Below are 144,179 nucleotides of genomic sequence, written 5' to 3'. Positions count from 1 at the left end.
TTTTCTCTACATTCAGAGTCCTTCATGGAAACAGCTTCCAGAAAGAATCCCATGTGTTAGTATCATCAGATATTATATTGCTGGTGGAGGAAAATAGATATTCTTTACAACAACTCTGGAGAGACTTTAGGTTTTCTTTTACGTACAGTCAGTCTCTCAAAATCATGGCGAAGGAAAGAAGCACATTTTTCCCCAAAATTTGTACAGAGCAATTTTCTTCAGAGAGATGTGCTTCATAACATTGACAACAGTAGGAAATAGGATTCAGCAAGTAATCTAAAGAAATGTGAAGTAGAAGCTCTCTTCTTGCTCACAGCCTGTGATTAACTGCCTAGATCAACCCATGGGGCTTTCTTTTAAATTGAATTTATTCAAAAGTCCACTATATAAACAGCACAGAAAGAATGAAGACTCAAACTGTATTAGTTACATCAAAATTACTGTTTGGCATTTGCAAATGGAATCCGTGGCTGTCAGAACCAGAACAAGATTTGGCTTCATTTGAGTACTACAGTTGGGCAGTGTCTGGATTAAAATGGAGTGAATCGGAACCAAATATTTGCCAAGAATTTCCCTTTTCAGTCATGGTCATAAAAAAGGAAGTTCCTGTCTGCCTGCTCTCCAGTGCACTCTGTCATCCTGTTATCTGTTTTGGGATGAAGCTGCTCTGCCAGTTGTGCTCTACAATGGCAGCAGCTGATTCAAACACTATAGTAGACAGTAAAACTACATGTCATGTATTCCACTGTTACACCTAAGAAACTAAAATGTTCTGGTTCCTTTGCCTATGTGCTACTTCATTTATATCTGAATATAAGATTACATGATACCAAGGATCATCCCTCAAAAGACCCAGTTTATGAGAGTACTCAGGCCAGCAGTTTTTATCCTGAAAATATCAGAATTTATTGAAGGGTGACATCTGGACACCTATCATAGAAAAAAGTCAGCAAGGGAATAAAGTTTGGACACAAGACTGCAAAGGTCATTATTTTGGAGCACAACTGGGGCTTGTTTAAAATATTCAAACTGAAGAATCAAGTCCCTCTCTGGATTTTTATCCAGCTTGTTCCTAATACTGGAAGAAAGTCTGTCTAGCATTATTTTAAAAACTGGTTTTTTCCCCTTTATTCAATGTAAAGTGTAATGACTTCATGGTCCTGGTGGAAGCATCATGCATCTGCTGTTGTTCTGATTTCAGAGCAATCTGTCTTCTGTCTCACAGAGGCTAAAGGTCCCAGATACAATTTCTTGGAATTTCTAAAACTAGAAAAGGAAAAATTCTGATCTGCAGTTGAAGCTGTACTGGGAAAAATGACTAATAAATCATACTAACTTGTAAAGTGGGTGGAGTAGAACATCTGTCTCAGCCCTATTCCAGTCAAAGCCTCGAATGCAAGTTTGTGTTGCTCAAGCCCCTGGAAAACCAGGTGGCTACTATTTAGATTTACTAGCCAGTTATAACCACCCTTGGCAAAGGTTTTGTCAAGTAGAAAAAGATAAGTTCCTGGTAGTTCTGCATAAGCTATCTTTTCACTAAATGATCACATTAGCCTTATCTGACTAAACCAATTTTCTTTTGCTCTGATGAAAAAGGAAGTATGAATGACACATTAATAATCTCTGCAATTACAGGAATAACACCTCAGCTCCTTTTCAAATAGAGAAATAAGCAATACATCTTTGGAAACAGAGAAGAAAAAAAAAAATCTACAAACTTCCAGAGAAACCCACATAGTCATTGACAGTCATGAGCCAGAAACTTTCTGATAAACGTTCTTTATAATGTTCTTATAATTTGGGACATATGACAGAGCAAATGAATGACTGCACTGGAGAAAGAGGACAATCAGCAAGGATGTGAAATTACACTTGGCACAGTTTACTTTCCCTCAGAGCTTTCTAGAGAATCGGTCTTTCATTTTAGTATGAGCCCAAACCCAGGGTTTTTTCAACAATCTTTAGCTTTTGTGGCTGGTTGCTAGAAATGTGGGTAAAAAGGGACTTTGAAACACAGTACACTGTTACGTTTCCAAAACCTACTTCAGGCTCTGAATTGTTCACTTTCCTGGGGCAGGGGAGAGGAAGAGAGAAAAATAATTAAGGTGAATATTTTGTTCCTTGCATTTATTCTCTGCAGTAAAATATTCTAGATCAAAGAGGTCCTTTGTTAGCAATCTCCAAGTCAAGGCTCAACTAAAGACAAATCCAAATGGCCTCCTTTTGATCTTTTTCCTTTTCATTCTTGAAACTACTCCCTTGATGCTCTGCATACCTTCCATCATATGAGTTTGGATGGTAATAGACTTTTCCTACTTTCAGACAGGAGCTGATCAACCTCTCTTGGTGCCAAAATCAGTAGCAATATATTTGAAGGGAGGGTCTGCATGTTGAGTAACCTTCACCACTCTTGCCTTTGTAAAACCAACACTCTGGAGAAACAACGAACAGCAGTCTTTAACTCTATGACATGAATTACTGAAGCTAGACCAGTAGGCTGACAAAGCATTTGTTTTCAACATTTTTGTGGAATATCTGTAGCCTTTCTTTATCTGCATCTGTAGTTCTGTGAGTTGGCTACTTGAAGGGAGTTAAATAGCATCAGTGATCAGGGTCTTTCTCTGCTCTGAACTTTATTTAAGGTATGTATAATTAGTTGTGGAATGTTTGTTGTTTTCATATTAAAAACAAAACCAAACCAAAATCAGTGTTATGTGAGCAATTTAACTGCAGAAGTCTTTCATGTTTACTGCAGTTGTAATTAGAGTTTCAGCAGACATTTTCAAATATCCATCTGCAATCAAGGAAAATGTAAAACCAGATAGAAGGCAGTGGGGGAACTAACTATACAAGCAGGGGGGTTGGTTCCCATGCAGGACATCTGAAAAAAGCTACCACAGCACTGTGGCAGCTTGATGTTACTGACAAAGCCTCAGAGTGTAGCCCTGCAAAAGATGTGGTGAATACTTTTTTCCCTTTTTTTTTTTTTTTCTTGGTGTGCCATTTGACAGTACGTATTCAAAAGTATTTAAAACTGGTCTGTCTCATTTGAGGGCAATACTGGAGGTGGCTTTCTAAAAGTAACCGAGGTGTCACAACTCTGAAATCAGAATATCAGGACCTGCTCCTTTGCAACAAAGTTTTCATGATCTCTTCCAGGAATGAGATCACATCTACTGTGGAAAGATGGCTGGATACATTGTCCTTGATATGAATGGTTGGGCAAATTACAGGACATGAGGGAATGAGGCCTCAGAATATAAATATGTGTACAAACACACACATACACATAGACATAAACATATTTGTTTTAAACACTTCTATGCAAAATTGCCTTTACCAGATATATTTGTGTGCCCTGAAAAACAAGCAGAACCACTGCTTTCAGATATCACTGGCAATATGTGTCAAAATACAACTGGCAAACAGGCCACAACTAGCTGAAGAGCTGCTTTTAATTAACCTCAGTACAAGACAGTAATGGAAGTGCATTTCTCTTTTCCTGTTTCATGAAGATGCACTGATTCAGCAATAATTGAACCCTAAACACTTCGTAAACTTCTGGGAGGAACTGCAGAAAACGCCAACAAAGTCATCTGTGAGTCATTAAGAGAAGAGAGGCCTCTGTTGAGGCTGATCTTCCCAGTCCCAGATCACAAAGGGAAAGCAGTGATAGTGTCTGGCCATCTTGAGAATTGTACTTGGCATAAGCAGTCCATGTTGTGAATTTTCTGAAGGTAGTTGTTACAAGACAATAGGGTAGTCTGATGTGGTCTAAGGTTTCTTAATCAAAGACACTCTGTTCTAACAGCTTTTACCCTTTACAGTAGAACTGTTTTTAAAGTGCTTATGTTAGAAAAACAGGACTGCATTTATGTTTCTGCTCTATGACTGCCAGAGCCCTCAAGTGCTTTATTATAGTATATTGCCAGCTTTGTTGTAGCTAAGGTGGACAAGTCCTTATGTTTGCAAGTTTTTTTCATGTAAAACTTGCTGGTCTTGCCTAGAATTGCGCATGCCTGCTCATGATGCAGGATCGATTTTGTGGTCCAGACCTCGGGCTCAATGAGCAAGAGGTTCTTAAGGTACAATTTTCTGAATACAATACCATTTCTTAGATGAAATCTGCTGCTGTGTATACATGTGGACAGCTATATAACTCCCTATGGAGAGTCACAAAGCCTGGCTTCACTTCTACCCCAGGTACTCTCAGGTGATCACTGAAAACCTGCTGCTTCCATGGGAAACAAGACTAAGAAAGTTTTGGGGTTTTTTTAATTAAAAAAAAAAAAAAAAAGAAGAAGAAACAAAAAGAGATTAATCTTTGCAGAGAGGTATGCCTAGCTGTCAGGCACCAGATGAATTAGAGTGAGCACTGGCAGGCAGAATATCCCAGCATGTATCTGCCCATGAGCCGGGGGTTATATGAACTTAATTGCTCAAGGGAACATACTTTGGTTGCTGATTCCGTGTCACACCCAAGCAATGTAAATCTGAACCTTGCTCCTGGCTGAAATCTGAGAAATGTCTTCAGGCATTTCACTAAAATCCAGCGCTGCTAAAGGGGTGTGTGTGTATGGAAGAAATGTAATCAGAGTTTACTGGCTAACCAGAAGCTGGTTGTGAAAAGAAAGTGCAACATGTGCATGCTGGATGGGAAGTGATGAAAGAATATCAAGCAGCAGCTTTGAGAAAGAGGAAGACACTGTGCAGAGAGATAGAAGAGAATAAATAGAATAAGTCAGGGAGCAGTTAAAGGGTAAAGTGGGGCTGGGAGTTCAGGGCAGCAGAAGGAGGCAGGAAGCAGGTGAGGGAGGTAGGGGGATGTCAGACATGTCTGGGACCAGAGATCGCTTTTCTCTTCTGTCCCAGATGTGTTCTGGGTTACAGAGCCTGTTCACGGGTCAACAGGACCCTCATCCTGTCTCCAGTTTAGTCAGAGATTAGGGTTAGGGAAGAAGCGAAGAAAAAAAGATCATACAGATTTAATCTTTAGAAAAGGAAGTAATTTAAATATAAGCCATGGACAACCTGAAGTATGCTGGTGACCTGGCTGGCATATCATGAGAGGGGGAAGGCCTTGGAGGTGCATGGATCAGATAGACCAAACAGAGAATAAAACTAACTGAAAAAGGTGCAGGATTTCATTTCAGTGATATCCTAGGCATGACCTGCTTGAATGGCAGCTCCATAACTCAGGAAAACCTCAGGACTGTTATGACTTCTAGCATCTTCCACAACAGAGGATTCTAAAAAGAACAAGCTCCTGTTATGTGCTAACTGGCTTCTGCAGAGTTAATTGCTCAGAAAGGAAGGAGGAAGCAAGAGAGGGAGAGGGGGAGATGGAGGAAAGGAAAGAACTGAAAAAAATAGGTAAATCACAGGTAACTTGTGGGGAGGGAAGGAAAGATGAAGAAGAAGACCCTATATTTATATTTTCCCTACCATGTCTTTTTTTCATGGGAAATGAAAATTTTCTGGAAATGTTTGTATAGATCTTGTAGATTTTCTATCAGATGAGCAGCTATCTGACAGTGCTGGCAGCTGAAATGTGATTGCTCTCAGTCAGAAAGTCCGGCCAGGCTGCCATATATCCAAAAGTCTCAGGTGTGTCCCTAAGGAACTGAATGGTGCAATATACCTTCATGGATCTAGGAAACTCTGGCCCTACTTTGTATCTGCTTCACAGATGAACAAGTATGCTCATTGTCAGTCACCTGAAATCATTAAATTTATTGTGCATAGACTAATGGTGTAAAATGTGTGTAGTAAGTAGATCAAACACATCCTGGGTGCACCACACAACACAGACACTTGTACTTCAGTAGAGGAAATCCTGGAGAGAAGTGTGGCAGCCCTGCATAACAGTTCTCTTCCAAGCCTTTTAATTTGCTATAACTACTATCTACTATACATGTTTGTGATTTATTCTGAAACCTTGTTAGAAACTACAAAATGTAGACATTTCCATTTATCTTACCCCCTTGACACAGTAAAAGGAACACTGGAAGGTGCAGAAGTAATTCAGACTCCTAATAGCAAACATGTGGCTTAGAAACAGAAATATTAGATTAGCACCCTGACCCCTGAAGAAATAGGGAATTAAGCATGACGGAAGGCGCTTAGACCCTGGGAGAAACATGTAATTTTCTTCCAGTGAGAACAGGAATTTCTCCTCCAGCTAAGTGAGCACTCTGGGGTGGGAAGAGTACTCGCTCCTCCATGCCGTGGACATCCATACTTTCTTTTTAAGGAGGCGTAAGGTGGAAGCTTTCTTAAGAAGGTTCATGAAGTTTTCTGGATCAGACACCTCTGTCCCTTGCAAGTTTCTTAAGACACTTAGCATGCTATCCTAGGCACTTCCCTCCAGGACTTAACATTACTTAGTAGGTAAAAGATGGCAGTAGGACTTCCTCACTATCTTGCTGTTCACAGCCTTCAATGGATTTAGAAAATCCCCTTCCATCACACTTGGGGGATCCTTTTCCCCTTCCTCCCCAGGGCTCATCTGGGGCCATCAGGCAAACACCCTCTCATCTTGCTGTCACCATGGCACTGATGCTAGCCATCGGTGGAGGCAACCCACAGCACAGGGAGGGGACAGGAGAGCCGGATGCAGCTCCCCACGCAGCTCCGCACAGTGGACCCCATCTGGTGTGAGGCTCTGTTCATGCTGGGAGACCCTCCCTGGCAACCTCTGAAAACTCTGGCTGTCCCCGGCAATCTTCTGGAGACATCACATGCTGCGCTGTGGATTGACACAGTTTTATTGCAAGAAGCCATCTTCAAAACTTACACAGTAGGCTTGGCTGCGAGCAGCCCTGCATCTGCAAGCAGCTGGTGCAGTGGTACGCTGATAGCTCTGTATGAGGGCTTCTCCCTCCTCTTGCCAATATGGGCACACATGTCATTTGCTGCACATGGTTTCTAGACGAGATCAAGATCAAAAAATTTCATGAAAGAAATGGGAAAAAATGACACTATGAGACACTAAAGGATCTACACTGTCAATACAGCTAGTTGCTGACATTAGTTGCAGCATCAATGACAAACACCACCCTCTCTGAAGCAAAAAGTGCAGTGGTGCCACAAAGTGTGAAATGACCTTTGCAAATGCTGAGCAAGTCACTTGCTGTAACATGCGAAGCATCAGGGCATATTGAGGAGGAACCTATAAAATCCTCCAGCTTTTCAGTTTTATGCTTTCAGTCATAAGTTTCTTTTATTTTGTGCAACTGAAATTGTCTGGAGAGCTGTAAAGATATTCAGGAATCTGGGAGGAGAGATTATTTTTCAATGTAGTCAACATGGTGTTTCCAGAGTTCCTCTGTATGTTCACCATCTACCAGTCTGAGACTATCCAGAGCACTAAAACCCTTTACACATAAGAGGTTTTAAGGTGCTATCAAGCTATGAAATTCCATTCTGAAATTTCCCGTTTGTTATCTTGCAATATTGATGTTACCTTGCTATTTGTAGTATATAAATCATAGAAGCTTAGTCCTGGATTTCAAAGTTAAACCTGTAAACTGGCCTGTGGTTTCCTACTAAACAGACATTTGGAAAGTAAAACTTATGTGGAAAGGCTGAGAGAGCTGGGTTTGTTTAGTCTGGAAATGAGGAACTGAAAAGGCAGACGATAACAGGTATGCCAAGACAGCTGCATAGAAGACAGTGACTGACTGGATTTCTGGATCATGGGGAATAGGACATGCAGAAACTGGTTTATTTTTCAGCAAGACAGATTTAGATCAGACATTAACTGAGCACTGGTATAGTTAGAGAAACTGCAGAATCCCTTTAATCATCTAATACATGTTCTTTCAAATGCACAGATGTCTGTATGGCATAGGTACGCTTGAAGCTGCCCCTGAACATGGGAATGGGCTGAACATCTGATCTTGAGGCACCTTCCAGCCACCTGCTTCTATGATGTTGCCCTAAGAGAACATTACTGGGACAATCCCTGAAACCTGCCAGTGTTACAAGAACGATGTTTCTAAAGGTGTCACTTTACCTGATATTAAGCAGATATTGAGCATTGAAGGGGTGAAGGTTTTGGAGACCCAAAAGTCAAGACAATCACCAGAGGGAGTGACAGCAACACAGAAGCCCAGCTACCCATGGTATGTGGTGTTGGTGAAGATCACTATAGGTGTGCCCAAGCAGTAGGGTGCTGTTGCCCTGCAGTTCTGTGGAGTCCACACGGCCCATGGCTTCTCTTGCCATCCCCACACACTGTGGGACCTGGGCATAGCCAGTAAAATGAGGAAAAGCAAGCTCTTCAGGAGGAGAAAGACCACTCTCTCCCTGCCTTGACCATCCAAGAAGTCTGACCAAAGTTCCCACCAGTATCTCTGATGCCAGAGGAAACAAAACCCTTCCCTATTCCTTCTCTGTCACGTAGCTGTCCCATCCCTCTCATGTGCCACCCTCTGCTCCCCATACAGACTCCACTTTGATCATTTCACCATTTCTTCACTTTCTGAGATCCTGTGGGGTATCTGTGGAACAGCCCCAGACATTTTCTCTTCATGAAGTCTCTAGATCTTATCTTGGTAGAAGCCCTCAGGATTGCCCTGCTGTGGATAGTGCTGTGGCTGTGTTGTCACAATAATACATTACAGAGTGCTATAGGTGACACACACTGTATGAAGACAAAATGACTCAAAGTTTCAAACAATTTTGTGGTGCAGAAGTTTGGTAGAAGTTTCTTGAAACTCCTATTTTCCTGTGCTGATGGTGGCTCTGCATTTCCCAATCTTGTACAGAAGTGGAAATTCCAAAATGCTCATGGAAAAGTTTTACTTGTGGTCAATGACCAAGCCATAGGCACAAAGTACTGGAAACATTATGAGAACATTTTACCCGTCAGCTTGGCAAAGAGTAGCAATATTTATTTATTTATTGCTTAGACTGGCTCAAGCATTTAAGTGGTAAGCACCAGGACTTCCCAGACTTTTATTTATAGCATTTCTTTTTTTTTTCATAAACAAGAGAGTGTGTATCTGTGATTGCCAGCATATCCTTCTTCACTCTGTACTGGTTCAGCATTCTCTTAAAAAATTACTAAAAAACCCGCCTTCCTAATTTCTGAACTAGCTTTGCTTTCTACTCTGCTGTAAATTAAAAGCTTTAAGAAATTGTTTGTGGAAGAGGCCCTGTCTTTCTTTGGGGGATTTTTTCACCAATGAAAATTGTTCATGTAGTATGTGGATTATGATTTTTTTTTTTAAAGTTTTCATTGTTCTTGTGTTCAGTGAACTTGAGTCTGGACCTCAGCACTTCTTGTTACAAGCTACCTTTGGCTAACTTGAAACTTCTGTAGGTGTAGGTGTAGGACACAGTGCTTCAGACTTAGGGAGGAGTAAAAGATTTTATAGTTTTATCTTGCTAAAGACTGTTAGGATTACTGATACATCCCAAAAAAAGGAATAAAAATAAATTGTATAACATATTCCCCCCTGTTGGATTTGTGCTCAAGACATCTTGTAGTGGAACTTTGCACTCACTGCAGTGTCAGAGGAAGAGTGAAAGGATGGCATAAATGCATAACAAACTTTGAGCTACTATTTCTTTTTAAAAATTATGTCTGTGAACCCTGAGTCTCCACTGCACTTTCCTTGGTCTTGGGTGGTATCAGCCATTTTACAGTCATGTCCTTAACAAGGGGAATAATGTTTTTTTCTTTAAAAGTTAACAAGAAGAAATTTAAATTTTATCAGTAGCACACCACAATGAAACGTGCAGTTTCTACAAGGCATCTATGGACATGTTTGCTTTTTGGGTGGTCTTTCCAAATTCAGCTTCACATATATTATGAATAGACATCAGGCCTGGACATTTAACTATCTATTGGACTCACAGACAATGTAGGTGCTAATTTGATGCTCACATGCAAGATTGTGAGACTTTAAACATTTAAATGTGGATCCAGCTTTGGATTTCCTCTCACTCTTAGCATCTATAAATTCACTGGCTGTCAGGGTCACCATTAGCCGGGGTCCTTATTTCTCCGTGTGGGAAGAGGAACGACACAACACCAATATGATGATCAGATTGTCCACCTTTATTTCCCAATCCTGGTTACATTTATATTCTACTAAGTTCTGTACACGCACTCATCTGTCTTCTAATAGGCTACAGGTTATCTGCACGCGCTGTTCATGCGCCTCTACAAGCATTTGCATTGGTTAATTGCAATTAGTACGTAAAGCCCAAAACTTGCCAAAAACTCCCTTATCTCATACCCTGTTTTGCTCAGACTTGTGTGCTTTTGCTGACCACAGGTGTTTCTCACTTATCTGCTATCTTGTGTGTTTTTGCCGGCCTTATTTTGCTGGCCTTGTCTTCGTCCTTGCATTCTTCTGTCTGCACTAACTTCCCTCCAGCGTGGCCCAGACTCCTACAACTGGCAATCGTATGTTTAGAAATAGGGTTGGGGTCCCAGCAACAATACAATACATTTATTATCAAGGCCTTTCAGATAGTCCAGATGCTTTGTTCCATCCAGCTTTTTTCATTGCCTCCCGCATTTACGTTATTACTAACTGTGCTCCCATGACATTAAACAGCTCGGTCACTCAGGTCAATGTTCACTTCCCTGCCACTATGTGCAACAGGGAGGAAAGCAGGATTTGCTGATATTGAAACAGGTTTGACAGTAGTTCTCAACACTGTGAGGAATAAGAATAGTAGGATGGACCATTGAAAGAGAGTGGAGTGACCCCTGTAATATGCTACAGTTTCCCTTCACCTTTAGCTCAACTGAGCACACCTGAACCCTTCAGGAGTACTTTGACATCTTAACCTGTCATACCATGATGACCACTCCTCATAAAAACCTGGTAGACAACACACTGTCAGGTATTCAGGTGTCTCAGAGGTTGGATCTGATAAGAACTTCTTTATGCAGTGGTGTTAATGAGCCTTTTCTCTTTCAGACCCATCTTACTGTGGCTTAACACAAGCTATCCATACTTTGCCACAGTTCCCCATGGCTCTCTCCCCTGTGCTTCAATTCTGCCCTCTCCTAATCTGGGGTAGAAGATGACATGTCCAAAACAAGCTCATCAGGGTGCTGTAAACAGTCTCACTGCACTACTAGCTCAATCAGCTAGTCTACATCTTCAGATGCAACTTAGAAGGTTTCCTTCTCTCCCTGGAGTTATTATTTTTTCTGCTTCTTCTGGAACTTCTTATTGACAAGTTTCATAACTGCCATGGTGGTGACATTGTCTTGTCTACATCTTTGCTTTAAAGTGTCCCTGATTCTTTGTTTAATGGGAAGCTATTAAAATATTGTCTTGGTCCATTCTTAATTTGATCTCAATTGGCTGAATTTTTTTTTTTAATGCATATACTCCTATTTCTCGTGATTGTTTTTCTTTGTTACTTGCCTTACCATTGCTACATTATTTTTACCTTTTTATGTATATTTTTCTCAAATATTAGAGTGATATCTTTCCATGCTTGGAAGTAATCGAGAATTTTGCCGTTTTCTATAGAGTAACAAGGTTTCATATTTACCTTGAAACTTCATAAAATTTGACTGATTTTGCAAGAAGTAGAGCCTATTCTCTATGGCCTTTATTATATCCTTATATTGTAAAGTCATCAAATAACTTTTTTTCTGATTTTTTCTTTCTTTTGAGCTCCTTGTATAGATATGTCTTAAGTATTTTTCCTACATCTTTAATTGTCTTTCCTAGTCCTGGGTCACAGGTCCTTTTTAAAATTTACTTTGACACCTGTCTGCTTCATTCAGTCTCTGTATTGCTAAAACACAGAGGTTGCCTGGAGGGGTGCTCAATGAGGTTGTGGTATCTCCATCCTTGGAGTTATTAAAAACCTGACTGGACACAGCCCTGAACAGCCTCCATAGGTCCCTGTCAACCTCAACCACTCTGTGATTCTGTGAAAATATGTACAACAATTTCCTTTACCTCCTGACAAGACTTTCTATTCCTTCCCTCTCCTAGAATTCATTTGGGTGCTCACTGGATCTCCTCTGGTGGTTGTTCTCTAAATTTCATTTGGCCTTTGATATTCTATTTATTTCCATATTCTAGCTGTGTAAGAAATGTTATGTACAAATTTAGAAAACATTGTTTCATTACTTTACTACTTTCTGTAAAAACGTTTGTTGTCCTATGAAATCTGAGCAGTCAGCCATTATATAGGGCTTTGCATAAGTTCGGATTGTTTTTTTCCCCCAATAAAGAAAGCATGATTTAATAAAACAGAAATTTCTTTAACACAATCTGGTCAATTTACAATGAATACCAGGTCCCATTTGTTTGGAAAAGAAGTAGATGGAGACTATTTCCTCACTCAAATTTTCCAAGTCTTCCATCTTTCTCTTTTAGCACCTTCTCAGGGCCACACTTGTTTCTTTTACTGTTTCCAGACTTTAATTTCTATCTGCTTCTGACAAAGCAGCCAGTTTCAACCAAAAAATGCCCAGTTCTGTACTCTCATCAGTTTGTGGAGACAGCTCCACCCATGTTACTCAACCTCTGCTGAGACATTGCCCACATCTGGAGCTCTGGCTTTGAGGGTGCCAGTCATCTTTTTTTTTGGGTAGGAGCTCAATAACTTCTTCCATTTAGCCAGAATGAAGAACAAATCACATGTTCACAGTTTATAAACATATTTGCTGGCAGGTCTCCAGATCTTTGTGATTAGTGTATGAAAGATGTAGGCTGTCAGGTATAAAGCTGACATTTAATTTAGCTCCAAGAGAGATGTTCATAGCTCTTTATTTTCCAATTGAAAAGTTAAACATTTCAATTCATGCACAGCTGATGAATGAATACCACCTCTGACCCCTAAAAGCAACCCCCCCTGCCCCAGCCAGCCATAAAAAAAATACGCAAGACAGCTAGGGCCTGATTTTTGTTCAGATTTCATTGTGTGAATTAAAAAATTGTATACATATTTTACAGATGAAAGAGAAAAAATGTCATAATTAAACATTCTAGTTTGGCAGTCAAAGTTCTTAAAACCATGCTGAGTATCAACAGTTACAAGTTCTTTTGGACTGATATTGCAGCCTCCATCTCTGTGGAAACAGCTGTCATTGTAGGCATTGCATTGAATCAGGAAAAGAATAAATGAACTCTGAAGAAAGATTGATTCTTTTTCCAGAAAATTGCAGAGTTTTCCTTTTCTCCCAAACTGAATTAAACCAGCAAAAACGCAATTAGCTCAAAAGAGATCCCATTTTTTGGAAGTAAGTCTTATATTTCACATAATACTGGACTGACATCTCACCGCAGGGTCTGCAATGCCAGAAAAGAGGTCTGTTGACTTTTCCAAGCAGAAAGAAAATGCACTTCCAAATGACACTTATACCTCCTTTCCACCACATATAACATATCTTCTCATGTCTACTAAGAACGTTAATCTATTATATTAATGGGAAACATTTATGCAGGTCTTGCACCCCAAAGATCTTTACTTTTACAATTAGCCTGAACTATTTACCAGGGTGAACATGTGATACATTATTCTTCTTTCCCACATAAGTCGCTACATATGTAAAACATCACCGGAGGTTCCTTCCTCTCTTCGAGCTGACTTGCCCTGCCTCTCCACGTTAGCTTGGCTATTCCAGCATTTCTAAAGCACTCCATATGTTGATGAATAAACCGTCATTTCCCACTTGTAATGAGATTACTCAGTCCTTGGGAGCAGATTTATTAGCTACAGTTATTTCATGTCTAATCACAACCTTACTTTCTATAAAGAAAATGAACAGGCATGGATTGCATGTGAGAGTTTGGGGTCCTAAATATTTGGGTTACATTTAAGTAGACTTTGTTATTTGGAAGGAAAACAAAAGGAAACAATAAAAGGCAGAAGGGAAAGACTTTTTACAAACCTAGGCTAATAAATATGAAGAGTCTGTCAATAGACTTTCTCCACATGCTTTAGAGTTTTTACAAACGCTGAATACACCTTCACCATATATTTGTCCAGCAATGATGTCATCTGCTATGAATAAATGATGGGTGGGAACATGAAAATGCAATGGCGGGAATATGTTACAACAGTGGAATACACAGACCTTGTAGTAACTGTGTGGTGAGAGAGACTTTGTATGAGGCAGAAACCATATTTCTACCAGATAGCAGGGGCAGCTGTCCTGGAGGAGAAGGGATATGACAGGGCACAGCTGTAACTCTTACTCTCCCAAGTATCACTCTGATCCCAGAACCATGAAAGAGAGAGTTTTGGGAAAACTAAAATTCAGGTCATCTTCCTCTTTTCCTATCCATCCTCCAGGGTGAAATTCAGAGGGAAGATCAGTCAGAAACTTCAGCTACAAGGGCAGCTCCAAATATTACATAAGGAGGGTTTTTTGAGCATTTGGAAAACTTCCCACCTACAGGAGATTTGGACCTGTAATTACCATGCACTGACTCACCTCCATCTAAGCCACAGCTGCCTCTCCTACTGCCTTCTTCCCTTACCCTGTTTCATTATCCCATTCCTTTCAATGTCCCCTTTATCCTTATCTTTCCTTCTACTTAGTGTTTTCCTCCAAAGTATCACCCCTCCTCCTGACACCACCACCAGCCTGAGGTCTGCTGCCACTCCAGGGGTCTCATCTGTGGTGTCAAACCCATTATTCAGGATTCTATCTTGCCTGTTTAGAATAGATGCTTTTTGCAGCAAGATGCAGCTGTGGTTCTTCCAGGGCTGTCTTTTAGGTTGATGCTAATGTATAGTCATTCTCCATTGCTGACACATAAATAAACAAGGCACCAATAAACAAGAAATCAATCTTTTTTTCAGTTCCAGAGTCGCCTTAGGTGTCTTATTGCATGGCTAGTCGAGTTAGGTGTGATGAAATAATAGAAAAGAAAATTTTCCAAGCGTATCTCTTAATGTATAAGTTCATTTTCCACTGTTTCCTTTCTCTTAATAAATTTGTTGTTTCAGGTTTTGGGAATTAATTTAGTTCAGAATCTCTTACTGTTTGGGAAGAAGTAGTGTATTTGAATATAGCCAAATGAACTGTAGATAATTTTTAACGATGGAAACTTTGGTTTGGTGATTACTTCACTCCTACAGAACAGGTTAGTGATCTTCTCAGTTTTCAAGGGAGGGATATATTAACCAAAAGATCCAGGCAATGCTCTTGGGATTTATAGGGCTCACTGGTTGAGACCTCTCTTACATAGTGCATTTGTTGCCAAATTACACGAGAAAAGCAGTATAGTGCTACACTGCTAAAACAGCATACGATTACAGTGCCTGGTATATTTGATACTATAATTTTGATTCAATATACTAGTATAGTTGAGTTTAGAACTAGGCATTGAAATGGAGAAAATGGACAGTTCTGGGCATTCCACCAGACCCCAACATATAACACATTTTGTTTTTCCAAATAAAGGCCAGACCCCCAACTCAACATAGGTCGAGAATGATTGGAAGAGAGGTGCTTGTATACATCTTAGGAATCAAAGAAGTCTCAAGCCTGCTCTATTGTGGGTGCCTGGAACACTGACCTATGCTACGTTCAAACCTGCGGGTTTTTTTGAGGAGTATGGACTTTCAGAGGCCTCTGGCATTATACAGCCTCTACCCAGACCTGGGAAAAGATGCAGAACAAGGTATAAGTATTCCACTTATGGACTATGAGATGCTTATAAATTGAGTGCTTAATGTAGCTTTGGCAATGCAGTACCTGAAAGTACCATGTATTGTATACTTTTTTGTGGGCACTTTACTTCACAAAAATTGCTAAACATACAGTAGAAGACAGGATGCACTAAAATTATATCTAGTTATGGAAAAATTTTCATTAATCTGCAGTTGTCAACAACCAGGACACTAAATATTAACTACTCCAAGGCATTTGGTGGATTTGATGACTAACAAAATTCGCCAAGGTCAACCAAAAACACTACTGCCATGTAGCAAGGGGAACTGGAGGTGATGTACGTTCATTCAGGGTTCCTTTCTTCTCTTTTCCGCTCTGCTAAGACTTTCCTCACCAAAACCTCTGGCATCTTTCTCTCAATGGACTCTGCTCCATCACATCATGCTTGCTATTCCTGCTTTCTTAATCCCTCCGAACCAGACTCTTCCCTTCTTTTATTGTTCCCCTTGCTTGCTTATATTCTCCCTCCTATTAATCTGCTGACCCAGTTACTGTCCTTCAGAAGTACTCCCTTGTTTCCTTTGTCCTGTTCTGTCAGTGTCTCTCTTTTATTCTTATCCTTAGTTATATACTTTCATATCTTTAGCAATATGAAATTATCATGTCATTGTTTAGTGATATTATTGTATTGCTTATTTGTTTTGTGGTAAAACTGTACCACAACTGTACTTGGTGCCTCGATCACAGGTCTTGAAACATTAATATAGGCCCTGTGCAAGTATCCCAAGATGATTCCTACTTTAAGGAATGTAAAAGTATAAGAAAAAAGACAATACAAGAAAGTAAGACAAAGAGGGAAGGAAGGAAGGAAGGAAAGAAGGAAGGAAGGAAGGAAGGAAGGAAGGAAGGAAGGAAGGAAGGAAGGAAGGAAGGAAGGAAGGAAGGAAGGAAGGAAGGAAGGAAGGAAGGAAGGAAGGAAGGAAGGAAGGAAGGAAGGAGGAAGGAAGGAAGGAAGGAAGGAAGGAAGGAAGGAAGGAAGGAAGGAAGGAAGGAAGGAAGGAAGGAAGGAAGGAAGGAAGGAAGGAAGGAAGGAAGGAAGGAAGGAAGGAAGGAAGGAAGGAAGGAAGGAAAAGAAGGAATGTGAGCACAAAAATTGTAGTGCCACATTGCTTTATTCACTATCACTATCTCTTCACGTTAAAGGTCTGCTAGCATCTTAAATAATGGAATCTGAGTTCCATATTTTTCCCACATATCTTCTTGTTTTTAGAGTTTCACAACTTCTGAAAATCCCAAATTACAGCAATCAAATTTAACACGTTACACTCTTCCAAAAGCCAAACTGTCACCAGATTGTCCCTACATAGCATTTGTGGCCCAATTCTTCTGCTTCCAGCATCTTAAACCTAAAGGTAATGTAATACATATAATTACTTTTAGTTACATACTCCAACCATTGCCTGGGAAATAAACATAGTATCTCTCAAATCTCATATATTCTTACTTAAAATAATTTTTGCTGTAGAAATATGTCCACTTTCAGAGTGCGAATTGTTCCTAACACCTAAAAACTAATGAGAAAATGTCTGAAAACTATTCTGCAGCTGTGGATGAGAAATTATGTTTTCATACATGTGGACATGGCAGATGGGAATTCCAGAGATTTCTGAAAACAAAATTCAAGGTTTGCATGACAGATGGTTTGTGCATTAATGCAAAGAACTTGGGCTAAACTGAGAGGCACGTATGCTTTTTTGATTAAACTGGAATATCAGCAGCTGTAGGATACATCCATGGTTTTGCTTTGGGAAAAGAGGGTTATCTTCTTTTAATTAGCAGTGACAGCATGTAGACAACACTAAAGAGATTTGCTCTGTGCCAAAAATCTTCACAGGGCATGCTGGGTCTGCACTTTGAGAAAGTTGAATGGAAATGGAAAGTTTACTAAGGGAACAAGACTATAGATTCATGAGATGGTGGCTACAGCTGCAAAACCAGCATGAGAAGTTCCTACCCCTCATGTACTGCCTTTGGTCATTAACTCCTCTCCTGTGCTATCTCCTCAGTTGTAGACTTACAACTGGTCATAGTGTTAGGCTGTCAAATAGCTCACTGAAACTACCACAAATAGCTTTTCAGAAAAGAGAAAACGTGTTTATTCTTCACTCTGATTACATCAGTGGTCTTGAGGGTGCAGAGAAGTAAATTCAGGGGACATTCACACTGGTTTTCCTGTCATGGCCAATGCCCTATCTGACTATAGATATAAAAAGTCCACCAAGCAACATACAGAAGTTGCTTAGGTACCTCAGAATGTACTTTGTGCAGAGGCATCCTTGGCTGAAGTGACTTCTCAAAATTTAGCTCATGCCAAAATTCAACTATCACTTAGAAGAAGGTCTTCCAGTGTCTCTGGGAAACCCAGCCTGGTAAGTATGCTCTGAACAAACTTGAGAGATATTGTTGAGTCCAACAAGAAGTTAGAAGTTTGGCTTTTTTTTTTTTTTTCCCTTTTTTTTTTTTTTTTCCCAAAAATGAAGTGGGAGACTTAGATTTATGCTCTTCAGTTTGATAGAATTCAAGATTACCTACGCTGATTTCCAGGACAACCAGAAAGACTGAGCTGGAGCTACTCTTGATTTTCAGCAAACCATTTTTAGTGGGTTGGGAAAGCTATGAGGGGTCTGAGATATCAGTGAGTGCAAGTACCACTGTGAAAATCACTTACCTTCTTGAGGAGATGGAGTCCCTCTTCTGCATCTCTGTGTTAAAAGTGTACAGTCAGATCCTGAATGCTAAATAGAAACCAGCATCTGCTCCACACCTAGGTCAGTGTACTCACTGCCTCCCCCAAAGAACTGGTAGGGGCCACATTACTACTTCTGTAGGTCGTCATGCTAGGCTGAGTTGGGGAATCTGGGGAATCCAGGAATGTCCCAGTATCAATCTACTATTATTTAAGTTGCATACTATAAGCCACAGTAACAGCATAATTAGAATTCTATATGTCTAATAATTTCTTCTATCTGAACTAAGCAACTTAAATATTTCAGTTTCATAAGAGGTATTCTTTGGCAAACTTATTTTTGGGAATTCCAATGTCAGCTATTTTTTACAAAAATTTTATTTCTGTATATAGATTTGAAAGACATGAGAAGGCTTTTAGCTTGGCATTTTTTCCTCTACCTTACTGCTTTCAAAGATAGTTTGAAGTACATTTAAAAATGTAATTATTTAAATGTCAATAGTGTAAGCAGTGTTCCTGGATACCTGTGGCTATGTAGTCACACAGCTACACAAGGGGAAAAAAGAGAAACCATGGTAACAAGGTTACTCAGAAATAACACAGATTGGAATAATTAGTTTAGTATGGAAGAATATTGCAGAAATTATGCAATTTATAGATAGGCTAGTATACTTTTTGCCAGCAGGCAGCTTTGCCCAAATCTGTGCAGGTATGTGTGGTTACTATCTTTTTGACTAGCAAAACTCTTTGACAAGAGGCACTAAAAAAGAAAATAAAATTCTAGTATTTTATTAATTACAGTAAGAATAATGTCCTCATATTTGCTTCACTTAATCCTCATAGAAAAGTTCATTTATGTATACTTGGAAATAAATTTCAAAATTACTCTTCTGATAGGCAGTACAACTGGACTATACATTTTTTCAGACATTGGCATTTTGAAGCAATATTTAAAGCCTAAACTAGTGATTTTAGAGAACTGGTTTTGGTAGCATATGTTAAGAAAAGAGGTTAGTAAATGCAAGACTGAATACTGTTGAGCAAACTAATACCCCACTCCTTTAATCCATTTAGCAAGAATGGCACTTCTAGCTGACAGGAGAGGAAATGGTACTTAGTGGTATAATAAATTGTAAATTAATTAAAAATACAAGAAGTAAATTAATAAAGATTGTGTGATTGTCTGCCTGTTTATGAATCTTTTCCTCATTTTCTCTCCTCTGTTTTTCCCACTTCCTGTACGCTCCCCAGCACCATTGTTTGGAAACACTTTTTAATGGGATTTTAAAGACAGAATAAAGATCTCTGTCACTGAAATTCAGCATTCTTCATGTGACAAAAGTATTTCAAGCATACCTCTAGTAATTTTTTTCATACTGGTATGTGTGAAAGAGGGCAGTAGATATGATTCCTCTTATGCTCCTGGAGAAATGAGGCAATTTCCAGAGGGGATTATTTATGCTTTATTATTTATAGATGTTTTTGGTTAATTTGATACTCCTTCTCATGTAACTACATAGCATCCACAAGTGAAGTTAGCTGGTAACAGTAAGAGCTTAGTACCTTCAAAATTCTTGTCTTTGAGTATGTAACAACTATCCACATTTAATACAATTTCTGAGTATAAGGCTGTGAGGTTTAGCATTATGCAACAGAGTGCTTCTGGTGCCTTTAGAGGACACACTTCTCCACTAACAGACCTCCTTTCTTCACACCTTTGGAGAGTGGCACTCTGCCACATGGCAACCACTTCATCTTCCTCCTCATCTTCTTCCTCTTCCTCCTCTTCATGTCACAGTAACAGGTTCCTGGATTGGCTCAAGGATCAACAATCTGTTTCTGTGTCAGTGATTTGCTCCCTTCGGCCACCAATGTCCTTTCTTACTTAGACCAAGGGTTTTAATCTAATGAGTCCAAATTCAGGCTTGAGAAGAATAATCTTTGCTAGTTTGAGACCAAGTAAATAAGAATTTCTCAGATATCAGTTTGTACATTTATACCAATTTTTTTTTCCTTATTCTCTTTTGATCTGTTAGCCTTACATTTTTTTTTCAATGTTTTTCCATCAAAAGTCTCCTTCCTTTCAAAACCTTGCAGTTCAGCAACTGTATTTAAGCAAACAGTAGATGAGACGGAGTTCCTAAAGACAGCAGCAGACACCTCCCTCTTTGTCATCAGTATAAAAGACCTTTGCAAACCCATCTGTCTGATGATAGTGCAACATCTGAACCACAGTAATATTTAGCTTTGTTAAGAGTTAAAATGCTGTATAAGTAGCGAGAACAGGATATTTTTCCTTTGGCTTTGGATAATACTGAGTTTACAAAGAATTTATGCCTATGATGCTGTCTTTACTGGAGTTTCTGCCTTCATGTCTATTGACTGGGTTGAGATCTGACTACTAACATGCAGGAATCAGCTGAAAATTTCATTTGAAACAACCTTTTTGTCTACAGATATCATGTTACTCCTTAGAGAGTGTTTTCTCATATGTTCTTCAAATTACAGCTGTGCAGACAATCCTCTGACATCCAAGTGATTCAAAACAATGAATATTGTACTCATTCTATTGAGGCACAAAATGTCTTTATACTTCATCAGGAAATATTTTAAACCAATAAACAGACAGGCAGAACATTCAGAATTAAGGCTGCCAATTTGCCCTCAGTTCACATATTTTTAAAATAAAATACTATGTTGCTTTTCTGAAAAGAAAAAGAAAAGCTTGTGCAATTAGATATGTAGCCTGAGATAGCTGCAAAGGAAACTGAAGTTGACTCTTCTGGAGAGTGGTTGTCACTGCTCCTGGCATTCCCCTGCTCCTACAGAATCAAAAATGCCCTTAACCTTACTCTGAAAGAAGCACTTCTGCTGTGACAGAAGTTTTTTTAATAACCTTTTTTTTTTCCCCTCCACAGGAGTGTGACTTCAGTCTCCTTTTGAGCATCAAACTCAGTCTCTCAGGTTTGGATAGTAGTGCTATTATCTTGACTCCTTTCTTGGTAAGGAAGAAATTGAACCTTGGCTCATTATACTCACTTGGAACATAGCACAAAACCAAGAACTGTTTCACTACATTAACTACTATTAATGCTCCTCCTTACCTGAAATAAGGAAAAAAATGTTGGCCTTAAAGAGGCAATATTCATTTGAAGTCTACTCAACTTCAAGAAATCAAAATAAGTTTTACTACCCTTCCATCACTGATAGATTTACAATTTTTAATTTCTTGTTTCTCGTCTCCTATGCTTGAAAAATGAAATGATCCCATTTCCCATAGCAACACAAAACAATGGAAAGCTGTCTATGTATAGATTGGAAAAGGTGAAATAATAAAATTTTGTGTTTAGTGACAGAGAACTCTGAATCATTAATCAGTATCAAAAGTGTTTGGCATAAATGATGAAATAGCTTTATTCCTATGGCACCAGGCCTAAAAATGACAGAATGGGGCAGACCCCTACACCCATGGAGAGGCCAAGGTCCCCTGCTGATATCCACATATGCAAAACAACTCCCACTTGAAAAGAGGACAATGGAACATCTCCATACTTCTGGCTTCAATTTAAATTCAGGGTGGTTTTTTTTGTTGTACAATTTCCTGACTGCAGTTATATTTATATTTGTACTCTCTCATGCATAAATTGCATTATTCTGCTAAATATTTAAGCAACTGTCATAATACTAGTTGTATTTTACTTCTCTCTGTAGTAGAGAGGAGTAAAACTGCCTTTCATTTGCTTTCTATTAATAGTTTCCAGTATTCTAGATTTACTTTTAGCTTGTCAGATGTCTGTTCTCTAGTTAGTTTTAAGGGAGCATACAGAATGCTAATATAATTTTAGTTAGTAAACACAAACACAGTTTAGTAAACTCAAACACTTTCCTTTTGTGTCTATTTACAAATTATGTTCATGCAGGTTCAGTAGGATTAACAGCAAAACATTTCCAAAGGAATCAGAATCACAGAATCACAGAATCATTCAGGTTAGAAAAGACCCTTGGGATCATCGAGTCCAACCATCAGCCCTACTCTACAAAGTTCTCCCCTACACCATATCCCCCAACATCTCATTTAAACGACCCTTAAACACATCCAGGGATGGTGACTCCACCACCTCCCTGGGCAGCCTATTGCACTGTCTGACCACTCTTTCTGTGAAAATTTTTTTCCTAATGTCCAGTCTGAACCTCCCCTGTTGCAGTTTAAAGCCATTCCCTCTTGTTCTATCGCTAATTACCTGTGAGAAGAGACCAGCACCAACCTCTCTACAATGTCCTTTCAGGTAGTTGTAGAGAGTGATGAGGTCTCCCCTCAGCCTTCTCTACCTCAAACTAAACAGTCCCAGCTCCTTCAATCGCTCCTCATAGGATTTGTTCTCCAGGCCCTTCACCAGCTTCATTGCCCTCCTCTGCACTCGTTTCAGCACCTCGATATCTCTCTCGTATTGAGGTGCCCAAAACTGGACACAATACTCCAGGTGTGGCCTCACCAGTGATGAGTACAGGGGGACTATCACCTCCCTACTTCTGCTGGTCACACTATTTCTAATACAAGCCAGGATGCCGTTGGCTTTCTTGGCCACCTGGGCACACTGCCGGCTCATGTTCAGCTGCTTGTCAATTAGAACCCCCAGATCCTTCTCTTCCAGACAGCTCTCCAGCCACACCTCCCCAAGCCTGTAGCCATGCATGGGGTTGTTGTGGCCCAAGTGCAGGACCTGGCACTTGGCCTTGTTGAAGCTCATCCCGTTGACGTTGGCCTATCGATCCAATCTATCCAAGTCTCTCTGTAGAGCCTCCCTATCCTCATGCAGATCGACACTCCCGCTTAACTTGGTGTCATCTGAGAACTTACTGATGATACACTCTATGTCCTTATCAAGATAATCAATAAAGATGTTGAACAGAAATGGTCCCAACACCGAGCCCTGAGGAACACCACTTGTGACCGGCCACCAGCTGGATTTAGCTCTATTGACCACCACTCTCTGGGACCATCCATCCAGCCAGTGCTTGACCCAGCAGACCGTTCGCTCATCCAGGCCATGAGCAGCCAGTTTTTCTATGAGAATTCTATGGGGAACTGTGTTGAATGCTTTTTGAAAATCCAGGTAGAAAATATCCACAGCTTTTCCCTCATCCAGGAAGTTTATAAAGACAGGATATTTGCAGTGTTAAAGGTGTTAAGCCAGGCATCTTACTGTCTGTAAGATTTATCAGCAGAATTTATGCAGGAATATAATATATTTCATGAAATCATGAATGATTTGCAGCCTTCCATTTGGCGCTCCACATTCTTCAGATTTTAATTTTTTGGATGGACTATGGAAGCAGGCTATCATTCTGAAATAGCTGTAAAAAAGCAGTTGACACCTAATAAAAATGAATACAAAAACTTCCAAGTTGCCTGTTCCTAATTGCTCAGAAAGTGTGAATTAGGCTCTAATCTTTTGGCTACTTAGATTGCACTTTACTGCCCATGTGAAGGGACCCCAGAGAGTACAGGATGGTGGCTCTAACCCCTGGCTTTGCCTGTGCCACAAGTGGTTACCTGCCATCACACCTGTGGGTGCAGCACCTTCACTTCATCCACCTTCTGCAGACACAGCCCCTGGTTTGGGCAATCCCAGGCAGCCTCACATGCCCCGCAGGTGAAGTCAGCCCCTAACTGTGCTGCCCAGGGGTGCCCCAGCACAGGGCATCGGCACTGCTCCCGGGAGCAGCCCCCAGCTGATCCTTCTTCCTTTACTTTTTCATAACCAGGAAATCCAGTTTTTTGGGAGACCCCTGGCTTTTACAAATTTCATCATTTTACCAAGACTTTCAAATAAACTGGTGGAAAAAATTGTAACTGGTCTAATGTTGTCAAAAATAAAATGCCTCTAGTAGTAAGATACACCTTGACAATTCATATTTGTACCAGCAGTATACAGCTGGAGTGTTTATAAGTTAAAGACCTGGATGTAAATTAAATACTTCACTCAGCATCTTTTTTTAAACCAACACTTATGTGGCCACAGTAGTCTGAAGAATGGTTCAAGAGCTCTTAAGTAAAATAAAGAGAAACCTTCCATTCAGTGGTCTACCCAGCTGCTAGGAAATCATTAGTAAATAAAATTATTCGCTGCTAACAATTTCAGTTCCGTATTACATCCACACTTCTTGGATGTATCTACAAGGTGTATCAAGAAATATGAATGCACATGTCAAGACCACTATGTTACCTAATATTTACAGTTAGTGGGTTGACTAATATTTATGACCATCTTATAAGGTATAATTTTAACCCAGAATAATACAAGCAATAAATTATCTGTAGGATCCTAGAGATTGCTTGTCTCCATGAATCATATGCAAAATCTCAAACAGGTGTAAGAATATTCAGAAAATGTAAAGTTCTCCCTAAGAAAAGAGTCAGCACCTGTCTATGGAAATCTTAATATGAAAACCTGAGTTGGAAATTTAACATACCTGGAAGTAAAGAGTATTTAAACTGGGATGAATTCTGAGTTATCACTACATTTTGGTGTGTATGAGGGCAAAGTATTTTCAGGTATTTAAACAAGTTGTAAATTACATTTCTTTTTTTTTTTTTTTTTCTGTATTTATTTTTACTGAACTTGTTTACATATGTAAATTGTTTCAAATTAATATCTTAACGTTGCCTCCAATAATTTCTCAGCCCTTTGCTCAAAAGAAGTTACAACAGATGTCAGTATATTTTAAAATCACTGACAGCGAAAAATTCAAAGGCAGAAATGGTCCATTTTTGAAAGACGAGTTATTTGACAAGAATAAGTTACTCAAATTTAGTGATTTTTATTGTTTTCTAGTTGCTGCTTTTGCCAACATCCTTGTACTTGCATGAGTGCTGGTAAGTGCAATCTAATGCCACCTTTTAAAAAGATCACATGGATGGAACATAAAATCAGTCTTTAAAATATCACTTAAATACATCTCATTTTAATATTAAGATTTATAACATATTTCATAGACATGAAATCACAGATAAGCTTTGTTTTCTTGTTACTAGATAAACAACTGATAAGAAACACTAGTCAAAGAAGCAAAAGCATTACAACCTCAAACTTTCTATTGTTTCAACTTTTCAGATGTCAGAAATATGTTTTCTGGCATATAAAATTATTCTACTTGATATTTAAGAGTACTCCAAGTACAGTAAAAAGCTGTAAGTGATGCTATTAGCAAAGAGGAAGGCTGCCAAGAAGCCTATGCATTCTGTCTGGCTAATGCAGTGAATGTTAATTCACTAGCAGGGGCTGGTACTCTGCCTACTCTGATACTCTGCATGTGTGTGGTAATAAAACTCAACAGTAACTAAGACATAGCAGTATATTACATGCTATTTCCCAAATATCCCTACATGAGGAATGTCAGCCCAGTCCCATGCCAAGGAAAGATAAAGTGTTACATACTGGAGCTGGGAAAAGCTAAATGGTTTCTTACCATTCGTGGAGAAATATGCAGCATGGACAAAGTCCATATTAGTGAAATTAGTGGTCCTTCTAAATGTCTTCTGCAGAAGGAAAATACAAATCTTTATTGGACGGTATGTAAGCCAACACTTTTCTTTTTCAGTACGTGAAATATCTGCTTACTTTTTCCATAAAGTTTTATTCAGGCATGATTTTACAGTAGCTTAAATTTTATAATACAATTCCCCAAATACATACTTGTGTCCAGATATGTGATCTCTTTCAGAAGTGCTGAATTCTCACATCTCCCACTGAGCAATCACAACTGAGTTGATGCACAAAATTGACGTATTTATTTATGGTCATATCCAACATCCACTGAAATTAATGAAAAAAATTCCCTTGTATGCAGTAAGATGAAGGAATTTGCTAAATACTTTAAATTTAGGCACACACTCAAACAACTCAGTTTATCAAAAGAACCTTTGCAATGTCTAAACAGAATTTGGTAAAAAAGTTTGCGTTTGGAGGAAAGTGTTTATTTCTGATCATTGGCACTTACTTCGGAAAATGTGTTTCTGAGTGTTTTCTACTACAATGGTTGTTGACAAAGAAAAGTGGCAAAACCCTATATATTACAATATTTCTTATTCAGAATATCACACACAATATTCCTTACAAACTATTTGGGAGAAACAATTTCTTATTTTTCAGTGTTCTGTCATAAGGCAAAGGAGGTGTATCTGGAGAAAAATGAAAATAGCCTTGAGTAAATGCACTATAATAATACTATTCGAACTATTTTCATATCTCAGCCAATTAATACAAGCAGTTTTCTCATGGCCTTTCGTATAATCTGTTTATACTGTGTCTGTCTGAACAATATGTGACTGAGAATGGTATTTATTTTACTTTTACATCATACTGGGAACTGTTCATTGCCCTTTTTTAAATAGGCATTTAGAACTTCCTGCTTCTTGTGAAAAAAAGATGTTTTCTTTTAAATTATGTGCAAAGCTGAATGAATTTGGTGGAAAAAACCTCACTTATTGAATAACTTGCTCCAAAGAGCAGCATTATTTTTTAAATAAAGCAAATAAAAATTTGTTAAATAAAGGAAATAAATATTTGAATAACAAACCTTATGAAAAAAACCCACACAGTGCATATCTGGTAAACAGATTTGCCTACCAATTTATGAATGCCCATGAGCTTTGCGCTTCCCTCTGGGCCTATCCTAGATAAGCTACACAATCTGTCTGATACGCTTGTGACAGCCTTTACTCTTCTGCCCTTATCATAGTCTGTATAATCCTACAACTACACCAGAGCAGCCCAGCCGAAAAATCCAGGTAGATCCCTGCCTGGCAGTGGTCAGCAATTACTCTCAGCGGCCTCTGTGCAATATACAAGCTTGAAAGGAGTCTAGATCTTAATGATATTATTCCAGTGTTCAATTCACTGAACCTCTCATTTAGCAAATTTTAAAAAGCCCACTTTTTAAATTAAGAAACTTTGAACATAGAATTTGCCTTGTAACAATACACGTTCGTCTTTCTAGAAGAGACTGAAGAAATTTCTCAGCATGAGAGAAAGTAGAAAGAAGTATAATCCTGTGGGAGTGTTCAAGAGTACATATTTCTTCAGTCTTGTTGGTGAATAATGGGAAAAAATGTCAGAAAAATATATGTGCTAGGGGAGAAAAACTTTAAGTGATTCAGTCTGGCAAGCAATAGGCATAGCTTGAATTTTATCTTCATCTAGCACTCTCCTTCCCCCTTTTTCTGTCTTTTTTTTTTTTTTTTTTGTTTTTAATTTTCCCCTTTATTTAATACTTTTATTTATTAACATTTAATCTTATATGAGTGACATTTTTTTTCACAAGAGATGCTCATTCCTAGATACCACTTATTATTTATAGCACTATGTGCTAGAGAATAAAATTTTCAGATATTCAAGGGATACACATTTTTGCATGCTGGAATGTCTTACATTTGGTAGCATTTAATACAAAATATAATGAATATAGCTACTTTACCTTTTCCATAACCACCCTCCAAGAATGGCTTTCACAAGAAAATATCTGGATTACAAACAGTCTCTTCAGTGCCAGAGTGCTGTCTCTATACAACTCTACAGTCCTGTTGAACTGCAGTTTTAAAGTTGCCTGGCTATTCTTTCATGTCTACAAATCACATAATTCTGCATCCCAGTGTTAATATGTTCCCTCAGTAACTGATTCATGTGAAATGGGTTGCTATAAAATTTACATCCACATTTTTATTGTACCAGTGAAGAAGAAAACCCAGGCTCAATGGCATTGCAAATTTACTCTCTAATTTCTTACTTCAGACACATATGAAAAGATAGGAATCTTTTTTTTGGACCAAATTAAACAAACTGCAAGATTTCTCTGAAATAATATGTACTTCCCATGAAACATTTACAAATGATCTCTGCAAGGGTAAAAAGAAGTAAATCAGTCCAATTTAAATGACTGCTGTAAAGCTGGTTAGAGTAGATTGAACATAGCCTTATATTAAATTTTAATCTGCAACATTTACAGGAGACAAACTGAAGAAATCCAAGTCTGCAATCCCTCAAGGAAAACAGTAATTTTTATGCAAGAGGGTTTTTTGCATAGTCTCAGAAATGTCTGCTACTCCAGACATTTGAAGTAAATGTCCAGTTACATACATTTTCTGTTAAATGCAGAACAGTGTTCAGAAATAACATCCAGATTGTACAGATATTTTTGTTGCTGGTCTCTTACTCTGCCTTCAAGACAATGGAGTTTGGCTCCAATCTGATCAGAGCTGCTTTTGCTGGGTTCTGCTTCTGTTGACTGATGTGCCCACACAATCAGTACACAGAAACAGACAAAACCAACCAAAATAAAATGTTACTACCCCTAGTTTTAGGATAGTTTTCAGAGCTTTGGCACTGATATTCACTGTCAACCCTGAAGAGGGTATTTAGACATTAGCCTTTTAATGGCTGAACTCACATTTTTTGATTCAGTCAATCCTGAAGTCTACAGAAAAGTCAGGAATTCAAGATCGTTATTTTTTACACTGTTTTAACCAGAAGATGATGTATCAACTCTGCCTTCTAACTTTAGAATATGTTGTCACCTTTGTTTTTAAAGCTGTCCTTTTTGATTCGTGAAATATTTTGTTGGATTCTGAAGTATAATTATCTACTGGATGTAGATCTTGTTTCATTACTGTAAGTCAGGTAGTTAAAGACTGTGAGGGAAGGCCAGGCATTCAAATAATACACCTCACAATTCTTTAAAATGTGATTATAATGCCACCAAGATGTAGCAATTGTTGGCAAGCTCAAGAATACTTTTCACAGAAAGTCAGTGTCATCATTATTCCATAAAAGGAGAAACCAAGCTACAAGATGTGATGAAGTAATCTGAGATAATTTGTAATTTTCACATGGTAGGTAGGTGCCTTTGTATTGGATATGAAGGTGGAGGTTTGCTCTTTTTCGTATATTTAAAGACATATAAGAGAATGTAACACAGAGACAAAGATTCACTGAAAAAAAAAAAAGGGCTTTTCATCCAAATCAGATTTTTGTTTCAATTTGTTAAGGCTAAAAATAAGAGGATGTTTAATCACTTTCAAGGAAAAGGTAACTAGTCCAAGAGTCAGTTGTTTTGAACATTTTTATTGTCAACAAATACCTCCACAGAAATAAAAAACCAAGACTTTCTAGTGTAGCAGACAAGGCACAGAGAATGCTTGCTCCACTCTTCTAGGCTCTGGTGAAACTCATATAAAATGTTAGGTGCCCAATTTAAGATTAAATTAAGAGAATCTGTGTGAGAATAAATGAATCATCAGAGGATTGGGAAAAAAGTGCAACAGAGGAAATGGTTAGAGAATCAGCAGTTGTTTAGAGAAGTCTCAGGAAGGAAATAATGACACTCTTCAAGTATGCAAAAGGATGCTATGAAGAAGACTGTGATGAGTTGTCCCACAGAAGTAGAACAAAGAGTAATTGGCTTAATTTGCAGCAGAGACTACGTTTGATATTGGGAAAGCCTTATTAACCATCAGTAGAGCTGAGTAACAGGATCTAGTGCTGGGGAGTGGAGCCCTCCTGGATCTGCCTGGGGACAGGGCACAGAAACAGCCACAGGGGGAGAATCAGCAACTCTGAGAGGTGTTTTACTTGATGCTGCCTCACAGCAGGAAGATGGACTAAATAATCGCCTTTGTTCTCTCTCCTACATCGCTATTATTAGTGTGATTTTTCATGCTGCACTTTGTTACAGACTTGCAGTAGAATACCACTACTGAGAAAATGTGTGCTGGAGCTTCTGAATTCAGAGATGTAACATGCAGTTTATATACTATAAAGTGCTGCTGGGTTATCAGCTCAAAAGCATATCAGCATCAAAAGATAGTGTTTGTCACACTTGTGTCTGCATGTTTTACAGACCCACAACCCAGGACACTTGTGTCAAATTATTTGTGTTAGCTTACCTTAGATAGAATATCCTTTTTTTCTGGAAATTAATGAACATTGAAGGAAACCACTCCATTATGCTTGGCAACCCTGTAAATGCTATGTCATATTTACTATGTAATATATAGCTGGTTAATGACTAATGTACCTTTAAATAAAAGAGATGTGTGACTCCAGTTTACAGTCACTTTTATTGAAAAATCTTATTGAGCTAAATAAGAATAAAATAAATGTGCTTTTATGGAAACGACTCAAAACCCAAGAGAACCAAATAATGAATGAGATTCTTTCAACAGAATTTTTACATGGAACAGGATGTAGAACAGAGATCTATAGTAAGAATATAATTTTCCTTTAATTTTCCGTTTGATTGTGTTGGCTGTTTTAAAAATGCTATACAAACCCAATCTTTTCCTCTTAAATACTTTTGCACTTTTTCATACATACAATTCAATCATATTTCCTATCTGATGATTTTGGGTCTTTTTCTCTTTGAAGAGCTGGATGATTATAAAGACAAACAAAAGCATATTCTGATAAAGTAATTTAATTCTTCAACACCTAAATAAAAATACATGTGAACATAAAGCCATTGCTCATGGTGATAGAGAATATCCTTGAGTCCAGTTACAGTCTATATTGAGTACACTGTTCTGCAAAAGCAAAGAGACTGGAAGAGTTAAGAAACCGATGCAGTTTTCTGTGCCTTATGTAATCATGAATTGATGGGTCTTGGACTACCTCTTGGACTTCAGAAAAGCTAACACAGAAACCCAAAATTCAGTAAACAGTAAATCTAAACCAAAATCAAGCTTTAACACTTAAGATAAACCTGGGAAGTCTAAGCGAAGGGCACACTGTAGGTCAGGTATTGGTAAAGCTGTTGCATATGTCACATCAGTCAGTTCTGTTCACCAGCTCTATACAAACAAAATGACCCTAGGAAAAAAAAGAGGGTAAAGTACTCTGGATGTCTAGAAATGACATTTAATTAAGCCCCATTTTCTACTAATTTGCTATATAATTGCCAACTGCCCTGACTCAAGAGTTTATAGTCATAGGAATCCTAGGTCCATCACAATATTTTTTACAGTCTCACTTAGCACCCAGCACAAGGTTTATCCCTCCTCAGTATCAAATGGCTATTCCTTCTTTAGAATACAAAATGGCAAATCCCTAAATGCACATCACTTTTTAACTGGACAAGATGAAAAGACACACTTAAACATTTGTTTTGGTAAAAAATGGGAATATGTAAAAGGCAAAATTCACAGTTTTTTCAGAACAGGCCAAGCAATTCTCAGAGTTGTAAGGAAACTAACTCAAGCTACAATAAGTGTTGTACAAACTTTCTTTATAAAGCAGTAATTTGACTCTGTTTTTCCTTGATGAAAGATATCTGACATTATTTTTAAAGCTTCAGACCTGAAATACAAGAATGTGAATTTTCATCTTCTACAGCCACCAATCTTTTATTATAAACAGGAGGTCATATTAGGGTTTCATTTTTTAAAAATAAAATATCCAGAGGTATAATCTTAGAAGCCATAAAAAAATAATACTCTCAAACAGGCTGAACCTTCTTTCAAGATTCAAAGAATACTTTTAAATACTACAAAAAACATTTTGCTGTCTCCAGCATATTTGGCAGTTATATTTCATACATTTTATAGTTTTTTAATGCCACTAATTTTGTTCTCCTTTAATCTGAAACATACTGTAATAAATTATCAATTCACTGTTTGAAAAAGAAACTATGAAGAAGCTGCTTGCTTTAGAAAATATCACCAAACTGTCTTAATGAACACAAGATCTGAGAGGTTGTGGGAAACTTGCAGGAAAAGAGGGGGAATTTCAGTAGATGGTGGGAACTCAATAACTCTGTGTTAAATTCATATAAAATGGTGGACCAGTAATGTTTGTGGAGAGGAGTCAGAACACACTGAGAAATGAGGATATGTAAAGTCATGGCAAGGGATTAGAGATCTTCCCCCAGAATAATACATTTTATTGTTATTACAGTTGAATACCTGAGCTCATCAGACTGGTCAGGCCATTGAGCCTCTCAGCCATCTCCTGCATGTCCTGGTAATGCTTATGATGAGGAGTGTAAGAGGTCCCAGTGACTTCAGGTGACCTCATGTTTAGCACTTCAAGGCCATGGAACAAAATAAAAATGTATTAAAATGATCTTGACCCTAAGTAACCCTTACTTGCCCCTTCAAACCTGCTGTAATCCATAATCCAGAAGTTTATTCTGTTGGGAGTTGGGGGAATGCAACGTCTTTGGGACCTGGAAGGAGAAGTGAGGTTGCAAAATGGACTCTTTGTAAACCATATAGGTTTCTGTACTGGATGTGCACTTGACAAATAGATTATGATTATTAGATAGGCAATTCAGACTAAATAGCAGGTGTCCTTTAGACTAAAATATAATCTAAATTATAATCATAGTTGGATAGATGAAAAAAAAAAACCAATAAAGCCACAAAAGTAAGTCTTTTGTGAGGCCTGAAAGATTCTACAAAGTCTTTTAAATAAAATTTTCTTGGATGTATTCTTAAATCCTGTCTTTCTCCCTTCTATAATTTGGAAAATAATTGTTTATTTTTGTGACTTAATTCCATTGCTTCTTTTGCTAAATGTTTCTCATTTTAAATTGACACAAAAATGACATTGAAGGCTGTAAATGGGTTACATACAGTGTGAACTCCTCCTCAGAGAGCTGAATTTTCTAATTGTGACTGAAAGATAAGTAATTCCTCTTGTGGAGCTGATTCAAAGAATTTGGAGGAGATACAGGGTGCAGGATTGCAGTAGAAGACCTTTAACAACATGACAAATGACTGTTCCAACCTGTCCAAGTCTCCAGATCCAATTTGCAGTGGTTTTGGTTTTATAAAGAACAGTCTCTGAATAGTTTTTTGCTTGCAAGCATATGTGTGGCTCCTTCAGAGGCAAGCTTTCCATCTTGTTATAAAAAGTTGATACATTCATTTTAAAACATTCTTCTTAATTTTTACATGTGAGTCAAAATAACAAAATTTAGTTGGTAGATTCAAAATAGTTCAACATACTGAGATTTTCAAAAGTGATTAGTTGGTGTGGGTGTTTTGGCTGTTTTCTGTGTCTATCCTCCAGTGCATTATGCAATACCTGATTTTCAAAAACTGCTCTTTGAAAGTCCCTTTGAAAATCAGATCTATTAGAGATATTTTGGAAAACTGTTAGTCATTTTTCCAAACCTTGAAGAAGATCTCTAAGGGCTTGGGTTCCTGGTATATTTTCATAGATGAAAATGAGTCAAGAAACTCAGTTGCTAAATTTTGAAATGGATGCTGCAATTTCAATAAGATGGTATGATTTATGTCTCCTATAAATTCATCTATTATACATGCAGATCTAAAAAAAAATACCAACCAAAACCCCAAAAGTACGACAAATAAATGCAAACCAAGAATATTCATAATCAAAGCATAGTTTAACTTTTATTCAGTTGAAACACAATGAACATGTGTTATCCTCTAAATTAAAATATAGCTGGTCTTTTTGGAACAAAAGGTTCCTTCAGGAACATGGTATGGAACAAAGAAGTAACTGAAAAACATGTAAAGAAGGAAATAAAACAATGGATATAGAAAAAGGATAACCTTAATTTTTTCTGATTACCAATAGAGTAAACATTCCACTGTAATGCAATAGCTGAAGTAATTGCCATCACATTAAAAGTTTTTACATGTAGAATTGAGCTCTGTTTTCTTTAGAAAACCTCACTATGTTTTATCCAAGTTGACTATGGAAAATCACTGTTGAGGAACATCAGTGCAATTACTTGGTCAGAGAAATCCTTTGAAGAGCTTATTTAGAAGAATAAATGTAAAATATGCTTTAAATAGTAGTCAAAAGAAGGCCCATATCTGGTTAATGGCAAGTTAAAGTGAATGACTCTTCAAATGAAATGAAATGGATATTTTGAAGACTGTTCCCTGAAAAACACTGTAACCTGGAAGTATTTAATAACTGATGACCTTAATTCCAAGTTCTCTTGGAAGTGGAAGAAATATGATTCTTTACTCATAGAAAAAGATTTTTTAAATATTCAAGACCTTTTTAGAAATTCTGAGCCATGATAGTATGAAAATTAATTTAAAAGCTCCCTACCGCTCTTTTTTACAAACTTCCATTTCACCCTTCTTGAAGAGGCTTGTATTCTACTTTTCTATGTCTTCAGGTAAAATCTGAGTACAGTGTATAGTGTTCTCATGATCACTTCTTCATCCTGAATGCTAGATATCATCTGTGCTATTTGAACTCTGCTCCCACATCATTATTTTTCTTTATTATGTTTTTAAATTGACTTAAATGCAGTGAGTACCAAAGGTTCAAGAGTTATGAAAAGCACATCCTTTTCATTTGAACCCCACAGGGCACACACTGTTTAGACAGGGTTGGTTCTCATGTAACTCATCATCATCCACCTTCTCAACAGTTCCTCTCTGTAGTGAGGTGACACAATCCAAACAAAACTGGTAAGTTTTGTGATGTCATTGCTTATATCTTCAAAGTCACCATTTTGTATGTTTAGTTGAAGTTAGAAATTATTTATTTCCTCAGCAGGTTGCCAACATACAAAAATGAGCATTTTAATACAGACACATACACAAACCCTACTGTAAAGATCCTTTTTTTCTATTCCACTCCTTTTTTTTTTTTTTTTTTTTTTTTCCAGGAACTTCCTCAGTAATACAGTCACTAGATCCCCCTGAAAACTTTACTCTCTGTGATGACTAAATTGGAAATCAAGGATGACCTGGCTATTCACATGTTTTTCATAATCTGGGAATAGCCTGTTCAGAGCTGCACAGGATGTGTCTCATTTTGAATGCTGGTTCATAACCCCTGACTAACAGAGCACATGCAAGGAGTATAGTTCCAACATTTACATGAATTACTGTCATCCTTTTCTAGGGCATTGTGTAATCCAGCTGGGATGATGAGGCTTGTCCAGAGCATGATCTAAGGGCCATCAAAATGAGAATTAAGGTTTGTTTTTTTCATCTGAACCTTGAAAATGGTTGGACTGCAACTCAAGATACTGCAAAATATAAAGAAAAGCCAAAATCTGATGAAACAACTGCTGACTTGAATTTTCATGTCCTCTTACCTAAACTAATCCTCTCTCCTCTCCAGTCACCGCTTCAATTTTTTTGGCCCACTCTCCCAGAGTGACACTCTTTCTTGGGAAGGTCTCTTCTATAGGGAATTGTAGCCTCCTGGTACCTTTGATGAGGGGCATCTGCCGGTACACTCTTTCCTTCATGTAAGAGATACTCTGGAGGGCAGGAGACTGCTGACACTCACACAGAATCCAGTCAGGAACAAAACATAATGCTGCCTATCATTGAAGCACAGCAAATGGAGCTCCTGAGGTATATACAGAGGTATATCAGTGTGTATGATAGCAAATTTTTTTGCATATGTTTTCTTCATGTTAATTAAAGATGAAGAGGTAAAGTCAAAATTTGATTCTGGGGTCTTTGGTCTGTGATCACTTTTACTTTTCTCTCACTCTTTGTTTCTAGGATGGCTAGGAGCTGGGAGGACTCATACAGTCTAGTTTTATCCATTTCTGCATTTTTGAAGGAAAGAGGTAACAGTGATCTCAAAACATATGTCTACACGACAAAAGTGTCAGGAATAGTTAGGACAGGCTTCCTCCTCAAGGGTCGAAGTTGAGTTCAGAACATTTGAAATCATAGTGAGTAGTAAGGCTACATTGATATGTGGTTAGCTGCTGCAGCTGCTGGATACACCTGGACAAAATGATTTGATTCAGGAGAGCATAGTAATGCCAGTGGAAAGTCAACATTGAATACAGGAACAGATTAGACTTTCCAGAGAAAAGAGACCAAAGTAAAGGACATGATTAGACATTGGATGCTTCAGCTGAGGACAATTTGAATTTGTTTCCTAGAGTGACCTGTAGATCCCACAGACTCCCTTCATAAGAGAGCAGGATGTTGACTGTGAGGGGTACAGAGTACATGCTCTTACAGAGCGGGAAAGGGAGAGAAGGGAAGACAGAGAGTGACAGAAGAGACTATTCCTCCAAAGAGAGGGCTTTCTCTTTTGAAGTTTGGTTGCATTTTGTTCAAACAGTTATATAAGAAGTGCTTTCATAGCCACAGGAATATAATGTTACTGGTAGTACACATCCAGAATCTGATACATTGGTTCTTCTGATCTGTAGAAATGTCAAAAAGTTCAGGACTATCATTTCTGAGGTCACAGAGCACTGAAAGAAACTTTGATACTCAGAATATCCAGAAATTACATTTCTGTCTCTTTAGCTACCTTGTCAGGCTGTGCCTGGGTCAATATTTACCTGGATCAATGTTTACTAAGCTCGGGTCAATATTTACTCACATTTTTAGTAGAGGAACTCCATTGCTATGGTAAAGAACAGTTTACTACAGGTGATTGGAAGAAATTATTATGCATAGTGTAGAAAGGAGAGGAGAGACAGGGAGTAGTATGTTAGAGAATGTGGAGGATGCCATGCTAGGGAGCTAGTAAAGCCCAAGCATGAGATATAAAGATAGAGGAGGTGGAGAGAGTCCCTGAGAGGCAGCCAAACGGGGGATCTTGTTTCATCCCTTCCTGGTGGGGATTGGCACTTACCTAGGTGGTTCATGAGGACTTTGAGGTAGATTTGCCTGCCCCTCTTCCTTACCACAAAAACCACAACAACGCTAACCAGTCTTTGATCATCAAAACTAGGATCTATTAGAAGGCAACCCAAGAAAAATGCCTTTTTCTGTAGTGGAAACTTAGAATGAGGAAGAAAGTGAATCTCTGGGCCACCATGTTCCTGCAGGACAGATCCTATCCTCCTGCTTTGCTTTTATTCCAGTAACATTCTGAATTGCAATAAATGCTACCTTTTTTTTCCCAGGCTCCCTGATAAAAAGCCTTTCTTTCTACCCCCAGGGGCAGATTACATCAGCTCTCCATTCTTCTGTGGAGTCTGAAACCTGTGCTGGCAGTGCTGGGCGCCTGCTGGATGTGTGTCTCTCCCAGCCCAGCCACGCACTCCAGGAGCTCTCCCCCCAGGGAATGTTTTCTCCTTACAGGGCAGCTGCTCATCTCCGTCCCCGCAGAGGCTTCCAGTGCACCCAGGCAGAGCAGTCAACAGCAGGCAGGCTTCCTGTCTTCTCTCCCACCACTGCCCTTTCAAAGGTCCACAAAATAACCTGTGAGCAAATGAAGCAGATGCTATCCATCAAAATTTAATAAAAACACTGTTATATAAATAACATTAATGTGCAGTTGCCTATAACTTTCTGGGAATCAATATTTGGAGCAGCATGTAGCCCTATAAATTTGTTAAATTGGAGTAATAAAATCATATAGAAACCAAGATTGTTCTAATCATGATTTTTTCATATTGACTAAGCTGTAGTCCAAGTAGGTCAGACTGGGAAGGAGAGCTTATCGATACTAGGCTCTGTGTATGGTCATGGGCCTTAAAATTACATAATAACTTAATATTGTTAAGCTTTCTTTTTTCTTTTAGAGTTGTTTATCTTCTGAGTGACATAGCAGGGGGGCAAAGATTAGGGTTAAAGAAATACTTCTATCAGAAGGGATCCCACATTCCCATAAAAGCACAAAAATGACTCAATTAATAGGGTACTGCATGAATATTCAATGTCGTAAGTCCTCTCCCATTCAGTTGCTCAGTCCTCCACATACTTTGCGTTTCAGGAGGGCTTGGATGCCTAACACATACCCCTTCTACCTCTGGGTATCCACAGGCAGTATAAGTTTTCATAATTCCTAAAGGTGGTAATATTTTTTCCCCTCTGAGCTTCTTGAGATAGACTTTATTATAGACAAAGTAGGAAAATTCTCCCTCTATGGGCAGCAGTTCCTCTGCAGGCAGGCTGGGAGCCTCCAGACAACCCAGCAGGCTCCTTGTGCTCCATCTGTTCCCACCTTGATCTTCATATTTAATGCCTAAGACAAAAAAGAAGGAGAGGTGGCTGTCCATCCTCTCCTGTGTCTCCAAAGAGATGGCTAAGATATTAAATTATAACAACTTTCAACCCCATAACAGATATCAGAACAAATTTATTACAATTTTACTGGGAAAGGATATGAATGGGTTTTATGAAGCAAACTGACAACAAATTTACCCTGACCTGTTCCTCATCAAAATCTTGCTTTGAAATGTTTTTAAACACCAGATGCAGCTGGTGACCAAGGTTCAAATAACTGACATTACTAAGATGCAGCCAAGATTTCATCAAGCCTCATGGCGACACTTCTGGACAAAGATAAGGCTTTGTTGTAAGCATGAAAGCTTGGAACACCACTAATCATATGTAGAAAAATGTCACAACAAAAATCATTAGCAGTCTTAAATCCACTGGAGAGGCAAGGGAAAGAAGTTAACTCAAGGATTAGGGGTGAATAAATGATCCTTAACTTTTAGAGACAAGTCGTAATGCAAGACTTGTGATTACACCTTTGTGCTACGCTACCAAAACTAGCAGTCAATTATTCTGCCATGTTTTCTTCCACCAAAGGAGAACAATTATAAGAGCTGTTTTAATGGCTCTTGAAATTAAATGAAGAGAATAGCTAAAATTTCAAGAGTTTGTTGTGTTTCTGAAAATTCAGACTTCTTTTAAACATCATTTCACATTTTACAGGCTTTAATTTCAGATTTGCACCTGGTCTTAGCCTAGGGGCAGAAATAAAATGGTACAAGTCAAAACACAGAGACACAAGCCTCCAGTATTTAGATAGGACAGCTAACAACCCAGGGAAGCTACACATGTTCACAATGTGTTTGGATTGCTAAATAAATAGTAATTATTGTATTTTCTCTCTTTTCAGTTTGCGAGACTTTTAAAATTGTGCAGGAATAGAGAAACTGCATTTTAACTTCCATTGATACTTGCATCAAGACAGAAATTACTAACATAAAATATAAATCTGAATGAGTCAGATATGTTTTTCCTTTCATGCTTTAAAAAATATCTACTGTCTCTTAAAAAAAACCCCACAACCCAAAAAAAACCCCTCCCCAAGAAAACAGTTAAAGTTAATTTCCCCTCTGCTTTGCTGTCCTGGTGAGAAAGCAGTAAAAAAAAGCAAAGTTTATATAAAGCAGTTCTAACCACAAATGTTAGAATCGTTCTACTAATGAAAACATGATTTTCATATATATCAAAAACATGCTGTAGTTTGAAGAAATACATAAAAACTCTATTATTAGACAAGATAATAGTATATTACACTATATACTACTTAGTTTGACGATGATTATAACATAAGCAAAGGCAGGTTGATATCTGTTTAAATAGTTTTACCTAAAGCTACCCCTTTTTTCTGATATTAATCTCCACTTTGACTAACTCCAAGATTAATTTTGTATCATTTCCTTGAATTACAAATACTATAAACAAAAGGAACAGCCAAACATTTTTCTCAGTAATGAGTCAGAAAAAAAACCCCCATAGTTAAAACCAAGAAAACTTTCCTAAATATATGTTATAGGGACATAAATAAAAAAAGAAAGATGAATTACAGCTAAGCATCTGTCTTATAGTGTACAAGTAGTTTGGGAATCTAAACAGATGAAAAAAAAATAAAGCAAATGAAAAAGGAAAAGGAGGAAAAGAAAGCAAAAGAGCTGATAAAGTTTCTGGCTACAATACAGGAGACATATCATTACCATATGATCTAATGTGGGTGTCAGCCTGGATTGTGTTCATTGAGAGAAACCTTATTTTTTAACTGTGCTATGGAATAGAAGCAGGAGGGTTTTCCACCAAGTGACAGTCACTGAGCTGAACTTACCCCCTCCTCCTTTCCACACCTGCAAAGCCTTTTGCCTGGGTTGAATATTTAGTTTAATTACATCTCAGCTTTGAGAGCTCCTGTTGCAAATCCCTGGATTAAAAGGTACGGTTTTCAGTAATTCTCCTGAACTATGCTGCACTAATAAAACTTCAGGCAAGTCTACGGCAAGAACTAGTTGAATTTTAAGAGAAGCAAGGAAAAAATCCTACTAAATATTTAGTAATGTTAAGTTTTATATCCAGCACTTTTGTTTCTTGGGAACATGAGAAAGCATTCTCAAGGACTGTGCAGATTTCCTACTGTTTGTTTGACTGTTCTGTCTCTTGTTTTGATTTGTATAAGCACTGCTATAGTCCTTTCTTCTTCCTTACTGTAAACTTTTGCAGCAGTATATTCTCTGTTTGCAATCCAGTGTTTAGAATCGGTGATGCAGTGAGTGTAAAAAATGCATGAGTTCTTACATTTCTGTTTTAAATTGCACTATGTGATTTCTTTTTCATTCGGATTTCTTCATATATATTCCAAACATTAATGAATATAATTTCAATGTCGGAGAAAAAATACATAGTAGTTAGTTAAATGGGCTCAGTGTATGCCTTTGTAATGTTAGAAAGGGCTATGTTACAGTGTACAAACAAGGGACTCACATTTAAAGAAGGTTCCTATGAATGAAATAGTAGAAAAGAAAATTCCTTGAGTTGAAACTCCTGTTAACAGAGTTTTAATCACTTTAAAACTTCCAACTCCTATGACTGCACATCTAGACTTTATCACACAAAATGGGTAAAATATAATGTAGGGGATTTTTTTTGGAAACTGCACATATTGTTTAACTTGTCTTTTGTGGCATTTTGAGAGATTTCTGACAGTAGGTGAACTAATATTTAAAACTTAATATTAAGGTAAACTGACAAGAAGACCACCAATACAGTGGTGACGTGAACTGATGAAGCATATTTCCAGTGGTATTTTAAACTGAAATGTGGCCAAGTCTATGGTATAGTTTCCTCTGTTTGTGGAAAAGTCTTCCTCATTGTAAACACATAATTAAAGCGAATTTAAACAGTTATGTCCTGCAGACATAAATATTGTGTAACAGACCTTTAAGAATTCAGATTTTTTTTCCCCACTCCATTTTTTGTAAGTGAAATGTAAACATTTCTTACTAGTCCAGTTTTGTATATTTTTTTCTATGTTTGTGTTCTTTTACACATGCAAACAATAGGAGCAGATATGTATGCCCGCAGTACAAATATGTATACGAATAAAGATATGCAGACACATATCTTTATCTATTTCCTGATTAATATGTAGCTTGTGTCTGCTATTGTCTCTGCTGTGTCCTCAGATTAGATCCTTGATATCCTTTGTTGTCCTACAGTTTTCCTTTATATACAGCTCTTACTGATTTTATTATAGTTTTGACAAAACAGGGACCAAAGGAAAAGGCCTACTATAGGGTTTAACTGAGGTAAGTCATCAATATTAATGTAAATAAGAAGTGAAGTGTGAAGACACTTCCAAAGTGCCTTTGCATTGTTTGGGTTTTTTTTTTTGAGGGGTAATAATTTAACTTCAGGATAAGTTCCTGATTGTGCATTCTTGGGATGGACAGTGCTTCAACAGTGACCCTGGGGAGGAATACAAGCAGTTTTAAATATTTAAAAATATTTTAAAGATATATGAATAAGTAAAAAAGAGCTGGGGAAGCTCTTTAAAAAGAACTGACTGCAGTGTCATGCCAGGGTTGGTGTGCAGCATTCTCAATGTTTATTGATGTTAATGTACATTCTGAAAAATAATTTGTACTGGGGTAATGTTTCATTACTATGAATGGTAATGATTTAACAAATTTGTCTACCTGTTTCAGACTATTAATAAATTGCATTGTTATTTTACAATAATTCATGCATAAAAATGATTATTTCAAAAACCTTGTTTTACATTAAACCGTGGTAAGGACTCAACACCATGTATTAACACCACTTTGCTGTGATATCCTTATTTCTCTGTGTGTACTCTGCATGCATCATGGGGGTGTTGCTGGGGAAGGGACACAGCCCTAGTGTCGATGAGGGACCAGAGCAGGAAGGAGTACAGGAGGATTGCCCACATGGGGACACAGCCTGCCCCTGCTACATTGCACGAGTTTGCACAGCACTGAGCTGGGCTAACAGGACATGCTAAAAATGCTCTGACCCTCTAGTTGACATTGGGGTCTGCAAAACCCCTCAGTGCATGCAGTAGGTAATATGTCTGCTCCAGGAATAGAAATACTTTCAGGTCCAACTAAGAAACCATCCAGGTCTCTTAAAAAGACAACAGAAACAGTGTTTTACTCCATGTGAAGTCACTTTGAAGTCTTTGGGACATCTGAAGATGTTAGATACCTGTCTTCCTGATAGGTAGATGACAGAAATGTAAGCTATGATTTTAAAATGCTAGCACATTTTATTAGGTAACCTTATCATCTTCTCAAAACTGAGCCCTAGATGTTTCTGCAGGATTGCATTGTTGACATCTGTAGGTAGAAATTCATAAAGGAAATTGAACCCAGGCACAACATAGATTGTATCTAATTCCAGGACTGGGTTTTTTTTTTATTTATTTAATTAGGTTTTTTTATCCTAACCACCCCTGACAGAGTACCTGGATGTGGTATTCTAGAAAGAGAGGCCTCAGTATACCACTTTTATATACCACATCATATACCACTCTCTATACCACATCAGCTGCCTGTGTTAGTCATCTACCTAGTAGGTTCCATATGTCAACGTAGAGAGGGAGACAGTCCTCCTCCTATGCCTCTCCTCCAGTTTTTTCATCTTTCCATTAGTCAATATGGAGGTGAGAAATGTTATACCACGCCCCTAACTGTTAGATAACTTCTGTTAGAAAAAAATTAGTCCCAGCTACTGCCCAGACAAGGCATTTTGGAAGTTATTGACCTGAAGAAGCAAGTGGACATTTTTGCTTTCCTTACAAAGAGCAACATCTGTATTCAGGACTACGACATCCATTTTAAGAGAAGGCTCCTAAATAAATGACAAGTTTGCTTTTCTGTCACTTGGCAACTCGAAGGCAGGTTTCTTAGTATGTTTTTGTGGGTTGTTTTTAGACCCATGAAGGTTTGTAAAAGAAAAACTTCCTTATTTAAGATAAATATTGAAAGAAAATAATTTTCAAGAAATTAGCTGATCTATGATATAAAACCTGCAAATAGCTGCTTTGTAATTTCTCCTTAGCACACAACAACACAGGTAGCACAATGTACAGTGGTTTGCAATGCATTTAGGCCTAGATCCTGAGAACCATATTTAAGCAGTTTTCCTTTTTAACATCTATGGCACTACATACTTGTGCAAAGTTGTTCCTGAGTATGAAAGTCTGCAGAATGAGGCCCTGAAGTCCCATTAGAAAGTGTGCTGACAATACTACAAGCATCAATTCAAATGCTTATGTGGTACAAAACAGAGGATTTTCAGGGTGCATTTTTTATATCATAAAATCCCCTAGACAAAAGTTTGGAAAGAAAGCCAAGAATATCCAATATTAGACAACATTGTATTCTATTTTACTGTGCTGTTTAAACTGGGAAAGAAGTATAGCTCATTTAAACAACTAAAGATCTTCCCCTCTCTCTCCACCCCATCACTAGATTCTACTCTTTCTCAGTCAGTTTTACTAGGCTATAATTTAAAACACACAGCAAGCTAGCACTTTAAAAAAATATTTCTCAAGACTTGAAATACTGCATTACAGTGAATTTGGGAACCTCAGGTTCATCCCTAGGGGACAAACTCATTGCTATGAAACAAATGCTAATGAAATCAAATAGAGTGTTACGTTGGCAGAAAACAGACACATGGAAAATGTGGCTTATTGTTTTGACTGTTTTGCATGACAAAGTTGACAACGCTGCCTGTTCCTAATAAATATTACTCTAAATATGCAAACAGATGTGTTTACAGTTGCCTCTAAACTGCTCTGTAAAAAAAAAAGGCCTATTGACAAGCAGTTACCAAACTCCTATCACATAACTGCCCTATTTTTACAAGTCAGTTTTCATTTATTGAAAGGAATGGTTATGCAACTGGTGCATATGCTGGACCTCCTTCAGCAGGAACTGTGCAGCTATGGGAAACTGCTACTTTTTTTGTAAATCTCCTGCTTTGATCCCTAGGTTCTGTCTGGAATCGATGAACTAAGCCATGAGGCTGGCTCTTCTCTTTGTTCTACTGCTGCCAGCATGCTTGGCCAAGCCATTCCACCAGCAGGGCCTCTTTGACTTTATGCTGGAGGATGAAGGGTCAGCTGATATGCCTCCAACGGATGATCCTGTCATATCTGGATTTGGACCAGTGTGCCCCTTCCGCTGTCAGTGCCATCTTCGTGTGGTGCAGTGCTCTGACCTAGGTAAGCCCAAGAGTATCTTCACAGGGTATATACTTACATTTAGCCATGGGTTTGCAGCTGAGATGGTGAGGCTGCTACGCACTGCCACTCTGTAACTGCATTTTTGTCAAAGAAATATGCTACAGCTACTGTTAACTAGAATGTACTATATGAAGTAGGCCAAAAAGCCCTGACAAGATGGACACTTGTTGTGACAATGAAGAATGTTTGATTTTCTGATGCATATTTTGTGTATGTACATTTCATTTGTTCTTTGAAAGACCACAGATTTCTGTTGCAGAGAAAATAACTTTTCAAGGCTATTCTTTCAAACGCATATTAAATAAATTCACTGAGGTCAGATGTGAGGATGGAAACATTTTAAAAGGTTCTAAATTGCATGGTCCAAGCTCCAACACCCTTAATCATACTGTCTAGTACCTCAGCATAGAAATCATCCCATTTCCATTGGAATACATGAGCATGGAACAACCAACGCTGAATCATATATGCTGGAACCAGCTTTTTGGAGGAAAGAGCTTGGAAAGACTCCAAAACAATGAACACATTTTGGAGCTCCTTATTTAATATCTTTCTTAGACACTGTTCAGGCTGAAGCCACAAGAAACTTTCTCACAAATTCCCCTTACTCCCTCACGTACAAGGGCTTGTGTGCACAGTCAGAGCAGCAGGATGTGAAGCCATGCCTGCCATTGCTGTATTTGACTTTCCCATGCAGAAATCTCAAGTAATGAAGTTGACTTCAGTGAGACTGCTCTTGGTTTAAGCCAATATTATTCAGTCTAAGTCAGCATGCAGTGCAGAAAAACATTTAAAGTTGGTTTCGCTCACAAGGAAATTAGGCAACTTATTCAGTGGACAGACAAATATCTTATGATTTTATAGAGTTTATTTTTTTAAAAAAAAAGTCTTCTCTCAGCTATTTAAATGTATAACTGGGTGTTTCTATTTTCCTATGTTATAACATTGGCTTTGATAATTACTGTAAATCATGGCACAAATCCACCAATTAGGACCTGGGTCTCATTGTGGTGGGTGTTGTACAATTACAGAAAGGAGGGGGAAACATTAGTTACATCCCTAGAAACTTCTGTGAATTTATTAAAGCAAGCCACATAATTACGCAACAGATATGTTTGGCAAAGACCCAGTGAACAATGCAAGCCAAGTTGCACAAATGAGCATGGACTAACCTAGCTATGCATTCATAAAGCTTTCATAGTACTGTCCCTGTTGAAAGATATTTTCTTTTCTTACCATTTAGGTGCCAGATACTAGTAAACGTGGGGTGGGGAGTGGGGAGGAGGTTGCCCCACATGCCATGAAGGTCTTAGGTTTTATTTTTGTAACACTGGCTAATGCTGATGGAATTTAAGTTATTTTGAGAACTTGGCCTCAGTCTGCTTCAATTCTGCAGAATGTAAGGAGTTTTTCTCTTGGTAAAAAAGTCAAGATATTCACATAGGGACCCTTTGTTGGTGTCCTTCCTCCCATGTTCGTTCAGTTCTCCTTCACACAGACATGATTTCCAAAGAGTTGCGCTACAGTCCACTGCCTACAGATACTTCTGGTTTAATAGAGTCTCATACTGACATGGAGACTCAGAAATACAGCAGTTAAAGCCCCAGGTCTGTGTTTCCCAGATAATTTTGAGAGGGGTGATAAGGAAGAGGTATGTTTTGAGCTTGGTTTAAACCCACATGCTGCAGATACTGCAATGAAAAGATTGTTCTTTTGAAGCAGCTGGGCTGATAAAAACCAGCCTCTGGGCATGAAGCAAGAGAGATCTCCCTGAGCTTAAAATATGCAGCCCTGAAAAAAAAAATTTCCCTGGCAGAGCTCAAGGAAGTAATAATCATTCAGAGTTCCCCAGCCTTGGCATTAAGTTTCATCCACCCTTGTCACATGTGGTTATGACAGGCCCTGCTGGGTCATGGCCCAAATGGGAGGCTCACTAGCACACAGGTCAGATGGCCACCCCTACAAGCATGGACAGGAGAGCTGTGTGTGCTGCCTGCTCACAGGAAAATCTGCCCTCTGCTCTCCTCTCTTCCCACCTTGAATCCATTTCTCTCTGACTTAGACTCGGACAAGGTCAGATTTACCTACTGACTTAAGAAAAGCCAGGAGGTGGCCCCAAGAGCTCAAAATTTTGTTGCAAACTGTGGAAATCCTGCTGGGATGACCTAACATGCTCCTGGCTGTGGGATGAAGGGTGCTTGGAGCACAATTATCAGGAAGGCAATGTACACACAGGAGCCATGAGACCAGCAGTGACAGTCCCAACTCTCTGCTTACCACCACTCCTGGCACGCCTCTCCCTTCAGCTCCGGGTGTTTCCGACCCAAACAAATTAGTTACCTCCCTCCCCCAAAATTATCAAATTTAGTCATCTAGTCCCATGGGCACTAATTGAAGAATAACTGCAGACAATTACAAGACTCCTCCCAGGGATATATTAAGAGTTTACTAAACTAAGTCCCACAAAGGAAAGTTGAAATCTAGATCAGGATCCTTCCTTCCACTCACACTCTGGTGTGGAAGGAAGGCTCTTTGCAGCCACAAGCTCCTGGGTGCAAAGGGTATGTCAAAGCAAGGAAGCTGGCGGACCCTAACGTGGGCTACTTATGGAGACATCTCTTCCTCAGCATGTTTCTTTTTGTGCCCAAAGGGGCATTTGCTGTTTGTAAACTCTTGCTTTGTAAGGAAAAAGCCAACTATCTGACACAGAGTTATGTGAATAAACCACAGGAGAACTATCACAGCCAGGGTCCAGAGATCAGGTTTGCCCCTTGTCTCATGAGCGCTGGATAGGAATAATAAAAAAAAAATAAATCCAAATTCAATAAAAAACTGTGAAAAAAAAAATCCAGTGGTGCAATTACACTCTTGTCAGCTGAAGTTTTGCATTCCTGTACTTCTAAGCTTCAGTCACATCTTCCTAAGCACATACCTCTGAATTAAATTGTTTTGCCTTCAAGGCAAGAGCTGAATTAGCAGGAAGGAGAACACCATCTTCTCACACCCTGAAGAAGAAATGTCTCTGAGCTCTGGTTACTGACAGATTGAGAGCAGAGCCCCATGTGCCTACCTTATATGAGATGTGTTACCTTTGTGCAACAGGTTCAAGGATCTCATCAAGGAAGGTCACCATGGTATATTTATAAAAGCTCTGCCTTTTCTGAATCTGCCTCCTGTTGCTAAAAGGGAGCCACAGGTTTGCTTTTAATCATACCTCAGTATAAGTCATTACTATGCTATAGCCAGACTTTCCATAGAAATCACAATCTTCCTTATTAACACACACTACAGGCAGGAAGTAGTTGATATAAGTGGTCAGAGGCAGCTCTTCGTGTTTTAAAATAATAAATACGGGGAAGATGTGCAGTCAGTTGGCCAGACAAACATGCCTTGCAAAAACGCTAGCAAGGATTAACCGTTCCATTTAAAGTCTCATCCTCCCTGAGGGAGTTTCAAAAACAGGTTCCTCCCAGAGTGCCCTGGTAGGCAGGAGGATGCATATGTGATTACTCAGCTCTGCGGTGGATGCAGAAATCTCCATAAGTGCATTCAGAGGTGTTGGTCAGAGGTTTATTTCACCTTCACATAAGTCTGACAACCCTTTTGAAGTGAACAGTGTCTGTCTGCAGGATGCAATGAGATCGCCTTCCTTGGAGACTTCACAGGACATAGAGGAGTCCCTCCAGCCCTCTTGTTGTGAGCATCCATGGAGGTTTTGTGGTGTCCAAAAGGTGTGTGAGAGATGGACATCAGTAATCAAAGTCCAAGAAGTATTACAGCTTAAATTGGAATTTTACTCACAGCTCAGAAAAGCAGGTTTCTCCAGCTGTAAAGAAGAGTATATTAAAGCTCAGCATGGGTGTTGGAGTGTGTGTTTGAAAAGCACTTTGATATCAGTGGGTGAAAAACTCACAGATATGTAAAGTGTTATTCCAGGAATCTGGTAACATGAGGCAGTTTATCTAAACACATACTGTGTCTAAACTGTATTAACTAATGGCTCTTCAACACCTGAACCATGGTAATGTGACAACAGCTAAATTATTTGTTGACAAAAGATGATTTATCTAATTGTATAAAATCTTCCAGAAACATCTGAACACTCATTTTCTGACTATGACTCCATTTGGGAACCTCATAACTCATTATAAAGGAAATTATCTCCTTTGCGATATACCTTGATATGAACTTTTCTTGTCAGCATAAAATCTTTTTAAAGAAAAATAATACATACCTTATTGTTTATCAGTCTCAGTCATTTTATGAGCTCGAGAAAACAGATAGGATTACTTACTATTGTGTACTTAGTTTTAGAATTCCTGCCATTATTTGAATGTTTACCAACCTTTCAAAAACATAATTTTTAAAGCTAAATGTTTAGCTCTAAATCTTACAGGTTTCTAAACATGTAATAAGAGAAAGCATGGATCCTTAAACATATAGACATTAACAAATACAATTTTTAAATAGAAAAGGGTTTTTAAAATTTACATTGTAATTGCTGAGCCTTTAGGACAAGTTATTCCATGTTTTATGCATTTTTTTCCTTCTAACAGTAAGGACTAGAGACTTAGTACTTTTATGTTTAATAGAAGCTGAAATCCCCTGTCTTCATTAAATTGGATCATTTAACAAAAATATTATCAGTAAAAATAGAACCATGAAATCTGGGAAAGTATATTGTCACTTATACTGAGAGTAGCCTCTGCATAGCAATATCATGGCCTTAAAACTGAAGACTAAATAATTTTTTGGACAACATTTTTTAGCCAAACATAACTTATGCTGTCATCAAACACAAGTCATTGGGCTTTCCACATGCTAACTGGGTGAATTGTAACACTCTAACATGTTGGAAATCAGACTGGAGGATCTGTATGAAGTATTACAGGTATTATCTGTAATGTAGGAGTGATCTCAGGTGATGTTAGCTGTCTAAGAGTCATCTGGGCTCCTTTCACAGCCATGGGAAGAGTTAGGCAGCTGCCTCATGGGGCAATTCATCCTGTCTAAGGTGAATGTCAGTGACAGAAAGGATACATCTCTCCTGGAGAATAAAACTGCCAACACAGGGCCTCAATGAGCACTTGAGGCTATACAACTTACTTTCAGATTAATGAAGTTATGTGTGATAAAATTAAAGCATGGAAAAAAATAAATTTGATTTACCAGCAGTATTTTGTAATAAATTTGCCATGGATTTTTATTTTTTTTGTATATATTCTGCTTAGATACATTTTTTGGGATGCCTTGGAAGCTAAAGAAAGCATGAATTAAAGCCCTGTACTCAGTACATCTGAAAAATTATTAATTCGAGAACCCAATAATTAGAAAACTCTTGAAAAGTTGTCAAGAAAAAAAATATGTTGGCCTGGATGTAGACTGCTTTATATTAACAAAAAGTCATTAGCTTTTGCCAGTGTAACTGTAAAAGACAGGCCTTGTTGCATTGCAACCTGAATTGCAGATGTTCCAGTTCCAGTTGATAAACATGATTCTAGGTGAAAATTAATCCACTGTAAATACATCCCTTTATTAGCTGCTTACTCCAAGGTAACAGTTACCAACTCTGTGTGTTTTCATTATTTTTTTAGATTTATTTGCTTGCTTCAGACTAGGAAATGGGATTTAAGAAAGCCTAGTGGCAGGAATGGAAATCCTGACAGCCAAGTCCAAGTGATACAAGAAGTGTCTATTTTCTGGTTTGCACTGTGACAAGGGTTCATTTCTAAAATTTTCTGACGTACAAGTAAATAGCTAATAGATAGCTAATAAAATGTGAGTCAATTATTAGAAGTCATAGCAGGTGATTATAGTGCTTAAAATATACTAAATATTCACTGCTGACACCTACTAGGGTTATGGACATCTATAGTGTGTGTATTATGTTCTTAACACATTTCTAGTGTGTATTACTTATAACTATTTAAGAACTATCCATGTTTCCACAACATAAAGACTGTGCTATTCAGCCATGAAAGGTTACCAGCCAATTCTTAGGAAGAGCTAATGATTCCAAAGGGTCCTTCCCAATGTTCATTGAGAACTCACTGCCAACAGGGAGGAGACCTAAGAATTTGGGTCCTATGTGAAGCCACCAATGCTAAAGCAAGGAACTGCCAATACTAGCCTACAGCTACTCAGAAAAACTCTGATCACAGAGTCCAGTTACCACAGTATTTAGAAAAGATACTAGTTTTAAGCAGATTTTCAAAATACCTCTCTCTAACACAGATTTGAGAATGTCCCCTCAACCACTTTGGACTCACTGGTCTGTACTTTGCTTTACCCTGGATCTGTCATGTGAGCAAAAAGAAGTGGACCAAAAGAAGATAATCAGGTTACAGGGAAAAAAGCATTTTTCTGAATATACTTTTATCTTTTCTTAAAGTTCAAATCTAGGAATATAACCTTCAAAATACATTGATTTTTTTAAAAAACTTATTTCTCCTGCTTTACATGCCTGCCCTTACAAACAATATTGACAAATGCTAGAATTCTAGATCTCTGAGGTTGTATTATATTTAAGGGCTCATTCACAGAGAGCATTATTGTCCTTTACACTATGAATACAAAGTAGATAGATGGAGCAGAACTTGCTCATTGGCTTCTCTGCAAGGAAAGGGATGGAAGCAATGAACACAAACACAAAGGGACCTTAAGATCAAGCATCATGTCTGCATGGGTTTTTTTTCAGGGGTGAGGGGCTCAAGTTGTAGTTTTCAACTTATGGGACCAATTACAGGACTTGCAACAGCTTTGTACAAATGACCCTGTTGTTAGCAGGGTGACATTTCCTATATAGGCAACTCTACTGCAAACTTCTTAGACAGTCAATAGGGAATGAAAAAGGTGAAAAACATTATTTAAAGAATTTGTGTGCTCTCTGTATGCATGCTTTTAAGTGAGAGAGCACCCAGGACGGCATGCCGTAACAACTTTCTGTTTGTTTCCTGGGTTCTATTTGGACTGCTCTGAGTTGCTACAAAAATCTGTTAAAGAGAGGATGCTTGCAGTTTTAATTTCAATAAGAATGCAATAAATACTCATATTTAAAAAAGCAGTGAAAACAAGAAGCCTTTTCTGCCCACCTAATTTCATGGTGACTTCAGGGATTTAATGGCAAAACAACAAATGGACAAATTATTTATAGAAATGCTACAGCATTTAAAACGTGCAACTGTAAATGGTGCTATAGTCTGGTTCTGTAATACATCATTAACACAATAGAGATGTGCAATAGGTCATCTCAGAACCAGTTTCTGCCTGTACCTCCTGCACCACCTAAAATGTGGAAGCCTAGGATGACCTCAGTTTCTATGCTGGAGTGCATGTTTTCCCATCTACTGCCTGAGTGTGGGCCTTGAACACTAAACAGGCTCTCAATGAATTCATATTTTAGGGTGACATGGAAGAAGAGTGGTTGTAGTAGTGCAACAACCAAACTCTTTGCTGAATACCTCTGCCTAAGAGGTATAGGAGCAAATGCATAAGTGAGTAAGCCAAACAGGACTAGAAAGCTGTGTTATCATTCAGCTCTGATGCCATTTCTTTCCGTAAATTCAATTAGTTCTTCAGCTTTATTTGCATACCTTTCAGTTGGGAGGATTGTACTGATCCTTTACCACTGGGAAGTAAGAATGGGAAAGGAAAGGTGAACAGTACGAATAAGGTTTGCATAGTAGCAGCAGCCCATAAAAGAAAAAGGAAAGAGGGTATAGTATGAACATGAAAGGGAAAATCTTGCTTTTTCAAGGGAAGCTATAACAGAAATGGTTAAAAAGGAGATGTATAGAAAGTTTCAGATTCAGGAAAGGGAAAAAGGAAGAAGGCATTTAAGAACTGAATTAAAATCTTGCAGGTTTCAGGGTTAGGGGACAAAATTTATTTTCTGTTCTTTATTCTTTCACTCTGTGGCAGAGATTTTCTATCGTTTGGGCTGGAGATGACTGTTAGAGTGATAGCTGACCTGGGGAACATCTAAATGACTAACAAAATAAATAAATAACAAAGCAAAAATATCTAAGACTTACAAGGATATATACAACATCATCTAGTAGAAAGAGCGAACTAGCAGGTCTGCAGACACCCCTATTCAGTCAGAAAATTCTCTCCCAACATTCATTTAAATGTTATTTACTATGTCCAGACACAGTCACAGCAGATCCTTCCATTGTTTGCTTGCGCCAAAGTAGTTGAAAACAATCCTACACCATTTATGAAAAATGGTCATGTTATGTTTAGAAGTATCTGAAATAACCAGGAACATATCTCTGCCCTCAGGTCATAATAAAACTAGGGCTCTGCAATAAAAATGTGGTCAGAACAGGAAGGGGTAAGTTTACTTGAAACCAGAGAAGATTGCCCCCCCCAAATGACTCTTTATGGCTACTGCATTATGTTAGTGCTAATGCTGGTAAATCCCAAAGTAAAGATTGAGGGACCTATCCTTAATTTCTCATCTGTTGCCTGCTGCTTAAACTGCGAAGCAGGCAAACATCAAATTATATTACTCCAAAGAATCATTCAAAATGTAATTCATTAGATAATGCTCACTTTTCTGAGTCACTGAAATGCTCTCTTCTGACTACTGTAAAATACTTGTAAGAAATAAATGTTTCACCTTAATGCATGAGTACTCATAGAAAGTACATCTGCATTGTATCCACTTTGACTAAGGCCATTGTGCACACGGTGCTGGCAGATTGCATGAATCACACTGGACAGTTGCTGTTCTCTGATGGGATGTTTAATGTCTGTAACCATGACAGTGGGAAATGTAAAGCTAGCTAGGAGTTCAGAAAACTCATAATATTTTGGGTTTTTTTACTTAATGTCTTAATCCCTGAAGTCTGATGATTATTTCAGAATTTTTTTTGCCTTTTTGAAATACTTCAGTGCTTCTTGAGAAGGCATATACCTTCCAGACCTTTGAAATGAAAAGTCAGTTAGAGAGAATGCAAAAATAAAAGTTGTTTGAGTTTTAGTTTCAAGAATATATCATTACTCTTAGGTATTAGCTTTTGGAGCCAGGAGGCTGAATATATACATACCAAAAATGTGACTAGCACTGAAAAATAATTCATAACATCTGTAGCTTGCAATATCCGTTATACTTTGAAATATGTGTTCACTACGGAGTGAGTGGAAATGGAAAAGAGCAGTTAAAGCAATGCATTCATTTTTAAACCTTTGCTAGGGCCTTTATAATTATTAGTACTATCATAATGGAGAATTAGGCATTTGATTAGAATGTGTGAATTTCTTTCTATTTTTCTGTGTTCCTCACTCTGTTCTGGGAAGCAGTGTTGTAAACGTTTGGAAAAAAACCCCAGTGTAGTAAGATATCAGTAGGTCTGCCTTTGTGAGAGGCCACCTCAGCAGGGGATGGAGTTCATTTTCTTGTTCCTTCCTATGGGAAGGGTCAAAAGTATACAAAAATAATAATCTGTGATAAAAATAAGTCCAAAATGGATTTTAATGGAAGGTGAGTCATATAGACTGAAGAGCAGAAAAAAAGTCTGGAAAACAGTTGTGAAACACCTTTAAGAAGATGTAATTTGAGAGTCTCGTGTATTCCAATGGACACTGCTTTTTTATATCTCTTAGGAAAAAAATTATCACTGCTGATTTCATAGCAAGTGAGGGGAAGGTGGAGAGCAAACTTTTACTTTGAAAGGGGGAGAGAGAAGGAGGCTGCTGATACTTCTTTGTAGAGAAAGGCAATTTTTTCTTATTCTATGGATGGTAGGATGCAAATAATGAAATTACTCCTTTTGGAAATCCCACACAACAGAGAACAAATTTCCAGTAAATACTGAAGCACATAGCCTGGGAAAGAGTCAGTGAACTTTTCTAAGTCAAGGCATTCAAAGCCCTCTTAAGCTCCTTGCCATCCTTCCAGAAAGCAGTCCTTGAGTCCTGTTATTTTCCATGACTACGTATCCTGACCCTGTGAGCTTGCCATTTGCCTCATTCACCTCAGAGTCCACTCAGGGCTTTACTAAATGCATTCACCCACGGGAAGGGTTGCTGCCCATCAGTGGAATGGAGCAGAGCAGGGCTTGGAGCAGGGGAGAGCACGCAGCGGCGTGCACAGGCAGCACAGGCAGCTGCTGGAGAGGCTGCCTCCGCCGGGAGAGCCGCTGCTGATGATCACGGTTGGGAATTAATGTAGCTCAACCCAAATTCCTAAGATGGCAGCAGCTGTTTGTGGAAACTGAGAGTCTGGAAAAGAGCCCCATTTTATGGCCCCTGTGATAATAATTGTGAATGTTGCAATGTAATAACACATGTATCTGAGCTGCAGTGTTCAGATGTCGCTCTGCCTTTTGACCCCTTCTCTGCAGCTGAGGACGGTAAGGTTTATTCAGAGGAATAAGTTCCATTCCTGCTTGTTGTAAAATGGATAGAAAAAAAACCCCAAAGTACCCCAAACAAACAAGCAAAAAAATCAAACCATTAGTTCTGTTGCATTGTTAAAGTTGTTTATAATTGGCACTGTTCACATATTTGTTATTTTGACTATGTGGTCTCAGTGTTGCAAGGATGCAATTCTCAGGGAAGTGTCCTCGTCTCTGGGCTACAGACTCAGACTCCCATTTGCTTAGTCTCCCTCACTGGCCCCATAAATCTGGCATTCCTTTACTGCATAGTCGTATGGCTTCAGCAGAAATGTGGCTTCATGCCAAGTTGCAGACTAACTTCTGGCTCTCACTGCTGAGAAACTGAAACAGTGGACTGGAACCCCTTTGTAGCAAGGATGGTTCAAAAGCCACCCTTCTCCTTTTGTGGGTTAAACAATTCCACAGCCACTTGATCACAGCTCCTGTAGCTGAGCAGGTTATTCCTCCAGCTGCAAAAGTAATAAAGCCTGTCTTGTATACCAAACCCCCTAACCTCCCTTGGTCCTCACAATATTCCCAAATCCTTGCTACATCTCTTACACCTGTTTGTCTGCCTAAATGGCAGCATATGCTAGCTGGGCTAGTGCAGTGCTACACAGGAGATGGCTGGCCACTGATTGCTGCTCTCTCAGGGACTGGATAAGGACTGAATTATACCAGCCTTGGCTCTTCTCTGCCTAATTTCTGGTCTCATGAAATATCCAGACCCATCAGACTTCTGTCCTCTCCAGGAGGTGAGGCAATCACAGCTAAACAGCCAGACACTGTAATTTGTTTAAGAAATTATGAGAAAAAACTACACCCCACATAGATAAGATCCCACAGAGACAAGCTTGATTTCTGCAAAGTTACTTTCTTCTCCATCCTCCCACTAAGGAGTGATTCCTGGTCCTGTTAACTTCTCCCCACCAAACATCTTCTAGGTGACTGTAGATGAGCCTTTCAGTGCTTCCAAAAGTGAGTGTGGGCCCTTGTTGTCTGCATGAAAGAAATCTGTTCATGGTCCATCTCTGCTGGATTTTGATGAATACGTTTTGGTTGGTTTGTTAATCCAAAAATCTGTGGTGTAACAACTAGTGTAAGAAAAAGTTAGGAAAACTTCTGCTGGGGATGATAAAAGTTCAGCTGATCCTGACTAACAAAAGGAAATATTTCAAGCTTACTTACACACTTTTTTTTTTTTTTTTTTTTTTTTTTTCCATTTTGTAGTTCTGTGGCATATTCTGTTCTTTATGTGTTTTCATATACACGCATTTTTACACACATACATGTACACTGGTGGGAATAATTGAGTGCTACAAGTTGATAATGTAGAACAGAAGAAAATTTCTACTTATAGAAATGTGAAGAGAATAATACAGATCTGACCTGTGCTGCAGGAAATGATGGCTGTTCAGCTTCTATAAGAAAGTCATGATTTCTCCCAAAGACAGATTTTAGTGCAAATTGAAATGGTCTTTATGACTAAGGATACATGAACTGGTTTATTAAATCCCTTATATTTCCAGAATCTTTAGGTCTTAATTTCAGTGTAAACAAAAATTTTGGAAGAATGGAGTTATATAATTTCTATTTACTTGTGAATAAGTAGAATTTTTAAAATTTATTTACCAACTTAAATAATAACTGACTTAGTTTTGTTCAACCAAAATAAATGAAGACATGTATTTTCAATGTAACATAGGGTGGGAAACGCAGAAGAATCTAAATCTTTAATCAGCTGTAAGTTAGTTTTAGGAACTAGAGGCCTGAAATATTTTCAGGGAACTGAATACCAAACTGTAGCACTGATTATGCATATAAAAATCCAGACTGCTATGAGATTTTCATATGACTTTTTAAGAAGCAATCTTTAATATATAAAAGACCACAGCCAAGAGCTGGAATACTTGTGTAAACTGTTCTTAAAATGATTAAGAGGTAACTCAATTGACATTTTCCAACATCAGTTCCCCTTTCAATTGACATTACATAAATTTCACTGAAAGGCATTTGTAGGTGAACATGCAGTCATACTGTACAACATGGCTTCAGAAACATATAGGCATCACTTGAGTTTCTCAGAAATGACTAGTAAGGACAGCCCACAGTTCCCTTCTAAACTCAGTTTCCTGGACAGAGGAAACAGAAAATCCTCCTGGGAAATAGTAATGTTATCCCAAGAGCCAAGAGCCATTTCAGTTTCTAGTGGGATTACAATTTTCTCAATTTGTTTCAAATTTGGTCATGCTGTCATGCTAGTTCAGGCCCCCCCCCCATTCATCTGAACTGGCTGGCTATTTACCTGTCCTGACCAAAAAAGTTTGAAGATTTGCTCTCCAGGCAGGGAATCGCCAGCACAAGGACTAGTTTGCACTAAATGCTCCTCCTACATGTATCTATCTGGGGATACATCTACCTAGACACCTGGACCTGCAAGCTGAAGCACAGCTCTTGAAGCCAGTTTGGATGTGACAAGTGGTGAAACAGTTGGATCCAGTCCACACCTCAAACACAGTTTAGTCTTGAATTATTTAGCTGCTGATTTTACAAGGCAGTGTCCAGATCCACCCATTTATAAGCTCTTCCTCCACTGGAGAGCTCCAGTTGATGTAGCTTTCAGCTTGAGGATGTACTAAACTACAGAATAATAATGCAATGTCTCTCCAGCACCCAGGGTGCATTCTTTACTCTATGCTTTGCTCTTCAAAAGTCAGACAAGTCAAGAAAAAAATCAAATATAATTTCTATAGCTCTTTTCTGAAACATTTTTAAAAACAGCTTCAGGAAATGTATAACAGAATATACATGAGATAGTTAATAAAACAAGTTTTAACACTTTAAGGGATGGCAATTATATTCTTTGCGTGCAAAGCTAATTACTGTATTGTATGTCCTTCTCATTTCTAGCACAGATAGGAAGCTTTTATAAATCAGTTTTCACAAATGGATATCTGATTATTGAATTTGTCTTATTGTTATAATACGAAACATTTAAAGCTTAACTTTATTAATCAGAGAAACTATCAGCTCTATCTTATTCTGGGATAACACTTGAGCTTTTAGAAGCTGATGTGTGAAGCCTGAAATGTAGAGTTGGAAATCTAGTTTGAAGTTTAGTCTCTGGCAAATTATCCCTTCACTGGCAATCCAAGTGTTCCTACAAAGTATGTTCCAAGGACATCACATAAAGGACAGCTGTATAGCTCTCGTGCCCTAGTTTCTGCCATAAGCACTTACTTACTGATACTAGCCTAATATAAATGTACTGACAACCAGAACATAGTAATATTACTTTGAATAGAAGTAATTAAACCTTTTTTTGTATTTATATGTGAAAAATGCTATAAAAGTTGCTAGACTGTAAGAACTTCTTATAACAAAATTATGGTCTTGAAAAAGTGGTGCTTTTTTGGGAAAGAATTTTTAGTTGCTGACATCATTCCTGCCCGCTGAGGACAGAAACTGTCCAAAGACAACCAACATACAAATTATACAGTATCACATTTTTATATATTTGGAACTTTAGTCCGACACTGCTGAAAGTAATGAAGGTTTTGCAACTGCCTTCAGTAAAAATGAAGTCTACTCCTGAATGAGGAAAGGTTATCTTAGTAATATGAAGAATCTTAATCTGTGTCATATATTCATGCACTGAGTATCAGTAAGGTAAACAGGATGAGATCTGAGCTTTGTCTCTTGTCATATTATGTATGGTAGAAGCTTTTACTAATTCATCCCAGGCTGAATGATTGTACTTTTTAAAAGTTTTGGATGTTGGTGTGATTAAAACTCAGCCAGGTTAATCTATAGAGTACTCAGTATTAATAAATATCAGATCCTAATATTTTAATAATTTTTTGGCTAATGTTAGCAAACTTATGGGTGGGAAAACAAATTTGAAAGAGTGGGATGTTTTTTAAATTCAGAAACCAAACTTTTTCAGTGGTAGGACAACCGGATATGTTCTATTCAGACTAATATTACCAATTCAAAAGTAAGATTAAAAGAAGCAAACACTTTTCAAAAGTTTAGGTCTCCTGCACCCATATAGAGATAACTAAAGAAGCAATCTTTTTCCCAGAATCTGCTAAGCACTGAACAGCAGTAACAGACACAGACGCATCTGTGAGATGCTCACCACTTTGGAAGATTCAGACCAGGCACCTAAAGACCTCATCTGCATGCAGATATTTTTAAGAATATGGTCAAGTCTGTAGTGAATTCTTACTGTGTCACTAATTGTAGTAAAAAGCTCCAGTACACATCACTGTGGCCTCTCTAGAGTTTATGGTGAAGTTTTATAGTAGTAACTATAGAACAGTGCTCTTTATGTAGGTTAAAAGGATTTCATGGTTTACCATAATCCTTCCAAATAAGATCCAACCATATTTTGACTCTCGCTCTCTCTCTCTATATATATATTCTCAAAAGGACTGAAAGAGAAGGGAGTTTGTTTAACATTGGATTTTGACAGAGAAACCTACATTCGAGGTGTGAAAACACATTTGTGATGAACGTTAAGCATCACAGAATCAAAGAATTGTTGAGTTTGGAGGTCACCTCTTGAGACTGTCTAGTCCACACCCCTGCTAAAGCAAGGTCAGCTAGATCAGGTTGCTTAAGGCTGTGTCCGGTCAGCTTTTGAGAATCTCCAAGAACAGAGAATTCACAAGCTTTGTGTGCAAAGTATAACTTATCAATGGGCAAATGTATCTCACTGTGTTTGCAATGCCATGTTTGAGATTAAAATATATAGGTTTAAAAGGATAATATGTATACATATATATCTTTCATCTGAGAACAATATCATGCAGTCCACCATCATACTCGGGAGACACTGGTGATACTTGCAGACAGATCTTTCCCAGGAGAGTTCAAATATAGCTTCAGAAATATTTGTTAAAAACTTTACCGGTAAAAAGGCTGTTTTATCAGAGGAATCCACTTCTGTTAGATGCCCATATAGAACTTTATTAGCGTCTATAAATTTTTCCTACCAACCATTCATTTAGCATTTCACATTCTATTAAGAAAAAAAGAAATCTAGTTAGGAAAGAACATTTTAATTTTGTGGTAAATCAGAATGACTATAAAAGATTTGCTCTATTCCAAGTCACAGTATGAAAGGAAATCTGGGTAAAGCAAGTGTTATTTAACACTAAATAATTTCATTTCCATGACTTCATCGGACTTACATATCAGCTATTCAGAAAATAGTCCCAAAGAGAGTCTTTAATTTAAACTGTCTGATGTTCTTTTGGCAGTTGTAGTGAAACCAAGAGATTTGTTCTCCAGAAAACTTGGACAGTTTCAGATGAAAGAAAAGGGGGGAGGTGGATTGGTTGGTTTTTTTTTTTTAAGGTGGACTTTACTGCAAGTTATTCAGTTACTGACAAACAATGATTATAATTAACTATCGTAATTCTTTCAAAAAAGACTACTATCTTTTAAAGAGCAGGAAATGTTCTCTGTCTACAAAAGCTAACACACAATGAAATTAATAAATACCTTCCTTCTTCTAAAAGTGTGAATATTTATTCACACAATTCAGCGGAATTAAATGTGTTAGAAATAATTTTCTCAAATTCAGTCCTTTGCTTCAAGCTATAACTCAGATATATTCTCAGAAAAGGGTATAATGGAAATGTCAATAAATAAATTTTGATTTGACATAGCAAAATAAAACTCCCTTTGACTGGCTGGAGACAGAAACACTTTCAGATAAGTCTTCATAAGCTTCTTCAGGAAATGAGTTCTAGAAATGGCGTTTACTGAAAGGTAAATGCTGCTAAGAAAAGTACTGACCCCTGTTTAAAGTTCCTTTCAAAGTCAATTGTTTATTCTTTTCACTGTTCCTAGGTCTGGAAAAAGTGCCAAAAGACCTTCCTCCTGACACAACTCTGCTGGACTTACAGAACAACAAAATCACTGAAATTAAAGAAGGAGATTTCAAGAACTTGAAGAATCTTCATGTAAGTGTATAAATGAAATAGTATTTGCCAAAAAAAAAAAAAAAAAAAAAAAGGGCAGAAAATGTGGTTTTGGCCTGGTACTCAGGTTTTTAAGGAAAATTGATGAAATACTCTGTGATCTTCCTCCACCAGCCCAGCCTGTTTATTTCCTTTCCCATTCCCCTCCTGCAAACTCTTCTCATACCACAGAAGTTTCTCATCTCTTTTCAGCTCTTCATACCTGTCTCTTGTCCAGTCAGTCTCCTGATGTCCATCATAAATCCTCTCACCTATTTATTTATGGTTTTCATCCCTTTGGCACAGTGGCTTGATTATTTCTATTTAAAAAGCAGATCCATCTCAACCCTGCCACATCACTCACTTATTACTGTATTCCTTCCCCTCCTACCTCTGACCTCACAAAGATTTGTATATACCATGTTTGTCAGCAGTTTTTCTGTACTAATTTTAGTTCAAGAATCTTTTCAAATCAATCTTCTGCCCCCTGCACTACAATGAAATTGTGTTTTTGCAATAACCTTCTCCTAGCAAAACTCCTTCCTCATCCTCCTTTACCTACAAGTCTCTTCCAACACTGCTGTCTGTTTTCCTCTTTGCTGAAATATTTTCCTTCCCTGGTTTCTGTGGCTGCCCTTTTTTCTGGTTCACCTCTTCTCTTCCAAGTTTCCGTCAGACAACTACCTTCCTGTGTTTCCAAATTTTTGTTTTTCTGTCTGAGGTCCTACTCCCTTATTTCTATACTTTTTATCAACATCTTAAAATTCATACCTCATAGTCTTGCCTCAATTTAGTTGAAATATCTCTTTCTTTCCAGATTAGAAAAAAGCTATTACTTCTCTGCCTTTGAAAGTAATACCCCAACTCAGGCATATTTCTGAAAATATTATTTTTCTAGCCTTTTACCAGCTCAATTTATTCTGTATATTATTCCATTTGATCCTTTTTGATCATAACTAATATAAACTACTTGGCTTTGCTTTCCTGGCTCTTCACAGCCTTTCTATTCTGTTTTCATTCACAATCAAGAAGCCAACTCTCACTTTTTATCTGTTCATGATGCCCATGCCATCACCCAAGCAAGCACTGTTTCAAACAAGAATCTTCATTTAGTCACTCATACTTGGACAAAAAAAAAAAACCATATAAATATTTATCTCCTTAACTACTTCCAAATGATCTCTTAAGTTTTTTTGGGTCTTTTTGTTTGGTTGTGGGTTTTTTTTTTTGGTGTTTTTTTTTTTTTTTTTTTTTTAATGCAGCAGAAAGAAGAAATGTTTTAAAAAGTTCCTAGGAATAGGCACAATGCCAGTCTGTCCATAGTGGAAGGAGCTGCATGAATGAATCATGATGAGGTCCATGTCATCTAATTTTAACATAGGTGTCTGTTCTTGAGCAAATTACATAGATAACCTCTACAGTTAACAAAGAGAAGTGGGAGCTTCTACATCACATTTCATCTGACTTAGTTTTAGAATGAGATGACTTGTGTCCCAGAATTTTTATTCAATTCCTCTGCTTGGCTACTGAAGAGATTTGACATCCTAATTTCTGCCCACTTGTTTTGGTTTTCTTCCCCTTAGAGAGAAGTCCTGTGTTTTCAGTGAAGATCATCTGCAAGGTGCTAAAAAAAAGAAAAATCTTGTCAATGAAATTAATCTTTTTGCAATCCTTCTTCATGACACTGCATGAAATGAGTCAGAGCATGGTATTGCAGATGAAAAGCACTGCCCCCAGTGACTTCTGCCTACTTAGCACTCAGATCAGGTCTGTCATACATCCTGATGTGAGTTAAGCTGTTGTAAACTATGTCATCTCATTGAGATTAACTCTATGGAATTTTTTTCTTTCTTTTATTACAGCAGATATAATTTAATAGTGAATTAAATAGGTAACTCTTTACGGAAGAGATTATTTGTTTGTCTTACTCCCAAAAGTTTCCAGTACAGGGGACCAGTGGAAATTATACAGAAGAGTGATAACAGTAACATAAGTTTTACAAATAACCTTCAAAACCATGCAGTTTTCCTGGATTTACTCAAGAACAAAACCCAATCCTCTCATCTACTCCCTAAAATAATAATTTACTCACGAAGTACATTTATGTAAATAGGCACCATCTTTACTCTCAGCAGGCAACATTCTTCTTCTTGTGTAATATCTGGGAATGATTCCCATTCCACACCTTACAATTAAATATTTTTCAGGGTGATAGTGAAAGGGTTTTTGTTTTTAGATAAATATAACTCAAAAGCTTTGTTGTTGACAGAGCTCCATCGTCACTTTTGTTTTAAGGACGTATATGTGTGTGTCTGCTTTTTAATCATATTCCCTGATAAACATGGCTTATGTTAGCGTTGCATTTGACAGTGTGATGTTCAAAAGTTTCTAGACTTCTTAGATTTTACTAAACTTTCTTATATGCTACTAAAACAGGAAGATCTACATAAATTATCAGTATTATTTTTCCAAAATCTAAAATTATTAACAACTGCATGAAGTGATTACTTAAGGGAACAATTCCTTAAATTCCAAATTTAACAGATCTTGAAAGAAATTAACAGTATATTCAGTTTAATCCTGTTGAATATTCCTTTTAAATTCCTTCTTAACTCCTATAGACATCACCAACCATAGGTGTGATAGTTTTAGAAGAGATTTTCATGAACAAGTTGGGTTGAACTTAAAGTTCAAGTTGTACTGAAAACCAGATGAAGTAAGGAAAAAAGAAAGGATCTACCTATACCTTGCCTGTGGCTTCTATTTCAGCACAAATGGAACTGCTTATGCTCTGAGTGCACAACACATGGAAATAGAAATGAAAGAGAAATTAGTACCTACAAAAATATTCTTTGTATCAGAAAATTCTCCTGAGTAGGTAAAAGAAGAGTTAAAATTTGCAGCTGTGGAAATATGTCAAGAAACTAGAAAAGGATGCAACTAAGGGAATATTTATCTGCAAATAATAGATGCCTGCCAGAAAACACCAGAGTCAACAGTTTCGGTGCACTTGATATTTTTATAATTTTAAATTTATCCTGGAAAAAGTGACTAAACTATTAATGTTGTATTATAAAAACTCAGTGAGACTTCAGACTATTTAAAAATGAAAGATAAGATATAATTTTTTACCAGAGGACTTGGGAGAATAGGGAAAAAATTGAAGACAGACTTTTATTAGGGCCGGTGTCTGAGTTTTGTGATTTCAGAAAACTGTCTGATAGAAACTTGCTTATGATTTAGACCTGTGGCAAAACAATCAGAGAGGTGCTATTGGAAAAGCCAGGAAAAAGTCTTCTATGAAACTGTCAGAATTTTCCAGGCAGACTGACACTTCTGGATAGAGTACAGTACTTTGACCCCATGGACACAATAAAGAATCCAAAATACTACATGAGTAAGCCCTCATGCAGAGTGAAGGAGGAGTCTACAAAAACAGCACATGAAGTTGCATGCTGTGTGGCAAAGCCAAAGCAAACCAGCATAATGCCTGACACTTGGAAAAAGAGGTAAAAGAGACTACTGTGTATTAGATCACTGTAACAGCACAAACAACAGAATAGTGATGGCATGCATTTCCAACAGGAATTTTTTGATGGCACACTATTAGTACAGCAAAAGAAGATGACTGCACTGAAATCAAATGGAACATTGCTTAACTAAGCTGGCAGAACTATGCAAAGCCATGGTTGTGCATACAACAATGCTAAACCCAGTTGTATTTATACTGAAAGAAAAGACCTACATGAAAGAGATAAAAGATTTAAAATTGAGACTTAAGGTTATGACCATATCCACACTAAGGGATTCAGTAAATGTACGGGCAAATAAACTGAAACACTCTTTGTAGTAATATCAAGTGGAAAAATGATGTATTGCATTAGAAAAGTTTCATGGACTCCTTTTTTTTTAATCAAAAGGCAGCTCCCTGTGGAAAGACAAGAGCCTGGACTAACTGAAAAAAGTTTAAGAACATCTTCCAGGGATACAGAAAAGCTCCTAACAGATCAAAAAATATTAATGAAAGAATAGTCTTCTGATGACTCATTGCAACTTCAGTTCCCTTTTACCTGGCATAATTAAAAGAGAAGTTAAGTAAACATAATGCTCTGCAAATCACAGAATGAAGAATCAGTAACCACCAGCATACTGTCAAAAACCAGACAGATATCTCTGTCCAGATTCTATCTCTGAACTCAATTCCCACTATCATCAAGGGCAGACATTCTTAACAGGACTGAGAGATACCTTTTTAAAATGTTTTTTTCCTCTTGGTGCAGCTGTAGGTTTCTAACAAATATTCTGAGGAAAAAACTCAAGTTAATCTTTTTGAAACTCTCTAAGCACCCTCTTAGCTGTCATTTCCTCAGACTCTCCTTTTCATTGTGCTTAACACACAGCAAGATTTTCCGCTGAAATGAGTGCAACACACCACATGCATGCAATTCATTTTTAATGTGCAGAGGGTAAAGATATTTTAATGTGAGGAAAAAACCAGAAGAAAATACTCTGGGGTCCTTAAAATTCTGGAGAGAGTCAGCATACTAAGCTAATTAAAAAAAAAAATTATAGAATACAGCAATAAAATAAACAAGTAAATTATGATAAAATGAATGACCAAAATGCTTTCCTCAGTAGACAAGGACAGGGTTGAAAGATTCTCTAGAACTCCAGAGAGTTAGGATTATATTTTGCTGGAGCAGGAGACCATAGAGCCAGCTGCTTCCTGGTCGTCTGTGCAAGTCATGTTACACAAGACTTACTAGTGAGATTTTAAACACCATGCAAACTAGATCTGCAGTAGGCTCCTTGGCTTTGTGAGATTATTCAACAAGGTACTGTGGATGTGATCAAACTGCTTTCCACAGCCTTCTTTCGTTTATACTGACAGGCTGTTGTTTCAATGCCTTGCCATCTCCTTCCCTCACACTTCATTCATCTCTTTCCTACTATTTTTATGTCATCCCTTTTTCCTTGCCTTTCTCAGCTATGTGCACTTCATCCTAGGTTTGGCAGGGTTACTGCCAAACCCTACCAAAGAATTTAAGTAACAACAAATAAAGAATAATTGCACCATCATGGTTTTTTTATACCTTTATCCTTTTCCTGCCTTAACTGTAGAACGTGGGCCCTTCAGGAGACATAACATTTGGAATTCTGTTCAGAGACCTCCTTGGATTCAGGAGTTCTTGGTTCCTTCAAGTTTACCAATGTTTATGTTTTTTTAAATGAATTTTAAAATGAATACTTATTTAGTGGAATTCTGTCTCCTGGTATAACACAATTAGAGAAGAAAGTCAAGTTCTGTTTTATATTTTTTGTGTTCTTTGTGTTTTTTTTCTTAAGTGTACATCCACTCCTAATAAACTGGCAGAAAAGCTTGACTACATATCCAGGTTATGAGTATGACTTAACAACTAAAAACATAAGGCAAACAAAAAGGATGAAATTTATTATTATATTTATTTGGATGCCTGACTCCTGAGCTTACAATTCTTAAGACATTACTGTTCCTAGCAGAACTGTAATAAAAACCAGGTAATAATGTAATACATAACCCAGGAAATTAAAGAAATTCCATCGGGTCAGCGGATTGACTTTTCAGTTTAAACCCTGAAGGACGCATGCATCATTAAAGATTTGATGTTAGGTAAGAGTACCATTCCCAGCTGGCAAAACAGATGTATCACTATGTATTATGGCGGATAGCAATTTATTGATCATTTTGCAGTTCACTCCTGATTTTGGCAAGGGTCTTGCTTCAAACTATTCTAAACTAAGAAGAACAGAAACAGGGATGAAAACCCCTCAGAACAATCCCCTGAGATTCTCACATAATGAAATTACTCCAAAAAATACAAACCCCTACTCCCCGCCCCCAGACAAGGCAGAAACTGTAATTTTTGGTAATGCCAAGGAGAACAACATTATGCTAGTCCCTACATGATTGTCACATGGTTCCTCTGCAGTTTGTCAGGGTGTATTTTAACAAAAACCTGCCAACAAGTGTTCCAAACTTTTCCTGAATTGTGAATCCTCCTTTTTGTTTTGGGAATAAATATTTCAGGTAGAAACCAGTCCAGAGGGAGCTAAATGGCCAGACTCCTGCTGACTTCCATGAAGCCAGCATCTATTCCTGTCATACAGTGATTTTTTTATTTTTTTTTTTCTGACTACACTAGTACCAGAGGTGTTTCAGTAAAATGTAAGCCATCTTTGGAGCAAAACTTGGATTTTTTTTCCTCTCTCAGCACTGCCTAAACTGCTAGTCAGGATAAGGTGGTCCATAGGTATTACCACAGTGCAATATTCTAACAGAGTCAATGTTTACTGTGTAATGTTTATGTGCTATATATGACAAGGGAAAAAGGCTTTATCTCAGAAAAATGAGGATGGAAGTTAATTTTTCTCTTATCTATAGGAAACTGTTATGAACCCTCTAAACCTGACTAACTGATGTTTTTAATACCTGATGTATTTCCGCCTCTTTATTTTCTCTTTCTTTCTTTCCTCGCTTCTTGCCTATAGCTAAATATCTTCTCACCCATACCAGGTCATGCTGAAAGCTGTAATTCATGTGCTCAGCCTTTTGTATTGTGAATAGGTGATATGCTTCAACTCCTTTTTTTTGGGAGGGAAGTACATTTGTTTTAAAAGAAATATCATTTTCCCTCCACTAAAAATAGAAAGTTGGAAGAAGATAGATTTTTGAATAAAAATATCAATTCCTGTGGATCTGTTCTAGGTGTGCAGATTTCTGCCAAATCATTTCATACTAGCAACATCGCAAGTGCTATCTGTGACGTTGCAAGTGTTATCAAGGGCTCCAGCACTTTCAGCACTTTCAGGTTGACCTTTATTTTTCCTTCTGAGTACTTCTTGCCCAGCACAAATTTTTTATATGTCCTTTAAGAAGATGAATATAATGCCCCATCATGCCATGTGGGCTTTATTCAGGATAGCTAGTCCATGTGGCGTGTGTTTGCCTAACATCCTTTCCTCAATAGCACTGCCTGCAGATGTTTTCCCTAGGATTTTCTCCTCTACTTCCTGTTTTCACCAACCTCTAAATTCCCCCGAGCTTTTAATTTTATTTTATTTTGTTTTAACTTTTGTTACTTTCAAACCATATGGGGCACATTCTGAGGAAAGTAAACAGCATTGCTCCAAGGCTAATAACTTAGTTCTTTAAGTCTTGCATATAATAGAGTTATTGTGAAGTGGGAAAGGAACCCAGGGGTATGGCTTGCCAGGTGCTATGCTGGTATGTTATCCTCATCATTTGCTGTTGCTCTGGGAGATAGTAAAACTTCTCTTGCAAATTCTGATGTGTGGGTTTATTTTTTCTTCTTTACAGCTGCACAACAGGGACTTGCAGAGTGGGGTGTAAGTGGGAAATGATATTCTGGTACAAAAAAAGTTGAAAACTAGAGGCCTGTGATATCTTCTTACCTTATACCACCATACATACATTCCCATTGTCAAATCAGTATTTTCAAGCATGCCTTTGATAGATACCATCATTTCTAAGTGAGAGACTTTCTGGATGTTTGAATAAAACAACAGTTCTTTATGTTTCCCCAAGATAACATGATCATATTCAGGACAAAGCATTGGCAAAGCAGAACAGATTAATCCTAGATACCTAGATAATTTCTGGTTTTGTTCAGGACTGTCAGTTCTTCTCTGAAGAGCTGTAACAATCCTCAACATCAACTACTCAGAGAATATTTACATTGCAATGTCTAGATGAATGTATACCTATCTATTTCCAGGAAGAAATATTTCACATCAGACCATCAGTTGTGATAATCATAGCCCAAACAGTTTTTATCTAAAAGGCAACAAAGTTAAAACAAACCAAATAAAAAAGAAAAAAAATTAAGACGGACTTTTAGCTGAAATAAATGACGAAGCAGTAAGAAGCAGGATGCAGGATAAAAATTTCAAGTGCTGATGAGTCTAAACTCATTGAATGTTGACTTAGAGATCTATGGAAAAGAAATCCATGGTAAAATTAAGAAAAAAAAAAACATAATTAGCAATTGCACGCTCAGTTATTGTTATTATGATAAAACCAATGACAGACACTTGTCCGCATAATTCAAGTTGTACCCCTCATAATAACTGGATTTTTTCCCATGTCCTAATATTGTGCAGGTAGCTGTATTACACTATGGGCAGACTCTACATCTGTATCACAATTCTGTCAATGATGACGCAGGAAACCACACGCCATGTGTACCCCATGTTGTTCTCATGGCAGTTCTTATAGCTCAGGCTCAAATAAAAGCGAGTTGAGGCCATGTCTTCCACTGACCAATATATTTATTTTGGGAGAGGATTATTGTTAGGGAAATACTCTGCTGAACTGTGACTGACCTTTTCTACCTCCTCTTGCAAATATGTTATTGCTAGCTAGCATACAAAATTAAAACCAGATATGCTCAGCTTTACTTGTACTCAGTGAAACCATGTAAAGAACACACTGCTTACATTGCTCAGGATGATCTGCAAGAGGAGTCTATTAGGGAAAAAACACATGTCAAATACCATTTTAAACTATCTTCTTACCTCTCTTTCAGTTTTCATGATGGAGAGGTGCTGTCACAGATGATGATACATTTCTTGGCACTGTCTTAATTCTTAACCAATTGTGGAAAGAGTTGAATGCTCAGTCTTCCTCCAAGAAACAGACTTAAGTGTAATTCTGAAAATATTAAAAGTGTATTAAAATACACTGAATGTTAACTATAGTATTTACAATATAAAAATTTGTGGTTTAGCAGCAACTGTTGTGTTCTGTTTCTGAAAATAGCATAATAGATTTAGTGAAAAATGGTACTCTATAGCTTCTCTAGTAATAAATATAAGTAGATATTATATCTATATTTATACAGCCCATCCTACCTAATTCACTGCATAAACATGCAGAACTGTAAATCTGATAAGTAGTATCAAACAGATGGAATTATGAGATTCATTCCGATACATATCATATCTGAAATCCTTTCTATTAGCTGCATTACTGTTCTGACAGCAATGGGACTTTCTCCTCCCTTTTTATGGTTCTTTGGTCAATAAGACAGTTAACAATAATGTAAAATTTCAGAGGCATATGGAGACCACCTATTACAGGTAACAGAGCTTTCATGGAGGCCTTTCTCCTCTGACTGTGTAGAGAGCTAATTTGCTTAGAGTCACCCTGAGTCTAGATATCACAAGTGTTGTGAGAACTAGATTAAGTACCTACATAGTAGGCATAATGAAAATGGTCCATCATCCCTAACTGCTGGACTTAAGAGTATGATGCTTCAAATTGCTCCCCTTCATACCAATTTGTGCTTGCCAAAAAAATAGATTATTTATCTGAAAAAATGAAGTTATTATCAGACAGAAATCTAGTAAGTGCACTCTATAAGACTAACAGGAAAGAGGTGATGATATTTTTATCAAGCTGGGCTGTGCCTTCACTGTATTGAGTCATAGAATCATCTGTTCAGCAAAAACTGGTTAGGAAGGTTGAGTGATGATGGGTAAGGTATAAAAGTATCCTAAGAGTAAAAAAAAAAAACCAAACCCTAAATAAATCTGGTAATGTTAGGTTTATGTGAATGTCTTGTTCTTCACAGCTTTCAAATGGAAGTGTTGTATTTATTCTTGGTTATAAATTATGGATGTTAACAGAAGCTGAATCTACCTCGTCAATGAAATAACACTTGTATTTGTTATATAGGCCTTGTTCATCTTTCACAGTTTCAGAAGTTCTTAATCTATTTTTTTTAGTACTGCATTGCATTTTCTTCAGCTCACTAGATTGCCCATAAAAAGGTATCAAAAGACTCTAGAAAAGAATAATAATTTTAAAAAGTTTCATTCCTAAAATAATTTCCCTAGTGATCATCTGAAAACTTCTTCGTTATTACTCCACAGGCATTGATCCTTGTTAACAACAAAATCAGCAAAATAAGTCCATTAGCTTTTGCTCCTCTGAAGAAACTGGAAAGACTTTACCTGTCCAAGAACAACCTGAAGGAACTCCCAGAAAACATGCCGAAGTCTCTTCAGGAGATACGGGCTCATGAGAATGAGATCTCCAAGTTGAGGAAAGCTGTCTTTAACGGGCTGAATCAAGTGATTGTCTTAGGTATGACCATAAGAAATTATAACAAAATCAAGTCAGTGTTTTTCCAAGATGTTTTCAGTTCAGTCCGTGAGTTTATGTAGAAAGCCAAGCAATGCTCCAATAAATTGTACCTCCAAATTAGCTTTGACCTAAAGGATATAGGTTCAGCACATCTCACAACCATGTTTTCTTGGCAGAACTAGGCACCAACCCAATCAAGAGTTCAGGCATTGAAAATGGAGCTTTTCAGGGGATGAAGAGGCTCTCCTACATCCGTATCGCAGACACCAACATTACTAGCATCCCAAAAGGTAAGAAATTCAATTACTATTTCAGAGATTTGCTCAGGTATAATATAGTGACTTCTAGTCAGCTGGAAAAAAAAAAAAAAAAAAAAAAAAGAGTTTGGAAGCCTTTTGAGTCTGTTCTTAGAATATCCATTATTAGAATATTTCATTTTCTGGTCAGTTGACTTTTATTGGTTTTGAAAATTTTGTTTTTCTAGTATGAGAAGCTCCACAAGAGGTGCACTGTCACAAGTAAGCTATTTTATGTTATTTTGCTTTTCTTGTCTCATAGCTGAAATATAGTGGAAGAATGTTTTCACCCACCAATCCTGGTTGGTGATCCTGATCAACACTACACAGATGTAAACTCATGTAGAATTAACTGAAGTTCTACAAGCATAAAATCAGCCTTCCACAAGTCTATGGGTTTGAAGCAAAATATACTATACCTATACAAAACAGAAACATTTGCTATTTTTAGAAGTACTTCATTGCAAATTGCTACAAGATAAGAACAACTTCAATATAACCTATTAATACAAACCAAAACAGAATGGTTCCAATCCAGAGGAAATGATATTCAATTTATTCATACTTCAGACAACAGATTGTTTTGAAATAGCTGAAAACTTTTTGAAAGTTAATACTAGTTGTTATTTCTTTCATCCCACATTTCCTGTTTTGGATGTTCCTTTGAGGGACCTCAGATAGTTAAAATATTTGGTTCCAAGTTTTTTTTCCTGATAAACAGAATTTAAAAACTACTGTGTGCCTTACCTAAAATAACACTAAAGTTATTTTAGCTCATCTTTATAATCGCATTTTCTTCTGCTCTTATTTGTTAAATATCTATGTGCCAAATGTTTGTAGATTTACGTATGTGGATAGTCTGGCTAAAATGAGGCTTCTTCTCTTACACTAATATGTATGTCCCATTTACATAATCATGAAGGCTAGAATTCATATCCAAGAAGAATTTCATTTGGTTGCTTTTTAAGAATTAATTGTTCTATGATGACCTTAGGGGCTTGGTCTTATTTCATGCCTAATAAATTGTTAGTGGCTGTTTTCAGTTTCCCTGACTGTGAAAGTTTCTTGTTTCATTCAGTGAATCTTTCTTGGCTGTGTCTTTTTGTTACTATAAAATACATTAGTATACCTTAGTATTTTGTTACTATAAAATACCTTAGTATAACACAAGTCCTTTAAAAAAAGGTAATAATTCAGTTTCATCAAATAATTTGATGGTGTTCTCTCTTCCAGGCCTTCCCCCATCCCTTACTGAACTTCACCTTGATGGCAACAAAATCAGTAAAATTGATGCTGAAGGTCTGTCTGGACTCACTAACTTGGCGAAGTAAGAATTCATTTCTTCTTTTCACATAAAATATTAGTTGAAATTTTAACCAACACACAATTAGAACACATCATTCTGGGCTTCATGAGTATTATTGTCATTGAAGCAGTACCTAATTTAGCAGAAAAAGCTTCTAAGGACTCCTGTACTGACTTAAGAGAAAAAAACACTTAATTTTTTTTCTAACAACACTTTCCAGCTGTTTTCAATTATGAATTATCTATACCCAGGACAACTGTTTCTTTGAGTTAAAAAAAAAAAAAAAAAAAAAAGAAAGAAAGAAAGAAAGAAAGATAAAGAGAGCAATTAGATTTTTTTATTCTGCCATGGTCCTTTCACTGTATTTCCATCTTTGGTTTAAGCAGTTTTCTTGGGACACTGGAAACAGGAAAAAAGCACATGGAAACCAAAACTTCTTGCAACAGTGTTTCCTTTGTTTCTCAAGAAAAGCAACTCTGCAATGAGTCCAGAACATGGCAGAAAAATAATCATGCAATATAAATGAAAAAGTGTAATTTCTTCAGAGTGATTTTATCTTGCTAATCTGTGTGTTGTTGAATAAATTTCTCTACTGTAGGAAAATATAAGGAGAATTCCCAAAGAGCAGTTATAGACATACACAATTATTTGTGAATTAATTCACATTAGAAAACATGCTAAAATATTAAAATGGGCCTTTAATACAAGGTATTTTAATACTATGATACTTTAAAGCTTTGTATGAAAATAGAAGTTTAATTGATCTAAAAGACTGTTAATCAGATTACTTGATCTAATTCATGGATCTTCATCTTAATCATTCTGTTTGTCATAATGAAGGCAGAAAACAGAAAACAAAGGAAGATTACCGAGCAACAGGAGCTAAGTCTACCTCTATTTATAGTAGCTCAAACAGCAGTTTAGTGCAATGAAGTATGTAGTAACTTAACACGTATCTCAAATCTGGCAATTCTAAGTGGTAAATCTTAGAACAGCTTTCTAGAGCTTGTAAAATAAGATATTTCAACTCATGTTTGATGTTCATATTTGATCACAGATTAATCCCTGCTCAAAAAAAGTCTGCTCTTGGATTTTAAAGAAAAAATAAAAATACCACAATTATGGACTAGTGGACTATGGAGCAGTTACTGTTTATAACAGAGGCTAGTATAAAATGAAACATCCTCCAGAGAAATTATAAAGAAAACTTCCAAAACACAAACAAGATCATAACTACTCAGATAGAGAATAATTTATTTTACCAGAGGAGGGAGGTGTAGGGTGTGTCAGCTGTCCTGCAGATGACAGTTTTTCTGCTTTTTCACATTCACACTTGGAAAACACTACAGGCAACTTCACATGGACAATATTGTCAGAAGTCCTTCTTAAGACATAAAGCTTTATGCAGAAACTGCTGATGGACTACTAAAAATATCTAAACTTGAGCTGCTTTTATTGTGGCTTTACTGTATGGAGAAACAAGAGACTGTTCATTGTGGTGTGGAAATGTGGAGATGCTCAGAACAGGGTTTAAACTACTCTCTGGCCTGTGCTCAATCAGGCAACCTAAACATAGTCAGAAATCCTCTATTGCAAAGTTGAAAAGTAAGGCGGAATACAGACTGGCAAAAAAGGAGTACACTGGACATAACAGAAAAGACCGATGAAGAAAGGAGGGAGTTATGGGAGAACTCTAGGATAGCATATGGGATAAATCTAAGGGGCCGCATGCCCCTTATGCCACAGAAACAAGCTACAGAAAACCAGCTTTTATTACACATCTAAGTCTTCAGGAACTCTCCTCCTGAATCATGTCAGCTCATGCTCAACAGTCTAATAGCTGCCCTAAAGCACAGGGGCTTTGAGAAACAGGTGATTCTTCTGACTGTGTTAAGGTGTTTTGAACTGCAGAGTGTTCCATGTAAGAACTCGCTGTAGATTTACCACTCATTCTCTTTTGAATTCTTGAGTTCTAGCAGACCACCAGTCTTTGTCCTTTTTGTTTGTTTGTTTTCCTTGTAAAACTTCTCATAAGTCTTTCAAAAATCTTCACGTACTGCTGCTGTGGAAAAAAATAATCTCATGAATGTAAACCAAACAAGACTTTGCTGGTTACATGCAGGAATGAGCTCCACAGGAATGTACATTACCAACATGTTACTAAAAAGTTAAAGTTTACTGAAAAGATCTAGCTCCATACAGTGGAAGTTGCATCAGACCCAGAATAATGATGATGATGAGCAGCATGAAGTTTGTTAAAAAAAAGTGGAAATAGGCCAGCAGGGATGTTGGAGACAAAAGAAGGTGCAAAAATTTCTGAGAATTTCTTCAATATTTAGAAATGTTTTTGATGATGCTCTTCGATGATTTAGAATGCTGTGACTAGCTCAGATAAAACACTGGAAAAATATTACCTATTCACTAATATAAAAGGAAGTAATATGTCAATATATTAAGCAAGAGTGATTTTTCAACTTCTTCCCCTTTTTTTTCCCTTGTGAAAAAGAAGAGAGATGAAGATCATATTCTTTCTAACACTCTTAATCACCCTGTATTTTACACACTACTATTGACTTATTTCATTTGTAATCATAGCCTGGAGTGACTGAGAGTTGGTTTGTAACACACTTAAATGAGTGTAATTACATGTAATTTCACTGCTTGTTGGAGTTAGATCCACTTTTCTACAGACTCCTCCAAATTTACTCTTTCCCTAAAAGGCTTTCCCTGCATAAGCTAATGCAGAGTTGGATCTTGTCCATCCCTATGGTGTATAAAGGGGTTACTTTTGCTTCAACAGAGCAAGATGAAAGTCAGACCTGCTTTTTTTCATGCTGGTCTCCCTAGGTGTGACATATCTGCTTGTAGACCTGCGTATGTAGTGAGCATATATTTAGATATGTGTCAACCAAGAAATTATAATCTTCTGCCAAAATTTTGTTTTTCAAGCCTTTTAAAGACATTCACTATGAACACCCATCACTGAAGTCCTTTGTAGACATTCTGTAGATCTTTAGACCAAATTGCTCTGTAGGATCGAATCCTCCAAGATTTCCTCAACCTTGTACTCAAAGGAATTTTGTTGTAATAGCTTTTAAATGAAAATTCTGCCTGACCAAATTCTACCAAAGATATGGGATACTGTGAACTGTCAGTGGGAGATCTCATTGAGTTCTCCTTTGTCATTTAATAGCTTGACAGCTTTGCAATGTTTAAATGAGTATGATATGATTATCTGTATTATAAATAACACTAGTTAACAAGATCTTTCATTGATGGTTTATTTTAAAAAGGAAAATCATAAAATATGTTTCCATTCTTGGACAGCATTTTTTCTGGAAATATCTCTGCCATAAAGATCAAACAAGAATTTTTAGTTCTGTGATTTTATACTAGGTCCAGTTTCTGACTTTTTAAGCTGTCACAAGCCACAAAGAATTACAGGTAGTAGACTCTGTGAATAAGACTTTCTTTAAAAGTACTCATCTATAGCAAATTATTTTATCACAAGGATTCTGATTACCTATATTAAATTCTTTAATTGATTCAGTTATTATTAAATCTCAGAGCATTTTTCCCCTCAAAATTAAAAAATATCATTTAAAAAAGATAAAGCAAGCTAGATTAAGAAGATTTAGGCTTTATAGAAAAAAATTTCTCAAAGGACAACACTCCTGATGATGACAACCCCTTGCAGAATTACCACTGATTGCCTTACTGCAATACAGAGCATTGTAACTTCTGAGAGTCTCTTAAAAAATTCTATAGTCTGCTAATTGCAAACAAAAATACAGAAATAGATAAATTGGACCAGATTTTCCAAATTGGACATAAATTGTGCTAGTAAACTTAGAATATGGATGCATAAAGCAGGAAGGATGATTTTGTGATGACAGCTCTGGACTGAAAACTAGGAGAAATGTGTTTGTCCCACTTCTGTGTCCTGCTGAACAGATCATTCTGTATGCCTCAGGTCCTGGTTCCAGTCTGTAACATGGCTCTAACTACATAAGTATCTTAGAAGGATGTAGTGAAAATTTAAACTTAATAGTTCTGGTCACCCTGGGTTATGTAGTTTGACAAATAAAGTTACAGCCAGTGCTTCTAAAGTCATGCAAGAAACTCTTAATCAGCTTTTAAAGAAAGACTGGTGCCTATGGAGGTACACAGTATGCATTTACAGTGGGATTAGTCATACAGCTCATGAACCTATGCATTGCCATGGGCACAAGTTGAATGATATTATGATAATTATGATAGTTCGTATCAGATGTCAAACTTATTTAAATATGTTTATCTAAACTAGTTCTCCATGGTGACTCTGTACCTCATGCATAATTCTGAAAATAAGCCTGGTCTGTTCTACAACAGTACTGTAGAGAAGTAATCAACTTAAGAAAGTTGGTTATGTGGACAAGTTTAACATTTTTTTTTTTTTTTTTCAGATTGGGTCTCAGCTTCAACAGTATTTCTTCAGTTGAAAATGGCTCTCTTAACAATGTACCTCATCTGAGAGAGCTCCATTTGAATAACAATGACCTTGTCAGAGTACCTGGTGGGCTGGGTGAACACAAATATATCCAGGTAAAGTTTATCATACTGCCTCAGAGAACAATAGTTGAAAGATTCCAAATGGTATTTGTATGGTTATTCAGTCTTGAACAGAAACATACACAGTATTTGTGCAAAAGGTAACGATGCAAGTTTCATAAACTGTTGAACAGGCATGGAAAAGTTGCATACAACAGGAACTGTTATTCTGATTTTTGTGTGGATGTGCCTATGGAGGTGTATAGATCTAGATGTGTGCATTCATTACCTCTGTGTGTCTGAGGGGATGCAACAAATATGGGATTATTTGTGTACTTTGATTTCCTCTTTACTCAAAAATTGCTTTCAAAGAACATTCCTTCTGTTGAATTTTTTCAATTCTACTCAGTCACATTTTGCAACCTTTCCCAAGAACCTTCCCTTTGGTATCTCACAAAGCTGTGCCTTCAGGAGGGCAAAGAGATGCCATATGCATTTCACATCAGCAGTATTTCTGAGGTCTGTGTGGCTAGATAGCTAGAAATACTGCCTCTTGGAACCAATTAAAATCTGTCTTCACTTTGACTAAGATTTTATGGGAATGAAAACTGCCAAAGAATGAAGACTCCCAAATGTAAATCACCATTTCATGTAACTTGGGAAAATTCATCAGAAAAGATGACTCTGGAGCAAAGTAATATCCATCAGCTATTTTAAATCATCATTTGTGATTACTTTGGCTCTGACTCCTGTACAGTTGCACTCATGGGAGTGAAAGCATTAGAGCTGGAGAGAAACCAATTAGCACCAAATGCATTCATTATATACAGCACATGCTTCTGAACCACGGCACTGTATTAATAATTCCACATCTTTGACTCCTCTTTTGGTTACAGTGTGATCAGATGATGGTAATGTTATTAGATTGCCTTGCACAGTTTCTGCTCTTTTTGTAGAAATTATTTGTAATTGGGTATACTCTAGGTATTTCAAACGGTAAGCAGAATCAAGCATTTGTTTTGAAAAAATGATATATTGTTACTCTGTATAACATTGCACAATACACACCAAGCATTTGACATCAAATAATTTATCTCATTTGCCATGGTAGCTCCATTTCTTACTTCTGTACTTCTATGCTTTTCAGGTGGTCTATCTTCATAACAACAAAATTGCTTCAGTTGGTATCAACGACTTTTGCCCTCTTGGCTACAACACCAAAAAGGCTAGCTATTCCGGTGTGAGTCTCTTCAGCAATCCCGTGCAGTACTGGGAAATCCAGCCCTCTGCTTTCCGATGTATCCATGAACGCTCTGCAGTACAGATTGGAAATTACAAATAGATGTCTAAAGATGGGGTTCAGTTGTGTTTCAGCTAAAGTACCTGTTGTAATAGGCCTGTTCAAAAAATTGTTGCTAACAGTTAATGCCAAATACCAGAAACTTCACTTAAAAGTGGAGATGATCCATTGATGTAGAATAAATGAATCATTACAGATGTACAAGATCAAGCATACCATCAAAAAGAATTGCCAACTGTGCTTTAAACTGACTTATTTCAGCCTTCTTTTCCAGCATGCTTTCTGTGGTATTTTTCAGTTTGCTGAATGCTACAGGTTTTCAGATTCCACTGTATATGAGATTCGGAGTAAATATTTGTCAAGCTATGATATAAAAAAAAAAAAAAAAGATAGTGATTGAGGTTATTTTTATAGCCACACACACAGAAAAATAGTAGAGGAAAAAGACTCTCAAATCATCTTGGGACTTGAGAAGGTGAGAGTTATCTACTTTAAATAGAATTCAAGCCCTGGAGGTTTAAAAATATCCACCATAACACTAAGCTAATTCTGAATGTATCTGTTTAGCAGAGGCAAATAAAGTTGTTGCTAATGTCATTATTTTGGGAAAAATAAAATAAATTCATATGGTACAGATAGTTCTTTAAAGTTTGCCATTCTTCTAGAGCAATGCTATTCAGGATCAGCCTAACATAATCCTATTGAACAAAATAATGAGTAGTCTGCAGTACAAAACCTGTAACCTATGTCTGGAGCTCAATGACTAAATTTCTCTAGGGCAAATCCCTCTCATCTTAGTCACAAGAGCAGTTTTAATGACTTCAGTGAGACTGCCTTGCAGAGTATGGTATTAGGGTTTAGTCATTGGTATCAATCCATGCATATATCTAAACCAAAAATAATAGCAGTTCACTGTTCACTTGTTCTGCATTGTACATTTGTCAGCATCCTTCACTGTTTTTGTTTTTTAAACAATATTTTTAATTGTCAAGTAGAGATATGCAGGCTCCCCATCTGATGAATTTATGGAATTTAGATTATAAGGAAAATCATAAGTATAGCAAAATATGAAGTGAAATAACTGCAAGGCCTAGCTGGACATTGCTGGGACATCATTTGTAGAAGTATCTTCTTAGAGTGATTTGAAGCCCTCTGCAAACTGGGATTCTTCAACCCATACCAGTGGGTAGCAAGCACATCAAAGGTAGGCTGCACATTTCTACTGTCAATCTACAAAGCTAAACATATACTCAATAAAAATGTCACCTTAAAAGAATCTTCTGCAGCCTCTTAATACTCCAAGGTCAATCTCTCTAATTTGTAAAACTTATATGTCATTTATATTAAAGAATAATGTAATACAGGCAAACTCCAAAGTATTTGTCTTTATTTTCTGTTTTGATAGCATAACATAGTGTGTCAGAAATTTAATTATGATTAATTCTTGAAACTTGAACATCTTTGGCATTGTGATAGTTAAAGTAAGAACAAGTTGTGTGAAATTCTCTTGCCTCAAGAAACTTTTTCATGCTTAACACTCATAGGTATTTTTCATAGAAAATTAATATATTCTCTTTATAGCTGTCATTTATTCAGGCATCAAATAATCAAAACAAACTATGACTCACTAAAGCCATTACACAAAAAAGTATGTTTGCACAGTTAGCTATCTTCTTCATATAGTAGCCAATGATTTCCCCCATTTGCATCTGGGTTTCACATTTTCTGACATTTATTTTTAAATAAAACAGTACATGATATCCTTCTGTCACTGGAGGGAAAACCCTCAAGAAAATCAGCACTTAGATTTTTTTCCTTTTGGTTCTTGGTTGGATATCTGCTATTATTCAGAGAGAGACTTCATGCAGAAGAGAACAAAGGCATTGTCTTAGCTTGAACAACTCCACAGGGTTTGTATGCACACATTTCAAATTAGCAGATACAGATACAGCTTACAGGAAGAGTTTTATACAATAAATAACAATTACTTATTACATAAAGCTTCATATAAACACATACACAAACTTTCCATTTCTCCCCCCATGGCTTTAAAATCTCTCCATACTAAGACTTTTATTTCAAACCATAAACAACTTTCAGTCCAGAATAAAATAGCTGAGCTTGGTCCTCCTCTGTAATACCCATGGTATGTCCCATACCAAGCTTGCTGCCCTTTGTGCTAAAACACAAGCTGTTCCTCATAAATTACATTCCCTGCCAACAACCAAGGGCTGCAAAGATAACAGGACTTTCCTGATTCCCAGTCCTGTGCAATAAAACAGAATAAGCAAATCCTATAACATGAGACCTCTGCAAGATCATGACAAATTCAAAAGGTAAACACACTCTTTTTCCATAAACTGGGCAGCCATACCTACAAAGTCTGACTGATGGGACCCTATCCACACACAGCATCTGCAAAGACTTCAAAGCAGCAGGAAGCCCAGTACTTTTAAAACTGCTTTTCATATAAATACAGAACAGATGGCTCTTCCACTAGAAAGAAAGAAAGAAGGAAAGAAGGAAAGAAGGAAAGAAGGAAAGAAGGAAAGAAGGAAAGAAGGAAAGAAGGAAAGAAGGAAAGAAGGAAAGAAGGAAAGAAAGAAAGAAAGAAAGAAAGAAAGAAAGAAAGAAAGAAAGAAAGAAAGAAAGAAAGAAAGAAAGAAAGAAAGAAAGAAAGACCAAACTATAAATAGTTGGGTGGGAAGAATTAAGAGAGCCCAGCAGTGTGTCTCTGATCCCTCCATAAAGTATGAAGATGGTAAACAGTCACAACTACATCACTCAAACACGTAAAGGAATAAAAACCTTGTTTCTTGGTGCAGCATAAGGCATCTCATCCCTCCTACATCCCTGGGCCACAGAAAGATCACTGCAGGAAAAGGTGGGACCATCTCTCAGGTGTGAGAATAGACCTTACTAGGGAGCCTGAAAAAAACCATATCCTAATAAACGGAAAATTCAGGCTGGTGGAAACAAGCCATATGAGAATAAAAAGGTGCAGTGACAGATCCTCAGATGCAAGAATGATGGAAGAATTAAACTGACATACAGAGGCTTCTTATTTCTTCCACCATCATAAAAATCCAAACTAAAATAATAACACTTGCTTGCTTTTGCTTTTAAAACCAATTTTCTAATAGTATATTTAAAATTCTATCTTTTTGTGATAAAGAAGACAATGTTTTCTGCTATTTTTTGATATCTAAATGCATCATTTTTCCCTAGTCATGAATCTTACTAAAGTGTTAATTAAAATCCCTGTAAGAGGTTTTTAAGTAAAGAAAATAGTCCCTTCTGTTTTCTACGGCACTGACTAAATAAGTTGGAAATGAAAAGCAACGCTTCTTCAAGTTTTTACTGCATTTTGATGGCAATACTGTAAACTTATTCTTTTGCTTTTGTAGTATCCTTCCCACTTTTTCTTTTCTTTTTTTAATTAATGATATCCCTCAGGTTTAGTCTTTCCAAAAGTACATGTACATTTTTTTGCTAGCAAAACCATATATTGCTAAGGAATATTATTTTTCAAAACTTCACTACAAATCAATTAGCTTCTTCATATATGGTTATCTTTTAAGGCCAGAAGTGAGCTGGCTGGTTTCTCCTAAAGTGCACCAGGTTATGGACAGCCATCATACTTGATTGTTGATGTGTAAATGACATCAAATCTAATTTAATTTCCCGGAAAGGATCAGCTCTTAAAACCCTGGCTTCAATGTGTTGCTCTGATTTCCAGGCCTATGGATTTTTTTTTAGTTCCCTCTAATAACTGCTTCTCAGATCCTCTCAACACAATGTCTGGCAACAGCTCTTTGACCCATAACCTGTTTTTTTTACCTACTAGTAAATCACTCTTATTATCTTTTTCTGTTTATGTTTGTTGCTTTTTTTAAACAGATAGTATTATTTACCTTACAGTCATACATATAAATTAACAGAAAGCTGAGAAATTGCTTTATCTCAATGCAAGCATTAATTTCATGCATCTATAATAACATATGCAAAATAACTATAAAATATTACAAAAGATTTTCCAATCCCACCACTACTCTGAAGTGCCATCTAGTGTCACTGAGGGACAGTAACAAAATTATTCACTAATTGTGAAAACCAGGAGGAAAGATGTTTATGAGTCTTTATGAAAAGAGGCTATACAAATTCACATACTTGCTCTGCTGTGTGGTTTTGCTTTTTTTTTTTTTTTTTTAAAGTCAGAGTGTATAGCTGTGAAATCAGTAGCCTTTTTGTATGTCCACAGTCAAATATTCTTGCTTTGCACATGGATGTGTTTTTGCTCATCCTCTCTGAATGTATACATTGCTCTGAAGTCAGTTTTGCTACAGGGACTGGCCTACACCTCTATAATTTTTTTTCAAAACAGGTGGCCTTATTTTCCATGGTGATTACAAAGCTATGGCTAGGTGGTTGGGTTTCTTTCCATTCCAAATTTTAAAGCACCAAAAGGGTTTAGCCAGTGCTAATTTAGCTGGAAGTAGCTTATTCAATAAAAGAAAAAGAAATTAAGGAGCATGTTAATGACAAGTTTGCACAGCACTGAAGGGGCAACATGGGTGGTTAGGTGCTCAATATGAAGTGCATCATCTTCAAACTGAAATAGTGGAACTAAAAATAGCTGATAAATTTTAGATAAAACATTACTCTAACAGTGCTCCAGCAGCTCCAGCTGCAATAGAACAAAGTATCTGTGCATCTCCTGAAAAGGGGCAAAAACTGTTTTAGTGTTTGAATTAAACTCAACACAAACACTCAAACAGCAAGACTCATCAATGGATGCATTTCAAGTGACATAAACCAGCTTTTGGTCGTCTGCCCTGTTTTCTGCTTTGGAAGTGCAGCCCTGTTAGTGTACCCTAAGTGCCTGAGGATCAGTCTGGATGCAGGCACTCCAGAGTGCTGCTTGCCCTGCCTGTTAAACTCCACACTTTCTTTCTGACATAAAGATGTGGTTTTTTTAAAACTGCTTTGTCAGGCTGATCTCTTACTCAGTGTGTACATTATGCAGCTTGAAAGCTTTGGAGATTACCTCTATGTGGGTGTTTTAAATCAGCAGACCAGAAGAATGTTAATGCTCTGTTACTGCGTGCTTAAACTGGGACTTAAATCTGTGGCAGAAAGAATAGACAAAACTATGAAAAATTGTATTGTTTTAATCATATATATATGCACACATCTTTTTAAATTATAACATAATTTTTTTAAAAAAAAGAAAGAAAAGGAACTAATAACAAAAGCAGAGGATCTGCAGCATGGTGACAAACAATGATGGTCACGTTTCTGAATCCACATGTACAGCTGCAACAAGCAACACAGTGAAGAAGCTTTTGGAAAATAACAAATATTTTAGGCCTTGAATCTGCTAACATTTGCCTACATTAATAGTTCTAGTGTTTTCAGTCAGAGGAACTGAAAGCTACAGATGGCACTCAATTTTGAAGGGAAATTAAACAAAAGATGCCATCCACTGTCTAAATAAAAAAGACAGCTTTTAAACAAACAAAAAAATGTCTAAACCACCTCCATCCAGAAAATTTTCATCAAAAGAATTGTCCCAGGTACTGTCTTTGGCTCACATCCAGATGGAGACAAGACAAATACTTGCAAATTATGATTTTTGGTGGTAAATGGTACGATATTTTGCTTATATGCACAAATATTAATCAGTAGTTTTTGTTGCTCCTAGCATTTGGCAGAATGGACAGTAGAATACATACTGCTTTATTCTGTATACATGATTACAATTTACAAAACTTTCTATTTTCATACCTCACATGAGATCAAGCAAAATTCCAGGGTTTTTTTTTCCAGTTCTTTATGTTATTCACTCAACAGCACTGAAATATATAATTTATGAGAAATCACACTTATACCTTTTATTCATTTTCAACTAATAAACTATGTATTACATCTAAATGAAAAAACCTTAAGGATTTTGGTACTATTTTTGTGAACTTCAGGTTTGGACAAGTTACATTATTGGTTCCAGATGAAGACTTTAATTGAGATGAATTAGGCTAGTGCTCCTCCACACAGTAACTTTTTGAAAGTGTTCAAATCCCAATGTAAAGGCATGGAAAATAGGGACCATGTGTCTGCTACTAAATGCATGTTAGAAAGCCCTTTCAACAGGAAAACTCAGAATCAATTAAACTAATCATGTAGTATTCTGCTGATGAATTCTTTCATCTTTTAATTTCAAGGTATTGAATCTTTGCAGGAATCAAAAGATTATAAAGAATAAACCAAATTCCAGAGTGCATAAAAAAAGAGTAATCTCAAAATGCATAAACTAATCTTGACATGAAGGACAGAATCATTCTAAATATTACTTGGCTATGTTAGAAACTCTAGACAGCCAAAAAACTTCAAAAGGCTTATTCACTTCTGAGAATAATCCTTCAGAGGTTTGTCCATACACATCATTCTAATGTGGAAGGAGAAAGTAGGTATGTTGCAATGAAGTCTTGAAACAAAGCACTGTCTCTGAAGTGTGGGCTAACAGAGAGTGATTGAGAGGTCCTAAACCTCAGGCAATTTAATATTTCATCATGCCATCAACAAAATTAAATGAAAATATTAACCTTTTGGGTATTTTTTTTCTCGTCCATGCCTTACTGGTCATTTCCAGTACCAAGTTCTTTAAAGATATGCCAGTCATTTTTGATGTATGGTAGGAGCCACTACATGTGTAGGTTACAGGGAGATAGAGAAGATTGTGTGAATTTCTGTTCAACAGATGCAGATAATTGGATTGTTATGGAAAAAGTTAAGTAATTAGGCTCCTTACTGCTGTCAAAATACTACATTACTGTGAAATGAATATATTTCCTTTGAAATTCCTTGCCAGAATTCTGACCTACAGGATTGTATTCCCTACATCTTAGGCATCGGGAATGTGCTCACACTATGGAAAAATACAACTGCACAGTGATTTTAGATTATTCTGCAGAGCTGAAAAAGAAAAAGACAGCAGGAATAAGAATTGAAGAAGACATGTCCCATTTATCAAAGCTCTGCCCTACAGAGGAGGAAGATGAGGATGCCTCCCACCCCCCCTCTACCCTCCCTCACAGTTCAGGTGAGAGAGAGGTGATAAAAGAGCTTTCTATCCACTTGGCTACCTCATGGACAGCTTCTGAGATGGTATGAGAGCATGTGTACATGAACATATCTGAAACTCATGAAGGCCAAGGAAATCCCAGTATCAGCACAGACTGTGTGATGAATGCATTGAGATCAGCCCTGCAGAGAAGGACTTTGGGATACTGGTGCGTAGAAAATTGGGTATGAGCCAGCAATGTGTTCTTGCAACCCAGAAAGCCAGTCACATCCTGGGCTGCATAAAAAGAAGCGTGGTCAACAGATCAAGGGGGGTGATTCTCCCCCCTTTACTCAGCTCTTGTGAGACCCCTGTCTGGAGTTATGCACCCAGTTCTGGGGTCCCCACCACAAGAAAGGACATGGACCTGCTTGAGTGGGTCCAGAAGAGGGCCATGAAGATGATCGGGGGGTTGGAGCATCCTCCTTATAAGGCCAGGCTGAGAGAGTTGGGGTTATTCAGCCTAGAGAAGGCTCAGGGGAGACCTTATAGCGACCTTCCAGTATTTAAAGGGAGCCTACAGGAAAGATGGGGAAGGACTCTTTATCAGGGAGTGTAGTGATAGGATGAGGGGTAACTTTTAAACTGAAAGAGGGTAGATTTAGATTAGCTATAAGGAAGAAATTCTTTACTGTGAGGGTGGTGAGACACTGGAACAAGTTGCCCAGAGAAGCAGTGGATGTTCCCTCCCTGGAAGTGTTCAAGACCAGGTTGGACGGGGCTTTGAGCAACCTGATCTAGTGAAAGATGTCCCTGCTCATGGCAGGGGGATTGGACTAGGTGATCTTTAAAGGTCTTTTCCAACTCAAAACATTCTGTGATTCCATATGCCATACCAGGGCCTTGAGTATACCAGGAAGTTGTTTCTGATATGACTATACTCTTCAGAGCCTCTGCCTACCTAGACATCTACTACTCATTGTCCCAGGAGCTACATTTAACCTCGAGTCCTTGTCCTTGCCCTGAGCTTGTCAGGGTTCAGCAAGAGAGGGCAGCGGTGCAAGGGAAGTCAAGCTGGGAGCCAGTGGTTACACAAGACAGGTCAGCAATCTCATGAGCAAAGTGTACAGTCCCACAACAGCAAATGAAGAAGAGCAGAGCTGGTTTGGTGACTGTAACCAGGGCTGGCCAATCATCCAGTGACAGATGTCTACTGAGTAGGCAGGTCCAAGGTCAAACTCAGATATCAAGTCAGTAAGATAATGCCAGGTACAAAACCAGGCACAGCATACCCACAACAAGCTAGGGCTGGGGGTTCAGCTTAAATACAGCTAATAACATGGAGTTCTGATCTAAATGAGAGTTTGAAGGAGTTACAATATTTGACTGTAATGTTTTACTTTCCGTACCTACAATCCAAAAGGAAGTACAACCCAGCATTTGAAGAGATAAGGAAAGAAATTCCCTCTAGGTTAGCTTCATATTGCTATTCCTAAAAGGTGCAGCATTTTTGAAAATGCTATTCTGTTTTGTAGCATAACTTATCTATATAAGCAAAAGTAATTTTAAATATTAAGAAAACATGAAAAAGACTACTGGAAAGTTAAAGTGATAGATGTTGATTCCAGTTTTTTTTTGCAGACATTGTGCTGAATACTCAGCTAAGAGACGTCTACAGAGAAAATTGTTGGAGAAAATACTGTTCAGACAGTTTACACAAAGTGAGGATATTACCTCACTTAAGAGACTGGTTACTCCTGGACTGGTGCTCCAAGGGCACAATTCAGGTACCAAAACATTTGTCTAATGACATTCTAGATTGCTTAGATATGCCTGGCCTCCTGCCACTACTTCAGCACAGGGCAGGTCTCCCAAAGATCCTGTCATAGCAACCAGCCCCACTTGGATGTGCTGTACGGCCCAGGGCATGTCAAACAACAGTAGATGCCTGTGCATCACCAGTTGACTGAAGCCCCTTGATGACAGGCAATTGCCTAAATGCAGATGTCTTTTTATTAGGCACTGTGGAGTACTGTGCATTGCCACCAAGTGCCACTTGAAAAGGGGACAGATCTTTAAGTCCTTTCTCATATCCTATACAGATGAGATGGATACCTTAGAGCATCTCAAATGATATTAGATGCTTACATTTAGCATCTAATGTAAGCTGTCAACTGAATACAGTTATGGTGTCTGTGTTAGAGAGTTGAATCACTCCCTAGGCTCCATAACTCTATTTACTAGATCCTTACTGACCATGAGGGATGCTTGGACTCCTAGCACATGTCTGCTGTCTCTCAGGACTGAAGTGTGAGATACAGCATCTGAGACAGTTTATAAAAAAAGGTGGTCTACATCTCACAGAGAAGTGGAAGTAATCTTAATGAAATATAAGATGGAGTACTTTATGAAAAAAATAGTGTTTCTAATGGGAAATTTTATTTTGTGAAATGTTGCTAGCAGTGCCATGCAGCCCATAATAAAGCATTAGTAGGGTTTCTCAACACTGCACAGTTCCTAAGACAAAAGGTATTGCATACAACATAAAGTAAATCCACTCTGGACCTCCTTATGATGAATAAAGACATGTTAATCACTGGATTGGAATCTGGTGGTTGCCAAAGCTGACCATTTAATATGGTCAGAAGCATATTTCCAGCCAGTATTTCAGAGGAGCTCAATGTCCCCAAACAGGAAAAGGATGAGCAAATTTGTCTGGGAGGAAAAAATTAGAAGAAAACTAAGAATACTTATACTTAAAAAGAATTTATGAGATTGTCCTCAAATACCTTTCCCCCTGATTTTACAACCAAGAAAGACCAATTTTAGCCATCAGCTTGCTTGTTTCAGTAGAAAAGTGAAATGCAATTAGAAGTGAAAAAACCAAGTATGAGATACAAAGAATGAGGAAATATAAAGTATATATAAAAGTGTCTCTGTACATATTAGTAATAAGGCAAAAATAAAACTGAGTTGTACTGAACATATCAGTGACAGATCCATAGATAGCATGATGGAAAATAGTTGGAAGAAGCTTAAGTTCATGATGAGGAAAATAAATTCTAGTAATGTTATAGAACCACAACTAAACAGACACAAGACAATGGTAGAAATTGGAGTAGACTGATGTACTTTCATCAGACTGATGTACCTTTATCATATGAGGACTATCATATTACTTTCAAAGGGGAAAAAACAAAATAATATTTCTTAGTGATAAATACTTTTAAAGTGGGTTGTCATAATCATTTGTACTTAAATGTCTTAGGAAGCCACGTAAGAGATCTTTGGTACATTCACAGTCCATTTTCATGAGCCTAGGAATACCAGAACAGCAGTGTGTTGTTACTGTTCATGGACTACAAATAGGGAGATACCTCGAGGCTATTAACCTCCCATCAGTCCCAGGAAAAACAATGTAAAAATCTGTTACAGCATTCAGCTGATAATGAATTCAGTGTCAGCTAATGTCAGAATAGATACTAATAGAAAACTAATAATATAGTAACTATTATCTAGCAAGCCTTTACTTGCTCATGAGATTGTAAACTTGGTAGGTAAGGGAGTCTTCTGTAGTAGCAGTAGATTTTTCCGAGGTGTTTAATTTTAAAAATGACAATGAGTGGTACTTCAAAAAAAAAAGCACATAAAGTGGCTCCCAAACTCTCCCATCTTCATGGCGAAGACAATTTATCACCAAGTGGATATGTTCCAGTAGAGGGTCACATCAACTGTAAGAAGGCCAAACGCTATGTGTTGGTTGCCTGGACATCCTATTCAAAGCTAAGGTGTATGTGGCTGCACACCAGACTACTGCTTTCTACACAGAATCATAGAATTGTGGAATATCTTGGGTCAGAAGGGACCCATAAGAATCACCGAGTCTGTCCTGGTTTGAGTGAGTGGTGGGGGTTTTTGGTAGCAGGGGAGGTGGCTACATTGATGGCCCCCTGTGAGAAGCTTCTCGACAATCCCTCAGCTCCAAGTTGGACCCACCTTTGCACCAAAGGTCATACCAATTAGTTACACCTCTGCAATAACTTACTTAAGAAGGGGAAGCAGGGAGGAGTTGTGGGAATTGTGAGGAGAAGTTGTGAGGAGAACATCTGTGCAAACACCGAGGTCAATGGAAGAAAGGAGGAGAAGGGTGGGAGGTGCACTGGAGCAGAAACTCCCCTGTATCCTGTGGTGAGACAGCAGGGCCGATCCCCCTGCCACTCATGGAGGTCACCGGTGGAGCAGATACCGATTTGTGGCCTGTGGGGGGCCCCATGCTGACCCAGATGACTGAGCCTGAAGAAGGCTGGGACCCCATGGGAAGAAGGCCGCGCTGTTGCATTTCAGCACTGGGAGAACTGCAACATGCAGGGGTGACCCACATGCCCGTGGGAGTGACTCATGTTAGAGAGAGTTTGTGGAGGACTGTCTCCTGTGAGAGGGGGACCACACTGGGACAGGGGAAGAATACCAGAAGTTCCCCCCACTATGAGGTGGAAGAAACAGCAGGACTGACTGCACTCCCTGTTCCCTGCCCTCTGTGCTGCTGAGAGGGAGAAAGTAGAGAAATTGGGAGCAAAGCTGAGCCAGAGAAGAAGGGACCATCTAGGGGAAGGTGTTTTCAAGATGTGGTAATGCTCCTCATGGTCCTACTCTGTCTGTTAAGTGTTGTTGTTGTTAACGTCTGTATTAAATTTATGATCTTTTGTTCTTCCTCTAATGAGTCTGTCTTTTGCCTGTGACCATAATGGATGGATCATCCCTCTCTGTCCCTATCTCAATTCCTGAGCCTTTTGCTTTACTTTCTCCTTCCCAACACTGGGGGGAAAGGGGGCAGTGAGCAACTGCATAATACTCAGTTGCCCTCTGAGCTCAAACCATGACAGAGTCCAACTCCCTGCTCCTCTCAGGACTACCTAAACCAAAACCATATAGCACCTTACTGCTGTATTACTTTAGGCAAAGTGTTGCAGATATAGGAACTCACTGGGAGACAGCGTCTGGTGGAGAAGCACGATGCAGTGAACCAGCTTTGCAGGAGGCAGCAGTTCCCACTCCCACTGAAGTCTCATAGAGCAAACTGTCCCAGCAACTGCTGCCCACTGCAGCTGCATGCACAGAGGCAGCCAACTCCCCAGGACCGCACCATACACCCTGCAAGCGTGAAACTGGAAGTTCCTGTACTACCTGGCAACCCTATTGAGTTCATAAGCCTCAAGTTTTCTGGATGCCCTGGGTCTGTGCTAACTGAGCAGACCCTCCTTTACCAGCCTTGGAACCAGCCCCCTACTTCTGGATGCTGCCTGCAAGTACACATTAGCAGACACAAGGATGAAAACTGTGATAAATAAGCCTTTATTCACAGTCTAAATTATGTCAGCTGCTACCCCAAGATGCAACCTTCTGCCCACAGACAAGAAAGTGCTAAGTGCCTGTCATAACCTGCCAGGTCCTGAAACCAGCCTGGGCAAAAATCGACAAATTTTTGCACCAAACTAGAAAATTCCAAAACTTTTCATGTCTCAGATCATGGTTATATGTTGTCTGGAGCATAAGTAGGCAAAGGTATTTTGTTGAACTCAGTACAGCAGTAACAGGATGAAGTTTAATGGTTTGTGTTATACAGCAGGTCAATGTAGATGATGCAACATCCCTTCTGACCTTAAACAATAGTGATCTGAAAGCAGACAGATATTGCTCATGCTTAGGTTAGGGGAAGATGTTTAGCACCCAATGATTTTCAAAGGAGGTCTGCATTGATACAGCATTAGTATATACAAATACACAGTGAGTTAGCCAAGTTTGCCAAGTCCACCTCTTTCTTTTCCTATAAATTATCTGTACTGTTAAAAATACAGAGCTGCTACTGTATTTTTTACCTGTAATGACAACTTTCCCACAAATTCAACAACTCCTTGAGATCCTCTTACATTCTTTACCTTAGGAATCATTTGGGTTGGTTCATGTTCCAGGGTCACCTGATTCTTTTGTACATAGAACAGAACATTTTAAATGCTATAACACAAAGTACAGTTTATAAATATATAGGAATCTGTTTTTTAAAAAAGCATCTTGCCTTCATCTGTGCAGTTCTTATAAAAGAGGTTTGATCAAGCTTTGAATCAACTTAAAGGAATTTTGCCATTGACAATTTGAATCAAATTAAGTACAGTCTAGTGCAAAAGCAGTGTGAAAAGCAATGGAGAGGAGGTTAACTAGTATAATATAGACACTCTCAAGTTTGAAGCAAAACAGTGAGCAATTTTTCAGAACAACAAAAACAAAGATTCATACTCAACTGAAATATCTGTTGCGGTCTGCTAATAAGTTGTACCACTATTACCATTTTTGTAAATTTCCAAAGCTGCTATTTCCTTTTTAGGAGAAAGGAAAAAAGGATCTGGATCACCACAAATTTTGTAATGCTTATAGTATGTGCTCTAACACTTTCCATTTAACATGTAAGTGCAGTGTAGAGGCTGAACAAATAAAATTTCAATTTGAAGGAATGGAAGTTTTCAGATGAAAAAATAATAAGCACCTACAGCCTTCAGAATCTGGAACTGAATTGTTTTTAGTGGAACTCATTTGATATGAGTCAGCCTTAAGTAATATTTTCAAAATGTTGTAGGACTTCACAAAAACTTTTAACTAATTATTACTGGAGATTTGAGTCAATATCATATTTTTGTTTATTCACTATATATAGGCTAACAGGCTATATATTCACTATTTAGAGATATGGAAAACATCATGCATAAACACTACACTACCTCTTTAAGTGGTTTGCTATATGGTGCCCATGGAATGGCCTTTTCCCTTAATGGAGATTTATTTACTTTCTGCTACAGGTAGCCTATTAAAATGAACTAGCCTTTATTTCATCTTGAGAGTAGTATTTAATTTAAATTATGAGTGATTAGTGCAAAAACCCACTATTCATTTTATTTGGCAATGTGAAAAGTTCCACAAGCACTTTTTCTTGGGCTATATGTTCCTATGACCCAGATACCCTGCTCTTAATTTTTGGGACCCAAATCTTTTTGTTCTTAGGATACACATCTATGTACATAGGTTTAAGACTAAAAGGAAGCAGTTGGTTTAGATATCTATTAGCTTTTAGTAACTTGAGTCTTTGGGGAAAAAGGAGGTTAAAAGTAAACAGATTGGGAGGAGTTTCCCTTTATGCAGAAGTGCTTAGAAGTTATAAAAAAGATAGTTTTACAGGAGAGAAAAGTCAGAAAGGATAACACTGATAAGCAAAGAGGGAAAATACCGTAACTAGACAATATTTGAAGGCTAGATCTCACCCACTGCAAGGTGATATACTTGCAGTGAGCTCTGCTTTCAGATTCTTTCACTACAACCTACCAGACTTCTTGGCCATCTCCAGCCATGAAATATGAATTAACAAGAAAGGAGATTTGAATCAAATAAAAGGAATATTTCTGTTCATTTATCACAAGCAGAAGAAAACTAGATGAGAATAGGCTTTGATCACACTTCCCATCAAAGAAAAATGGATAAATAAAGAATAAGAAGAAAATTACTTTTGGAGAAAGCAAACTGAGATGGCTTAACCAGGACCACAGTTGCTGAAAAGATGCAATATCAATATGTCCTGGCATTATCAGGTATGAAGCATATTCATAACCAGTTTTCAACTTAGATGATACAGGTAAACTTACACATTATTTTGTGTATTCCTTGGAAATTAGCTAGACTATGTTCACATGCTGTTTAATGACCCTGAACGGCACCCATAAAACCCCCCCAAAGAAAAAATAAGGACAGAAAGAAGAAATCACCCACCCACTTTCCCACCCTTTGCTACAGAAGAAGCCATACCTCCATTTGCTGGGTTTTAGTCCCTACCTGCTCTCCCAAACAGAGGTTTATGAGTTGAGTGCTTCATGAGTCAGAACAGTAAGATTAGGAAAGCATATAAAATGATGCTGAAGGAACAGTATTAAATAACAGAGTGGAGAGTTGGCAAAAATCTTATTAAAGGAAAAATCGATTGTTTTATATCTCATCCTTGGAAGGCATGTGATTCTTCATTTTGAATGTGCAATGTACGTAGATAATTTAAAACAGTCAGCAAGACAGGTACTATATGAATGAAAAAGACCCAGCTAAATTGAATGTGACCCAAGCTTTTACCATATGTTAATTGCAAAATATCATCACGTTTGTTTAATAAGATTTTTCTACAAGTTATAAAAATATGCATGCTTTGTATTTCTGTTAATAGAATGAGAAAAAAGGATGTATACTGGACCTACAGAAATCAATGTATTAAACAACTGGTGCATAAATATAACTGTGCCACAAACATATTAAGCCTACACTATCCTGTATTTGCAGCCAAAGTACAATTCCATATGTACTGCAAATGTAAAACTACATCTATTACTGAAAGATCAAAAAATGTATTAATTTATTATAATATTGAGCTTATCCTTCAAAAAAAATCTTTAATCAGAAAAAACACAGCTAGTGCCTTTCCTGTGAGTTTTAAAATTTTATTTACAAACATTATGCTCCATTGCTCAGTTTGCTGTACCTTATCCAACAGACCAAACCTCAGTATTGACTTAAGGGGCATGTCTTTCTGTATTAAAAATCTTTCCTTTATTCTAATTGATCTTTTGGTGAATATTCCTGCTTGTTGCCCCATTTACAGTCAAGGCTACAGTTTAGGTTTTCCTTGATCAGCTGAGAGTAATTAAGTAATTTTCAGATAAGTATCATACTGTGCATGAGAAACTCCATCTGGTCTCCGTTTGTCCACATGCAGAACAACAGCTTTGTCCGCTTCCACATTTCTAGTTCTGACACCATGCGTACTTTTTCACCTACTTAGCTTAATTCACTATCGTAATCCCACTGCTTCACATTCACTTATTTGCATCATTCAAACAGTAATGTAGTTATGGTCTGTCATCAGCATGTTTCCTAATGTGTAAATGGTTCTTCCACCCCACGGGGACAGGCATGATGTCAGAACACCAAAAGAGTGACATTCACTCCCTATGGGCTGCACTGGCACTTGGTACTCTGTCTTGGGCGAATTTGTTTGCTAATTGTGTTACTGCAGAAGCACAGAGGTCCGTAATCACTTAGCATCTTTTCTGTTCTCAGTGATGGGCACTGAATCATGCCAAGCCACTGGCATGGAGGCCCAGATGCATCAGCAGCAGATTTTGGGGGAAGCCCACATGCAGGCTCCTCTTCTGGAAGCTGCTAGGGTTCTACAACCCAGCCACATCCTGTACCATGACATTTCATAAAGATAACCAGTTGATAACAGACAAAAAACTTGATCTGTCCCCCCAACAATTGCAGTCAAATACAACTAAACACACAAGACACTTTAAAATGGCTTGCGCATGCTTTCTATATGCACGTTTCACATTTGTCGCCATCCAACTTTATAAGAAAGAGCTTGCATCCCATTAAAAGGGAAGACATCTAGAGATAAGGGAAAGTTCAATGGAAACATTAAGATCCACTTTAAAGAGTTACTGTCTTAATGCATTATTTTTTGGCATTGCCTGGTGAAAATAGCATTTCATCCAAGCTTTAAGATGCATTCTTGAACTACATCCATGGAATAAGAAACAGACAACGTAAAGCTGAGTAGTTCCAGATTCTGAAAAACTGGAGAAAGCTGTAAGTGCAAAAATGAACAAATGTATAAAGTGAGTTTACAGTAACTGCTGAAAAGCAGTTCCTAGGATATGTTTTTATTAAACAAACATACATTCAATCACCAAAGAAAATCTCCAGACCAAATAAATTCCAATATTTTGCAGAAGAAACTTTGAACACAATATTTAATGTTGTGGAACAGGTTAAAATTCAAAGACAATCTTGCACCTTTCATTCTGATCCTTAAGCTAAAACTTTTATTAAGGATATTTTACTGTGGACATAAGATAGTTAAAGAAAAAGGCAGAAAAATGAATGAGTCACTTGGCTGAAGAAGCACAGCAACATTGAGGTCTGAGTGCTATTTGTTAGCTCATGTCTAGCAGTATAAAATAAGCTGGAAAACAAAAGTCTGTTTGCAATCTCTTTTACAATCTATCAAAAATGTTTTCCCTCTAAAATACAAAAATTCCTTGTACAAGGCTATGGCTAGTGATCTAAACTTTCTCAGGTTTGTGAAACACTGATCATTTTTTCATCCCACAGGAATAACAGATGGGTTGTCCTTGTACAATATATGGTATCCACCTGCACTTCATTAGAGAGCTGCATTTTTGCACATGCCACACCACAAGATCACCATGATGACATAGCAGCTTCAGAGAACAGCGTGACTAGGGCTTTTTTTTTTTTGCTTTTTTTTTTTTCCCCTTGTAACACAGAAGATCTGGCAGACTTTTACCTCCTGACACTGTTTACAGCATATATTGGTTGATACAGTCCCTTATTGCATCTGCTCTGGGAATTAAGGAAAGCAGCTTCAAGGCAGTAAGGTAAGTGCTGCTGCATGTTTTAACTGTAATGTTCAGCTATTTAAATGTAGCTGTAATTGGAAAACATGTCAGGATAAGTTTGCCAATTTGTAAATTGAACACAAATCAACAGTTGCTTGGTGGATTCACTTTCTCAGTTTCCTTAAAACAATCTCACATATTTTGTGCATCAGTGTTGCACTTTTTTAGTCTGTTTTGTTCTACTTCAGAAGACTTGATGTACAGTACAAAGAAATTTGTCGGACTACTCACTGCTTACTTACTCATTCATAATCTATTAGTAAGAGCTCCACAGACTCCATTTGTTAAATCATTTTGCTTCATTTTACAAAAAGGCAAGGTATCCTGATATTCAAATAATTAATCAAGTAAACAATGGGAAGAAAATTATGGGTAATTTGAAATTTTTGGTTAATTTTAAAACGCATTTTAAATATAGTATTGAAACTTTTTAAAATTAAATCTTTTGCAAACTGTGTAAAATGTTATGCTGCATAATTAATGTATATTTAGTCTAAGGCTGATTGAATGATAAGCTTATGTATATTTTGTTTCACAATAGCTTTAGAATTAAGGTAGTATAGACTAGCTCCAAAATAGCTTGAATAGTTTGTCTACTGTAGTAAGCATTTTTCCAAAATCACATATTTGCCGTTTAGTATGTTTTGGCAAGTTGCCTGAGCAACTTCACAAATATTTTCACAGGTATTTTACAACATAACTGGTTAGAACAAATGCAGGCAATTAGTTAAAGCATGCTTATGTTTTAAGATAAATGTCTAAGAATGTATTCTGATTTTATCTTTTGGATTCATATAATTCAGTGCAACAAACAAGCATGTGCACATGATCTATTTACCTTTTACACTTCTGACAGAGAAACATTTAGATAAGTGAATGAGAAATCCATGAATAAAACTAGTTAACTACACTACACGTGTATTTTACTGTGCTATTTTATGTCACACACATGTTCATATGCCCTTGTACTACAGAATTGTCACCTACATTTTAAAATGTTGTTGATAAAATAATTCAAAACACTTGCTGTCTAACTGTTAAGATTACTTCCAGGGTTCTGCAGAGCAGTTAAACATTGTATACTGTTTAAAAGAAATATCAGCTTATGATATCAGTAACAAAATTTAGCATTGCAAATATAATTTAAAACTAGAAGAACAATATAATTTGAATTTAAAATAAGATATTTATGCTACTTTATCAGTAAGACTGTAAAATGATGCAGATGTGCAAAAATGTCACTGTAAGGTCAAAGAGTGTCGTCCAAGAACTTCATTACACTCTGTCTTACACTTTGAATACAGAAGCAGTTAGTCCCCCATCCTTAATGCTTAGTACCTAAATAGGACCAGATTTTGAGCTGATTTCTCTCAATGTAGTGTCTTTGCTTTCAGAGGAGCTGTACTTACTTATACCAGCAGGGGACTGATGGTTGAGTTTTCATGTTCTCCTGCAGTAATGAAGAACAGACAAAGGAAATTACACTGATAACTCATATTCCAATGATTGCTCTATTCTGTGGTTTGTAATTAGGTAAATGTGATGTGATCAACACCATGGAAAAGATATGCAATCATTCTCCTTATTCAGGGGACAGCAGCTTAGTATCTTGCAGAGGGACTTTGTGGGTGTTTGACTGAAGATAACATGAGAATATTTTTTAAAAAATCTTTGTGCTGTGCTGCTTGAGATCAATAGGCTCTGCCTAAAGGTACTTTAGTTGAGATTGTTAGCTGGCTAGAATGTAATGTGGCTTTTATCAAGTCAACAAAAGCAAGGAAATTTAGAATTAGGGAAGGCTTTCTATCTATGGCCCTGCATTTTAACACTGTACTCTGTATAACACTAAACAATGCCAAGAGCAAGACAAATTTACTCTTCTGGAAGATTGCCCAGATCTGAGATCTATGTCTGGTGGTCTGTTTACAGGCTTCACATACTTTCTGAAATTACTTGAGAACTCAAGAAGGTTCTAAGGATATTCTTAATCATCTCACTCTCTGAACAGTAGTTGAGTACACCGAGCCTTTTGTTTTACTGGTGAAAATCAAAGTAAGCTCACTGACTTCAGTGATGTTAGACCCACTTTTCCAACACAACATCTATCTAGGTAGTAAGAAATAAAAGCAAGATGCTAATCTGTGAAGATACTGTGGAGTATCTGACAAGAAAGTTATGCTCTTAAAAAGTAAGGTGTGACCACTCATATTGGAACACAGCAAAACATTCCCAAGGACACTGAACATCTTTTTGCTGTCATGTGAACTGGAAGACCAATTATGTGAAGTCAATACTTTATTATTCTATTGATTTAGAATGGACATACAATGTAATCAACACATTTATTGTTATATATAGAATTTGCAAGAACATCTGCACTAGCTGAAATTGAGTCATTTCAGATCCACTGTAGATCCATATTAGAGTATACACAGGCATACATATGCAGTGCTGGTTGTTTGACATGTCCAAGAGAATATTCTATATATTTCTATTAGTTTGTTCTTTAAGTGAATAAGAAACTTAGTGGACATGAACCATGAGAAGAAAATATTTCAAGCTACAGGCATCTTAACAACACACTATACAGCAGATCATTACCCTCAGATTGTAACTTCCCTGCTGTTTCAAACTTAAGTCAAATTGCCACGTTATTTAGATATGAGGCAATTCAGTATATTATGAATGCTTGATAGAACTCAAATGGCAGAACTGCCTCTGAACATGAAAACTTCTGTGCCAAGCTTAAAAAACTTGGACTTCATCATCCTTCTTGTGACTTAATGAATAAATGCAGGAAGATATAAAGAATGTTGAATGTTTTCCTTACAATAGCAAAATGGCCTGCAATTTTATATCACAAAACAGATTATAACACAACTGTAGGTTTCTAATAGTAACAATGCAATACTTACAAACTATTATATTTTTTCTTAATTAATTGCTTTACACAGGAAGCCTAAATTAACTAGTTTTTTATTATAATCTTTATGTGGTTCAAATACTGCTGAAAGAGAGAAAAAATTAAAGTTATAACTTTTTTATTCCCTTTCACCATACAGGGACAAGACACATTGCAAAGATGACTTTAAACTCCCTACCTGTCTTTCTGTTATTGATTAGTGGCATTTTTTGCCAGTATGACTATGGTCCTGGAGATGATTACGGCTATGATCCTTTTGGGCCATCCTCAGCAGTCTGTGCCCCAGAATGTAATTGTCCTTTAAGCTACCCTACTGCCATGTATTGTGACAATCTTAAACTGAAAACCATTCCAATTGTACCAAGTGGAATAAAATACCTTTATCTTCGAAACAATATGATTGAGGGCATTGAAGAGAACACGTTTGATAATGTAACAGACCTACAGTGGCTGATCCTAGATCACAACCATTTGGAAAATTCAAAAATTAAGGGAAGAGTCTTCTCTAAACTAAAACATCTGAAGAAACTTCACATTAACTACAACAATTTGACTGAAGCTGTTGGACCACTCCCCAAAACTCTGGATGACCTGCAGTTAAGTCACAACAAGATCACAAAAGTCAATCCTGGTGCACTTGAGGGACTGGTGAATCTGACTGTCATTCACCTCCAGAACAACCAGCTGAAAGCAGATTCTATTTCTGGGGCTTTTAAAGGCCTGAATTCACTTTTGTATCTTGACTTAAGCTTCAATCGACTTACAAAGCTACCAACAGGACTGCCTCACTCCTTACTCATGCTGTACTTTGATAATAACCAGATCTCCAATGTTCCCGATGAGTATTTCCAAGGTTTTAAAGCCCTGCAATATTTACGTTTATCCCACAATAAATTAACAGATTCTGGAATACCAGGCAATGTCTTCAATATCACATCACTGGTTGAGTTGGATCTCTCCTTCAATCAGCTGAAGAGTATTCCAACAGTCAGTGAGAACCTTGAAAACTTCTACCTCCAAGTCAACAAAATTAACAGTGAGTTAAATTTGCATATTTTCATTAATATTCACCACAGTCCAGACACTGATGGTCAATGCAAGTATCTGAAGGGGTAGATCAACCATTCTGAAGAAATGGTACTGGTTAGACTGTTAGCACAGTAACATTTTTCTGACTGTTGTCCACATAAATGTTAAAACACAGATATCTGATAGCTACTCAAATTAACCTTAAAGAGAGAAATTTCTGTTTTCATACTAATGTGGGTATTATTGGTCAAATTCTCATCTCAAGTAAACCGGAGTAACTCCATAGAAGCCAATGGAGTTGTCTTATACAATTGCGGAAAAAACAGTGCAAAAAGTTTGATCAGTGAGGAATATGTTCAGAATTCATAAGTCAGCAAAAAGAGACAGATATCAGCTGAGGATCTGACTATGGTATGTGTAACCTTTTAGGAGTCTGGTAGTGAAAGTGAGAGGAAAGAGGGAGAAGATAAAAAATTCATAAGGTATCAGGCACAAGGCACAGTGAAAAAGATACAGCAAAGAAGCTACTTTTTTCTCTTTCCTTCCTTCTCTCATGCAGTATCCCTCCAAATCCATCTTGAAATCCAAACAGCTGTCCCTGTTGTTTTTTCTTTCAATTCCCACATTGTATGATCAGGTGGCAAGCTTGTCTCCATTCAGTGATGATTTGAAAAAATGTACATTCTGCAGTCAATAAATGTCACACCTTGCATGAGATCATGGAGGTTTCTACTGAGACAAGGCCTTTACAAGGCTGTCCTAATCCTGGGGAGGGAAGGAGGTGTTGGAGAGTTGGGGAGGCCTCACCATCGTAAGAAGCTCTCCAGCTGCACCTCTGTTGGTGGTGGTCCCTGATGGAGTGGCAGATATGTCAAACATAACACTGTTTCTGCAGGAGGACTTACATCATCTGGCTAGCTGGCATAAAGTAAACCATAAAACCCTCTCTTCTGTTTGCCTGCTGTATCTATCAGGGATTTAGGATATCAGTGTTAGCTATTCCACGCATAGCTAACTCCATACAGATGTATTTTTTAAATCCAAATATTTCAGTGCAGAGGGCAAGATCTTCTGAAATGTTTTGTATTTACTATGCTTCACATTCTCCTCAATGTTATGAATTTTTTTTCCTGTTACATCTCAGTTCTGTGTTTTGATGAGGGAAAACAGTGAGTTAATGCTTCCCACCTGAGGCACCACATACAGTGACCTGTAGAACTCTATCAGATACTCTTCCTTTCCTAAAGGAGCTAATAATGATGATGTTTAATTTCTCATGAGATATATGAGGCAATTTTCCCTGCTTAGAGTGGTTGCTCTGAGCCTTCTGCAAAATACCCAGGTACTGAGTTTGCTTTCCATTTACATTTCCAACGACTTCTGAGTCAAGTACTGTGACAATTTAATTTTGCAATGAAAGCTGTATATCTAGAGTACTGGTCAGCAACAGAGGAGGATGGTGTGAGTGGGTGTGCACTGTTTACTGCTTCACTGTCATCGCTACCCTGTGGACTGATGTAAAAGAACTCTGATTTACTGGCTTTTGCTTAACCATAAAATCTAGCAGACTTCAATAATAAACTTTCTTGAGTATCTAATTTCACAGGTATGACATTGTGTTCCCTAAGATGCTAATTGACAATGTGGCAGAAAATTTAGTTAGAAATAAGCATTTCAGTTTAATAAAGTACTAGATACAGAGTGATCAAAGTCTTTGCAGTTCATTATTCTTTACACCTGACCTATAGCTGTGAGTGCTTAGTCTTTCTAAAAATTGAGTTGGTTGACCTTTCAACAATAACCAGTTTATTTTTTTAATAAAATATTATAATTTGCCAGAGATTTGTGTAAGGATGACCGTAAACAAGGCCAACTTCCCTTCCATACCATGGCCCATGGTACACATATACTGTGAGAGGGAGATTTCTGTATTAAGGGTAATGATAATTTGTCCTAAAATGTTCAAAATGTATAAACTTTCAGATTGTGCTTCCATAGCTTAAAGATTTCACTTATACTGAAATCTAACATAAATATATTTCTCCATAGTTCTTGATTTGTTATGCTCTCCCTTTTTCTCAGGTACCTTTAGGTTACCAATTAACATTCATATTTGTCTAAGAAAGAGTAATCTGGTTCCAACCCTTTTGATATTACCAGAAAGAAAGGAAATATTTCTCTAAATTATTTTCCATGAGTTTCATTCTGGGCTTGCTACAGTCATTATGCACTGGCATACATAAAAAGTTAGCTGTTTGAGAAATACACTCATTTGAGTGACTTTAAGCTTTTTGAACAAAAGTTGATGAATATATACATAAAAAAATTTGTAGCAGAATTGGCTTCACTTCAGTATGTTCTGTCTTCATCTGTGATACTAGGTGCAGTGGGCAAAGTGGATAGCAAACTGGAGTGAAGACAAATTCAGAGTAATTCCTCTGATCTCTAACTCATAAATTGAAGCACATCCATTATATTGAATGCAAGTTAGGTATCAACTCTATACTCCACCTACTGTACTTGAGGCTGGTTTGATCTCCAAGTTAGCATAGGACCACAGAAGATTTATAGAAGTCTTTGCTTTCTCCACACCTCAAATCTAAACTGTAACTTCTAAATTGAAAATTCTTTTTTTAATATTTCTTATTAGTAGTAATTTAAGGGTGGGATTTTCTGTTTAATAGCAATGGTTTGTTACCATCCTTTTAAGATGCCATTAGGATTATATATATATATATATGTATATACATATATATACTTGTTTTGCAGACTCATGAAGGCAAAAAGCAACTCTGCAGAATGGAAAAAAGTACAGGAATCATAGAGGTTCAGTGATACAAGAAAAGGGTCCAAAGGCAGACTTCTTCATATTTCATTTGTACTTGTAAAGGATTAAGGAGAGAGAGTTGTTGCTTCCACATGAAATCCCAGCAAGAAGATAGCATGTGAATGGAGCGTGCGTGAAACAAGGGGGACCATGAAAATGTTCCAGAGGACAGTTAAGGGGCCACATATTCCATTTCAGTCCATCGACTGGATCAGTACATGTACCGTAATTGTACTTATTCTAAACGGAGTTAGTTGTGGAGGTGCTTTATGGTCTATTATCTCGCTAACTCCACAAAACCCAAAAGGATTTCTTTACAACGGCCTATGCAGAAATGACTCACATACTGTGGGACCACAGACCAGTAAGGTTGACTATGGGACTTCAGTTCCCATTAGGATTATCCACTGTATTGCACACCTGAACAAGGGATCTTTGCATAGTTAATCTTCCTCTCAGCTAAAGGCTGCTTCTGCTCCTGATGTACAAGGGATATACTCTCACTTGGTATATAGTAAAAAAATTAATTCTGTCTAAAAATAAGTGTTTATATGCTCCTATTTTTCTCTGTAGTTATGGGAGAGGAGAGGAGAGGAGAGGAGAGGAGAGGAGAGGAGAGGAGAGGAGAGGAGAGGAGAGGAGAGGAGAGGAGAGGAGAGGAGAGGAGAGGAGAGGAGAGGAGAGGAGAGGAGAGGAGAGGAGAGGAGAGGAGAGGAGAGGAGAGGAGAGGAGAGGAGAGGAGAGGAGAGGAGAGGAGAGGAGAGGAGAGGAGAGGAGAGGAGAGGAGAGGAGAGGAGAGGAGAGGAGAGGAGAGGAGAGGAGAGGAGAGGAGAGGAGAGGAGAGGAGAGGAGAGGAGAGGAGAGGGAGAGATGCCTGTTCCTGATCTTTTATTGTTCCCCAGATATTTCAAATATTCAGGTAGTTTGCTAGAATATCAGAATTTCTTACGGTGACAGATACTTTTAGTGGGAAAATAATTGTTCAGATGAAAATCCAATTTTCATCCAACCCTTCTTATTCTCTCAGTGTCTGGCTCATGCAGGAATTCTGTGTTGGGAAAATATGAATGCCACACTAGTGGCAAAATTCCAGGTACACTGCCTCTGGACCTGAATATTATAAATTCAGGAAGACATTTTAACACCTGAAACATTCATAAGTGTAATAAAGGAGGAAGCAAGCTACTGACCTATTTTATGCAACAGTGCTCTAGTCTCACTGACTGCAAATCCCATACAGATTATATAGGTAAAAGCACATCAAGTGCATTCACAAAACCCACATCTTATTTTCTGTTAGTGGAGTCTGTAATTAGAAAACAAACATTTTTAATATGATTTTAATAACTGAAAATTATATGAACTGTATAAAAAATTAATACACAAATGCAAACTGTATGCACAAATATTGGAGACAAATCCCACTGAAGTCTATGACAGAGTTCCTTTGAATTCTGTGAGAACTAGATCTGCATCTAGTTCCAAAATGCTTTCAGTCTCATAAACAGTCAACACAGATGAGTATTTTGGTAACACAGATAAATTTTGTGGTTTATATGCATGAAGTTTACATTCTTTGAGTAGTTAAGCATCTGTCTAACTTGTATAAGCATACCTTGCTTTGCAACTAAATGTTAGTATTTATTCTTAGAAGTAACAATATGAAAAAAAACAAATAAGTATATTTAGAAAGTTTTTAAGTATCAGAATTGGTCTGCAGTCTTACTATATTGCAATATAGACTGCCAAATAAATGTGCCATTAAGGATGCATATTATCTCTTACCCTTCCAAAAGGAGGATGTACAATATACAAAATCTAGAAAATTGTTTTTATCTGCTTAATCAAATTGGTGATCAAGAGCTAACATTTTAAATATATTTCCTTAATCCCTACTGAAAGCAATTTATTTTGTGAAAGATACACAAATCCTTACCCATTCTTCAACATATTTCTGTTTCCAAAAAATTACTTAAGCTCTCATGCTTTAAAGAGCTGCCTGCACAGATGGGTGTACTTTTATTCTTAGTTTATGCAAGTCATGTTTCATCAATGATAGCAGATTATTGTAATGCCAGTTCTGAAAGTATCCAATTGAATTGCGGGACAACCAGATGATCAGGCCCAGTCAGCATGGGTTTATGAAAGGCAGGTCCTGCTTGACAAACATGATCTCCTTCTACAACAGGGCGACCTGCTTATTGGATGAGGGAAAGGCTGTGGATGTTGTCTACCTTGACTTTAGTAAGGCCTTTGACACCGTTTCCCACAGCATTCTCCTGGCAAAACTGGCTGCTTGTGGCTTGGATGGGCTTTGCTGGGTAAAAAACTTGCTGGGTAAAAAACTGGCTAGATGGTCAGGCCCAAAGAGTTGTGGTGAACAGAGCTAAATCCAGTTGGCGGCCGGTCACGAGTGGTGTCCCCCAGGGCTCGGTTTTGGGGCCACTCATGTTTAAAATCTTTATTGATGATCTAGATGAGGGGATTGAGTGCACCCTCAGTAAGTTTGCAGATGACACCAAGTTGGGTGGGAGTGTTGATCTGCTCGAGGGTAGGGAGGCTCTGCAGAGAGATCTGGACAGGCTGGAGCAATGGACTAAGGCCAACTGTAGGAGTTTCAATAAGGCCAAATGCTGGGTGCTGCACTTGGGCCACAACAACCCCCAGCAGCACTACAGGCTTGGGGAGGAGTGGCTGGAGAGCTGCCAGTCAGAGAGGGACCTGGGGGTGTTGATTGACAGCCAGCTGAACATGAGCCAGCAGTGTGCCCAGGTGGCCAAGAAGGCCAATGGTATCCTGGCTTGTATCAGAAATAGCGTGGCCAGCAGGGACAGGGAAGTGATCTTACCCCTGTACTCGGCACTGGTGAGGCCGCACCTCGATGACTGTGTTCAGTTTTGGGCCCCTCACTACAAAAAGGACATTGAATTACTCGAGCGTGTCCAAAGAAGGGCAACGAAGTTGGTGAAGGGTCTGGAGCACAGGTCTTATGAGGAGTGGCTGAGGGAACTGGGGCTGCTTAATCTAGAGAGGAGGAGGCTGAAGGGAGGCCTCATCGCCCTCTACAACTACCTGAAAGGAGGTTGCAGAGAGCTGGGGATGAGTCTCTTCAATGAAGTAACAAGCGATAGGACAACAGGGAATGGCCTCAAGTTGCGCCAGGGAAGGTTTAGACTAGATATTAGGAAGTATTTCTTTACAGAACAAGTTGTTAGGCATTGGAATGGGCTGCCCAGGGCAGTGGTGGAGACCCCATCCCTGGAGGTGTTTAAGAGTCAGGTTGACATAGTGCTTAAGGATATGGTGTAGTTGAGAATGATCAGTGTAAGGTTAATGGTTGTACTAGGTGATCTTCAAGGTCTTTTCCAACCTAGATGATTCTGTGATTCTGTGAAGTTAAAGTGGAGATATGAAATACGTTTCCTCCACTTCCTTTAGTACTACAACATGACGTTGGTCATAACATTTTCTTAGATGAGTTAAATAGTCATGCAGAAAAGATATATAAGGTGATGTTTTCAAAAGTCCAGGAATGACCTATGATAATTAGTTAAAATGGTATCCAATTTTGATAACACTACCCTGATTTCTCAGAAATTATGAGCTAGTCCTTTGCAACATAAAAACAATTGAAGATATGAAATTTGTCTGCATGTTGGTGAATGGGTTTGTTGAAGGAGTCCTTTTAAAATATTTTCTGTGTGAATTCAACTGATGTCAATTGCCTGAAGAAGATTCTGAACACCGAATTTCTCTGCCTTATGTAATTTCTAGTTTACAGTTAATATTGCTCAAAAGATACAAGACATAGTTTTCTATTCAAGACCTGTCTGGTGTTATGTGAACCAAATGATATTTCAACTGAATAAAAGCTATATATATAATGATATATAAATTACAATAAATATAAATATTTTAGTAAAACTTTTAACATTTACACTCACCTTTTAATCCTGCTGTTCTGGAAATGTTCAAGTATACACTATAAATGTAATACTCCTGGTTTCAACTTCTCCAGAAACTTTTTACTTCATTCAATATCTTATGTAGCACTGTTTTACCCTTCCATCATAATGTACCCAGCATGATTGTTTCCTCCCTCTGTACCTCCAGTTTTACTGGAGATTTTGTTTTTTTCTAAATTCTAGATTAGACCTCTATATAAAATCTGAAGTCTTAAAAATCAAATTCAAATGGATCCTGGGATCTCATAGCACTTGAAAAACTTAGTTTGAAATTCTGAACCTCTCACACTAATGGAAGGAACCTCTTCTAACACAAGCCCCTCAAGTGCCAGTAAACTCATGAAAAATTACATTAGTGGACATGCAAAATATTAAAAAATAGTAGAATAAATTTAAGGTCACAATTTCCAAATAAAATAAAAAAATCAGAAAAATAATAATTTTGTCCTATTTGTCATAATTATTCATGCTTTCTCTTATTCATGTTCCCTTTGTTTCAGAGTTCCCATTAAGCAGCTTCTGTAAGGTTGTTGGGCCAATGACCTATTCCAAGATCACACATTTGCGCCTGGATGGAAACAATCTCACTCGGGCTGACTTGCCACAGGAGATGTACAACTGTCTTCGGGTAGCTGCTGAGATTTCACTGGAGTGAGATACCTGGGAGCATCCAGTTCCCTTCTAGGGGTAGTAGCTACAGGAATTACATCATGATAGCTCTTTAAAATTAGAATATGCCTTTTAAAAAGTGTCAATCTGCATATTATCCATTCTGTTTGTTAATATTTAGCATGCACTTGGCAACCTTAAGGAAACCTGTGCATATTTTTACAAATGGTTGTATTTAGAAAACACAAGAATGACCAGATGTGGTGCAAAATATGCCTTCATCTGTCTAGGTAAGTTGATGAAAAGCATTCAATTTCATAGAAATCTATGTCCATGCATGCAATACATGACAGCTGGTACCAGACTTACATGGAAGTCAGGTGGGTTTCATCAAAGTGCTGAGCAGTATGGGCTACCCCGTGTAAATACTTGATTCCTCTCCAACCAATCCATCTTTCTTAATTATTCCTGCCTTTCTCATATTGTTATTAATTACAATGGAAAAAATGATTTAACAATCTAAGAACAATTTAAAATGTATTAAAATATGTTTTCAGAGCCCATGATATTAAATTTATGGAATATGTGAAAGATAACAGGGAAACAATCTTCAGGTTAAAAAATTGCTTACTCTTCTTTTTGTCATACTTTCATTTAACCTTTCATGGTAAGATTTTTATCCATTGATGGTATAATTATTTCAAAATAAGTCATATATACAAGTATTTTTATTCAATTACTTGCATGCTACTTTTAACCAGATTGTAGAAAATAAAACATAGCAAATAGTATTTTTGTGTCCATATCATTGTCAAATATGTTTCAGTCTTTTATAAATTTAAAAAAAAAAATCAGGTTAAGACAAGATAATCTAAGCTATTCTATTATTATTAAAATTTATTGTAAGGTTAAATAAACTGTTTTGTCTACTTTCAAGTTTCAATATGTTTGTAAATATATAATTTAACATATTCCACTGCACTTGTGTTGGCCATTAAGTAGATGTTGAATGAAGTTTTCAGTCTGGGAGTCACAGCACTATGAAATAGTACAAATTAATTTCTCAGTACTGTCAAAAGAACAACGAAATCTCTCAGAAGCCACAGGCAATGAGTAAAAATGGAGCCGTAACTACTCATAACAGATAGATAGTAGTACATTCTGTATAGGAATGAATAGTCCAAATATTGTCAGCATTCTGGAACACACACTAAAATAAATGTGTTAGTAACTGAAAGCTGTGAATGGCTTGCTTGCAAACACAGATCATCCCACAGGTACTATTTTCCTTTCAACTACTAGACTATTAAACACTCAAACAGAACTCTTCTAGTTTTTACAACAAAAGCAGAAACTATCACATCTGAAAAAACCCTAACCCCACACCAAACCATTTAGTCAGTGCATTGCTGATTGCAGATGTTCAGAATCAATACACAGTTCACAAAGAAACCTGGGACTAGAAGAAAAGGAATGATGCAGAAAACAATAGAAATATTTTTCTCCTCATTTTTTAATTCATAAGTGTTATTGCTTTTTTTATCCACATACAGGAAGCATTGAAAGTAAGCTTTGTTACAAGTAAGCTAGAATTATCATAGAAGAATAAAGTCTAAAGCTGGGGCTTGCTGAACACATCAGAGTGGGAATCACTATGGAATAGCACCTAAGCTAAGACGTGCATCAAAAAAACTCCAATGAATAGAAAAAGATGTGGGAAACAGCATTCAGCCATTTCCAGAGAGGTTTCAACCAACTATCTCCTTCACAGGAAAATACATTAAACACTAAGACCTCTAGAGCACAAACTGATACTCAGATGTGTCACCACATAGCTGTGATCTAGCAAACAGGACAGAAACGTATTCTTCTTTTCAGTTTGTTTCAGCAAACCAGTTGTCTTTATGCAAAACGAAACAGTGTGAACAGTGAGACTGAGAACAGTGGACCTCAGGGTGGATTAAAACCTGTGGATTAGGGTATTTTCTACATACCCATATGCTGCAAACAAAGCATCCAAAGATGTTTACAAGGCATTCTGAAGTTCAGTTCAAGGGATACAGTAGAAGAAAGCCCTCTGTCAAAATAGCAAACAACACTAGTGACCTCCCTCAGAAACTGGGGAATCTTCATCTTCTAATGAGCACTTGGACAACTAAGAGAAAATGGCATTTGGCAGAACATTTTTATCTTAAACACCTCTTTCCTGTGGTTCAGAAATTCCCAGTTAGTTGGGGAGAGATAATATTGCACAGCTTGCTTTCCACATTTTCTGAAAAAAACCTAGAACATGAGGTCCTTCTGCTAAAGAAGAAATGGAACACTGTGCCTCTTTGCTTTCATATTGTGAGACATAGAAGCACAGGTTTCTGCTTCTGAATTAATGAATTGGCCTAAATCACTATAAAGACTAAATTCCCAATCTCTACGTGTCTGACAAACAAATAGGCAACAATACACATGTACCTTAGTTCTCAGTTTATAAAAGCTTCATTAATTTTTTTCTAGGTGCTAGGGAGAAATGTAGGGGTTTGGGAATACTTAACAGAGCTAGACCCTTGAAAACTGAGTCACCATAACTTGCAATTTCTGCTCTTCCTGAAAGGTGATGAATCTTTGTTATAAAGCCCTCAGCATTCTGGATACTGAAAAACAGGATGCATACATCCCTGTTCCCCCCTAACCTGATCATATTCTAAAATACTTATGTGTACAGGTGCAAACATGTTACTTAAAAGCAGGCACACATGAACAGGTAATAACACAGCTGTAGTAGCACGGAGACAGTGGAGTGGGTAAATTAGCCTGAAGTAAACTCTATTTAGGGCTACATAATTTGCAGCCTATAGTATAGTTATACAATTTACTTACAATATATGTCCCTCCTTTCATGTCAAAATGAGCAAATTTGTCATGACACTTTCATGTGAAGTTTCATATGGAAGGATTTAAATATATCATGATCTTTTAGAAAGACATGAATTTGAAAGCAGACATAAAAAGGAAAGAGTGTTACTAGTGTCATGTAAAGCAGTATTACAACAACAGTATACAAAATCAGCAGACAAAAGCTTTACACATGAAATTTCAGGAACCGGTCTGCAAGTATGTTCGCAAAAATAGAGTCACCTTTCAAATAAACAAGCCTTTGATTTAAAAGACATTTTTCAGATTAAATGACAGAAGTTCACTAGAAGAAACAGGCAGTGACTAACATGAATTTCTGGACATACACTGGAAATATAAATCCTACATACCCTCTACCGCTTTATGGAGTCCAGCATAGTCAAATGGATCAAGAAAAGAGTGAGCAGTGGTTGATTAGAGCTGTCTTTTCAGTTCAGGGAACCTGGCAGGGTCCCATTTCTACTCATAAACTTTCAGTTCTATTGAAAGGGAATAAATAGGTCATTGCTTAGCATAAACCACATTATTCTGAAAACTGTGAACAAGATAGCAAAACATCATTAAGGAAGGTAGTCTGTATCATTAGACGTACAGCTGCAACACGCATATACTGAAGATGGTAGAGACTGTGAAGTTATAAAGCAAAATTCGGTAGAGAGCCACTCAGGTGGAAGGCTGCAAAGAGAACTTCCCTCAGCCTTCTCCTTTCCAGGCTATACCGTCACTTCCTTTAACCTCTCTGAATATACCATATGCCTCAGTCCCATGATTTCTTGCAGTTTTCCACTGCCTAAAAGAGCGCTATAGAAAAAGGGCCCATATTCAGCAGTCACAAAGAAAGGACAAGAAGACAAAGGAAAAGTTCCAAAAAGAGAAATTCAGTCTGGACATACAAAGAAATTCTTCACAATTTGCATGGGCAGTGCCCTGAGGAACTGACCTGGCTTTGAATTTAGCCTTATTTTTAGAAGAAGGTTGAACTAAATGACCTTCAGATGTTCCTTCAAACTTACAATTTCTGTGAATCTGTGGTTCTAAGAATACTAGTAACCATTGGGGGACAATATCAATTTTAATAACCAACTCTACAGCTGAAAGAATTTTGCATTAAATTCATGTGGACAATTTATTGTTTCAGGTTCCAGTCCATAATTCAGACTCCCATGATACTCACAAAATCATAACTCAGCTAATATTTGGCTATAGATACCATAGGTAAAAACTGCAGAAACTTTCCTTCAATGCCCAGATGTCTGAAGCTGGCTTGTGCAAATCTGCTCCCATTTTGACTATTGTGAGCTACTGTGTGCTGGCAGTGAAGACAGAGATCCATCCCATTTAACTCTCTCATGTGGGAGAGCACTAGCAAAGATGCTTAGATGTCAACACAAAACAAGGGAAAAGTCTATGAGCTACCATCCCAGTGCTCATTGAGGACATTTTAGTTCTGAACTTTTTTGCAGATTTAGATGTTGGATAAAAGACTCAGTCTGTAAGAAAATAACTTAGGTAGGTAGTCTATATAGCTTATAGGTAGGCTATATAGTTTTCATGGATAAACATCTCTTAAATATTTTCTACTTAGCATGAACAGTTTAACATTAGTTAGCACAGAGAAAGAAAATGACTGCTAACTCTACTTCAGGACACTCACCTTGAATGTAGGAATATCAGGTTCAAGTGCCTGGGCAAATAATCACTTCATTGCAAAGCAAAATGTTCTTAAAAGGAGAAGCTGAAACACTTCTAAACACACTATACTCTGCAGCTTCTGAGATAAAGTTGTGGTTATGAGCTAGACAGAAAATAACTGTGCCCCTTTCTCCACATGCTGGAACTACAAGAAGGATCTCACCAGTCCTCTCTGAGAGGTGACCTGTCTGAAATGCCCAACTCAAATGAGTTCAGAGGTGAGACTGAATTGCTCAAGGCTGTGCTCACTGAATCACATAAACACTTTGCCTTGACGATTTCTGTTTGAATACTTCTAAATTATCCTCAGTTTGATAGCTTTTGGGGACCCTTAAGGTTCTAGCCGGGTTTTTTTTGTTGGCATCTATAACCCTCCATCAATGTATATGAAGGTATAGACATATAATCAGGTGCTGAAGATTTCAGTGGGCAGAACCATATCTGAAAAATTACGTATTGCTACTCTTTAGTGTTATAAATCATGATTCTTTGTGTGTATAACTCCATCCACATGGTTTTTTTGGGGAGTTATCTTTCTTTTCAGAATTTGAAATCTTAATCTTCAGATCAGAAAACACAGCATTTCTAACAAGTCTTGATTACCTGTATAATTACTATTTAAGTATAATCCCTCTTATGCAGTACCTCTGTGGTATAGTATAACTTTTTATTCTGAAATGGTTAAAGAAAATCAGAAAAAAAATCTTAATTAGAGGGCAGTGAAGAAATGAGACAAATTCATGAAAGAAGAAATGTTATTTATAGTCCACATGACAGTGTGGAAACACAGGGAATGGTCAATGGTCAAATGCACCTGACTTCTGAGCAAGAGAAAAGCTTTATTTTGGAAAAAGTACCACTGGTATGGAAAAAGAGGGCAAATCAAACCCACTTCACAAAGAAAGATATAAAGGTTCATGGAGTTTTTTATTCCCTCCAAGAAAACAAACTTCAGTGACATTTTGAACAACAGTGTCTAAATCCATTGTTATGAGATGTTTAAAAATATTTTTAAATGTTCATGAAAACAAGTCCCACATAGTTTAAAATGGTTTGTAAATGCTGCCTATACCTTCTGTCAGATCTGGCTGTAACAGTTAAACCACCATAAGATCATTCTGATTAGTATATAGGTCATGTTTTTATACTTGCAGAGAGATGTCTACTCTCAGTAGCAGAGGTGAGAAAAAGAACCTAAATATTTTCTCAGAATCAGACCCTACAAGTGGGTTTGTTTTTTTTGTTCTCCAAGGGGACAGGCATGAATGTTGGTGACAGAAAGCAAACTAAGTCTGCGATACCAACATGAATTGTTGCACATTTCTTTGCCAGAAAACGTAACTAGATGCTTAATAATACAGAATTTGCTGACTTTAGGCTTCTATCCAGACATGCAAAATCTCATTCATCTCATATCTCTTGAGGAACTGCTTGCTAGGTCCACCTCTGGGCATAGCTTCACTGTCTGCAAGGCAAATAATAGACATTTTCTTAACAGATAGATGCTTGCTGGGGTTGATGCACCAGCACTCAGCAGCTAAAGATACTACTATATCACTGACCTGGAGAGCTTCCATGCCAGGAGTTCTACGCTAGTATGGAGGTTTCTGCCCCTGTTATCTTTTCTACTGCAGCTCAGTCAGTTCTTGCATTGCTCAGTTAGCACGGGGTTTATGGCTACGGACGTGACTGAGTTAACATGTAACCTTTGGTTACAGCGAAGAGAATGGGCTGTTAGATTTAAATATATGGGCAGCTACCCTGTGTAAAAGAGAGTTTTTGTCTTTATCCCTTGTCTCCTAGTATGGGGAAAAGCATGCAAGATGACAGTGTTATCTGGTCAACCTGACTAGAACACATATTCCAAAAATTACAAAGACACTTTGGAATATATTGAAAAACATATTTCTGCTGAAGATAATGCTTTTATTGAAACATGCATAAGACTTCAGACAGAAATACTGAAAGTCTTTAGAAATTTCACACCTTGAAAAATTATTTAATAATAAGTAGTCCTCAAGATAAACAAGACCACGTGCTGTCTTTCAAAATTCCTCTTTTCATTAAATTTCCAGTATCTCATCATGTGCATCTGCCATCCATCTTACTCTGTAGACTGGTTTCCAAACTAGATAAACAAAATTTTCTTGAACTTCACATTTAGATTTCATCATTATGACCATTTTGTTGCCCAAAAACATAAACAATAAGACTAATAAATTCTCAAAATTATGTGCATTTTTACATTGATTTTGAGAAGAATTTGTGATTCCATGTGTAAAAATGAGATGTTTTTATTCAGGTTCCTAAGTTTGTGTAAGAAAAGTCATCCCTTGCAGTATTTTCATTCCCACCCTAAATTCAAAAGCATGACAGGTATGTTGTTTCTAATGAAAACCACAGCCCTGAGATAAGATGAATATTATACGCAGAATGCAGAACTAGACATTTACCTCTGGGATTCACAGCAGCCACCATGATGAGAGGGGAATCATCTAAGATAAGAGTAGGAACAGCCCTGACTGTTTAGAGTCTCCTAAGTGCTGCACGGTGCTTGGATAGGGATGGATGCATGAATTCTTCCTGGAGCTGAGTTCCAGAGCTGTCTTCAAAGGAAAAGGTGGCACCAAAGTACTGGGTGTTGAGAACTTTCATCTAAAGACTTAGCTTCAACATGTTCCATCTGAAAGGATAATTAGTGACTGGAGTATTCATGGTGACTAAGATTCTAGATTCAGGTCAGGACTTTGGAAGAAAGCTTGAGTTCTTTGGGAAATGCCAGCTCTCAAGAATTATGACCAACATGACAGTTTAAGAAAAAAAAAAATCACATGGAAAATAAAATAAGGGCTGGGTTTTCATATAGCTTATGCCGTTTGGCTTTTATATTTAAATATTAAAAAAGTACCTGAACCTTGAATTTCTCATCTGGTAGAAGCACTATAGCAGAGCTTTATTATAACAGTACTAAAATATTTTTTTCATTAAGTTGTGGGAATAATCATTTATGAAACCCTTGTCATTTCTTTTAGAGGACAGATTTTTCTATAAGTCTAAGCTTCTTGGAATTCATCATCTTATTGTAGGAATCTAAAATGAAGAAGAATTCAAATATTTTTGGACATCTTTAACAACAGAACAAAATAAGAGAACAAAAGCAACACTAACACCTCACAGACTGTTTTCACTATCTTTATGCTATCTTAGAATATTTAAACCATGATGGTTTGCTTTTCAAAACTGCAGATTTACAGAACAGGCATCAGATGACTAATTCATGTTTTAATTTACCATTGTGTGCCTGGAAAATATTAATCACCTAAATAGCCACATGCAGGCCCAAAAACTCAATGTATATGTGTGATTGATAAATGCATGTTAGATATTTAATTTAAGATACGTTTAACATATATGATTGTACATATAACATTTTTAAAATGTATAGATTTGTTTCAGTGTTGAAATTGATGAAAGCATGAAAACAAATTAAGGGGAGAGATTGACAGCCACATTTACACAATAGGTAAACTAAACCTAGCTAGCCAAGATAAATACCAGATCTTGGCATTGGTCGTGGAACCTTTATGGTGTCACTGTAGTAAAGAGCTCCAAATAGAGAAAGGGAACAGACAGCCAAAAAATTCCTTAATGAAGCATGTGCAGGAGAGCACTATGTTTCCCATAAAAGCTGAGCCCTTTTCCATAGTTATTCTGTTCTGAAATGTGTTGGTCTGCAAGGATCTCTTTAAGCTGAGCTATTCAGCTCTCACTGTGGTTTTTACACGGGAGTGAAAGTGTGCAGAAAGTAAACTGCTAGAATTTTGTTTCTGGACTTTCAGAATGGGATCTCATCTTCCTAAATCCTATATAAACAAGGGGTCAAGTGACATTTACAATTCACAAATTAAGCCAGCCCAACTATTTTCCAGAGTTCTTTTAAATGTTGTCTCCTAATCTAACCTGAAAGCTCCCCAGGTAAACTCCCCATCCTTTAGCTGCCTTCATATGCACAGAAATGCATATTTAAATAAGAGATGCAATTTCTCCCACTGAGAAGTCTAGGCAGGCAATTCTAGGCTTCTAGGAGAGGTGCAGAGTTCCTGCTCCTGATAGTTTTGGGTTTGTTTTTTCACCAGGAATGATGTAGAGTAAAATGCGTCTGTAGGAGCAGGATCTGGAACATCTGTGCTGGCCGCTTTGATCTGCCTGCACTGTCCCTTGGGCTAGACTGAAAGGTTCATTCATCTGCTTTCGTTTAGACTCTTTGTTCTTGCCAACCTTTTGTGGCTCCTTTTTAAAAGGAGTAGCAGATATTATTAATTGGGATATATCACTGTCTGGTGGTCAGGGAACTGTTTGGAAATAGAAGCTTTGTCTTTCTGACTCTGAGTAAAACTCAGAGCTTCCTACTATTTCAAGCAGCAATGCAAAAAAGAGAGATCACCAATACATGTCAAACTTCAGAAATGAAAGAGGCAGACTGAAGCCTGACTAAATGTAAAGCAGACTGAAGCCTGACTAAATGTAAACACCTGCCTTAAGTGGCCTGCATGGCTGTCTGGAGCTACCACTAGAGTATATGATAAAGGGTACCTAAACTGGACTTACTCTCTTCTCCAGGTTTTGAAGCATCACCTTTTGTCTAGTCATCATGGAGGGAATTTAAAAGCATGTTTCAGATAAATTCATTGTTCTTTGGAGCAAGACACCTAACATTTTAGTAAAGGAGTACCCAAATTAGACACACTGGTTTGCAGCCTTTGCTAAATGGAGCAATCCACAGAGCTGGTGAATTAGCTTTGCTTTCAGTATGCTCCTGAGTTCGCTGGTGATGAACTATACACATGCTTGATATTTAACAGACCTTGCTTCATATTAAATCTGAGACATGTGGCAGCCATTACTGAAATAAAGCAATGTATTTTTTCACTGTCAGCAACTTCGATGCTGAAACAGAACAACAGCTCTTACAGCACTCCCAGTTGTCCATATGTCCTCCCAATGGGTCTTTCTAGTCTATCTTTTCAGCCCTTCTAGTCTTTCTCAAGCTTGTGGGCTGTTCTAGTCTGAAGCATGTATATCATTCTGCCAAGGAGATGTTACCACCTTCTGTGGTTGTTGGTGCTCCTCACTTTTGGGGTTTTTTTAATACGGACTCTCTTATTGCATTGGTTAACAATGTGGATTGCCAGGAGACATATGGAGCAAAAATCCTGTAATAGCTTGAGACATCTTCCTCAAACTAGAATACTCCCAACAGTATCTTTTAAAAGGTCTCCAAAATTCACCAATTGGGCATTCACAGTATTTTTACTGCAATAATTTTTCCAATTCCTTTTATTGTCATGCAAATACCTTGCATACTGTTACTTTTTGGGAGATTGTTCATGATCTCAGGAGCAGTTTTTGCTTCAGTGATATTTGCCTTTGATTGCTCAGCTTCACAAGTTAAAAATTACCTCATTAACACAAAATTCTTAGCCCCCTCTTCCTGAAAATAAGGCTCTGGAAAGTGTCAGGTTGGATATTCAAAACAAAAAGGCTCCCAAACCATTAGTCATTTTTGAAAATCTTGGCTGTGGTCTTTTATTAGTCTGTAAAACTTTATCACCATATATTATGCCCTTTAAATAATAAATAGTAACACCAGATGATGGAGGGCTGAACAAAACAAATGCATGATGGAGAATATGTATGTAATCTTAAAGGTTTCATGGAAAGCAGGCCTTTCTTCAAAGTCTGCTTGGGCACCCAAGCAGTCACTTGTTCCTGCAGAGATCTTTCCAAAATTTTTGTGTGGTTGAGAATACATATTACAATCATCATACTCTTTATTCCTAATTTTGAGGACATTTCTTGTAATTTTTTTCTGCTTTTTGTATCAGTAGAAATGAAAATTCATGTTATTGAGAAAGCCTTAGCAAATGTTTTTGCTGTTATCGTCTATTAGTGAAGAACTGCTTCTTTGAATGGGATGGCAGCATACGTGTTTGATAAGGACCAAATACGCGGCCTGCAAATCCACAGAGTGCAGACTGTGACATGCCTCTCTGTTGCTGAACAGTTCACACAAATAGTCCCACTGCCTGTCACAAGGTAACCAGGAAGTCCCTCTGCCAGTGACTTCTGCAATCACATAATGAACATCTGTACATGATTAGCAGGTTAAAGGGTAAATTCAGACCCCCATAAAGCATAGGATAAATCAGTCTTTCTTTTTTTGTTAAATTTACAACATCTGGCAACTTGCATTTAAGTGTGTCACAACAAATATCTGCCACCAGGACTCACTATTTTAAACTCTTCAGTATAACATTTGTGAAGGTCTCAGCTCATTCTTTAACGGTGAACAGACCTCAGTGCCTCCATATCCTCTCTACACTCTCTGTGAAGATTTAGCACAAATACAAACCAGTTTTACATTGCACTGCCTGGCTTTTACAAGAATCATCGATGCACTTTTCATGGTGAAGCCTCCTTAAACCACTCACAACTGAACACACAACTATTTTAACCTTCATACAGCAGTGTCTCTGCCTCTCCCTACCTCTCTTCCGTGGACTTGAGCTGACAAGCCTCCTTGTCATTTATGTGTGGTACCACGTCTGCTGCGAGAGGTCAAAGGAAACATTTTAAGGCCCAGGTGTTTAAAGTGACACTCATAATGAAAAGGTTAATACATTACATCTACTTTTTGTGCTTATAATTAGTACATCTGCTTAAAGCTAGAACCTTTATTTTTTTGTATAGATGCTAATTAATTTCATCTAATTTAAACTTTTGAAATACTCAGCTTAGTATGCATGAAGGAATCAATTTTATACCTGGCTTATAAGAAAGCCCTAATAATCTCTAAGAGATGGTGAATGTTATGGAGTTCTAGCAGAGTGAAATGCTTAAGCACTTGTTTTATTTTTAAGCACATGCTTAATCCATGTAAAAATTACTGGCAGTAAGGATGTATTTTTTCCTAAACAAAAAAGAAGGTAGTACAAACATATACTTATGAAAACAATTTGATGATGTTTTTAACATTAGCCTTGCTGAAGTCAGTGGAAGCTGCCCATGTACTTAAGGGTTGCTTTCCTTTTTTTGATTACTTATCTTTTTGTCTACTTTTAAACTGCTTTTGAGACATTCTTAGTTTCGTAATCAAAGTATTAAACATTATGAAATAAACTGTTAGAGGTTTTAGTGTTAAATTAGATGAAACTGAATTAAACTAATTATATAAATAAGTTTTAAAACTAATATAAACTCATAAAAGGTACCAGGATATATTTTATGTTTTCAGTAATTTCATTAGCTTTTTCCTTAAAACACTTATGCCATTGTTCTGGCTTTGAACGTGGCTAGTTTTCCTGATATTAAGTTGTTACTTTAAGTTTGAACTAAAAAAGAAAACAAAAATCCTCCAAAATACTTAATGTGAGAAATATGTGTCTATGGCGTGGATAGCAAGCTGGCTGGAAAGAGTTTGCTTTAGACCAATGATAAAACAAAATAATTACTTGGTGTCTTGATAATTAAAACCAGACCTCACTGCAGGAGGCACTGGAGAGTATGATAAATTTGTAGAAATATATGTAAATATATCTCTGAACAAAAAGGAAAAGGTATGGTTTAATCTTTAAAGAAATGCAAATATGTTATTAAAAAATTCTTAGCAAATGCTTTTGCTATCTTCTTCTCCTAATCAAGAATTATGTCTTTAAAAGGCATGGCAGCATCTGCATTTGATAAAAATCAAATAAAATATTTCCGTAGAAACAGATGGCACTGTTTTTAATTCTTCGTGGCCAGTTCAGGTATTATGAGAATGATTTATGACGTAAGCGAGCTTTGCATGTAAAGTATCTTCTGAGAAAAATTTTGAATAAAGGTACATTTTGTGTTACCTGTTTCATCTAGACCAGTTCCTCTCATCTGCTAAAATGTAAAAATCAAATGCCTTCAGCTCTGTGGCTGCTTGATATTAAAGTCAGAATTTCCTGTCTTTTCCTGCCTAGGTGCTGAGGTGCCTTAGTTATTTTAGGGGTTAAAAGCTGTAGTCACTGATGCGTATATATTAGGCTGTATTCATAGAACACGGCTTGTAGCCTGACTCAAGCTATTACAGTCTAACAAGAGTGACCAATAGAAAGAGAAGAAGATCCAAGAAAGCTGAGGTAAGCCCAAATCTGAAGCAATGTCAAATTAGAAACAACAGCTAATAAGGTGTGTATGGTAATACATCTGGGAATACTAGCATGAACTTCAAATTTTATATGCTATTAATTCTTAGGAGGACAGGAAGAAAACACAGTGGTGGGCAGCCAAAGGCTGTGGATTTACAGTGATTTCTAACTGGCTTCAGATAACTCCAGGAACTTGACTAACAAGGTAAATTACTTTATATTTCTTTTTAAGAATGTTATTAAGGTTATGAATATTTACACAGTGAGAAGGTACCATTTCACTGTGTAAATTAGAGATGTTATTCTTTAGAAATATTTTATTTGTCTTTTTTTGGAATGCTTCCAAATAACAGTTTTTGAGGCTGAAAGATCTGTAGGATACTGCACTTGTTACTGCTAATAACAATGTCGAAAACTATTAAACGACTACGTATCATATGCTTCAACTTAACTGAGTTCTTAACTTTACTGATGCATTAAACTTATGAGAGAATTTACTTTTTATTGAAATACTGGTTTTGCAAAAACTAACCTAATCCTGATCAGAAATTTCAGCCTCTTTCCTCTTTCAGTCTCTTGCCTCTGCATTGCAAAATATTAATCTTCGTCAGAAAGTAAGCAAGATAACAGTGTTTGTGAAGCACTGTTTCTGTGCAACATAGATATTTCTTTTTGTAGTAATTATCATTGATGATTTTGTTCATCGTTCAATGGTGGAAGAGGCTAAACAAAGCAAATAATTAAGTAGGTAAAATAGATACAAGATGCATGAGTGTATATGATATAATTTGGCTATGACTTACTTTTTGTGTCATTTAGATTGTGCATTTGTTTTGGCTGTTTGCTTTAGAGAAGGAAATTCATAACTTTGGATATGAGACAGTGAATGAGGGAGGGGAATGGATTACTCAAACATATTCCCTCCAAGCTTTTTAAGAACATGCCCAACAAACAGCTGTTAAAACACTCTTTGATCTTTCACTTTTCTGTGATGAGAAAAGACCCTGGAAAATCTGATCCAGATGCCATTATAATTTAAGAGAGAGGAAAAACAGAAAAGAGGGTATGATTGATTTTAAAAGCAAGAACACTGAGTACAATAGTATTTATATCATCATGGTATTGATAGCTTTACTGAAGATGGTACATTATATAGTTTATAGCTCTGTACAGGAAAACTTAAATTTATAAGAAGCACTGATTTAATGTCAGAAAAATGATCCATGTTTTCAGGTTTTTTGAAATGGCGCTTGCATGAACATCAATTAAGCTGGTAGCCAATGTGGAGTCTAAGTTGAATCAGGAAAATGTCTTCAACGTATAGCACTGAATTGTTTAGACCTCTTATATTATTGTTCAGTTTTTCTTTAACATAGCATAGGTAATACCACAGAGGACAGAATCTGGCTGTTTATAAAGGAAATATTATTTTCTGTGTAACACTGCTTTGTTAATCTAGTATGCTGTTAGAGAATTCTGTTGAGACAGCTAATTGTTTTTCTCCCCTTCCAAGGCAAAAAATGACTCTAAAAGTCTATACAAGCCTTTTGCTTTTATTCTTGGTCAATTCTGTGTGGACTCGAACTGTGAGACAAGTTTATGATGAGCTGGATCCTGAGCATTGGTCTCACTACACTTCTGAGTGTCCACGAGAGTGCTTTTGTCCTCCTAGTTTCCCCAATGCATTATACTGTGATAACAAAGGACTTAAAGAAATACCTCCAATTCCAGCAAGAATTTGGTACCTCTATCTTCAAAACAATCTAATTGAAACAGTTTCAGAGAAGCCTTTTGTGAATGCCACTCATCTGAGATGGATAAATCTGAACAAGAATAAGATTACCAACAGTGGAATTGAGAGTGGTGTGCTGAGCAAGCTGAAAAGGCTGCTTTACTTATTCCTTGAAGATAACGAATTGGAAGAAGTGCCTGCCCCATTACCAGTGGGCCTGGAACAGCTCAGACTGGCTAGAAACAAAATCTCCAGAATCCCAGAAGGAGTCTTCAGCAACTTGGAAAACCTTACTATGTTAGATCTGCACCAGAACAGTTTGTTGGACAGCGCTCTTCAAAGTGACACCTTCCAAGGACTCAACAATCTTATGCAGCTCAACATAGCAAAAAATGCACTCAAGAAAATGCCTTTAAGCATTCCAGCTAACACACTGCAGCTGTTTTTGGACAACAACTCCATTGAAGTGATACCAGAAAACTACTTCAGTGCAATACCCAAAGTGACTTTCCTTAGGCTGAACTACAATAAATTATCTGATGACGGTATTCCCCCAAATGGGTTTAATGTCTCATCTATTCTAGATCTACAGCTGTCTCACAACCAGCTCACTAAAATTCCACCAATCAATGCTCAACTCGAGCACCTTCACCTTGATCACAACAGAATCAAAAGTAAGTATGTATTGTCAGTGTGGGATCCTATTAAAAATGTGATGTAGATTATAGGGACATGAGCAAGAGGACCTCCCACAGGTCAGTTTTCAAGTCAGGTCTAAAATATGACAACCAAATATGTGCATGGAAGTAATACCACATGGGAAAAGTGTTCATATGCATACAGAAAAAACCACTTCACAAGCAGATCAGAAATGTGAGTGGATTAAGAATTTGTGCATTCGCATTTTGCTATACATGCCAGTAACCATTTTGTGGGAACAAATTGAGTTTCCCACAGACAGGCTAGGAGTAAATAAGCAAGAAACAACAATAAAATAGTGGGTGCAACAAGTTAGGATATTCACTCCACATCTGTATGACTACTAGATTTTAAAGTCCCTGAGCACCTTAGGAACTTCACTAAACTAACAGAATTGCTGCACACTCAGTTCTTCTGAGTGTCTCTCACTTAAATTATGTAGTAGGAGCTTAAGGTGAGGCACCCTTAAAACAGAATAAAATGTTGGCTGTAGTCAACATAATCTATTTCAAGTATAAATAATTAGAATGTAGATATTGAGTATTTCAGGCTTGAATATCCTCCCCATCTTTTGTTTATTGTGCACAAAATGCTGACACTTGGGTTTAGTCTTCATGAAAAATCTTTCCACTGACTTTCAGAACCTTTGTCTTACTAAGGTTTATTTCATCAAATGTCTTCTAACATTTTCCACTTTGTATAAATGAGTCAAGGTTTTGTATGCAAGCCAACAGAAGCTTGTTGCCATGTCATAGTTCTGCTTCTAGCACTGCTTCCAGGTTCATCCAGGTACAGCAGGGATGTGGTAGTTAGGGACACTGGGTAAAGTATCTGCTCAGTAAGTCCTAGAGACCTTAAATCCTTCGTTTCATGCCAAAAGCCAAAATCAAAGTGATGGCTTTCTATTTATCACTGCACAGAAGGTAACCAAGTCTCTATATTTGTTTTCCTGTCATGGTGATTTAATTGAATAAATGGTTCCTTACTCCTGTCTTGTATCACTGTAGTTCACAAATATACTAAAAAGAATGGTTTGGCTTCCGTGTGAAACAAGGACATATCAAAGGAAGATGTCTATTAATAGTTTAGATTAATTCACTGTATTTTGCAAAACAAATGTATTAAATCTTGTAAAGAAAAATCAGTTTCATACAGCTGGCACGTATTTAAGTGGCCTGCGAGAAATCTAATGGTAAGAGTTAGGGCTTAATACATACATTGTTACTGAACATATTTCATTGCCCACTGGTTAGGAAGGGTTTTATTTTAATTGTTTCACTGCAGGGCCTCAGGTGTAGATTTTACCTTCTGTCACTTTAAGTGGACATTAATGAAATCAGTGGAATGTAACCTGTCCAGTTTAAGAAGTGTTTTGTGTCTAGGTAGTATTTAAAGAGGTGCCAAGATTATCTTACTTTCCTAAATAAGCTTAAAAAAGTTTAAAACCATAAAAATCAACCTGTATAGTATATGCAAACTCAAGTCCCATTTTCCAGCGACTCATGGGTACCCATGAGCCTAAATCACAATAGTTTTCTACAAACCTTATATTCCTTAATGCTTTTACCACTTTTCAAAATTCATTACTAACTTAAGCACAACACTGCCTTTAATTTGAAAAACAAAGTATTCTTATATTTTTAGTAACTATATATAAAGTAGTCAAAAAATTATTAAAGAAGGCAATCTGACACCTGAAATGAAATGCAGGTACTGTGTAATGCACATTCTACCACATAGCATAATTGTTCAAGAGGTAAGAGATAACGACATAGTCTTCATGAGACACTGCTCTAATAGACAATGTCTCAAAGGGCATTTAGGATCCAAACAAGGAAGGCAATTCCATCAGGTAGGAGTATAATAAGATGTGTCATTAATTTTGCGGATTGTTTTTGTCTTCTTAAACCCAGGAAGTTGATGATCAGCAATTACTTTAAGATAATCAATGTAAAACGTTTGAAAGAAAAATAACTGTAAAAGCCTGCATCTGGTTTCTCTACAAAAGAGTCCTCCTGAAAGTTTACTTTTATGTGTACAGTAGAAGCCCTCTTTATAATATTAATTCTCAGATACCCCTACACACTTGTCAATCGCTGTTTTATTTTCTCTTGGTGGTTCATAGTTACACTGCTGGCATTGCAAGAGCTCAGACATCAAAATTTCTATGTAAATACTATTTGCTTACTTTATTGTATAACATCAGTTCTTCATATAAGTCTAAGGCCTTATTTCTTCAGAGACCATTTATGAAGATATCCTGAAGCCCAGTGAAGTCAATGATAGCCTGATCACTGGTCTCAGTGGCACCAGAATTTCATCTGTCGTGCCTTCCCCAAGGATCTCAATGTGCAGAGGAAAAAAAAGTACTTGAAAGTTGGAAGCAAAATCAACATACAACCAAAACTAATTATGTCTACAACAGATACGCACCACACTTGTTCATGGCATTTTAAAACACTTGTTTATATTTTTATTTATGAGATACACACGTGAGGCTCTGGGGAGATGTCAAATGATGGGAAAGGGAGTGTTAGAGGAAGCAAAAAGAGGAGAAGGCATGAAACGATGATGTACCGAGTGAGCAAGAGTAAGCAGGTGATATTACAGTGCTATCAAAGGAGCGATAAAAGGGAGCGAACAGTAAGTTTCCCTAGAGGAACACCAGGAGATTGGGATAGCTCCTCTGAACTAACATTATTCCATGTGTAGAGACAGGGAGAAGTCCTTGGGTCAAGTAGCAATTAGAGTCTATCAGAAACCATTATAGGATATTTGGAAAGAAATGGTTGAAGTTACAGATCCTGACTTACTGTCAGACCCGTGCGCTATAGCTGGTACTGGCTTCTTTGATGGAAGAGCCCAGAAAGGTACAGATTTCCATGCTGATCCATGTCTACTGCAGTTAAATATTATGTGAAAAGGAGAAAGGGAGTCCAACTATTCAAGTTGGACTACAGTGATTGCAGCTAGATGTTACAAGAATAGAACAGAAATACCCTCACACTCATATATATCAGAACACATCTATCTTCTAGATCAACTTACTTTCTGAATGTTTCTAAAATATGAGTCTTCCTGGAAAAGAAACAGGATCATCTTTGGTTCTTCACCAAACATGCAGTATTAGCCATTAATGACAAACTTTTGCTGCTTTCCCCTACAGCAGCTCAAGAGTCTAATTTTTAAATATTACACTGCTTAACAATACCATTGACCACAGGTGGAATTCATCTTATTTGAATTAGCCATCCTAGATTTTTGTACCTAGTTTGGGTTAGTCATACAGACCACCTACTCACTTAATGGAAAAAGACACAATTGCAGAGGGAAAATCGTCCCATTTTAAGGAGCTGTGAATCACCTTTTGGCAGTGTTCATCTCTCTCCAGAGTTTATAAACAGAGTCTAAATGGTTTACTTAGACTAACATTTACCCTCTACATGGATCAGTTTAGGTAGGGTGAATTGTACCCCTGTAGGTAGATTGCCCTGTCCCCCCTGCTTAAGCAAAATTCAGCAATATACCCAAGAACAAGATTGCAAGAGAAGAGAAGACAGAGAGGCTTTTACTCCTCTGACAGTTTGGGTAGGATTTACTGTTCACAGGAATAGAACAATAAAAACCCAAACTAGTTCATAACACACATCATCAGGAAATAACTTCTTCATAGGTGGTCTGTGGTTAGATAACTGCTGCCTCACTTTAAGGCTGGAGTAATTAACCCAGTGAAACTAGTGCAGTGGGATAGTTGGCCCTGGCCAACTGAATTTATTTATCTAGTTTCCATGACAAAGATAAAGTCTGTTTCCAAGATGTTGCAAACCTCTTGGCAGTTTTTCAAACTAGGGTGTTTTTTTTTCTTTTGGGAATTTTTTTTTCTATCATAATGTTTAAATAATTTGGGGGATTGTAATCAAAAGATGTGTGCATATTACCATTGTCATATGTAAGGGGAGAAAAATTTGGGTAGAAAGCTTTTCTTTTCCTATTTTTGGGCTGCTAAAAAAATCTGTGCTCAAAAAGTCTGTTATACACATATTCTCATTCAACCACTTTTTGCAGGTGGTCTGGGGCCAATAAAATCATCAAGCAGTCAGACCAATCACTAAATACCATAATCTGGTCAAAGGAATTTGACATCTTTGATAAACAAACACTGCTTCAGTGTTTTCTCAAATAAGGACATTTTGAGGCTGAAATAGGGCAGTGGCAGCCTCACTATCCCCAACAGAAGACAAAATATGAAAAGCAGTTTAGCCAAGAGACAGTGCAGAGGTAACGTAGGGGAGACAATGTAAAGAACCAATCTATTCAACTCTTATGAAAATGGGTAATGATTTAAGCCATGGTTTAAAATTTTACCTGAATTGAAACATGGTATGTCTGATTTATACATAATTTTAAGAACTTGCTGGCTTTCAGATTAGAAAGAAAAATATCTCATTGCACAAGTTATATTCTTGCAATTAAAACCTACTGTACTGAAGAATTTGAGAGAACAGGAAAGTACAGATGTTAAAAGTTACAGACACTACACGAAAAGTGCCTCTGGTTCATACAGTTATTTTCAATGCAAGCTCTTCATTAAGGAATATTATCAGTTAAAATTAATATACTGTCATTGCAGTAAGATGTTCCAAATCCCTCAGCATTAAACTTGTTCTGCTCTCTCTGAGGGCAGAGTTCTATTTCTCAATGAATACACAATAGTTGTCTAAATTAGTTTCCCCTCCATCCAAGGTAAAATTATGCATCTAGTGGCCTTTATTCATAATTGCAGCACATTAAATATGTGATTCACTGATCTAGATTGTATTACGTTAAGATTTTTTTTGATCAAAGAAGAATTTAATTGGTTTTAATTTAATTTGTCATTTTCTAGCTCTGATAGGAACAAGTGTCTACCATACAAATATCAGTGGAAGACAGTTTTATTTGTTTCCTAAATGAATTTTTAATTCATGAAACTTTCCCATGGAAATTACCTAACATGTTGACCTACATTTCAGGTGTCAATGGTACTCAAATATGCCCAGTCTCAATTGCCATAGCAGAAGACTATGGTATTTACGGCAACACCCCTCGCCTCAGATACCTTCGCCTGGATGGAAATGAAATTCAACCTCCAATCCCATTGGACATCATGATATGTTTCCGACTACTTCAAGCTGTTGTTATATAAAGATATTGCACTGTCACTCTTGTTCTGTGAGAGTGCTAAGGCACAAGTTTTGCTGGAATGAAACTTGTTCTAACCCATAAATCAAGAAATAACAGCTTTATTTTGACTTTATTTTTTTCTTTGCTTGCATCTTTTCTACAGCTGAAAAGATTGTTCTTCTTTCAGAAGAGATTATCAATGGACATGAAATATGTGCTTAACATTTTACTTAAGAATTCCTAATGAGAATATATTGAAAATCATTTGTGTAAGATCCCAAATATTCCAAAGCAAATTCTTGTCTACTCCATCTTTCTTGTCAAATGGTACAATGTCTATCCTGTTAACATTGCTACAGACAAATTATATTTTCTTATTTTTTTATATAATAACCCAATGAATTTGAGTGCACTTGGCTAAATATGTATGCTAGAAAAAAAATGAGTTGCATGACTACTAGCTATCAGAACTGCCATTGTCTTTTTTAAGATAGTGACTGATGGTGAACAAACACTTAACATGTAAATAATTCATAAATTGCTGTCATCCATTGAAGACTGACACTTTTATGGCATGAAGTATATGAAGCTCAGAGTTCAAAGCAATATACTACATATATATTGTTGTATGGATTCATTCAGCATATGATTTCAGAATTGGAATACACTGATCCAACTCAAATCCAGGGACAAGGGAACATGAGATGAAATCTTGATCTATAGAAGTGCCAATTTTCTGCTGTTTCATTCTTCAGTATTCCATTTCTAGTTTTGACACAATTTCTTTCTGTAGCTTTGGGATAGTCATTGAACATTTGGTTTATTTTAGTTTCCATGAAGATAAAACCAAGAACAGTAATGACTACATATTTCACAGACTAGGTACTTCACAAAAGTTGAAATGGCTAGTTAATCTAATGGTGATAAAGACAAAAATAAGTAATTAAGATATATATCGCCTCCCAATTATTTACTGAACTAGCTAAATATTTGTATAAGAATTGTATCAGTTTAAGCAAATACAATCAACTCAGAGCAGTATTTAACTATCTGTTCACTCATATACACGCACATAATAATACCAGATTTTAGAGAAATCCAGGTATTTAGAATAGACCACATTCCAATTCATTAACAAAGGAGATATCAGCAGGCATCTTTTTATAAAATCTGTTTTCTTTCTTTTTCTGTTTTTATAAGATAATATTGGTATTTCAATACACAAATTGAATATTAGAGTCAGCTATTCACTGGGAGAGTATGACATTTTTATTTCTGATAGCCAGCACAACAGACTATCCATCAGTCATATTATTTTAGTTTTCTTGTATTTGTAGATAGAAGCACTTAGTTGCTCTTTGATAGCTTGTATCTAATTCTAACATTTTAAGACTGGCCTCAGTAACAAACATTTAAAGACTATGCATGTGGTATAATTTTTTCTTTGAAGATGAAGCATTTTCTTAAAAATAGATTTTTTAAAAAGTTGAGAACTGCAACTTCTAACATTCAATCCCTTTTTATCTGAAAATCAGGCCTTATTTTGCTCCAGTGCATTTGTGGAAATAACCCAGTATAGAAACTCAGCATAGAAATAACCCATTTGGAAATCCTATCACAAAAGCATTTATTCTTGCAGTTCTTTTTATGTGATTGCTGAGAAACTCCAGCCCTTCTAGCAAAATATTTTCTGTACCTCTGTGTTCACCCTAAATGAAAAAATACAGATTTAAAAAGTCTCTACAATATGTATGCATGTTTACATATGTTCTTTACTCAATAATAGCATAGTAATTTATTTTTTTTTTTGAAAAAAAATGTGACAACACTACTAATTAAATTATAACAATAATTATGTGCTTGTACTTGGAAATTAATTTCTACTTTAAACAAAGAACAAATAGACATACTCCAAAGTGAATATTCCCAGGCATATATGCATATTATTAACATTATTTACAGTTCTAACTGATTGTACAGCAAAGCGTCTTGAAGTTCCAGCCAAAAATTATGACCCTTTTAGGCACTATATACATATTAAAACAGAAAACACTAACCCTTTCCCAGAGAGATGTCAAACTTATTTATGAGAAGGGATCATATGTAAAATCATATAGGGACACTGGAGAATCAAGGTGCTTAATTTTCTTGATAAGGGCATTATGTGATGAAATCAGGGACACATAATTTTCCACCAGCTGGCCCGATATTAATGTCTTTTTCCAATCCACTGTAGGGTGGAAAGTGTTATATTAGTTCTTCAAAGGTCAGTACTATCTTATAGAATAGTCTTTCTCTGGACACATACAGACTGATACTCAAGACTTGTCCCTGTCGAATCCCAGTTAATCTGAGTGAAGACAGAAATTCATAATATATCCTTGGACAAGCTTTTATTGGGATGTAGAGCTGCTGCTGCCAAGTGCTCTGTGTTCTACACCTTTGATGCAACCCACTGACTTCACATCTGGGAACTGTTTAATAAAGAAAAAATCCTAAGTATCCTCATTTAGGCTAATTTCTCCCATCTTGATTCCCTCTCTCAGAACCAACAGTGTGAAGTAGAATGAAAAATAGTTATATTACTGCAGTGACCTTCACAAGATAAATCAACCCTGGTTGGGGTTTAAACTGCTTTACTGCATGCATGTCTATTTACAACAGTCCTAATGTTCTTAAACATTCTGGGAAAGTTGGTGACATTTCCCCTCGGATTACAATAGCAGGCCTAAATTGCATTATTGTGTGGAACTAAACAATGTAGGCTCTCAGCCACACCTCATTCAATCCATTTGTTATGCCAGAAGACTATGAAGGCAAATGTAAAACACAATGTCCTTTTCCCTGTGAAGAGGATCCCTAAAACAATGTAAAAAACATCACTGTGCTTGAAAGCCTGATGTTAATTCTTCCTAATCCAAGATTGGTCTAAGACTCCCCACTGATATTTCCTAGTTCAGAAAAAAATGCAGTCTCCTCCACTTCAAGGAGGGAGGAACAGACCTCTCAGCTCTCCTGACTGAACCCACAGCTGCCTTCGTAAAGCTGACGTGTTTCACTTAATTGCCAGAGCACAGTGCAAAAGTTTTGAATTGGGTATCAAGTACAGAAAAAAAGACATTTACAAGTATAAATTGAGAACAAAGAAGGTCACCTTAAGCACAGTGCAGTTGTGGTCAATCATTAACAAAACCACAAACACCTAGCGCTTTGCCAGAAATGCATATTATGTATGAGTTAATTTTGAAATTATGGTCATTAACACAGATGTGCTATTGCCTCAGCCCAAGGTATGGACAGTTGTTCTGTAAAGAAAAGCATTAAAGCAAAGTGAGAAGCTCAAGAACTGAGAAATACCCAGACATTTCTGACACATCTGCCAGCTTGACTGGAGGCTGGATGCTGGGTCTATCAAACGACCGTGTGGTTTTATAATGTATCTGGCTCTGCAGGAAGAAAAGTCCTTTATAGATGTTGCCAGCATAGTTAAAAAATCAGCCATATGCATGAATCTCCCTGCTCCATGCTCTTCTCTGGCATTTTCTGTTTCTTTATCAATATTTCAGACAGTTTTCTACCCCTTTCTTCTTCAACATTTTTAATGAAAACCATCACTATAACAAACATCTGCAGAGACACCAGTGACCACACCAGCTTATATGACACTTGAAGGAAGAAACACAAACAGTAAGAGGTAAAAATTTGGAAGCCAACTAGAAAACCAATTTGCATGTTGTAATTACTAACTCCAACACATATCCTGTGTCACTGAAGGGATTTTCATTCAGCCTTGCTACAGTCAAATGGTTTCCAATGTTTGCCACAAACACTTGCTGTCATTTATTCAGCTTAGAAAAACTATTTGCTGATTCTATACTGCAGCTAGTTTCATCATCTATCTGGAATCATATTACTGTAACGCCTAAACTGCTGTATTGGTTGTTGAACAGCTAATATCCTACTTCTGCCATGTGTGGCAGAGAATCTTTGGCATTGTTGAAGTCAGCAAGATAACATCCTCCTCTTGACTGAAAGTCTCCTCCATAATTGAATTTTTTTCCCCAGAATTTCTTACCCATTTAAACATAAAGGATAGCTCTAAAAGGCACCACAGTGTCTGTGTGATGATACTCAGGTGTAGTACTAACCACTTCAGGTCAAGCATATGAAGCAATATGCATCATTTGCATAATGTTCTGCCTTAGCTAATATACCTTCTTCCCCATTAAAGGTTATACTGCTTCTGAGTCCTGTGCTTGTTCTGTCAGTGTTGGTTCAAACAACTCTATACTGTGAAGAATCTGAAACCTTTCCCAATACAGTTGGTTCTTACACCCCGTGCACTGTTGCCAACAGCCTGGGTATTCTTGCTGGTTTTGCCGTGGCTTCTGTAGCATATACATTTGACCAACCTATCTGTCTGTCAGCTTGATTTATTTTTGTTTCTTCAGTGTTTTTTAGCTTAAGCATGTTTATGCATGCTGCGCTAATGGCTGCTCAGATTTCATCTTTCTTCTGGCAGTTCAGCTGTATCTGGGTTTCTCTAGGGGAAGCAGTGTCCTGGTTGTCGCACACGCACTGCAGCAGAAGAGCATGTCCCGGTGTTCACAGCATTCACACCCCCCTGGACCCAGACTGATGCTGTCATGTAGATAAGGTATATCTGGAAATCTCTTTTCCAAGGCTTCCCCTCTCCACCCCCAGTCTTTTTTGTAGAAAAACTAGTGAAGAAACTGGAATCACATCTTCTACAAACAAGAGCTGTTCTTAAGTAGGGGCTGGGGCAATGAAAGTTACATGTGGGATCAGCAGTTCTCAGTGAAGCTAGGCTTTTTTAATAAATCATTTATTCATTAAAATACTCTATGACAGTTTTTATGAATTATTAGTGAATTCAGAAAAAATACGCAAATAGTTTCAGTCATGGGGGAAAAAAATTAAAATAGTGCTCATGCTTCTTATTTAATAATCTTTTTGCTAAGACATCCATATAGCATGATATGTATGCCCTTCTCCAGGTAATGAAACCCTGGAATTTTTCTGAAATCATACTCCTACCACTAGAAAGCCTATTTCAAGGAGGGTAATCTCCTTGTGATGTTCTGCTTTGTTTCAGGACTTGAAATTATCACTGTCTCTCTATCCTGGCAGTGAGGATAGCCCTCATGGTATTATAGGATCTAGGCTGAAATCCTTATCTTAATCCTTATCAGAATAATCAGAATAAATCCTTATCCTATCTAAATCCTTATCAGAAGCAGAATGAATAGGAGTGCAAATTTTTTTCTCTGAGGAGGCTGTTTTGAGCACCAGACTAGAGGTTGACTTTGTTTTGTGAAACCTAAGATCTGTTTCTTTTAATGGCTGAACTGCTTCAAATGAAAAAGACTGATAGCAGCCCTTCTCAACACTGCTTAGCTGTAGAATAGGCAGGAGTTACACATAAAAAGTCTTCTCTGAGAAAACTGCCAGGCACAGGGCACCCAAATTCCCTGCCTCTGAATTACTGGTCAAATGGGGAAGTGAAAGCTGTGGGTGAAGACTTTCTCTGAAGGACATGGTGTTTTGGATCTTTTCAAAAACTAGTCATTTATGTGTTTGTTTTGGTTTGATGTAAATTCTTTAGCATTCAATTTAAAATACAACATATAAACATAGTGTGAGGTTTATTTTCTATTTCAATAAGAAAAAGTGAAAATATTTAATTCTTAGTCAAACAAACATAAATGTTTTTATATTGGTCCAACCATCAAACAGACAAACAGAAAAGCCAATTTTCTGTTCTCAAGCCAAGATTTCCATGCTTTCCTTTTTTCCTCCATCGTTCTTTTTTACATTTGCATTCTGTCTGGGATCACGTAACAGACTTATCAGGTATTGAAGAACATTGAGAATGATTTCAGCTTCAATATTATGCATGCTTCCTATTCTCCTGAAAGTGTTAAAAAGACTTATGCCTGTATTTTCCTACTTTTGTGAGCTCTGTGTACAGGCCCCCTTTTTTGTGCTGTTTCAACTGCAATTGTCGTCAGTGTTTGTGCAAGATGCCTGTGCAAGAAATACAGTGCTTCCAGGAATTCAAGGCTTTCTGTGGTGCCTGCTTTCCTCATATTTAGACATCCACTGCCTACCCCCTGAAACTCTTGTGGGGCTTATTCCTGATGGTTTAATGCTACCTTGATACTGTGATTTTTCTAATGTTGGTACTATGAAGGGTGAAGCAGGATAAACCCTGTTGCTGTTGGGCTGCTTCTAACGTGGGCCATCTGGGCTTGATGGCAGAATGACAGCCTGTGGGCCTTGTGTCTGAGGAGCTGAAGCAGGTGACCAGAAGTTCAGGCTTATGAAGGTGTTGAATTCAGTGGTACGAATCAAGGCAAGAAAGGCATTCAACGACTAAATGAAGTCTATTTTAACACAAACATGCAGAGTAGAAAATCATCCAGCACAAGACAGATGGAGATGAAGATGTAATTGGGGTAAACCGTCAGGCTTACAAGTACGTGCAAATACTTGTATAGGTGAGAAACAGAGGGGCAACAATTAGATCTGTCTGGCAGAGGATCAACAATGATGAAAAAACTCCCATTCAAAAAATTTGTTTCAAGCTTGGAGGATCCTAATACCGACTGAAGTCTAAAAGCCCACCTGATGCATTCTGGTTGGCACTTTAAACCCCCACAATAATTCTATCAAATTTAGAAAAAAAACCTAAATCCTTGGTATATCAGCCATGCTTTCTGTCAGCAGTTATACAGAACTGCTCTCTGAAATACATTTTCTTTACAGCAGACCTTAACTGTGAAGAAGAAATTAGGATACAAATTCACAGGCTCATCTATATCAATGTCAGCAAACAGTCCCCCTCAGGTGGGAGTTGCATGCACTCTGGAGGGTATCACTCTTTTTCCTGTTTCCTACAAGCAGCCATCCACACAGATTGAACTATGTCCATGAACTACTTGGAGAAAAGACACCCCAGTTCTTGTGCTTCCATTTCCACAAGGGAGTCTGGAGACTGAATGAGGGGCAAGGGAAGGAAGGATCCTTGTTTGGATGAGGAAATTTCATGGCAGCCCCTGGTGACTGGAGACATGAGCCAGGCCTCTTAGACTGAGTTTTCTAAATAAAAGCAGGGGGAAAAAAGGCAACCTAAACCAAGTGGATTCTTAAGTAACTTTTAGATTTTAAGCATTCATAGGGTTTATAAAATAATACTTTATCCATATGCAACAGGACTAAAAATTTCAGTGTTTTTTAACCAAAGCTGAAATTCTCTATAATCAGTGACTTGAGGAACAGAATTTTAACATCATCACTTTCTCAGCCTCACCTGGTTCAGTGCCATTTGTCACTGAGTCCATGTAATGATCTGCTGCAGCTGCATCTGGAGTCATACTAGCTCAACTCATTGGTGCAGATGGAAGAGAGATATTTGGAAACTTATGCGTGAAGCTTGAGCAGTTTGCTGCTAAGGCATAAAATCAGAGGGACTTCAGAGAGAAGAAACAGTGGAAAGATGTGAATGTAGAAATGGAAACATTTTTTTCCCCAAAACTGGCTCTTTTGATTGCACTGACTGACTAAATATTTGCAGAGTTTTCTAATAATGTATAATGATTTGTCCCTTCTTGTTTACCTTCTTAGAGGTAAACAGTACGTTGGTGACATGATTGGGTTTGTGACTCTTTTTTTTCTTCCATACTGAACATTGTGATCAGATCTAAACAGTCATTGGTCAGCTCTTCCAAGTCTCCAGAAACTGTTTAAACATAGCAGTTCAGGCACAGCTCAGCAATTATAAGTGCTGCTGAAAGCTCATATAAACATATCTTTTGTTTAAAAAAAAAAAAAAAAAAAAAAAAGTACCTCTCCTTTGAAAGTTGTTGGTTTTGAGGAAGAATATGTCAAATATTCCGACAGTTTTCACTAACTTTTTCATTTCAGAAACCATTTCCATAAGAGTTCTGATGAATTCATGCACCTTATTTAAAAGAAAATAAACTTTAAAACAAGAATATCTTATCATTAGCAGACAATTTGAAATGTTTTAGATAAATCTTTTCACATTGATCTGCTGGAAGACACATTTTGTATTGAATACTTGCATCCCATTGAAGTGAAAACACTTAAAAATTCTAAATTGTCCCTGTTCTGTGTGTGGGTAGAGACATATATTTTAGTTTTTAGACTGTTTTCAAATTCAACAAAATGTCTGAACAACTGGGAATCGCCTGAGCTGGTGACTGCAGTCTACTTGCTTGCTGGGAATGGAAATTCCTATTCTTTCAAGAGAGTAAGCCCTGAGACCAAGGCCTCTTAACTTGTCTAAAGATAAGACATGTTGAAGACCTGTGCTTTCTACAGCTAAAAAGAAGCTAAAAGCACTGCAAATTAGCTAGCTCATACAGCCTTTGTCCAGGATTAGGTGGTGCTTCCTGCTCTGCATCACAAAATCATGGAGTTATGTTATGTTGTCAGTTATTGCTGAACTGTGAGCAGATAGATATAAACTATGTGATAAAGCCCGGCCATATGAACAAATGGGAAATCAGTTAATAGATTACAGCCAAAGTGGCTGCTTTGCTTAGAAAGCTATATTAGCTTTTGTCACATTGATGGTCTTTCCCACTTGAAAAAAATGCCCTTTTACAGTATTGTAATTGTGGAAAAACTGCCTGTTGAGGGAGAATTCTTAGAGAGCTCAAAAATCTGCGCAGGAGCTTCAGACGTAGTTGGTATCAATTTTACACAATACTCCCAGATATATGAAAAGGATCTTGTTGCAGCCATTTGTCATGTCACCAATATAACCACAATTTGATAAGGAAGGAGACAAAGGAAGTCAAATACTAGAAGAGAGAGGATGAGAGATGTGAAAAAGAAGACTAGGGAGGGAAAAGAAGAGAAGGAATTTGGGATGGGGGGATAAAAGAGGAAGAAGGAAAATAAGACTAATTTGGAAAATAAGGAAGCCTGAGGGATGCTTGTTTGGGCGTCCCTTTGCATGAGAGTAAAAGGAGGGGGAAGGAGACACGAAGAGCTCAGATGTTTTTTGGAAGGAAAACTGAGAGCCTGGAAGCTTAGAAACTGCTGGTCCACAATACCTCTTATAGCAGTTCTGTGGTCTTTCCTAAAACCTAATACTTATAACGCCTCAGCTTAGTCTAGCATTACTTCTTTTGGGAACTGGCAGGATAGCAACAGCTAATAGTAAGTGTTTAATATTTGTAATGCTGTCTAAAGCACTGTGATTAATACGTAATCCAACATTTAAGCCCTGTCCAAACACAAAGAAACTGTGCCAATGTGAAAATAACACCCATGAGCTTTCTTCAGATCATGCATTACTATATTCTGTGCACTGTTTTATGCTGATGTGGAGTTGCCTTTTAGAATGAATTCCAGAAGGAATATGGTAATATGCCACAACCATGAATTTTGTTAAAGATTTGTTGGAAACCACATGAAGAGGCAATGTCAGCTGGCAAATCAACTCAGCAGTGTTCTCAGGCTTGACCTTTATCCTGTAAACCATATGCTTCTCCATGTGCTTAGTTTTATCAGTTAATGTTTCAGACACTGTCTGATATAAGATCCATGGTCTACTAATTTTCAGTGGCACGCTAACTTCTTGTTTTCAGAAGTGCTATGGCCCATTAAATACTTTCAGGTGCTGAATCACGGCTCAGATGTACTACAAACTGAAAAGCAAAGTTTTGCTTCTTGCTAGCCTCCACTTAACATCACGCAATTAAAAAGTCCTCATTTTTTCTAGGAATACTAGAAAAAAGTGTCCCAGCTGAAGAAGAAATTTCAACATTGGATGGTTATAGAAACAACGTTTAAAGAATTCTAAGTACAGTCCCAACACAAATTAATCATAGTATCTTTGACATCTCTACTCTTGTAAATGGGATGGCTTTGTAAATTTATCTTATTCATGACAGATAGTCAAATGGATACTTAATATGGACCAAACTCAAATTTAAATTCAGATTGCAGAATATCAGAAATCCAACTTGCAGGAATTTTTTCATTGGAGAACAGATTACATTTCCAGATAAGCATTTTTCAAGTTTGTGTTTGTTTGTTTTTTGTTTTTTTTCCTAATGGCAGATAAACATCTGATCTTAACATCCTTTGGGGTTCCAGGAATTTAAAAGTGAATCACTTATTACATGGATATACTGGGTTATTTTTGCCCCAAATGGATTTTGGTCAACAAATCGACAGTGAAAACAGCAGCATTGTTTTGAAATAGCCATGACTAGCAATAGCAACAAAATTCATCTGTTCCCTCACCCCAGATTATGAAGTCAGTGAAGAAGTTGTTCCCAGACAGTGAGGGTGAACTTACGGGCTCCTATTAAAAAATGAAGAGAAAAGAGAGGGGTAAAAGGAAAATTGTGTGAATTTCCCTAAGCCCTTTTCTACTTTAGCAATATCTAGAACAGTGCAAAATGAGATTAAATTTGAAGGCTGAATTTCAGTGACAAACAGGAGGGAAAGTTGAGAAGAAAGGGCTCAATAGCTCTCGTATAAAAGCCCTCTGCTCACAGCATTGCTTTCTGGCTCAACCTTAACACAATGGCATGTTTATTTCAATACATAACCTCATTATGGAAAAAAAAATGTTGTTCTCGATCATGCATTCCCTCTCCACATCAATACGTCCTCTTGCCAGAATCCCACAGTGTTGCAAAGTTGTTCTTTGTGTCAACAACACATGATTGAGTGATACGTATGCTCTTTTTAGTATGTTGTTTTCCAATTAAATATGTGTGTAGCACACAAAAGAAACATACTGCATACACATAAGACACAGGGTAGAAAAAGAGGCACAGGAGTGAATAAAAGATATTATGAAATGAGGACTTTCATGAAACTGGTTTTAGTTAGAGAAAAATGAAGCTTTTAACCATAATCAATGCTTTAGGCTATTCCGGAAATAATCCAAGAGAAATGAAATGAGAATGGGGTACATGAAAGCTTCTTGGTTTGCAATAGTAACAGCTGTGTCTAGAGAACGTGAGCAAGGGGGTCTGTTATTCAAATATGTCTGTTTTAAATAGTATTTTCAATTCAAGCATACGTCTCTGTCCATTGAAACAAAGAAAAAATTCAGGGCTAAGCACAGAAGACAAACACCATATGATCTTCAATAAACAGCCTTATAATCAAACACCATGTAATTAGTGCAAGAATTGAATGCCAAAAATATGTTGTGATTCCATGATATGTACCCTTAAGGATTTGTGAAAAAGAATAGATATTCTAGGACCTGTGCCCACTTATCCCGTTCTGTTCCACATGAAAGAAATTATATTAAATCAACTGAATATCTGGAAAGAATTAAATCATCATCTCTCATTGGCAAGCCTAAAGGAAAAATTCACAAGAAAGCAGTTTTATATAATAAAAGTTCTCATGTTTCATGGAGTAAAAGGGAAAAAAATTACTGCCAACGGGAAAGTTTTGTTGCCTTTGGTTATTCTTCTTCTCAGACAATATATTATGGAGTTCTCCTTTGCTCCCATTTATTATCTGTATTCGATGATCTAAAGTTGCAGACATAGTACCCAGAAGTATTTAAATGAAACCATTTCAAACTCTATCGCAGAAAGTCCTACAGGAATGAACTTTTCTCTCTAGCAGCTGATACAGTGACAGTCATTGGCACTATACAGTAGCAACCAAAACAGACCGGTCTCCTCAGCAGGATTCTTTTTAATGACAGAAATGTCTAGCTTTTTTACTGCCCTTGAGTTCTGTTTAAAGTAGTATGTGGGCCAAAATCTGCCTTTGTTAATGGTGTCTCAGAGGTGTAAATGAAAGCAAGGACTTTCTCCAGCAGACTAGGCTCACTATGGGCTCCAAATTATTTACCTCAGAGATGTCTTTAGTTCAGTAATGGAGTTTTGCAAGTCACTCTGCACCGTTCTGTAATTTACATTTAGTTTTGGTATATCATGCTTGTGTATTAGCTATCATTAAACCACCATAAAATGTTCAGGGCTCAACTTCCATTTAATCTGCACTCTGACGTGAAAATCTGATGATTTTCACCAGCTGAGGCTGTGTTCCTCAGAATTTACTAAGGAGAAGACATAATCTATGAATACGAGAGGTTACAAATGAGATGCATACTTACATGTCTGCATAACAGAGATAAACTGAAATTTCTGTTTTCCTTCCAGAAAATGATTGTGTGAGCAACTGGTGGCTCAGCATCTTATTTATAGGTTTAACAGCAACATCCATTCCTGCATGTCCTCTTACATCTCAGGTCATTCTTCAGTAGATCTTAGTCCTTCCTTCACTCTCTTCCATGCCCTGCTGATCTCCTATTGCTCACTTTCCTTAGACAAGTCAATTTAGTCACTCTACTTGATCTTTAACCTCTCTGGTGAGGATTCCCCAAACTCCTCCTGAAGGCTATATTAAAGAAACTAGAATTTGGAATGGGAAAACATGGAGCATATTCTTTTTTCTTCTGTAATTCTCCACGATGCTATCTATGTGTCTTCCTTACTGCTATTAATTTCTCCCCCACTCTTCTTTTGGACCCCTCCTTCTTCCTGCTGTGGTCTGAATTTTGTCACTATACGCCATACTGTTTCCTATGCCTGAACTCTTATTCTTATGCATGGCTTTTGTCAGTATTTTATAAAAGTCAGTTATTAGAATCTCTTCATTCTGGCCTTCATACAACAATTCCTACTTTTTTTTCTTGTCTCTCCTCACACATGATCATTCAGATAGACTTCATCTATTAAAAATGTGCAGTTTCAAATCATCTTCCTTGCCTATCAATTTGACCACATCAGGCTATATCTGAACATTTCCACTTACTCCCTTTCCCCAGTTGATGAAATTCAAGCTTCTGATCTACATGTAGGACTTGTTTCTTTGTAGCAAAAAATCTCAGTTACTTGCTGTCACATAATCCAATTCATTAATTTCTGTGATTTTACACTAAAATTACCAAAGGCTTTTCACTGTCACTGGACTGTTGCTCTAGAATCTATTGTTCTTACAGTTAGAAAGCTTTTAAGTTCCCACCTGAGTTTATACGTGGCTCATGTAGGCCCTTTTGCTGTGGTGCCAGAAGATATTTTTTTTCCCAGTTACTTACAGTGGACCAACTGACTACCAAAAGGAATCAGCAAAATAACTGTGGGCTTCTGGGCAAACAGCACTATAATCACCACATTGCTCATCAAAGGACAGAAACAGAAAGAAAGCACCATTTATACAATGAAATTTAACACTGTGTCCCTTGTGTTTGGATGGAGAATTTTCCTCCACACCAAAGTTGGAGAAATTCCCTCAGTCTAAAACTGGATGAATCTGGATTAATCTGAGTTTCCTGACTTCAGGAAATTTGCACAAGCTGAAACTTCCTCATGAATGAGTCCCTCACACATTCATCGGCACATCTTTGTGTGAAAACAGGACATCAGCAATCTTGAAATAGCACTGAGACACACTGCATCTGCAGTTACCTTGAACACTAAAACTTTCTTTTTCCCTTCCGTGTCTCATCCAGTCCTTGTGTATTTTCCCAACGCTTGCTTAGATCTGGTGCTTAAGTTTTGGTTTATCTCTTCAGATGACATACAGTAGTGAAATTTCACTCAGCAAAGAATTTTATCGGTATATTTAGCTATACTGACTGTGCTAGAAAAAAGGTCTCTCATCAGCTAACTCTGATCCTGTTTCTGTTAATGACAACAGAGCTCACAAAGCAGAGACCACATGGTAACTTGTTGCAGATGGTGAGCTGCATAAATGTTGATTACAGTTTAATTTTAAGCAGTACGAGTCAAAGACACGTTGTGCAGGCAATGAAGCAAAACAAACAAACAAAACCCTCTAAAAGACAATCCTGCAAATCAGACCTTTTAAGGCCATTTGATTACATTATCTTGAGGTCCTGTGAAGCTACCAGGATCTGTCTCTCTGTGTGTATGTGTGTGTGCATAAATTAGAAAAACATGCTTGGAAAATGCCACATGCACTTCAAATAGAAACTGAAAAGCAACATTTTAATACTTCAGTTCCACCAAAAATAATCACAAAGTATTAATTTGGGTATTTTTGTTGGATAGTTGCCTTTAAAAATATGATGAATGTCTGACCTGTAAAATGGTAAAGAAATTCACATGCTGCTCTTCAACCAATGATAGTTTCCTTTATTGTCATACTAATAGGAATCTGCACTTTTGCTGACCTGCTATCTGGATTGATATTTTCTATAGGCTAGTATCTTTTTAAAGACATTTTCCAAATATTGCTAGAAATGGAGGTCTAGCTAGCAGCTAAAGAAAATTAATATTTTTCCTTAAAGCCTATGAGAAAAATTTAGATTCTTACATTCTTTGTGCATTAGTGTCTCAAAGGACACGTTTCCAAGTCTACTCAGAAAAGAAAGAGTTTAAATCAGAAATTCAAAACAAATAAACAGAAATATTGGCTGAAGGGTGGTGTGTCTCTTATTTACAGTGCCAGAAGTCCTGGAGTCAGGCTGCGGTTAGCCATGGCACAAACCAACTACGTCTGTCTCACTCTGTGCGACTGGCTCAGTCATCTCTGCACCGCGTTCCCTGACTCAGCATCAAACTCCCACGCTCCCCATTGAGTGCCACGATTCCTCCTGTACCTCCCAACAGCACCAGTCGAAGCTGGATGGTTGCTGTCAACTGGAACCAGGCACGCAAAATCTGGAGAGAGCTTGAAATGCTGTGTTGTAGTTGGTTGGATCATCTAACAGGACCCATACTCTCTCAGAAGCTCTACTGGGAGATACATCTTTGGTTTTAGCCTGGTCGCTCCCCCATCAGATGACCTAGTGCTGGGTGTGAATACAGACATTGTATCACTCAAGCTAGCTGCAGGCATGTGTGAATCAGGATAGTCTTTCTTCTTTCACATGAACTCACCTGTTAATGCTGACTTTTGCTAGGAGGAACAGTAAGGAGGGCTACTAAAGCTGGGGTAGTTTCTCCCTGTCCCCCTTTTCCCACTCCCTGGTGCCGCAAGTCATCCAGTGGGACATGATGGTGAAGCTGCTCCAGTCCTCTACAGCTTGTCTAAAACTCTTGGTGTATGGAGCAAGCCTGGACCATGGACTTTTTTTAAATCAGATATTTCAAAGCCAGAAACTGCTAGTTAACAGAAAACTTCCCATGGAATGGAGGCTGTTATAGAAAAAAAAAAAAGACTTTTGCTAAAAAAAACCCCAACAACTTACTCTATGAAAACATATGCAATTTCAAAAAATCATTTCCATTAGAGTAATGGGAAGAAAACAAACTGTAGACAGTCAGTTGGACTGGCAATAGCAATCCTGCTGAAGTTCAGCTCAGCTCTGGATATAGTGACAGATCTATTTTCCTACAATCACTTTCAACTATCACCTGCAGCTCTATTTTACAGTGTATGTATTTAAAGTAAATTCATTAGAAAAAGAATACACACCCCTGCGTATTCTGACAACCCTTAATATAGGGTTACAATTTTAATATTTTATAAAATCCTATGAAATATATTCCAATACTACTCACATTTTTTCCTGGCTTTTGCAATGGGATAGTTTTTTAAAAATGTTAAAATAACTTTTAGAATGAAAAATATTTTTTTAAAAAAAAAAATGTCTAAAAAAAGTTGGAGTAAAAAAAGGGAGCTATTTTACTGTTCATATCTTGCTTTATAATGAGCATTTTTCTAGGTTTTTCTTCCAGGGGAAGACGCTTTTATATTCAATACTTGATTCCATAAGAGATTAAGAGAATGAATATATTTCCCAAATACCAGACCAGAGCAATGTAGGTTTATGTCAGTAGGGCTTCCTTTGAGATCAGTGCCCTCAGAGCCACTAACTTGGCTACCGCTAGAAGAAACAATCAAAAGGAGACAATGCAGAAATGCCACTGAAGAATGCAACTGATATTATGATAACATGAATGCCAACTGCATGTCTGACACACTGGTGCCTGAGCAAAGGATGATAATGACTGGTTTATACACTGCACTAATAATTCCCAGTTTATCTTCTGCAGGTTGGAGCAATTATAAGTTCTTTGAATGACTGTAGGTGAGAATTATTTGGTAGTGTTGTACTGACATTTTAAAATTAATATTCATGCATTTTGAAACAAATTCAGTGAAAGCAAAGATCATTTTTATGTTACAACTGTAGGATTACATGAAGGCATTCAAATGCAAACAATCGTGCTACCCTCTTTACAAGCAATTTTTGAACATTTTAGAAGCATATGTAGAGGGTATGAAACACTGCAGTATATGCAGTACAAAATGTAAACCTAAGCACACACATACAATTTCATATTCAAA

At 37.3% G+C, this 144,179-nt stretch overlaps 3 protein-coding genes across 3 annotated transcripts; all 3 read left to right on the top strand.

Annotated features, from left to right (window-relative positions):
- The first annotated feature begins 39,964 nt into the window (after positions 1–39,964).
- Positions 39,965–79,901, top strand: DCN (decorin). The gene is made up of 8 exons (XM_074870728.1): positions 39,965–40,261; positions 44,343–44,575; positions 60,844–60,956; positions 70,887–71,100; positions 71,277–71,390; positions 72,630–72,723; positions 77,148–77,286; positions 78,380–79,901. Exons 2-8 carry the CDS (start codon positions 44,371–44,373, stop codon positions 78,572–78,574), a joined length of 1,074 nt encoding a protein of 357 aa, XP_074726829.1. The 5' UTR covers positions 39,965–40,261; positions 44,343–44,370; the 3' UTR covers positions 78,575–79,901.
- Positions 79,902–95,840: 15,939 nt separating this feature from the next.
- LUM (lumican) lies at positions 95,841–108,380 on the top strand. The gene is made up of 3 exons (XM_074869414.1): positions 95,841–96,076; positions 99,160–100,056; positions 107,342–108,380. Exons 2-3 carry the CDS (start codon positions 99,180–99,182, stop codon positions 107,494–107,496), a joined length of 1,032 nt encoding a protein of 343 aa, XP_074725515.1. The 5' UTR covers positions 95,841–96,076; positions 99,160–99,179; the 3' UTR covers positions 107,497–108,380.
- An 11,792-nt stretch (positions 108,381–120,172) lies between these two features.
- Positions 120,173–129,655, top strand: KERA (keratocan). Its single transcript, XM_074869412.1, has 4 exons — positions 120,173–120,217; positions 120,334–120,431; positions 121,740–122,632; positions 127,670–129,655. Exons 3-4 carry the CDS (start codon positions 121,747–121,749, stop codon positions 127,840–127,842), a joined length of 1,059 nt encoding a protein of 352 aa, XP_074725513.1. The 5' UTR covers positions 120,173–120,217; positions 120,334–120,431; positions 121,740–121,746; the 3' UTR covers positions 127,843–129,655.
- Positions 129,656–144,179: the final 14,524 nt, after the last annotated feature.

This window comes from Strix uralensis, chromosome 5 (genome assembly GCF_047716275.1).
Source record: "Strix uralensis isolate ZFMK-TIS-50842 chromosome 5, bStrUra1, whole genome shotgun sequence".
NCBI classification, from domain to species: domain Eukaryota; kingdom Metazoa; phylum Chordata; class Aves; order Strigiformes; family Strigidae; genus Strix; species Strix uralensis.
Note: the sequence above shows the minus strand (reverse complement) of the source record. Positions and strands in the feature narration are given on the sequence as shown.

Coding starts and splice junctions, on each gene's coding strand:
- DCN (XM_074870728.1), top strand. CDS start 44,371: ATGAGGCTGGCTCTTCTCTTTGTTCTACTGCTGCCAGCATGCTTGGCC. Junction 71,101..71,276: donor GAATCAAGTGATTGTCTTAG/GTATGACCATAA, acceptor TTTTCTTGGCAG/AACTAGGCACCAACCCAATC. Junction 71,391..72,629: donor CATTACTAGCATCCCAAAAG/GTAAGAAATTCA, acceptor TCTCTCTTCCAG/GCCTTCCCCCATCCCTTACT.
- LUM (XM_074869414.1), top strand. CDS start 99,180: ATGACTTTAAACTCCCTACCTGTCTTTCTGTTATTGATTAGTGGCATT. Junction 100,057..107,341: donor CCAAGTCAACAAAATTAACA/GTGAGTTAAATT, acceptor CCTTTGTTTCAG/AGTTCCCATTAAGCAGCTTC.
- KERA (XM_074869412.1), top strand. CDS start 121,747: ATGACTCTAAAAGTCTATACAAGCCTTTTGCTTTTATTCTTGGTCAAT. Junction 122,633..127,669: donor TGATCACAACAGAATCAAAA/GTAAGTATGTAT, acceptor CCTACATTTCAG/GTGTCAATGGTACTCAAATA.